Source organism: Ixodes scapularis, unplaced genomic scaffold (assembly GCF_016920785.2).
Source record: "Ixodes scapularis isolate PalLabHiFi unplaced genomic scaffold, ASM1692078v2 PGA_scaffold6__148_contigs__length_123643588, whole genome shotgun sequence".
NCBI lineage: Eukaryota > Metazoa > Arthropoda > Arachnida > Ixodida > Ixodidae > Ixodes > Ixodes scapularis.
Genome location: NW_024609881.1, coordinates 78,437,991 through 78,559,993, shown reverse-complemented (window position 1 = coordinate 78,559,993; position 122,003 = coordinate 78,437,991). Strand labels below are relative to the sequence as shown.

Here is a 122,003-nt window from a genome sequence, read left to right as displayed (position 1 = left end):
ACCCAAAATTGTCCTTCAAAACAAAATTTCTGTTCCCTCTAAGAACACACAAAATGTAGACTGGCGCAACACGCGACCATGAACCCTCCTTCCCTGCTAACTTCGTGCGTCCTGAAGGAATTGTTGATTCTCCTGCTGGAAGCAATGGCAGTGCCCCCTGAAGAAATCGAGGAAAAAATTAAAAACCACTTGAGCAAACTCATCTTCACTTACTGCATGGGAGCAACTTCGTCAATGCAGTCGTTCTGGTATTGATCGTATTATATGAACAATGCCATGTCGACGCTGGTGCTGCCCTACCCAAACGTCGAAGGACGTTTAGTCATCTTAACAGAATAAAATCCAAATAGAGGAACAAGCTCAAGTCTGAAACAACAGACCCTCCTCGTCGTAATAGCGCGACTGAAGCACACAAAAAAGGTTGTGTTGATTACGAACTTCCTATGGAAGCTGTAAGTGCATGCAATCAGGACATCTGCAACTAGGGATGTCGCGAACCACCCTAGGTTCGATTTCGAAAGGTTTCAATATTTTCGACCGAACTGAGGTTCAAATTCGAAACATTTTGATATTTTCGTACCGACCGAGGTTCGAATTTTAAAAAATCACAGTTTTTGATCACAGTGGAGTTTCGAATTCGAAAAGTTCAAAGCTTTCACGGTTTCTAAAATTTCGGATTCGAATATTTCGAATATTTTTTTTTGACTTGAGGTCAATAAATTCGAAGATTTTGAACTTTCCTAATTTGAAATTCGAGATATTCGAAAATTTCGAATTTCCTGGGATCTGAAATCGAAAATTCGAAGATTTCGAAATTCTTTGGATATAAAATTCGTAAAATTTGAACGCTTCGAATTTCTATAGACATAAAGGTAGAAAAATCCGACGATTTCGACCTTCTTTCTACATAAAGTTCGAAAAGTTCGAAGGTTTCGATTCTCTTTTAAAGCTAAATTTATAAAAAAAAAAAAAAAAAAAAAAACTTCGAAGATTTCGAATTTTTTTTAGGTCCAAGTTTTCAAAGTTCGAAGTCCGGTTTTCATGTTCTTCCACAGTTTCAGTTTCAAATAACGTTTTCACGACTCACTGGTTTTCACGAAATCAGGTTTACAAAAGTTAAGGGGTGTCCAAACAGGACACTACAAAACCCGCACTCCGACAAATCGTGCCGCGCTCTGCCGCGATCCGCTTCCGGCCGTCGGAGGGAAATTTCCCTCCGTCAATTCTTCCCGGGGGGGAAACTTCCCTCCGTCAAATCTCTCCCTCGCTTCCTCCACGGCGGCCTTGCTCTGCTTATCACGTGGGTCCGGAGAGCCACTCACACGCTCTGTTGGCTGTCGGTCAATTGCTCAAGGCCTCCGCTCACAATACGGAACCGCATCGGACGCCATCACGACGAAAGTGAATCTCGACAAAGAAAGCAGATCCGAGGCGGGCGAAACGCACCCTTCGACGCAGGAATGTCCCAAATCCACCCAAAGCCGGGCCTCCTTGGCCTTCGAGCCGAGGCGACGGCGGTACGCGAGGGCGTTTGCGAGGTGAGACAGACGCAGGTGGCGTGTGACGTCATTCTGAAGAGGAGAGCAGTCGTGACCGTAAAAATTTTCACGACTCCTGCAAACATTTTCACGACTCCGACAGACCGTAAAAATAGAAGAGTCCGCTTCAATTTTCACGATTTGTCGGAGTCGCGGGGTTTTGTAGTGTCCTGTTTGGACACCCCTTTAGGATGTGATATTTAGACTCCACGAGGTTGGGTCAGGCAATTAAATCAGACGACGAGTGTCCCGGATGTGCTGGAATATTTGCCAGCGCAGAGTGACGTGTGACCATAGATCAGTAATTGTGACCGCCAGCCCGGGGGGGAGGCCTTTAACGTGCATCACACAGTAGTGATCACACAAACGCACTGTTTTACGATACTCATCCAGTTCGAAACGGCCAAAAGTGGGCAGGAGGTTGAGGCTCAGAAAAACCTTGAAGCGACCTGGCAAACTACCTTCCTACCTCTTGCACGCTGGTAGTAATCCCATCGAACGCCGCCCGAGTGACGCTGGCATATAGTAAATTAAGTTTGTAACTGTCCTGGAGGTTTTTTTTCCGGGACGGAGGAAACGCCTCGCAAAAAGCAAAGAAGCCGGCACAACTCGAGGTCGAGGAGCCTTCTACTATATACAAGCGGCGTAGGAAGAAGAAAAAAAGGGGGGAGGGGGGGCTTTAGCCCCCTTTTTCTCTTCCAGATATTTCGGACTGTTAAAGAAAACATTACGGGGAAAAAGGGCGTGGTCGAGCTTATTTTAATCTGAAATTATTAATGCATATGTATAGCTACTGTCGCTCTTCCCTGCTTAAAAGATCGCGTAGATGGTCATTCTCAGAAACCCGTTGTCAGAAGGTACTACTTGTCACATGCTTAGTGGTTCGGAAGTTCACAGCTCTGTCTTTGTGACCTAAATAACTGTGCCATTGATAAAAAAAAAAAATAAAATCAATAAAAATAAACATAACGATAAATGCGGGGATAAAAAGCTGGAGAAAAAACAAAAATATCAGGAATTCGCCGGAAGTATTGTATTCTTGCATATTGTGAGGCTCAGAACTTCGAAACAAGTTTCTTCTACCAAAATGTGTACAGGCTAAAAGAAACACGTCCCAAGAACGTGAAGCGAAAGAACAAATGTTTATTTTTTAAGGACGTGCTGAACTTGAACAATATTAGATATATTCTCCCATGAGCTAATTTATTCCTTGACGGGAAAAAAACGATAAATACATTATTTTGTAATCTGCAGATGGCAATGATATGTACTTCTGTAGTGTTAATTTAAATGTGATACCTCAAACAACTCAGACAAAAAAAAAAAAAAACAAGTTTAGGGCATAATTATTCGTAGATACATGTTTGGAAATTTCTTCAAAACTTATCTTGAATAAAAATAATCACATCTTAAGACGACACTAACCTAGGCTACATATAGATTATTCTTAAAAAGTTTAACATCTCTACCATAAATAGCTTCGGCTATAGCACGCTTCAAATATGGCACAAACGACAATCGTCAAAAAACCGTCGTCCTTCCTCGCCCCTTCGGGAATTTATTTCTTTAAAACTAAGCATGCCAGAACATTGAAATAAACGGCATTGTCTTTCGTAAGGAACGCAGCACTGCATGTAAAAATTCGAGAAAAAAGAAATTGCGAATGTACCTCACTCACTACTTGAATTCAAATGAAACTGTCCACCGGTCTTTCGAAGTTCGACGAACGTCGAACTTTTACCCTAAAAGTCGAAGTTCGTCGAACTTTTGACATTTTAGGATTCGAAAGTTCGAAAATTTTCGAATTATCTTGATAAATAAGTTCGAAAGTCGAAAATTACCGAATTTATTAGCATAGAAAATTTCGAAAGTTCGAAAAGCTTCGACCTTTCTAGTGCAAGAAGTTCGAAAGTTTGAAAATCATCGAATTTTGGTCTATCAAGGTCGAAAGTTCGACAAGCATCGAATTTTGCAGCGTAAGAAATTCAAAAGTCCGAAAAGGATCGACCTTTTCAGCGTCATAAGTTCGACGGTTCGAAAAGCGTCAAACTTCTTAGTGTAACAAGTTCGAAAACTCGACTTCCGTCGAATTTTACAATATAGAAAGTTCGAAAAAACGAAATCTTTCGAACCTTTCGAACCGCTTGATCCGATAATCGAAACTGCGAATATCGCGTCTCCAGCTCGACGCTCGCCCTCCCGCGGCGGAAACGGGAAGCGCTCTAGTGAGGGTCCCCCGATTCTCCTGCTCAGCGGGCACTGGGGCGGAACTGCTCGCGATCATGGCTCGCAAAATGTTATTTCTGAATGCAAACAACACTCTTCACTGTCCCAACGTAGTGCTGCAGCCGGTATGAAATTGTACCTTACTGGAGAGTTTTAGTATTGCGCATAGAATGCGCATAGAATGCGCATAGAAGCAAACGCAAGCGGTGTGCGTATGCGTTAAGGCTCGTTCACACTCTTGCGACCGAGTACGACTGAGATAGACGAGACCGGTTTTTAAGCCTCTTGCGATCTCTTAGGACCAGCTCCTCCGCGCTGCAGCGGAGCTGGTCCTAAGAAGTCGCAAGAGGCTTAAAAACCGGTCTCGTCTCTCTCAGTCGTACTCGGTCGCAAGAGTGTGAACGGCGCTTTAGAGTTGCGTGCCCCCCATTGTGCGTGCGCCTCATCGCCATGCGCCATCCAAAACCGCAATTTTGGGCTCCGTGCACGCGCAGTGTGGAACACGCAAAGCTAACGCAAACACACAGCGCTTGCGTTCGCTCGTATACGCAATACTAAAACTCACTACTGTTTCACCGGCTTCCAACGCCAACGAAACGTGCTGCAGTGAGCAGACGTGCAAGCAGGTAGGCGTTCCTTCGAACTGCAAAGGCTGAGATTGGCAAAACGACGGTGCGTAAAAATAAAAGTAACTAAATGTCATAAAAAAATTCATAATTAAACTTTTTTTGTTAACTTTTGGGCATTTGGTCTGGAAGGACCAAATAACGGCGACTTTGGACGTTTTGTCGATTGTCAGACGTCGCGACTTTGAGAGCAAAATATACTTTACCCACAATTAATGTAATTTTACATGGATTTCTCACATCAGCTAGAATGTTTTCATTGATTTTAGACAATATTTTTTTTTTATTTTATTACTTCGTAATTAAAAATGCTGCAATTGGCACCAGTGATGATAATTAGCACACTTTTGATTGTTATGTTTGTTTGCGGTGCTATAAAAAAAACACACACACACACTTCAGCTGTCTGACTCGGATACCGTCTTTGGGTTGTTGCAATGAGAACGGCGTTTATTAATTTATACGTTTTGTGGACATACTGTAAAAATTGAAATTATTTTCATATTCTTTTGCTGGGAATAATGTTAAACCAATTAAACACCTAAATACCCCAAAACCCATTAAAAGGCCCGCAGTTCATTATTTTCCATGATCCAACACACAAATATTAGCACTGATTTTTTTCAACGACTACAAATATCAGCCTGGATCGAACACGTATGTCACAAAATAAAGTTTCTGCGAACAACTTCTTTAACTAAATAATTACGGTGTGAGACACATCTTAAGTGATGAGAGAATCCGAAGTTAAAACTTAAAACCTATATGAGGAAATTAAATTCAAAATAGATGTTAGGTTCGGTTTCACTCCAGAAATAAAACGCGCATCCTTGCTTAAATATTACGCTAAACACCGTTCTTGTTTTCAGGGTAAAGAGGTGACCTGCGCTAATAACACCCTAGCTTCCTCGTATTACCGGAAATAATTTGTGTCGCTCAGTGGAGCCAGCACACTTGACAGGCTCAACAGCGGCACGCATTGAGTGGCGCCACCTATAGTTAGTTGGAGTCGCGAGCAACGTATGTGCAACGGAGTCATCTTTCTGGTCCCTCAACAAGTGCCACTAGTACCACGGTCCTGTGGAGATGTGTGCGTAAGTCGACGACAGCGGGCGGTGACGAAGACATCCTCAATGTATCAATTTCTGTGACCTGTGAAATTAGTTTTTTTTTTTTTTTTTTTTGTGTGTGTGTGCGAACTTTTGTAAGTTCGCACACTCAAACCGCAACACTGGAGCTCCTAGTATTCTAATTGCCCTGTTTCCCCACTCACAGTTTGGGGGAGCTTTTAAGAATGATCAAAATTTATATCACCAAATTTAACTGTTCTTTTATATATATATATATATATATATATATATATATATATATATATATATATATATATATATATATAAATTTTTTAGCGGTAAATTAAGCGAAAATATGTTAAAATTTTGCGGTATCTGGAGGATGTTATTGATTTTTAGCGGATTTCTGACGCCCAGCGATGGCAACACTGCTAATGGTTCCTGATCATACCTAAAGTCTAGGAAAGTAGAAACAAGAAATATTCGGCAAAGAAACAAACAGATTAAAAAAGAAAAATATAACGCGACAATCCCGAGCATTTGGCAGGCTCAACTGGCTCATGCTCATCCGTCTCTCTCTCTCTCTCCCCCACCCCCTCCAACCCGGCGAGGAGGAGAGCACATGACAGCCCTTACCCTCACCATGATAGACTGTGTTGACAATCCCGATTTCTGTACGTTACAAGCTTCTTTCTGTGCCAATAAAGCAGGCATTCTTGAAGGTTTGCCAATAAAGAAACGTTTACGCACACTGATTTCAGCCACCATATATGTCTCAACATTATTATCCTCGGTCACCCAATTGAAGAAAACAGTTTCTCTAAGAGCGTCGCAGACTGATGATCGTTACCCCGAAAGACAAAATAAGCTGCAGACGAATAAAAGGGATTCGCGTATGCTCGCGTAGTTCAATGGATTGCCTTCTGCCGGGCCGGACACAGCGGACCCGGTAGTGCGAGCAAAGAAGCTGGCATGCCTCCCCCACCCCCTTCCCCGGAATTTAGAACTCAACGTGTACGAAATTAGCACACAGACACCCCCGAAACCCCCCACTGAAATTTTACGCCCCCCCCTCAGATTGGGTAGACCCAGGTAGACCGCGGAGTGCGCGACACATAGGGATGGTATAGGTGTTGCACGCGTGCTCGTGAAAGCGACGTTCAAGACGACATGCACGTGCTCGTAGCGTTGACCTCGCTCGCCCTTAAAATAAAAATGCACATGGAAAAAAACTGCAATATTTAAAAAAAAACAAAAGACCAAAAAAAATGTGCGCGGAAAAAGTTTGCGCAGTCGGCAGGATTCGAACCTGCGCGGGAAGATCCCAATGGATTTCAAGTCCATCGCCTTAACCACTCGGCCACGACTGCAACGGGTACAGCTGATGTTCAATGATGCTTATAAATTTATACAAAATTTTACTACTCATCTTTTAGATTTTTTATTTATTTTTATGTTCTTTAATTGTTTTCACACTTTCCTTTTTGTTTTGGTTTATTTAAAATTTCAACCACAATGCCTGGAAAGTTCACTACTACATTCAGCATACTTAAAACAAATCCAAAACAACTCAACAACCGATCACTGTTCTCACGTTCGCTTTTTATTTCCATATCGCAAAATCACCGTTTTATTTCTTCACTTTTACCACAGCATTGAACCATAACTATCGACCGGCTAGTCCCGATCCCCCATTTGTTCCTTTCAACACGATTCTTCGCTGCTCTCTGTCGGTTCCAAAATCACTCGCCGAGAACTCGAACGCTCACTCAAACTCAATCCACAGCCATTGGAGATCGACAGATCACGCTCACCGTCAGTGCTTTTGCGCCTCCAAAAATCACTCGCACTCCATTTCGGCGTCTTCGGCGCCTTCGGCGTTCTCCGGTTCGTCTTGCGCCGGGGGCAGTGTCCGCTCCACGATGTCGAGGATGGTCTGCATGTCGTCCTCGGAGAGTCGCTCCTCGTTCTCCTCGATCAGCAGCTGGATCTCGACGAAGGTGGTCGGTCGGTGGTTGATGAGTTGCAGCTTCTCCACTTTGGTCAGCGTGAAAGGGAGCGCGCGGATCTCTTCGAGGAACTTTTGTACGTTCTCCTCGCTCTGACGGGCGCACGCGGTCTGTTCGAGGTAGGTGACCGTCTCGTACGACACCGTGGCCAGGTTCTGGACGTGCTTGGCGTGTTTGCCGGACTTGGGCTTGTCGCTCTGCAGCTCCTTGAGCAGTTTGAGCACTTCGAAATTGCTCAGGAAGGCCGAGCTTTCCTTGATAATCTTCATTGCGGGTGGGCCGCGTTGGACGCGTACCGCCGCATGTGCGCTCTGCGCCACACGAACGACACAAACCGGCGTCCCAACCACTGTGGTCCCAACGTCAACGTTGCACCTAGTGATGGGACGAATCTTTATCCGAATCGAGATTCGGAGACGAATCTGAAGATTCGGAAAGATTCGGAAAAGTAGCCGAATCTCAAGCGATTCGGAAAAGTTCGGAAAGATTCGGAGCGTTGCCATGGTTGCCAAATCACGTTGATGTGTGTTTCAACTTTTCGTGATATTAAATTAAATAAATTCTACAAAGTGCACGAAATAATATTGTAATATAATATTAGAGTAATAAATAATATGTTCCGCTTTGTTAATATTATTTTGGATGTTTATCGAGAACGGTAGCCTAGCCAGACATCGCGGAAAAATTGGTTTCGGTTCCGGATCACGACCCAAATAGGCATGTTGGTGCACGCACGTGGAAACACATGCGCATGTTTTCACCGCCGCAAGAGATCGATGCCGTACATGCTGTTCGGTACAGACATTTCGTGCCCATAATTACTATCGCAGTGGCACACACCACATAAGTGAGTATGTTCAATTCGATTATCTCCAACGAGTGCCCACTGAGGTATTTCTATTGGAACACGGGAAACAATCTGAAACTCCTGGTTAATGCAGGCTTTCCGATTTAGTGTTTGTTTCCGAACAATGAAGTTGTGTTGGACACCCCTGTGTTGTGTTTCTTTTTAATCAAATAAAGTTTATGTACACAAAACTTGCTGCCGAGAACGGAGAAACGACAGTTTTTCTTTGCCACCGGTGCCAGTACGCGGCCTAAGTTGTGACGAGCAACATTCATCTCGCTTTCGCGCCTTACAGGTACAGACATACGCAGCTCTAGAGAAGGAGACGAATAATTTCCTTGCCTGAATATATATTTATTGTGAGTTGCGCCAGATCACATATAATACACAGCGTTTCGCTACATTTCACCGATCACCGCGAAACCGCACAGAAAGCGAGACCGTGCATTGGTTAGGCCTACGTCAACCACATCGATCAGCTCAGCTGGACCTGGGCGCGTGCCAGGGTTTACAATGACAGTACAGTACATACCATACGTTGAAATAAACAAGACGATATCTGGTTATATGCAGGAACAGTATTTAAGAAGCGCACAACTGACCGCATACGCGAGGTTTACGACAACCTTCATGCTGCCGCCTGCATTCAGCGACGAATCTGACGAATCTCCGAATCTGCCGAATATTCGTCGCGAAAAGTTCGGAAATTTCCGAATCTGTTCGAATCCGAATCTCCGGTGATTCGTCCCATCACTAGTTGCACCCGTTGCACAAACAATGTCAAGGCACTTACCTGATTCTGGAGAGCCGAGCAAAGCCGTATACTTCGGAGCCGGGCACTTACTTGCGCCCTCTATGAACTGTGGTATAAAACATTTTTTTTTTTATGATTAAGGTTGTTCTTGAACACTTGCCAACAAGTTCCAGGTATCTTTCCGCAAATTGAAGCACTGGAATCACCTGTCTACAGGTTCTACACCAGTGCGCTGTGAAGACTCCAGATCAATGCCTCCAATGCTTTGCTTTCTGTCTTTTGTTGTTCAGAGTAAAGTGGAAACCTACAGACTGAATAATGTAATTATATCAATTATTCTTGCAATATGATGAAACTTCTTGCCATAATTTCAGCAAGTAAGCCTTTATTCAGAGAAAAATGAAACTCATTATGCCGAGCTGTATCAAACAAAATGTGCATTGTTGTATATAACTATGGTACATCTTCCCAAGTTTTACCTTATGATTCCAACACTTAGCACAGGTACCCCAAATAATACCAATCACAAATTTGTAATCCACACACACATTTCCCACAGATTGGAACAAAATTAGGTAAATGTACTTCTATTTCGAACCTGTGCTCAGTTGAACTATAAAATCTTTCATTTTTTCCCTCCGAGACCCTTAGAAAACATTCTTTTTGTTTCATTGACTAGGAAATCCCCAAAGAAGCGAGGAACATCGCTTTCAAATACTTTTTTTCTAGGGATTGTCTTCAGTATCAGGTAGAAAAAAACGTTATAAAAAGGCTTGGACCTTCATCCCGTCCCGCAGCTATGGCACACTTTGTACCGAATGGCCATCATCAGCAAACAGGAACGGAACGACACAGCTCGTCAACCACATAACGTATTTTGGTTATCGCCGCATCCACATCATCGCTGCTGACGTCATTGTGCAAGACCGCTCTTGCTTTGGTGAGGCTGATAGGGATCATCTTGACCGTAATGGCTTCATCGAGATCTTCGAATTCCCTGGGGCTCACCTAAAAATATGAAAAAATAACCATTAGGAAAGGATGTTCTTTTGTGAGAGTTCAAGCACCTATCTTCGGCGAGTCCCAAGAATTCACATGCCTTTTGGAGACGTTCGCAGAATGTGACGGGGGACAGCTTTCCGTCAATGAAGTCATAGACCGCCATGTTGGTCTGAACCGTGTCCAGATCCATGCTGATGAAGGGGTTTTCCCGAAGACAGACACCTACGAAAATTTGATGAGGCAATTCATTAAACCTGTAGTCGTTACATACCCTACCATGTCTGTGCTAAGTAACTATATTTAGAAGTAATTTGATCACCATCTTCGACCAGTTTTTATTATATCGGTACTTGATGGGTTGCAGTGGATTGATACACTGTGATTTCGACCATAATTTGACGTTCTTCGACAGCTTGTAACAGCGCATTGTTTCTTGCTGGTCTGAAAGCAAACGCTACCAGGACTATGCTCCTGTGCATGCAAACAATTGCAGAACTGACCCACAATACTAAATTCAATTTAGGCTCGTATACCTTCCGCGACACAGATCTTCTTGGGCCGCAACTTTAGATTTGTTCAAGAAACATAAAATTTCAATCGTACGTCATGTTTTTCTTTAGCCTCACCAGACAACCCAATAACGCTGGAAGTTTACGACATGTAGTATCCTTTTGTACCGACAAAGAATACCTATCTGTTAATCAGTGAGGAATAGACTTTTTGCCCAATTACCCAAGCACCAAGAAGATTCCTGGGAATGCAGGTACATGTGCTGCCTACATTCACCTTGCCTGTATGAAAGATTCGAAGTAAATAACCAAAATATGGTGTTGATAAATGTGTCTGCAGAGTGCAATTTTCTTTTTTAGTTTTTGCTTTAGAATGTGGTTACTGCTGCAGATGTCAGCTTGTGCACCACATATAATTGTACTTGCACATGCTACTTGGTGCTTGGGTGATTCGGCAAAAGGTCCATTTTGCACACAAGGTGAACGTTCACCAAATGTCAAGAAGTAAGAAGGTTGTCAAGAACATCAAGATTGATCACTTAAAGGGCAACTCCGCTTAATTTCAAAAATTTTGAGATAGTGGCCGATTTTGTTTTTTGAAGCACTCAAAAACAATCCCCGATCCTTTGTTTCGCGAAAAATGAAATATTTTTCGTGTAATTTTAATCTAGCCATGATCACAAACCGAAACCGAAACGGTGGCAAAGCCGGACAACATTGTATATTCGGCATCACTAAGCATGTACACCCACGTGATATACAAGGGGAAGAAGGAGCTCCCCTCTTATCAGGATCCTCCTTTGTGCCTCCTGGATTAGCACAGGCGTCGCTATTCTCCTCCCAGAAGATTATAGAAGATTAACCTGTCACTCAAAATTCTTACAAAAGCAGCTTCCCTCTCCTCCTTTTACTTGGTGTTCAAAAGTATGCGATGTAACACAAGCCGGCGCTCAACGAGGCGATCGGCTTATCAGTAGTATCAATGGTCGAGCGCCGGGCCGGCCGAGCACGTCACTCACGTCTTTCACGGCGCTGGCGCCACCCGTGCTCTCCCCGGGAAAGAAAACAAAATTGAAAAAAAAAAAAGAAGCTGTACATGTTTGATGACGTCGCGGACGTGCCGGGAGAAGGAATTTGGAGGAAGCGGAAATGCAGCCGGGCAGTGTTGTCTGGCCCGCACGTCTCATCCAAAACCAGCGGATTCGTGCTTGTCAAACTTTGACAGCGATTTTAATGAACTTCTAGGCGGAATTCCGTCGTAATATTTGCCATGGGGGTTTTGTAGATAATAACAAAGAGAACTGTATAGTTTTGCACTACTGGAAAAGAAGCGGAGTTGCCCTTTAATGCTTTTGATGCAACAGCTAAATTTCAATAGGGCACCTTTCCTAATATTGTTTCACGCTAAGTGTCCACAGTTACAAAACAATCATGTCTTTGGTTGTCTCATGAAAACCGTCCAAATAGGTTATCATCAAAATTAAATTACAATCTGACATCCTTGCACGTTACCATCTCCACTGCTGTTATCTCCAGCAAGAATTCGAGCTTTCTGCAGTGCATTATTTCATGACGTAACACAGCACATTTACTTTTCTAAAAAAAAAAAAAAAAACATGCATGAATGGTCATAGATACTGAACATCATAGTATTCATCCCGGCATGTCCCAACCAAACAAAAGCGAGAGCTTGGATGGCAACTGACCTCTGGCGAGGCGTTGCGCATTCTCATGGTCTTCATGTAACCGAGGCAGGATTGTCTTGAGGGCCACAAGACCAGCAGCGGCCAAGATGCCAACCTGCCTCATACCACCTCCGAGCGCCTTCCGCACCCGGGCAACCCTGCAATGAAGCGTCTGTTGTGGCAGTGACCTCCTGACCCAATTTCTTCCAAGGTTTAACATTCATGGTTCACCTAAAGACCATATAAAAGTTCTCTACAGATTGATCAAAAAGCCAGTTATCATATTTTCTGGTCTATAATTCGCCCGCTCCTAAAAACGGTTATTTTCATGATAAAGTTAGTATATAAGACGTGCCTTTGAATAAGTTGCGTTTCTTTGGGTGGCTGCAGTATGACTGCACTGATGGCTCTTGTGCTCTTGTGATTGCGTCATATGTGCACCAGTAGAGCAGGCCATCTGCATGTGCTGTGCTGTTCTTCCTGTGTTAAATGTTGATAGAGTCTACATCTTGCACACTTAAGGCCTGCACTTCTGAAAAATATTGCATATAAGTCACACGGTTGTATATGACGCACCGATGGAAATTTGTAAAAAAAACTGCGACCTATCCACCGGAAAATTTAATATGTTCCTCAACAGCACATTTCATAAATTTGTGGCTGCAAAGTTTATTGCAAGAACCATTGCTGAATCATTTATAGCTAATAACTTAGTATATATTATTGTCCACTACAAAATCTTTATCAGGGCAGTGGCCCTCAAATATTTGTCTTCAGCTCTTCAGGATATCTTAGGTTGCTCAAATTTCATCCTACAAGACCTCAGGTTGGCTTTACGACGGTACAATAATGTATCGCAGAGAAGTGCACAATTCTAAAGTGGGGAGCAAACCGCTGATTTTTTTTAATTGTTTGCTCCTTTTACAGTGTTAGTGTGTGCACATAGCATAGGACATTCCGAGCAAGGTTCACATCATTCCTAAATCGAGCCACAAATTCGATTACAAATTTCTAGATAAAGTTTTCTGAAGAAAATGATATTGTAAAATTCCTACAATTAAAGTCCCTGCTTTTTAACGGCTCCAATTAGTGCTCCATGCAGAAGCTTTAGTAATTTACTTTCAAGAGGATTATATCCTGTCATACGTCTAGGAGTCAATTATAAAAGCTACGAAAGCAAGGTCCAAGAGTAAGACAGACAGTTGGAAAGAAATCTTTTGACAAAACAAATTTTGGTTTCTCTAGCTCCTCTAAAGTATCACAAAAGATGTGCAATTTTCAGGAACATGATGTCCTTCTGCTCCAAGCATTTCAAGATTTTTCAACACTTCAACTTCTGTAGAAGTTAGTTTCAGAGCAAGAACACTGAAGTTAGCAAGAAACCTCCACCCGCTCAAGTCCACTGTAGAGCCTTGTTAAAATTAGCAGTTGCAATAATTCTAGGGGAAGGTAACATTACCGTTGCACAAAATCCTTTGATCCAGCAACAAGAGAACCAGCAGGACAGGCTAGTCCCTGCGTGAAGGACAAAAAAAAAACATGGAAGTGCTGCAAAATTACGAGGTATGTAACCTGGTTACAGCCATTATAGTTGCTGTAACATAGTGTAACAACCCCTGACTTTACCTCTGTGTTAAGGAAGACTACATGTTTCATTTTATCTCTATGCTTGTGCAAACTTTCCCATTGTGGCAATTTGTCGGTTTGTGTTCAGCTAGAAACAGCAAAATTTCTGCAGACCGCTTTTCAAGAACTAATTCAACTCCCACATTTTAAATCCTGAGATGTGCAAAAAAAAATACTAAAAGGACGATCTGACACAACAGGAATGCCTCAACCTAATGGTATTACCGATGTCCCAGGTTTTCGATTTTGGTCATTTACCGTCTTGCACGCCCAATCACTCTCGAATAAATCGTAATTATTGGTCATAGATATCTGAACAAAAAAGAAAAGCTAGGCGATTTTTGTGTGAGCTGTGCTGTTGTAAACACTTCCTCCGTAAACATGAAAAATCCAAAGTGAACGAGATTAAGAACCTGCCGTTTCCTGCTGCATAAAAGAACACACGGGATTTATTTTTAGCTCCCTTTTGGGACAATTATGAAACCTGAGGAATATATCTAGTAAAATAATGTTTACTATATACATAGTAGGCAACAGTAGCCATAGCTACTCTACCTCCAGCATCTGTTCATTGCCTTCGGCCGGGCTTTGGCTTTGCGTGCAACGTTACCAAAAGCATAAAGCTCATATTTGGGGCAAAGTATCTATACTGGGTTCTTAAATTGCCGCCAACTATAGATATAAATTTGGCCAAAAGTTATGCTGCACCTCAGAAATATGCGTAAAAAATATATATAAAAAGAAAAACGATTCACACAGTTCCACACTTGCTCCACAGCCGGAGCTAACGTGAAGCTTACTTTAGAGATGCACATCATGACCGAGTCGCACCCCTTGAGCAGCTCCGACACCGGAAGGTCTAGGTACGTGGCGGCGTTCATAATCCTCGCTCCATCCATGTGCACAGGGATTTTGGTCTGCTTGCTGAACTCCGTCACCTGAGGAGGAGGCAAGGGCCACGGTGCATGCTCGTTAACATTGCAGCAACTGACAGGACAAGGATTGCAGGGTGTCTCTTTCAGATGTCCCACCCCCGGACACGCGTCCTTGCCTCTCGTCGTTGTGCTACGGTTCCAAGATCGCGACATAGACAGCACAACACTTTGGGACCGCTCTCGACGCGTGGGCGGAATAGAACGCCGAGCACGTCGGTCGGCGATGTATGCCAGGTAGCGTAGTTGTGCTTTGGCTGTGCAGGGACACTCGAAGCACGCTAGGTCGACGTTGAAGTGTTATTAAAGATATGAAGTCAGCGCCGAAGGCGGAACACTGAGGGCTCTCCCCGCCGTCGTCGTCCCACCAACGACCATGGTACAACCAGTCCGCATCATTTGTTATAATTTGAACTCAAAGTTGACGACTTGGAGTGAATTTTTCCTAGTGCATTCTGTGCAGACGAGATAGTTGGTTCTCAAAAATATTTCTCAAGTTCGGTTTGTGATTGGTGGTTGAAACTATATAAAGAACTGTTTGACACTGACCACTGCGAGACTTTTCCTCTTTAAAAGAACGCCGACACCCCCGAAATTTGTTTTTTTATTTTTTGCCAGGCAACTTATTATGGTGAAAATAATCCCTGGAGAAGGGGAACAAGAGGGACAAAGGACAAACGTCAGTAGAGCAAACCCGTTTGCTCTACTGACGTCTGACCCCTGGTTAGCTCAGTTGGTAGAGCGCTCCACTTGTAATGGAGAGGTCCCGGGTTCGATACCCGGACCAGGCGGATTTTTTCGGTCGCGCACCAGTCACCTAGCTGTGTTTGGAGGTTTGTGTTTGTCCTTTGTCCCTCTTGTTCCCCTTCTCCAGGGATTATTTTCGTCATTCTTGTCCAGCTCGCTTGCACCTTTGCATTTAATTGCATTATAATTATTATGGTGTCAGAAGACTACCAGTCTATATTTTGCTACAGCGTCACATATATTTTTATTAAAGTAAAAAAACGCAACTGCTCGAAACTGAAACCAAAACTGAACTGTGGAGGAAGAAGCAATATAGAAAGAGGGAGTTGCCTAAAAACATGTAACCTAACAACTTTTTTTTTTTTTATTATTAACGTGTTTGCAGCTTCTTAGAGCTCACAAAAAATGGGTATCATTTTTTTTCTATTTTCAATATTGAGTGTGTACCTTCGATGACTCACGAGTGATTATATTCGGTGGTTGTGTCTAAGCCATAGAGAACGGCACATGACCACGGCGGAGAGAGTGAGTGCAATTCAAATCGGCCAGTCCTCGATCGGCGGTTTTCGGACAAAAAGAAAATGTATTTCGAGCCGCAAATTGTGTTCTGGGTAGTTGGGCTCTCATATGTCATGTACAAAGAAAAAAACCTCGGCAAGCATAAATGTCCTTTCAGTGTTCCTTTAATTCAAAAGCAGAACTGCTTCGTAGTTCTTTCATTGAATGCAGTCAATATGTTCCACAAATTTTTGATTTATTACAGTAAAAAAAAAACTGTATTTATATGCCTACATTTAGATCCATTTAGGTACATCTAAATTTTTTAATGTTTTGATCAACATACTACTCTCGCATGCTATTGTTCAGAGTAAACATTGATTCGGCACGACACAAGTTGGCATATATCACAAAGGAAGTAAAAGTGACCTTGTTGAGGTACTCCATGGAGAGGACAGTGCCACTGCAGACATTATGCGTGTTTTCCAGGCAGATCAGGGATGTCTTGGGGCAGTGGAAGTCCCGATATCGCACCCTACGGGCCAGGTCTTCGATGAGAAGCGAACCATCAGGCTGCGTTGGTACCGCCCAGCTTTGCACGGCTGCAATCTGAAAGACGATGAGCATGGCGTTTTTTGTTTGTTTTAATGTATCGTGCATGTGATGCTGATGCCAGCTGATGCGCAGAAAGGCTTTCCCAGCATATGCATAGCATGCAGGGCCAGCTGTTTCTTCAATAAAAAAAAGGTTACAAGCAACATTCCCTCTCAGTACCGTGTGTCAAGAAAAGAGAAGCGTTGTTTAATGTGAAAGCATTAACTGCATCATGGAGCGAGCTGACGTCATCAGTTTGAAGCGCGAAAACGGCACCTAGTTTCCGATTTCGCCTTCGGTCCCATTGGCTGGCGCGTGTCGGTGGGGCTCCCATTGGCCGCTGTGCTCGTCAGTTTCCACGACCGCTCACCCCATGGCGCTAAGTGTCCATCAGCGTGCCGTTAACAAGGAGCGGCCAAGGTCAGCGTACCCAGGGGAGCAAACGCGCTGACCGGCGACGAAAAGTATGCAGCAGATGAAAAAGGGAGCGGACGGGTGGTTTGCATGCTTTCGCATTCACAACTCATAAGAAGCGCTTAGGTGTACCTCAAGCTTTTTCTTTGTGTGAATAACCATAGCATCCTCTATTCTAACAATGCCTGGAAGATCGCCACGAGACACGGCCACCGGAAGCGAAAAGGTAGAGCAGCAGACAATGGATGAGAGGACAGCCATGTAACGGGTGCCCCACTGCGGCGAGACGCTAAAACACATTTCTCTTGAGCGATGGAACGTCCGCTCATGCTCTCCGCATTCCTTGCGCTACCGGTTCTTTTCTCATCGTGTTTGAAAACCATGTTTTGGAATCCTCGCCGCTGCAAAGCTGTGCGCTGATACCAGAAATGTTCTCTGCTACCAGATCCTCGTGCTCCAAGTCTGCGACCAGGCATTCCAAAACTCCGTCGTCGAACTGCCAGGCTTCGCGAGTATACACCAACTCATGTTTACAAACAAACTGGAGCGCCCCTAGCGGACGCCACCGACGCCGCGCATGCGCGGTGGGGGCGTGGGCAAGAGGCTCACCGTTGCCCATAAACAAACCATTGGAATGCAATGTTGTCGGCGTCGGTGTAAGTCCCCCTGCCCTTTTTCGTGTTCGAATTGTTGATTCTACATCTTCCTGGCAATGTCTGACTACTTTAGCAGCGTCAAGCGAAATCACCGAGGCTCGTTACACCGCAAAACTTCGCGTGAATAATGTGACATGCGGCGATTCGTTCCGCGTGGACTATGTACGCTAAAGCCTGATTCGCTCGCAATTTTCAGTCACGACGCTGCTCGGGCTGCAAAAGCGTGAACTGTAGCTGAGATGGTCGACGTCAATACTGAAAGTCGCAAGCGGAATCGGACTAGGGATAAAAAGTCGGTGATGGTCACTGGTAACAATGATCAACATCTCCTTTTACCTACTGTTTACATCGAGCCTGCTTAACAACCTTCAAATTTAAGTCTTTTGAGGCCTGCACTTACTTCTTATCGTAACCGGGCCAACATTTGGTCTACAGGCCGGTGTCTATAAGAGAGCAGACGACAAACAAAAACGTTTGAAAGAGCAGACGACAGTTCGAACGATCAGGCGGCCGTTTGAACTTGAAGACGCACTAAACGTAGTCCGCAGGTGGTCCGCACAACTTGGCAACTTTCTGGCGTTCGTGTTGGAACAAAACAAAGCGGCAGTCTCGAACGAAGCGATTTACAGCGCGTGTCCCTGGTTTTGAGAGTGTACGTGAGTGTTGCCCGACTGCGCTGAGCTGTGGAGTTTCTCGTCAGTAGGCTGTGGCAGCCTGCGTGGGCGCAATTCCGGACGCTGGTGGCGGCTGAATTGCCGCGTTTTCTTTTTTATCTTGTGTTCTGTGGCGAGCATAATTTATTGAGGTCTTTAAGAAAGCAGTGCTCTATTTTTGGGAACAAAAACAAAAAAGAAATGAAAGCTGTTTTGGTGAGTCCGTGCGCGACAGAACAAATGCAACTGGAATGTTTGTTTCATTTTATGTTCATTGTTTTACGGCACCGTAAACTCAACCGTGTCAGTCTATAAAGGTCAAAATATTTGACCACACAGGATATCCGTACTGCATGGATATTCCCCGCCCACAACATAAAATTCAATGAGTCTCATCAATCGAACAAAAAATATATTGTATGTACCCCTCGTTGCTGCGTTATCCGAACAGGATTTGAGAAAGGTCTCAAATAACACAGCATGTCCAATATACAGTGTCGACGATAGTCACTTCACGACGATCGGACGGAATCCGGTATGTTTTGGGGAACATGTAGAAGAGAGCTCCTTTTTTGCGCAGCTTCATAGCAAATGAACGAACGTGCTTATTATGTCGCCACACCCCGGACCCGACCCTATCAGCTAGTTCTTGCGAAGACCCGGAGAACAGCCTGGAAGGCTTCTTGGAGATTATCTCGACGGAAATAATCCTCCAAGCACGTCGAACTGCCTGCGTCGCGGGCTGCTTGACGTTCGCACTCTTCGTTCGTTTCCTGCGAAGGCCGAGCGGGCTACGAGCCCTGGTATTCCCTGGTTCTCACAGTGGAAGAAAACATACAAAGGGTAAGCACCCTAAACACGCGAATAAAATAAAAACTTCCAAGAAAAGCCGGCGAACTCCGAATGCAAAATGCAGGTGGGGAGTCACGCTGACCGGGTTTCCACAGCTCAGGCGGGTGCCAGAAATTTCTGGCTGATAGGGGTCGCTCGATTCGCAAAATGGCGGCGGCCAGAGCGCTCTTTTTGGAAAGGTCTATAAGTATCCGTGAATTCAACCCAAAGTGCTTCCCGCCCAAGCAATCGTTGTCCGACAGCGTCTGCTTTTCCCTTTTCACGGCACATATCAAGGTTCTCGGACGAACCGAGCACGTGAAAACTGACCTTCAAACCTTTCTCGACACTTTTGGTACGGCCCCAGTTGCGGCGTTTTGATGAGAAGGCAGGTTTTTGTATGGTTATTTTCAAAACAATGCAGGAATACACGTGTGGCATGGGGACTTCTGCCCACAGCCCCAGACCGGAAGTGCGACCGACGCGCCACCACCGCGCCGCAACGTCACAGAGTTGAGTTTGTGTATAGAGGAGGCTATAGAATAGCTATGTGCATCACCGAATGTTCAACCTCTGCCTGTAGAACTAGCGATTGGCACCGAATGCCAGAGCTTTAGAACAATATATACTACTCATATATGATTTGAAAGTTACAAGTAATTTTCTGAATTTTTCAATGAGGAGATGGGACCCGTTACCAGCAGCTGGCACCATTCATCTCCATGTGTTTGTAGGCTCAACGTGGCCACCATTCCCACACTGTAAATGTTAAAAATCACTTACAACTTTTCAATCAGATACGCAGGGTGTCTCAAGCGGACCTTCCGCCGTAAAACTAGCAGGAAAAAATGGCACCTGCCCATGAAAAGTTCAAACCTTCAACGAGTGTTCACCACGCAGGTCAGTTTTGACGTTGAAATTCCAAGGTGCAGATCCCTTCCTGTAAAAGATTAGAGGAAAAATCTTGCCGAAGTCAAAGTTGCGCACGTTCGCAGACGGCCTAGTTAGCGACACTGTACTCAACCCCTTAACTGGGGACTTTTTTGACCAAAAATATCTGTAAAATAATGAGTTTTTTTTTTTTTTTTAAGTGTTTCTAGTTTTTGAAGGTATAAGATTAATCTCAAAACCTAAAACAAATTTAGTTATATCAAGTTGGATGTGCACTTCCGCACTTCATACAGTCCGAAATGGATCTTTCACTGTGCTGGCGTCTTGCCAGGTTGCAGCAGACCCCGAAGTTGGTGGTGTTTCCATAAACAATTGTTCCGCTGTGTCATCTTCAACTTTTGAGTCGGATCCCGGGGAGAATTCCACCGAACTCGAGAAATCAACATTGCAGGACGTCACTGTCCTTGCGAATATTTTGTAGCAGCTCAGCGATTTCTTAGTCGGTCGAGGGACACGCTGGCATTTGCTGGACGCCATTTTCCAAACAAACAGTCAAAAGTTTTATATAGGAGTTTTCAACCTTTTTTTGTACTGCCATGTATGCATTGTTTTTAAAACTAAAAATTTTCCGATACATGAGGATAGATGGCGCATCCTACCCACACGCTAAATTGAGCGAGCGTTTAAACACGCGCTTCCCAACAGCAAAGGAAGTGCAGTGCGTCTACAGACGCGCCCTCAATCTGCGGTCAAAATTGATGCGCGTCTAAAGACGCGCTTCCCAGTTAAAGGGAGCGTGTCTTTAAACTGGGCACCATGCGCCAGTCACCGCCACGCGCACCACAGCCGCACCGCACGGCTTGATCTGTATCGACCAGATCGAGCGACACGGCGCCATGCAGAAGTGACGTTGGGACGCTGGCACCGGTTGCTATGATACTGCCGCGCGGTGCAAATTTTCGTTGCTCATGTGTTCCCTACTTTACCTGTGGCGCCATCTCCCGATAGGTACAGCGAGCAGACGACGCACTTTGTTGTCTGCTCATTGCACCTATTGGGAGATGGCAGCATCGCTAACTCGGTCGTTGGCGAACATGCTCAATTTTGACTTTATCGGCAAGTGTTTTGCCCTCATTTTTTACAGGAAGAAAACTGCACCTTGTAATTTCACATGGTAAAACTTACCTGCTCAGTGCACATTCAGTGAAAGTGTGAGCCTTCTATGTGAAGGCATCGATTTTTCCTGCTCGTTTTACGGCAGAAGGTCTAAGTTTTTTAAACTTTAGTACTTGTGGTTCTGAAGCAGTTTTGTATTTGAGGAAACACTTAAATCGTCTTCATTTGACCTCCAAGATCTCAAATGTCAAAATTATTTTTTTAATTTGGTGCATGAAGGTTGGAGAAAATTGTTTTCAAACTACCGGTGAAGGCCCTCCTTCCCGGAGCGTGACGTCACAAAAGAAGTTTTTGGAATATCCGCTGCCACACATCTTTGCCAATCAAAGCTATGCAAGCACACTCTTGTTTTTTAAAAAGGGACAGAGGAATATAAATTTGCGAGCTTTCGATTGCACTCATGACCCTCGAGCAACATCTGCTAGCTTGTCGGTAAAAAGGTCCTCTTATGGTATGTAATGACTGGTCGGAGATTTTTCAAATTTTCTCGAGTTTACTATTATCTACGGAGAAAACAAACGTGATATTCAGATTCAAGGAATAAAACTATGCTAGATCGATCGAATCAACATCTATCTCATTTTTTGAAAGAAGTGTTTCAGCTTTCCTTTAACCTTTGGTGCTATATGTGGGTGAAAATTGAGGGTTATGTGGCAATGCGTAGTTTACATTTGCTTTCAAAAAGACATGGTTCTCTTTTTTTGGAAACACCAGAAGATGAACTGTGTACCATCAAAAACCCAATTTTAGAGGTCTGATATAAAAGTAATTTTCTTTCTGCAGGGAGAAATCCTTTTCAGTTTTTGGCAAGAACTAATTAGTAAGTTTTATAATTTTCCAGAAAACCATATACTTTTCTGGAAAGTTGGAACTTAATTTTTACTCACAATCAGAAAAGCAACATTAAAATATAAATAAGGGAAGGACATGAAGATGAGGACGGACAAGACGTCTTGTCCGTCCTCGTCTTCATGTCCTTTTCTTATTTATATTTTACCCCTACCAGCACACTCTTTATTCAAAGCGCAACATTAAAATATTGTGAGTTTTCTTTGTGTTTGTTTTTGTGTGTGTGTGTGTGTGTGACGCTTCAAATGACAAATTGCTTGACTGTCGAGCACTCATCTATACCAATGGCACCTCCTGGAATTCCTACCTGTGCAACATTCCCTTGCTCGTTCAGGAAAATATGCGACGCATCTCCGACAAGGATCTCTTGTCCCCTCTGGTTGCAGTGAGCCATCACTGCAAAACGAAATATATTGTATACATCCTTACGGGAAACGCAAGACATTAGTAAGACGGACACATATTAAGATATCAGTACAGTAAATTTCACTGCTTAACATACCCGAAGCCAGGTTTCCCATCGTCCCAGTAGGTACCAGAAGGGCAGCTTCTTTGCCGAACATCTCTGCCACCACACTCTCGAGCTCTGAAAACAAGACGTAAAAAAGAAGCGCTTAACGTCCGCGCCTTCCAAGCTCGAAAAGGATTACCGTTGACCGTGGGATCTTCTTTGAAGACATCATCTCCAACTACCGCATCTTTCATGGCCTGTCGCATCTCTGGAGTTGGCTTGGTGATCGTGTCGCTCCGTAGGTCCACAACCCTTGGGTCCTCCGGGTTCTCCATTCTTGCCATTCTTGCAGGATCGTTAATGAAGAAACCAAGCGGCCTCACTTTGCAGCAGCTTTTAAGAGATCTGGCTTGCTCGGTGTAAAGGGGAGCCTGATAAACTTTAATCTAAAGCCGTTTTGTCTCTGCGGTTTTTTTTTTTTTTGTTTTTTTTTTATTGATGTTTTTATGGTGTTTATCATTCCGGCTATGCGGAGACAGATAGCCCACGCGACGTTCGTCTAATCTTTTTCTCAGGGATCGGTTGCTACTCGTATTTTCAGTGGGGCGCGAAATATTTGTTTTCTAATTAAGAGCTTTCTCCAACTGCAGGTGCGGTAAACCCGTAAAGTGACGCAAGACGGCAAGACAACCACAGACAGATGCACAGATGCACAAAAACGAAACTAGTTTCGCCCTGTTTCGCCACATTACTTGACGTCAGGTAACGCGAGCTACCACTGAATAATTAATATAATTTAGTGTTCTTAAATTGTTAGTAATAAATTATATAATTTTTGTTAAATTTTAATAAAACCGAAATAAATAACTAGTTTAAAGAACAAAAATAATAAGTTATATTGTGATGTGCATCTAGACGTCGCTGTATAACCTCCAGTTTGAACAATGGTAGTAAGTTTCTGCTCTACCCATCGTACACCTCCTTGTGTTTATTTTGTGATTGGTAGAGTGCCAAGACAGCTGCTCGGCTTCGAGCCAATCGGGAGCCCCTCACGAATTCGACATGGCGGCCGCCCATAGTGCGTTAGTCGAGAGCTGTGGCAATTATTTATCCGTGGACACGCACGGTCGACGCGCAATTACACGGTTTTAGGCAGACGAGCCGACGACCGATCAAGTTTTCTCGCCCCGGGACATGTTGCCGCCACTCGTGTGACAATGTTTCGCAACAAGGGATGGTTTTCGGGGGGCCTTTGGAAGCCCAAAAACCCACATTCGCTGGAACATCTCAAGTGAGTACCACCCCGTAGCTGCAGGAAAACTCCCATATCCGGGGGCTTCGCTGAGGAATGTCGGTTCTCGACGCAGAAGTACTAAAATCGTGTCCGTCCGCACGACGCCGAAATCCACAAATGAGCGCGGTGAAACATTACGGAACAGTGCAGCGATACCCTACAGGCCTACCCCAGAAGATGGGTTGCGTGTCTCCTGCAAAACACCGAATTTGAGTGCATCGTTTAATTAGTTTATCTGATCTTGGTCCTTAGTATAAGTCTGGGTAGGTTCGGTAGTCTTTATCGGGCTGGTCTGAAGAAACTTTTCTTCTGGCTATACGGTATGCAAAAAATACCTGCCGTCGCTTCGATACCTACGCTTGGGAAATCGTCGTCTTTTGCCGAGTGCATCCGTTGCCTAGGCCGCTATCGCGGCTTTGACCTTTTTTTCTCATTGTTTCATTTTTGCACGCGTCCGCGGCTGCTAATCAAGATAGGCTCGCAGAGATATTTCGCCCAATTCGGATAAGCCGACTTTCCTCCGCGCGCACCGTGCTTCAGCGACTTCACTTCAACCGCTGTTTTCGTTTGACTTTCGTAAACAGCTGTGTTTCTGTTTCTCGCACTAATCTCTGATATCTGCACAACACGGGGGAAATAGAAGAAAGATCTCGTCGCAGTAGTTAGTGGCAGTAGTCTAGCTGACACAAACCCACTGTTGGTTAAAGGCCGACGTACAACCTCGGTTTTCTGCAGGGAAGATAATCCTCTTAGCGCTCCCCTCTCCTAAGTTGCGAGGAGGAGCCCAGTTGGGGCAAGGTAAAAAGTGAGAGGATATAGGAAAAGAGGAGGCGGGCAAAAGTGGAAAGCGCGAAGTGTACGTCGGCCTTTAAACGGTTCAACCAATCACAGATTCAGGCTCGTTCACACATTTGCATCGACTGCACTGCGTTGTGCAGCGCAGTGCCTCCCGATCGGCTTGTTGTAAGGGTCGCCATAACAACAGCTCGACGCAAGCAGTCTTAAGAAGACGCAAGTGGTTGCTGTCGTACTCCAACGCAATTCGCAACTTTCAGCGATGGTGGTACCGCGGTGTGAGAATCGCGCTCCCTAGCTCCTGGATGATCGTCTTGGAATAAAATTGCTTGCCTACACATAAGGTTCTAATACTGCTCGTATATAGCAAAACTAGAACTACTGACGCGTCTCAGACCCCGCTTGTACTGCTGTTCTACGACGATCATCCAGATGGCAGCCATTTTGATAGGCGCCAGCGCGCCCTCTATAGGTCGTGAAAGTTGCAAATTGTGGGAATGAGCCTTCATTCCTTAATTGCTTTTAAGGCTAATGCATTAAATTGGCTTCTGCTATAGGCGGTATTCACTAGCGGCCATAGCTGAGCCCACTGCTGCTGAGCATGTGCTGATGGCGGGCTTCCACAACGCTTCCAACACGCACATTGCCCACCGTCAAGACTGTCTTCTTTAGGAGACCGTAGATAAGAACTGATCCCTTACCATGTGCTGTGAGCAGTCACCTCAAATGTGGCGTCCAGTGAAAACCACCTATACATAGTTTTCATGTTAAGTCACTTTTGCTCCGCCCACCGGTCACCTGCCATTACCAAGTACTACAAAAGCAGAAGCCACTGCCACTGTCGTTCGTTCACCACTTGACGACGTCTCTACTTTTGCAAAAATTGTCCTTGTAATGCAATGATGAAAACCAGCAGCCACGAGTTTTGCCTTTGTAATTTCAAAGAGCCTGTAGGTCCTACGACGCGGCCTCTGTTTGTTTGTGTGCTGGCGTCGATCCGTGCACGCTACGTGTCAAAACAGATACGACTTGGCTGATGCAGATTTGCTGCCAGCCACAATGCATGTCGGTGTAAATAAAGCTTCTGATTTGCTCCCATAAAGCAAAAAGGTTTGCAGAACTCGGCAACGTCTGTACCTGCAATCCCCACTTCATTACTGGCAAGAAACGCATGGGTCAGCTGAAAACTGAAAGAAGCTTGCGATCGTAATATGCGCTCTTGATCACTGCAGCTGAGGCAATGTTTACGGAGTCACGCCACAGTGCTTGACGAAACTGCTTTCAGGTTATGGGCAGCCATTATGTTTTGCTGCAACAAGTAAAGGTGACCAAATGGTTGGCGAGCTGCAACCACTCCATTGGCGGATGGGAGAAGAGCCTCACAGTGACAAGGCTACCGTCCAAGCATATTCCAGTATCCCACGTGCTGTAATATTGATAGAACTATTTGAACTAGCTTATCTTCGTGGCACCACAGTCAAAACATGATCGATTGCAAGCACACTGTCTTGCGGAACTGCGGAAACGCAGCTATAGTCGGTGACAGGTCAAGAACAAAGTGGAAGTTCCTCCCACCTCTTTCCACATTAGCAGAGCGAACGGTGGAGAGGAGATCGCCTCCTCTTCGGCTATCGCTCTGCTATAGTGGAAAGGGGCGGGAGGAACTTCCGCTTCGTTCTTGACCTGTCACCGACTATAGTGAAGAACGAACAAAGCCTGAAGCAGTAGCTCCCTTTAACCAGAAAGGAGTTTCGTCAAGCACTGCAGTGGGACTCCGTAAACATTAGCTCAGTTGCAGCGGCCAAGGGCACAGATTACGATCGTAAGCTTTCTATATTTGACCCACGTATTCCTTACTCGTAATGAATTGGCGATCGTAGACACTGACGTTATCGGGTTGTGCTAATCTTTCTGCTTTACACCTGCAAGTCGGGTGCTTCCGCGCTTCTCGGAGAGCAGCGCCGAGTGGGCCATCTTCTCGCATTAGCTCAACTGCACTCACATGGTTGCATTATCACTTTTGGTAAACATGTGAGCCATGGTTATTTTGTGCGGAGGACTTGCTCCTGCTTTGGCACTTGCGGCTGCCCGAAACCGAAACTATGTTAGTACCTGGCAATGGAGCTGGTAAACCCCAGAGGCCCCCTGTGACGTCCATGAAAACTATGTAGCACAAGATGGGGGCAGGCGGGACAACTGGAATGCCTCTCTGTTGTTCCCATCCTATCATTGACAGTAGCTGTCTCTTTTTTTTACTCTGTTTTCATTCGCCTTTGGCTCATGGTTCCTGGATTATCTTAAGAGCACCAACAGCCATTCATCTTTTTTTTGTCATCAGCTGTTTTTATGTTGACCTTTAGAGTAACGTTTTGTGATGTCAAGAAGGGCATGGGGAACAGCTGGGAGGCAAGGTGACTCTTTCTTGAGTGGGACTCACTCTAACTGAGGTTACACTTTCATAGGTAAGGTTATTGGCCACTCTAACCGTATCCTCGGATTTTCTTTGGTGTAGGACGTAAGCAGCCAGAATTTCATGTTTCTAGGAATTTGTTTGCTGCTAAAACAATCAGTTCGCTACGATTACAGATATGTTTTGTGAACGCAGGCGTTCAGTCGAGGAATTTAGGGAACGATAATAAGCGCATTTTTGGAGAGACGGGGAATTTTTTTTTGGCTGCATTGGAGCCAATAAAAGGCACGTCTCTAAAGCCAGCGAAATGCCTTTCAAAACACCACATGCTTGTCATTAACAGCAAAAGGTTGAAACCGACTCTAGAAATCTGTGTTGCTAGAATGGTACCTAAGTTGAGATTCATGGCTATGGCCCATAATTAAAAAGAGGTGGTTTAAAACTAAACGGGTCACACATGAACAACCTATTTTCCCACGGTCTGTTGGTAGCTTATTTGACCTATGACGGCATTTTTAGCGCACAGTTGTCAGGTCGTGCGACCCACATACAAAAGTCAGTAATTCAAACTGCTCAGGTCAAAAAGCTAATTTGTTTAAGAGACATTGCAGAGACCTCCAAGATATAATACAATATAATATTGTTCATTTTATGTGCTCAAAAACAACCAGGTGGGTCTTCACATTGGTACACACAGGAAGATAAAAAAGAAGAAACACAACACACGCACAGCATCAAATGTACAAATTAATGTGGCTGCAAATTGTGGGTGCACTTCACAGAAAATGTACTACAGAGTTTCACTTTTCAACTAGACTCCCAGTCCCTGCGAAAAACTGAGGGATCCGTGAAAATGTTCAAGCTAGAGGATGCGATTCTGTTAAATAAAATTTGCATACAAGACGGTAATAAAAGCTTAGACATGGATTGAACGTGAAAGAAAGTGAAATTTCTGGTAACGTGACAAGGAATGTGAAAATCGACAGAACTCGGAAATAGGTTAGCATCAATCCAACCATTTACCACCCTGTGCAAACAAATCTAATCACGCTCAAATCTTCTATTTGACAAGCACCTCAGTAAAACATTTGGGAAGAAATTCATTATCATTTATAGTTCATAAACAGAGACAATTATCTCTGTTTTTCTCTTAGAGGGCTCAATATGCTGCGCAATTTCTTTTCTAGAATTTGGAGACTATAAAGTTTTTGCTCAAAATAGAGCTTGTGCATATAGTGACTACTGAGAATTTGTCAAACTTGGCACCATCAGCTATGGGTGTTAACAAGGTGCATTTTTGTTTTCTCTTTAATTGACACAAAGGTCGAGGAATTATTTATATTTAGGTTAGTTAGGTCATGGTAAGTGTTGTCTGGAATAATACAACCAGATGTTTGGATATCAAACATAAATGTGGAAAAACTTTATGTCATGTAAATATTTATTTATCGATTGGTAGAGACTGCTAATACCACTAAGAGGTCATAGCAGAGGTAGCACACAATTAGAAACAGTGCAAGAAAAAGTATGCTGCCAATAATGCAAAATCAAGAGCCATAAGAGAAGCTAAATCGACTAAACTAGAAAATAAATGGAACCAGTGAGGAATCTGATGGATTTTACACTTTCTATTCTTCACTCTCCATAGACTCGATGAGTCTCTAACTTCCGCCACGCTCCTTAAATAAACTACTTACTGGTCTGAAAACTTGGGCAGTTTCTGCCCTCTTAAATTTTGTCACCACAAGTAATGCTAAATAAATACAAATAAAAAATAAAATTAAGAAAAGGAGGTATAAAAACAAAAATGCATTTATTATTTTTAGTATAGTTTTAACGCAGATGTAGCACCCTCCATGTAGTTTTTCGATTCCGAAAGAATGGCCCCTAGGTCTCAAGTATAGACGCCATTTCCGATCGTTTATCTTTTCGGCAGGTCCGTGGTGCGTTTTGATAGAGTGGTCTCGTCCTCGAACTTTCTCCACGACGGCTCCTCCAAGCTCGCATCCATCCGTTAGGTTCTCCGAGCAATGTGATTGGTTGACACCCAATGTCGGCAGCATGCCTCGGCGTTTCAATATATTCCTATTACCACGGTCACAGGGGTCATGCATCATCAAAAGAGACGAGGTTTGCTGCAGACACAATGTCAGAATTACCCATGGACACGCCTCGAGGATGTTCAAAGCACCTCTGTTTTATCAATATAGTATATGCTACAAACAGGTCAGCAGACAGTTTTCTATGACCAATGCGACAGAGCCATCGTGCAAGGAAAATGAATGGACGGATGGACGGATGCTAATGGCCATGCCCTTCGTAACAAGCGGTAACTTGCGCCACCTAGCCTGGAAACCCCCCCCCCCCCCCCCCTTCAAAAAAGTATTGTTCGTCCTCTTGTTTTTCTTAGTCAATTTCATCCCCCTTTGCGTTTTTATAAGTACTACCGGGGCAGTATGAAGAAACACGCTTCAGACAATGTATGCAGACTGTCTTTTGTACGGTGTGCTAGCAGTGTGACTGGAGCTAAAGGAAGACTCCCTCAGGGCGGGACGAGAGGATTCCTGACCAGGTAATCCAAGGACCGTGCTCCCGGACACGCGGAATTCTGAGGATTTTTAAAATGGGACGCATATTTGCATTGCAAAGAATTCACGTCTGCGTCGCTGGCATCCCACCCGCAGGTACCTGTACCACCTGCTTTCCAAGAACCAGACGGTGACGGAGCAGAACAAGGGGGTCCTGGTCGAGACTCTGCGCTCCATCGCCGAAATCCTCATCTGGGGCGACCAGAATGACAGCACCGTCTTCGAGTGAGTGCCGGCTCCTCGCCGGGATCTCGTGACAACCGAGGTCCTTTTTGATGTTGTCCTTGCAAACTTTTAATTGTCCGATTGTCTCTAAATACAAGTCAAAAACGGTATTTGTGAAAGCTGGTGCATGGAGTCATTTTTCGCACGAATGAAAGTAAATGCCTGTCTAGCAGCCTTGTCCCGCATAATCCTCATCCGAATGCAGGCCTGGGAACCATATGAATAGGGGAAGAGGGATTTCCTCTTTCTGGTTACATGCTGGCTTCTACGCTTAGTTTTCTCCAAGTTAGGCTCATGCAGGCCGACCAGATGTAAAAATGCCATGGGTCCTTTAGAGTCGAAGAGTTGGCTCACTCTCCCTTGGATATGTGCACTCGTGATGCAGTAGGGGGACGTTAACCTAAACTATTTGACCTGGTTTTCTACTCTAACGAAGAAGAGGGTGTCAAGAATTAAAAGACAAAAGAAAAGTGAGAAGGAGAGACACCACCCAGCATACCGAAGACAATGCTACTGGTGGTGATGTCCTCTATAGTCACTATCAGAGTGAGAACAAATGAACATGTTTGAATGCGGAACCTCCAGCTTGGATGTTTTTTGACCTTGAGGTGCACGAGACACGTCAAAGGTACGAAGCTTGCGCTTGAGGCAGGGACAACCAAAACTCCTTGCCGTTCCCGCATTGTTTGTGATGTAACCGTTTATATTGTCCTTGTGAAGTGTGCGTCAACGCTGTCCCTTGTGAAACTCTAGTTTGTCCCGTGGATGTTGAGGTCACTCTGTGACGGGGCTGATGCCATCCATTCTTGTGTTGCAGCTTCTTCCTGGAGAAGAACATGCTTTCCTTCTTTCTCAAGATCATGAAGCAAAAGTGCGGACGCTACGTATGCATCCAGCTGCTGCAGACTCTCAACATCCTCTTCGAGAACATCCGCAACGAGACCTCCCTCTGTAAGCCCCCGCCGCGAGTTCCGGCGTTCGGCGAGCCCGCTGACTTCGTTGTACTGCTGGTGTAGGCATTTGAGAAATTGCTACAAGAGAAGTACTTACGTCTCTTGAGGCCTTCTTTGTTTATTATTCTCTTTACTACTAAGAGGCCGGACTGTATTATACACAAACTCATCTCTGTTACGTCACTGCACGGTGGTGGCGCGTCGGGCGCACTTCCGGTCTGGGGATGTGGGCGGACGTCCCCATGTGAGACGTGGATTTCGGCGTTGTTTTGAAAGGAACCAGACAAAAACCTGCCTTCTCGTCAAAAACCGCGACTGGGGCTGTACCAAAAGAGTCGAGAAAGGTTTGAAGGTCAGTTTTCATGTGCTCGGTTCGCCCGAGAATGTGGATATGTGCCGTGAAAGGGGAAAACCTGATGCCGTCGGACCATGATTGCTTGGGTGGGCAGCACTTTGGGTTAAATTCAGGGATACTTGTGGTCCTCAGATTTATTTGTTTTCTTCCAACACGAACGCCGGAAAACCGTCAAGTTGTACGAACTACCTGCGGGCTACGTTCAGTGCGTCTTCAAGTTCAAACGGCCGCCTGATCGATTGAACTGTCGTCCGTTCTTTCAAATGCTGAAGTGTTGTTCATTCGTTGTTAAGTGCCTCACATGTATCTTTTTATTGTGTACCAATGCCTGCAATAATCCCTTCGGGGATTGGCAGTATTTTGAAATAATAAATAAATGCTTGTGCTTGTCGTCTGCTCTTTTAGACGACACAAGCCTGTATGCCAAATGTTGGCCCGGTACATGTGATAAGAAGTAAATGCAGGCCTCAAAGGACTTAAGTTTGAAGGTTGGTAAGCAGGCTCGATGTAAACAGTAGATACAAAAAGATGTTGATCATTGTTACCTGTGGCCACCACTGACTTGTTATGCCTGATTCACTTGGTCCGATTCTGCTTGTGATGTTCAGTATCAACGTCGACCATCTTGGCTACGGTTCACGCTTTTGCAGCCTGAGCGACGTCGCGACTGAAAATTGCGAGCGAAATCTTGTCATGCGAATCAGGCTTTAGCATACATTCTGCGGCGTCCACGCGGAATGAATCGCTGCATGTCACATTATTCACGCAAAGTTTTGCAATGTAACGAGCCTTGGTAATTTTGCTGAGGCCACTCAAGTAGTCAGACATTGCCAGAAAGACGTAGAATCAACAATTCTAACGCGAAAAGGGGCAGGGGTCCCCCTGCCCCTTTTCGCGTTTACACCGACGCCGACAACATTGCATTTCAATGGTTTGTCGGTGACGGCGAGCTTCTTGCCCACACTCCATCACGCATGCGCAACGCCGGTGGCGTTTGCTAGGGGCGCTCCGGTTTGTTTGTAAACATGAGTTGGTGTATAGTAGAGTGTTAGAAAAAAGGTATGAGCAAAATTTGGTCAATTCAGAATTTAAAAATAATGGCAGTGAACCTTAGCTTTGAAGTTTGATAATGCATGAAATGAATTACAAGGAATCGGTGAGAGAAATGGCCTGTCACGTGCCATATACTTGCCTGCTAAATGTAGCGGGGAAACTGAATGGGTGCCTAGGTCCCAAGACATGAAATTTCCCGCTAAATTTCGCTGGTAACTGAATTGGTGCATAGGTCACGTGACGTCAGTTTCCCGCTAAATTTAGCGGGCAGACAAAATTGATGTTTTGGCCGCAAGACGTGAATTGTCCCGCTAAATTTAGCGGGGGAACCGAGTTGATGTATAGGTCACGTTCCGTAAATTTCCCCAAAATGTATAAGTCGCGTGTGCCGCTTTTCCTGCTAAATTTAGCAGAAAATGCACGGACGGACAAACAAAATTTTGGGATTGGGGGTGGCGTTAAAAGGCACATGCTTTTTATGCTCTTTAGCATGCTTCGTCCTTTTATGCAGTATGCTTTAAAAAAATATTAGTTTCTGGTGTTGCTTGCAGAGATAAGTGCCACTTGTATGTCATCCCTGGAACACGTTTCTCCCTTGTGTGTCGCACGTCCATTTCACTCGTTCATTGGAGTAACCCCAAGTCGGCAACAGAATGTTGCAGGGCCTGCTGCAAGTGCTACAGGTTGTTGCACTCCTGGCACTCGGCTGTAGAGGCACCAGCAAAGAAAACTGGCCGATACGGATATCACAGCATTCATATTCGTGACCACAGGTGTTTCTGTAATCTCGACCCTCTGAAGAGTAAACTACGGTCAGAGACATATTTTAGGCGCCGTAATTTAGTAGAAGCGGCGGTCTTGTTCCGCCGTGTTTGTGCCTCTTCTTAGCGCATGCTCGATGCGTCCTTTCAGACTACCTGCTGTCCAATAACCACGTCAACTCCATCATCGTCCACAAGTTCGACTTTTCGGATGAGGAGGTGAGTGCTGCCACTGGTTGCTTGCTCTGCCGTAATTTTTTTTACGGCCATAAGCAAGTTCTGATGGCGCGCTGCCATTTGCTAGAGTAGAATGCTTTCGCAGGCTAATTTCTAAATTGGGAGTGTCACGAAAATTTGTTACGAAAACGTTACGACGTTGGCATACGACGATCACGTGGATCGTCCCATTACGGTCACATGACATCACTGTTACGTAATAGTGTCACGTGATGTCACTGTCACATTGTGATGTCGCACTGTGGGACTCGTTTCTATGACATTGTGACGTTATGTGACCCGAAGAGACAAGGTCACAGGGTGAGTGTCATGTGATCACCGTCTGCCGAGTTTAGTGGAAAATATCATACATCTGCTTGTGGCAGCCCCCCAGTGCGCAGTCTGCGTAATGTTGCCCCTACATGTGGTATTAGAGTGTTTACATTTTCTCGTTCCAGGTGATGGCCTACTACATTTCTTTCCTCAAGACCCTCTCGCTCAAGCTCAACAACCACACCATTCACTTCTTCTACAACGAGGTTCGTGCTTCGAATACAATTTGGTTAACGGGCTGTCCTGGGACTGTGTCACACGTCGGGAAAGGCGGTGATGGGAATTGCCTGTACAATCGTGAGCTGTTTTGAACAAGTGACATGTTGTCAATTCGCACGTGGAAGTAGTCTGAGGCATGTGCATCCTTTTCCGAGTGTAAAGTCGGGACCAGCATGTTGGTAATATGAATCGTACATTAAAGAAGGTTACAACAAAGGTTGAATTGACACAAACTTTCAAATATCTGTCAGCCAATTGGTTGCTTGTTCGATCATATGTTCTCGAAGTGTGTTACTAGGAACATGGGGTACCCTAAATAACCCTAAAAAACCACTGCAATAAAAGAAAATATCTTTTAAAGAACATAGATGGAACGCATATTTTGTTTATAATTTTTCCACGAAAACAAAAAAGATTTGCACAATATTTACGTCGTTAGACACAATTTAGGTGAAAGTCATGGCTAAGTGGAGGTTACTGCCCGCTCTAAGCCCCGCCCACAGATCAGTTGCCCCGCCCATTACTACTGGATTGGCTTGGCTGCTCGGCCAAACGCTAAGAAGCCTGGTATCTCCCTTTCGCGACATCTGGTGCGTCTAGTCTAGCGTATAACAACGCCTGCTAGTTGTGTGAGCAGACACACGGCAGCCTCCAGCATTGTTTGTTTTTTCACCACCGTATATCATTGTCTGCAATGTCCATGAGACACGAGCATGAATGCTGCGCGTCGGCGTCCATTTTCGCCTTTGTCCGTCTGCTATTCTGCCCCCGTCTAAGAACATTCATAACACTCGCAAGACTTGACCATGAAAGCGGCGTTCTAGCATTCCATCATGCGCGAGTGACGGTCCAATACAAGCATCTGTCAGCGTCTGTCGATGTGCAATAAAAACCGACCGAGAGAACTAGAAAAAGGAACAAAATAAATATGCGGTCATTTCAGCTTTTACATACTTGTTATTTCTTTTGCACGGCATCTGTGAGCAAGGTGAGGGAGTTTCATTTTGCACAATACAAACATGACCTAATAATATTTGTTTTCACAGGCCAGGTGCAAAACGTAAGAGCTACTTGCGTTTTGAAACAGAATGACGGGAACATGCCTGGACTAACTTGATGCAAGCTGAACGCCCGATTGCCTCCAGCCAAAATGGCTCGCAAATTCTTACCAGTATAAGTATCTTCTTGGTATTGAAACCATGGTCGCAATCACGACAGTTGCACAATTCACAGAGCAGTGGGGCCGCTTTAAGGGAACCAATATCCCTATTCCGAGTCGACATGCGCAGAGAAAGAAATCAAGCCAGATCGACCAAAATAGTTAATGTGGGATGCTAGGCTTAGGCCAGTCCTGCTACGAAAACAAGTAACCGCGCAGCGCTTCCAAAGGCGCGTACTTGCAACAGTTGTTTGCTGCAAACTATGCCGGTTGGTGAGATCTACCTCTAAACACCTCTGTGAACTCAAGACGACCCGCACTCACGAAAATCGACGAGCTCAAAGAGCTAGGCCCGTTCAGCAACTGATCTCAATGACAATTGCTGGATCGCGCTTCCTGCTCCCGGAAGTTTAACCACCGGACAGCTATCTTGCTCGTAGACGATTTGCGGTTTTGCTAGCATTACAGAGGCTGGCGGCAGCGTACTGAAGGCACATTTTCTACTCGCTCGTCGTCATTCGTCGAAGGAGTTTTTTAAGACCCTGTGTAAGCGTTGAGACTTGCCGTTGAGAACACTTAGAAAGTTTTACGAAAGCGGAGTGCAGCAGGAAAAAGCGACAATAGCAATAAAGATTTTGTACTACTAATTTGATTGCCATAAGCGTCTAGTAAACAAAAAAATGCGCCGCTGATGCCGCCTTCTCCTTCCCTCTTCCGTTGCCACTGAAAGCTGGATTAAGCTCGTTTCTACACCGCGAGTGCCGCAAGTTACAAATATGGTAGTCAGAGTAAAAGTAAGACGCTGCCCAGAGGTACATATGGCTTCACGCACAATGCCCTCGCAAAACACATCCACACGGCATTGAAACTAATCTTGATCGGTATCCAAGCATGCGAAGGCACAGAAACTCGGCACTTCGGCGTGCCAAGGAAGCTTTTATTAGGCTGCGAGACCGGCAATACTTGCTTTCGATGAGTTGTGCTTTTACATACGTCGTCACGCACATTGCACTTGCAAAACACATCCACACGGCCTCGATTCTTGATCAGTATCCAAGCGCGCAAAGGCAGAGAGACGCAGCATTTCGGTGCACCAATGAAGCTTTGATCCCGCCGCGAGACTGGCGAAACTTGCTTTTGACGAGTTGTGCCTTTTTCCTGTGACACTGTGCTTTCGTGAAATTTTTCACGTGTTTACAACGGCAGGTCTCAACGGTTACACAGGGTCTTAAAAAACTTCTTCGGCAGATGACGACGAACAAGTATAAACGTGTCTATAGCACGCTGCCGCCAGCCTCTACAACGCTAGCAAAACCGCAAATCATCTACGAGCAAAATGGCCGTCCGGTGGCTTCACTCGCTCTGCAGCGAACAAGCGGGGAAGCGCGATCCAGCAATTGTCAAAGATCAGTGCATTCAGCCCTCCGCACACACCGGCAGCCATGTTAACATTTCAAACCAAAGTGGAAGAAGCAATCTCTGAATACATTTGAAAACAATAATGACTCTATCTTGATTAATTGCTTCTCAAATATAAAAAATAGCCGATAAAAATACTATCGCGGCACGCAGATACAAGTTTACAGCCAAGCTGTCACACGTCACTCATCTCTCCAGCCAATGAGCGATGTAAACACCTTGTAAGCACGGGGTGGGGCTTAGCGGGCTGCAACCTCCACGTTCTGCACCTAAATTGCGTCTAGCAATGTAAATTTTGCTAAAATCAAAAATTTCTTTTTCGTGGTAATCTTTTCCTTTTTAATATGTGTCCCTCTAGACAACAACAAAAAAAGTTTTTAATTGCAGTGTTTTTTCAACCCGGTGATCTCAAACGCATTTGAGTGTGGGGGCCAAATCGCCAACCCTGAAAAGGTTGAGGGTCAGGGCGGCAATATTTTGATATTTGGGAACAAAAGCAAACAAGCATCAGTCGAGTTCAGGTTTCCAAGCAGCTGACTGTCTCATTAACACTCCTGTGATTGGGCTAGAGAAGGAACCTCGCGCTTCTTGTAAGCTCTCCGTTTTGCCATTTTTAGCTTTCAATTGAAAATACAACTACTTTGGGCCCACACCTGATGTCGTAAGACTTAAAACACCAATTTACTGGCAGTTTTCAATAGAGCGATAGCGAGCATACCGTCCATGCCCTGTCGTACAGTGCACTAAACTCCACAGGCATAAAACAAGATCTATTTATACGACCGATTTTGCTTTCCTGTCGGTCTTTATACAGTCTATGCTCATTACAGCAGACCTGGTCACAACAGACATTTGGATACAACATACTGATTTTTGAAGTTCGGTTGGTTTTCCTCCACATACTATTGACTCAACTTCGTATCTGCATACAACATACTCCTCTTACAACAGACCGAAATCTTGGTCAAAATCAAGGTCTGTTATAACGAGCTTAAACTGTAGCAGCATCACAAGAAAAAATTATTTGTATTTTAAATGTATTGTGTGACAGTTAGAAGCCCAAACTCGTATCTTTATCTTTGGCAGTTGCTCCTGCTGAGTTTGTGCTGCCAAGGTGTTTTTTGGAGCGAAGAGGTCGCACTTGTAGCCTGGTAGTGGCATTGCCGTTCTGGTTGATTTACATGAGGAAAGGTTGAGAAGCAAATATTTAGACAAAGCATTACTCAGTTCAAAAGGAAACGGAATAAGGAGCGGAGCTTCTTTTCAAGCGTATATGAATAGACAATATGAAACTATTATTTATGGCGCATGTAGCATCCGAGTCTTGGGAACAAGGGCTCGCATCCGCGAGATGTTTGCGGGCCGCATCCCAGACAGTCGCGGGCCGCGTGTTTGAAACCCCTGCTCCTTTTCGCGGTCGAGTTTTCTTTGAAAAAAAACGTACCCCAATGGTCTCTCTTTTTTTTTTTTTTCTTCTTTAAAGGATATTATTAGGAATAAGTCGGTGCACTGTGTATTTATTAATTATCTAATGGGAACACTTAAGAGTGCCTTCGAGCTATCCAGATTGAGAAAGCAGAAAGAATTGAATGAAAATATTGAGGGCAAACTGTGTTGCCTTGATTCCATTCAGTTTCGTTTTCGTGTGTCCGATTCCAGTCGAAATTCTGGCCGTCTCAAACTCTGAACCAGAGGCACTTTGCAGAACTTACACGTTGGATAACAAGTTCTTCTAGACTCGGTTACGAGGATCTCTGGAAGTCTAAATCGAAACAGCCAGCACTCGTATTGTGACTATGCAGGAGCAACTGACTGACACGCGAAGTGGCCACCTCCAGGGTCACCCTCAGCAAAGTGTTGAATTTCGACGCTATAAATGGGCCTCAGCGAAGCGAGACAGAAACTTGGTGCAAATAAAACACGTATAATTCCCCAAAGGCGCAGTTTCGCATTTAGGCGATAACTTTTCAATGTAGGATGGCTGCCGTAAATGGACGGCGGCAACCTCTAAAGGGTTGAGGGTTCCCCGAGTTCGCAGATTTCCTCGGTCATTCCTGCCCCCTAGTTGGACGTTCTTCCATTTTAAGCACTATTTTGGAAGATCTAAATCATCTATTGATGCATAACTGTGTGCCACACACTCCTTAGTGTGTGCAGTACTGTTTAGAGGGCGTATAGTCCTTTGCGCTGCTTTACCATATTGCCATCTAGACTGGGAGGGGTTCTATTAGTCGAGAGAAATACTAGACGTTCCTCGAGATTAAAGATTTTGGGAACCTGCGAGAAGTTTCTTTGTCTGTACTTTTCTGTTGCCTTCCTCGAGGCATGATTCCGGATTTAGTGCCGCGAATCTAACGCGGTTCTGTTGAATAGTCGTTCTTTGGCCTCTCGCAACTCGACAAAGACTGGTAGAAGTGGGCTGCATAAATTTCTTTCTACCGGTATCGTGCTCTAAATTTGTGTGTGGGCATTGGTTGGATCGCACGTTTTGGCCTTCTCTATACTTTGTTATTCTGCTTTAGATGTCTGCCTGAACTGTTTGTGTGGGTTTGTGTGTAGTTTGAAGGAGCTTTCGGCGCTCTGCAGCACACCAACGACTTCCCGCTCTACACGGAGGCCATCAAGTTCTTCAACCACACCGAGAGTATGGTTCGCATCGCCGTGCGTACCCTCACGCTAAATGTCTTCAAAGGTAAGCTTTGTCTGGCGAGGCGCGAACGATCCGGTGTCGTCGCAGTGCGTTTCCAACGCATCATGCTCTGTGTTTCTGTTCCTGCTTTCAGGTGTTTTGAGCCGCCTTTTTGTGAATGAATTCGTTCAGTCTTTGTTTACTGAAATGTATGTACATACGGAGGTGATATGTGCGTCTTATTTCAATGTGCTTTTTGTGTGTGTGTTTGACTGTACGCAGAATTCGAATGAAGCTAGGGATTAATAAGAAAAAGTATCTCTAAACGGCATCTTATTGCCAAAGTTCAACAGATTAAATTTAGCGGAATTGCGCCCTGCCAAATTTAGCAAAAAATGTTTCCCCGCTGTTTTTAGCCAAGATTCTGAATTGTAACACTAAATTGCACAGAACGTAAGAAAACTCCCAAGCTCAGAAAAACTGATAATAACACAACGCAGCTCAAGGCACGTCCCAACTTTGTTCCTAGGATTAAGATACATTTAAATTTTTGTGCTATGGCTTAACGCTTTCCCTTAGGGTGGCGGGAGCTGTCTGCAGTATAGCTTTTAAATAACGGTAGAAAAAGGTAATGACAACAAACAGTTAGTAATAAGACAAACAAAATTTTCTCTTTGAAGGTTCTAAAGCATTTTTTATGCTTCTGAGGCTATTGTAATTAGTCATTTCAGGTATCAGTTTGAACAATCTAGAGATTGCAGATTTTCACAAAATTGAGATTGAAACGGCAGGTTCGGAATTCTCAGTTCAAAATTATGTCTGGTATGATTTGGTGTAAACAGCTGTAGGTGTTTTAGCTTTGATACAGGTAACACTAAATGGTGCGCACATGTGTAACATTTGAGACGGCTTTATTTGTCAATAAAATTTGAGTTAACCAACATACAGCAAATGGTTGGTAAAATGCTTTCCACAAACAGTAGTGCTAGCACAAGCTACCCTCAAGTAGCTGAGAGGTTGAGTAAGAACTGAAATATAAAAATGATACTCAGTCAATTCTCGATGAAAGGCCCAAGATCACGATTGGGACTACCGTATTTACTCGAATGTAACGCGACCACGATTGTAACGCAAGAAGTAAATTTTCACAGCGCAAAAAAAAAGAAAAGAGCACGAATGTAACGCGAGTTAAGTGAGGGGAAAAAAGTACCTTAAAAAGTACTACAACGTGGTCCGCGGAAGACTTTTCGGCCGGGTTCACACTTGAAGAGCACTTCACGCTGGAGCCTCCACCCACGGATAGTCAATTCTGTCACATCTACCCGTCGAGCCGCGGCAGAGTTTCCGATTTTCTCAGCCATCATAATTGCACTTCTTTTAAAGTGGGCGTCATGCTGAGCTCGACACGTCGCCATTTGCTCGAGTCCAGTCGCGGAAGCACGTAGCAGCAGCTCACAAAACACGGACAACACGGGCACATGGGTACGGTAACCCTAACAGAAAGAGAAAGCGTTGTGAATGTAACCCGTAACCCTAACATGGGCGCAACGAGTCTCAAACAAGCATAGGATTGTATTGGCTGTTTCCAGCGTGTATATGTTACCAGCACAAGGTTGAAAGATCGCGAGATTTGTCGTAACCATTTTAAAGAGCCTGTGCTGCGACACCGCCAAGGCAAAGTTTGAGACGTTTCGATTATAACGCAAACCCCCAAATTAGGTAAGGGGAATTTGAAAAAAAAACTCGCATTACATTTGAGTAAATACGGTAAATCTGCAGTGCACTAACGCATGAGAGCAATCCTTTAGAATGTCTACAGACTGGAAGAACATGTAATTATAAAAAGGAACTTAGCCTGGAAAAAGTAGGGAAGTGTCAGGAATTTGGGGGATACCTTTACAAGAGTCAGGGAAATTCCTGAGGAAATGTAGGGAAGTGTCAGGAATTTGGGGGAAGACATTGTTAGAGAACGTTTTTAAAGAAGATTAGGAAAGCATGATGAAATTTGAAAAAGAACTGCTAGAAAGCAGGAAAATTTTCTACAAAGTTAGGGAAGTCAGCTAAAATTATGGGAAAACATATGGAGAGTCGGGGAAATTTGTGGGGAAAGATCCTTACTTGGTTGCTTTTGTTGACTCGTGCATGCAGAAGATTTAAACGCAGCTTTTTGACCCATCAATAATTCCATCAATGATAGCAAGGCAGTAATAGTACATGCATCAACAGTTTTACATGTTTTCCTCTTTTTTTTCCAAACTAGTCAATTTGTTTTTTATAAGAGTATGGGGAAAGAAGGGGAAAATTGAGGAGTCTAGGGAGCTGGTCACAGTGGGAAAACCTGGGAGCCCCCAAGCGCGACGGGAGCAGAGAGCAACGCATGGGGGGTTCCTTCCGTTGCAGAAGCAAACAACAGGAAACCGGCCGAAGCCACCGCTCGATCCAAACGTAGGGCCAAAAATGGATGTGGTAAGCAGACGAGCCCATTGCCTAAATAAAGTGGTGCCGAAGCGGGCTCACATGTGTCGTATTAACGGTCCGAGGCTTGTTAGTTCGGCGGCACGAGTGAATGTCGAGAAGTACCGCACCGATCGTCGTCCGTTTTCGGAGTGTCGTATGTCGTCTGCACTGTTGTTTCACTGGCTAGCACGGCACCAGCACCGATTCGTCGGCATTCCTTACCATTTGAGGAGAACTCATTTTTGATGTCGTGTTTTTAGAGAACAACTGAAACTTGGTGTGATATCTGAACGATGCGATGACTTCACAGATGTTGATGTTGTGCTTTTAAAGAACTGAAGCGTGGTGTGTCGCATTTTGTCTGGCTTCGTTTCGTGAGTCGTTGGTGTTGTTTCTCTGGCGTGTGGCGTTTGTGATTTGACCTTCCGAAATCCTACTCATCTCTTCGCTAAGTTGTTTCTTGTTGGTCCTGAAAGCAATGTTAAGCAGAATTACTTCTGTAGCATGCTGGTTTATCTCAACAGCATGGCTTTCGCTCAACACCCTACTGGTAGCATTAGTGTCGAATAGCCTATTTTCTTTCAACTGGGCATTTTGAATGAACTTTTTTCATTTCCTGAACCTAGGCAAAAAAAAATTTTCTGCCTGGTTAGGTTACATATGCCATCATCATCCCATAGTAGTACATTTTCGGTTTCTCCTGCTTATAAAAAAAAATTTGTATGTAACATAAACAGGGAGCAAATTTTTTTCTAGCAACATTCATTTTGAGACATGCCTGTCCTAACCAAATAGAAAAAAAAGTTTGTTTTTTCTAGGTTTATTGTTTTTTTTTTTTTAAATCCTATATGCACTACTCCTTCCACTGCAATGTAACAGCCCTAATTACAGTCTAACCGTTACCCTAGCAACGGCATCAATGAAGATAACGTTTTCTTCTTTCGGGCACCATCTACTAGTTCTTAGGTCTACGGCACACGGAAAGTAACGGGTCCGATTGTTCTCGTAGCACGGATGAATTGCGGGGAGGCAACACTCTCAGCATTTGCGAAGTGCCGGAACTGTTTGCAGAGAGTTTGAAACAACGTGCAGGCTTTGCTTCGTGGCGGGTTAACTGTGATGGCGACAGCATGGTGCCTGAATGTGTCTCCGACTGGTCGGTTTACCGCCTCCTCATTCGTGGTCCCTCAATTTTCGCTAGACGACGTTGTAGAAGCATCGTGCTATCACTCGCCGCAATACCGGCCGCGGCACAACAGGGGGGTACAGAGATGGCAGACGCTCATTCTACCATAGATCTCTCTCCAGTTTGACGTTTTGCCGAAGCTTCAGCAATCGGGAGTTGAGACGCCACTGCGATGACGGCGACACTCTCCTTCACTCCTCCATTTTGCCGGAACTCCTACGGCCAACCATCGGGATCAAACGGCACTATGCATCGGCTCCCGCGACGCAATTTGCTGCCGCTTTGGGACCGCTTCGATGCAGGAGGGGTATAGGATGCTAAATGCACCAGTCGAAGGCACATTCCAGGGTTCTGGGGCTGTGTCATGTGCCGTACGATGTATGGGGTCACCGATGCTAACGGGTGTGCCTTGGTGGTGACCAGTGGAGGACAAGGCGATGCTCAAGTTCATCCGGGACCGGACGGCAGCGCCTTACTTCTCCAACCTGGTCTACTTCATCGGGAAGCATGTCATCGAACTGGACACCTGCGTCATTAACGCCGAGTGAGTGCCCCAGTTTCCCCTGGGAATGCGTTGCTCTCGCTCGTCGCTCGTTCGTCTGAGCCGGTTCGCTCGGTGATATATGTGCTTGTCAAGCACCTTGTTGCAGGAACAAGATGGTTTATGCTAAACTGTGTTGTTCTTACTATGATATTGTACTGCATGCTAAGAAAATTACTACACTAAGCAATGTAGTTCCTACTTTGACATTGTATTACATGCTAAGGCAAAATACTTTACACTGAGACATTGCACTTCATGCTAAGACATTGTACTTCATTCTAAGACATTGTAGTTCATGCTAAGACGTACTCATGCTAAGGCATTGTACTTCATTCTAGGACATTGTACTTTATGCTACGGCATGGTACTTTATGCTGAGATATTCTACTTTATGCAAGACATTGCACTTTATGCTAAGACATTTACTTCATTCTAAGACATTGTAGTATTTCATTTCAAGACAATTTATCTTATACTGAGACAAATTAGCTTATGTTAAGGTAAGGTACTTTTTCCTAAGGCAAAGCTTTTTTTATGCTGAGGCAAGGTACTTGAAGACAAAACTTCCTCAATTTTATGTTGTGAAAAACAGCTGATCTCTACACAAAACAATCTGAAAAGAGTTTGTTAGGGCAGTGACTATCTGAGAGAGTATAAGGGTCTGTGAAAACGCTATCGGTCATTGTGGCAACTCACCAAGACACCGAGATTATGAGGCTTTGGCGATTGTTAACCCCCTTGCCTACTCATTTTTTTTTCTGGAAATACTGTACAGCAAATTTTTATTTTAAACAGGCAATTTGCATCAAAATAAAACAAACATTTTTCAACTTTTAAGTGCCATATCTTGCTCTAAATCAGGACTTCTGGTCTGAGTCCCAGTGACTTGAAGACACCAAAGTTGATTGAATGCTTGCAGGATTCACATCATCAGGGTGTTTAGCGACTGGGAAAACCGTGAATCGTCAGGGAAATTTTAATTACTGGGAAAAATTGGGGAATTGTCAGGGATGTTGTCAAAAAGCAAGCCCATCAGGAAAAATGAGCCGGATACGCCATCGAGTGCCCTGAGCAAGGACTCGAGAACTTAGGGGCAGAAGAATTGGCAATAAATTCTGCTTAGAGCAGAGCGCAGGCTCTGCTCAGCCGGTGTAAAGTGTGTTACCCGATGCAAAAGTAACAGCCGACAAATCCAGTCGAAGCATTGGATTGGATTGAGGGCGCGACACTAGGCTAGATCCAGTTAGAGCTACTAGATGTAACAAATGAAAAGGCTGCAGACCCCGATCCAATCCAAGCCTTAAGCCGAAAGTATCCGAAAGTGTGCATCTGGCGACCATGCTGCCATTCGGTTATAGAAGTGTGTGGTTGAGCATCGTGTTTTCATTTTGTTTCCGGAAGTGGGCCTCTTCACTGACGATGTTGGCGGCAAGAAAGCGCTTGTTTATTTTGGACTGGACAAACCCGAATATTTCGGAATATGCAAATTGGATTAAGCCTGTGTAAAATGATTCTCACAGTACTCAAAGCTCAATGCCTTGTGTAGTAATTGTGTTATACATTTAATCGCCTCTACTGTGGTCAGGGAATTTCACCTGAAATTGTCAGGGAAAACCTGGAAAAGTCAGGCAATTTCACAATAATAATTTACTAGCATCTTGATCATTTTCATCACTCCTATCACTGCCCATCTAACTATCGTCTGATTCCTAAAAATCGAAAAGGCTGAAGGATTTGTCGTTAGGTATCCCTTCCAAAAAGAAGGTTTTGCTTCTCTTTGTCGGCTAAAGTGGACTTCCGTGCCAAAGCCATGTTGTTTTAGTGTGAACACTCGCGAGCGGCTGCATTTTGTTTTCTTGGCTAAATGGAGCGTTCTCTCTCTGTCAAACAGCAAAACAAACAAGCAAACTACCCAAGGTAAATGGAGCAGCAGGGGTAATTTTGCCATCTGCCAGAGAGTGCGCTAAATGAGGGCCGAAACCAAAACGCGAGTCACACTTGTGTATGGGCTTTATGGTCCGTAAAGGGTGGCACGAGTGACGCTCGTTGTTAGTAGGCAAGGGGTTAATTGCGGTGCCAGTGCATCGGTGTTTTCATCACCGCTTCACGTTTCGATTGCGCGAAGGCACGGGAGCAGCACACGGCTGGCGGACCTGGTGGCGGAGCACTTGGACCACCTGCACTACGTCAACGACATCCTCTGCCTGCACATCGAGGCCCTGAATGCGGTGCTCACGGACCATCTGCTGCATCGGCTGCTGGTGCCCCTCTACGTCTACTCCCTGGTCCAGGGACCCCACCCGTGTCTGCCTGTGAGTGGTCTCTTCGAGCCCTTGCTGTGTGCCTCGAAACCACACAGCTAGCTTTAGGTATACCCACTAACGGGCACGTAGCCAGGATTTTGTTTCAAGGGGGGAAAGCCCGTCCATGACAAAATGCTGTATGAGGGGGAGGGGGGAGAGAAGGTCCCAGCAAAATGGAGGATTTCATGGGGGGGCCAGGGCCCCATGGGACCCCCCCCCCTGGCTACGTGCCTGCCCACTAACCAGATCTCAGCGTTCTGACGTCCCTCTCGTCTCCTTCTCTTCCTAATTTTTTCGGTGCATGGGGTCTGTCTGCAATCCTTCTTTTGTTTGCACAGTAAGGAGCCTACCGAAGAGAAAATTGCTAGGGTTTTGTGGATACATAAGCTGTACCAGGGTCATGTGATGTCTCGGTGTCAGTATTGTGGGGTTTCACATTGTCATCTAGCATCACGGTGTCACTTGACACAGTGGCGTCGTTGGACGCAAAATCCTGAAGACTGGCCCTATAAATAGTATGCATTTAAAGTCTGGCATGCTACTTGACTAGCTTTGCTCACTTTTCTCCATACAAGAAGCTTTTTTACTTCTGCGAGACACAGCACCGGCGGACAACTTGCCTTAGCTGGATGTTACATTGTTACATGTTTCTCTTCCTAACCTTGCTTTGCACCGTCATTTCTTTCGTCACAGGAGGATAGGAAGCGGGTCAGCAGCGTGGTGTCGCTGTTCCTCTTGTCACAAGTAAGCCAACGTCTTTTTGATTCTCCTGTTATGAGTGTATCTCCTGAAGCCACTTTTGGACTTGCTTTCCATTGCACTGTAAATGACTTTACTTCCGTTGGCTCAATATATCTCACGAATTTTACAGAGTGTGGAGTTCGGGAATATTTTGCGGGCTCAAAAGTTTTCGATTGCTGTACGTCCGTTATTGTAGTGTGATATATTCACATAACCTAATTTTCATTAAAATTGTGAAAAATTTAGTAGTTTACAGTACCATGTAAATACAGTAGAACCTCGTTGATACGTTTTTCAGGGAACTGCTGAAAAAAAAATTATCATCTAGGAAAACATAACAACCGATAACTCACTTATGGGGGCTCTACACGAGATAGAAAGCAGCTCTTATACAATGGTTCATTTTATGTGTACTTACAGAACTGTAGAGGACTCACATATGTTCACGAAAGTGCTTAAAATCCTCCTGCCGCTTCGAATTAATGTTAAGTAGTAAAAGCCGTTTCCAGGAGTCGCAGTCCTCTCTCTCCGCGCAGTCGGGAACATTTACATAGAGGCGCAAGGTGTCCAACGCAACAATCACGTCCACAAACGTGGGCGCAGCGTAATCATTTGTTTCTTGCTCGACATCTTCATCACTTTCTTCGTTGTTGGCAGTAGGGAGGTCGGCCACAATGTCCGTTATGCTCTGCGGTTCAGAGGTAACGACGTTGTCGTCAAGCGACGCATATTCACAGTAAGTGTTGGGAGCTCCCATTTCGTTTTGTGACTATGCTGTTCAAAGTTGATGGCGCTAGTCCGAGGTCTCTTGCTATGTCAGATCTCTTCCGGCTGGGTTTGCAGTCTACCGTCTGAAGTATATCAAACTTTTTTTTAAAAGAGAGTGCCTTGCTTTTTCGTGATGCCATGACTGCCGCCAATGGGCGCAAAGCGCACATATTTCGAAACACTACGGTTCACGCTGTCGAGCGGAACAGATACTAGAAGCGCAGCGTGCATGTGGGTGCACCTCGTGCCAGAAAAAGAGGACAGCAGGAGAAAACGAGCGTTTGTCGCCTCACCGGCCTTGCTCCCCATCTGGGCAGTGCTCCAAAGTCGCACCGGGGCAAGATGGGAAGCTGTGGCGGAGCTCAGCAAAGCCCAGCGAGGAGACAGAGGGACGGAAAAGAGGGGGAAAGAAGTAAAGGGAAGGCGGGCGATTACGTGCCCCACGTGCTGTGGACCCACATTGCATGGTTCGGCTTTCTTCGCTTCAAATCCAGCAGGCAGCCTGGCGCCCGGCGTGCCGAGGTGCCGCAATGCCGACACTTTTGGACGTAACAAGCGGGAAAGCGAACGTAACAGGCAGGAGACTAATGCATGTATCTTTATGGAGGTAAAGCGGGACCGGCGGTTTTTAACGTAACAGCCGGGAAAACTTATCAACCGAGAACGTATCAACGAGGTTCTACTGTAATTGTGCGACAAAGTTAGCTGCCTCGGTGGGTCCGAGGCACTGCTCCGGCGTACAAATCCCTGGACGGTGGGTTCCAATCCCGGTCGCATTTCAACGGAAGCTTATTAGATTATAATATTAGAAACATTAGAGATTGTGTATGCCAACTTTATCCATACGATCAAGATAACTTGGATAATCCTTTTAATATGTCCCAGATGTTGCTTTTTATGCCTGGTTCTGAATTTCATTTGTTACGCTTTATGAATTGGGGAAGCTATCTGTTACTGATGGGCACCAAAGTGAACGGCAATGATCACTATTACTGTGTAACGGAACCTCAAAGGATAGGGTGTAGAGAGGGTGGTGATTGTGGAGGGTGCTCTCGATGCAGGTGTTCCTGATCGTGTCCCACCAGCCGCTGGTTCGCCAGCTGGCCAACATCATCCTCAACCGGGACATGAAGGTCTTCGCAGCCAGGTCCAAGGACGACTCCGGGTCTAACAAGGTGTGCACCTCATGCTTGCTTTTCTTCCTCTTGGATGACTCAGACCGGCACGCTCGTCGATCGAGGCCTGGACTTCCAAGTTCATTGAGGGTGGTCGAGGAACAGTGGTATGGTACATATCTGTCTATTCATGAGAAATGGCAACATAACTGGGATTCTGTGTTTTCGAAGTTTGTTTCGTGTGAAATTAGGAGGCTGTTTATTGGATTTTTTTAGAGCGCAGCTCTTAGGCGCCCGTTCCCAGCTTGAGCGGCGTCGGCGTCGCCGTCGCCGTAACCGCGAGTAACCCTCATAACCCTCGTGAGGGTTACAAGGGTTACTCTCACGAGGGCTACGAGGGTTACTAACCCTCAAAAGGGTTACCCTCACGAGGGTCGCGAGGGTTATGAGAGTTACCCTCACGAGGGTCACGAGAGTTACCCTCACGAGGGTCACGAGAGTTAACCTTACGAGGGTCACGAGAGTTACCCTCATGAGGGTCACGAGAGTTACCCTCACGAGGGTCACAAGAGTTGCCCTCACGAGGGTTACTAGGGTTACCCTCACGAGGGTCACGATGGTTATCCAGGTCACGTGACCCCCCCCCCCCCCGGGTCACGTGACCTGGGGATACCCCCCCCCCCCCCGAGGTCACGTGACCCCCGTTGACGTCATCGCCACTGATGACGTCATCAGTGACGTTACTGATGATGTCACCGGCATCCGCATCGTCATTGTCATCATCAGTGATGACATCATCAGTGATGACATCATCAGTGACGTCACTGATGGCGTCACCGGCATCCGCATCGTCATCATCACTGGTGACGTCATCGGTATCCGCATCGTCATCGTCACTGATGACGTCATCAGTGACGTCACTGATGACGTCATCGGCATCGTCGCGTGACCCCCCCGACGTCACGTGACTCTCACAAGGTCACGTGACCCCCCGCCGCCCGAGGTCGCTTGACCCACCCTTCTACACTTCCCTCCTCCTCCTCAAGAGCTGCGCTCTAATTCGCCATTACAGGGAGTTGTAAAAGGCTTCCATTTTTTTTTTTTTTCTGAAAGTTTGGGGTGTAACGGAGTTTATTTTGATCGATTTCCAATTTTCTAAAATCTGAAGTTTAATTTTACTGTTTCTAATTTTTCAAAATTTATTTAGAAGTTTTGAACTCAAACATACCCTAAATTTATTGGAACTCACCTATATTGAATATTTCTGCAGCTACATTTGACATTGGCAGCCCTGCCAGTGGCAATACTAACTATCCCACAAGGAATATTGCAAATATGTTCTGCCTCAATAACAGTTGATTCTTTGAAATAACTAAACTCCCGGATCTAGTCTCCGAGAATCGTGGAAGCTTTCGCTGCACTTCCCCTCTATTTAAATCTATGGGTTCATACCTTTGACTGTTACAAAAACACTATCCCTCCTTTTCCTAAGAAGCATAAGTGGTATGGTCAGAACTGGGAACCTAACGACTGCTTTTGTCTTGACCCAGAGGTACAACGACCCGTTGTCGTGAACGAACCTTGACAAGCTAAAAGGCGAATCCCCATTGGTCAGTAGTGTAAGGTTTCAAAGGAAACTGAAGTGGAATCTCCTCAGGACCACTGATCATGTGCTCTTATTAAATTTATTTGTAAAACACACTCTTTCTTGCTTTTTGTTTTGCCGTCGTAACCTCTAAATTCTGAGTTTTTCGGACAAATCCGAATTAACAAATTTCTTATCGGCGGGTGTTTTCTGGATTTTTTCAGATTTATCCGAAAACATGGAACCCTCTACTTGTAACGGAATCAGAGTTATTTGAAACCCATGGCAAAAATGTTATGCAAAAAATAATTATAAAAAATTATGTCATGATATTACGTGATGTCAGTCTTTCGCGACAGTTTTCTCGTCGAATTCAGCCGATGAAACGCATTCTGTGTTAAAAGTTGGTTTCATTCACGGAGTGCAGAGCGACCTTGGCAGCGAACCAGAGTTCCTCCCGCCGGAAGAAAGCCTCGAGAAGTCCCTGGAGACGAGCTCGCGTGCCCCGGCATTGGCGTCGCATCTTGAGGAGCAGGGCTGCCGGGGTGAGGGCAGCAGCGAGAGCGGGTTGTGCCCCGCCTACTCCCAGGCCGGCCCCGCCCCCCAGCCCCTGCACCCCGAGGAAGGGGATCACCCGTCACCCACTCTGGCACCCTCCGCCGACTGTGAGTTCGAAGGTACTGCTGCGTCGTGGTTGGCTTGCGTGGCACAACTACCTATGGTGCTTGGAGCGCATCTTTAACCGGTGTGTTTACCGCGACTTCAAAAGCAGTCCCTCAAAAGTGGTCCTCAAAAGAGGTCTTGCTGTTGCCTACCACAATGCTGGTGATGGCACAGCAGCAGAGGCAAATGCAGCAGATGCCTGCCTCGTTGTAGGTTGCTCTGCAGCCGGTCGGTCGACAGAGCTGACGAATTGCAGTTCGGAAAAGCGGCACCTCAGTTCACACAAATGCAGCACACAGAAAAAGGTGGCTCTGTTCTGCTAATAGTCGGCTAAGCGCAGAATCCAATCTAGTATAATCTGTTTGGCCGGCGTAATCTACAGTATAGACCACTTACAACGTAACCGCTTATAGTGCAGGACCGGGTCTATAAAAACAGTCGCTAAAAGGAGGCTCATCACCGTTATCTCCAAACTGAGTTTCTCTACAAAAGGATTCAATAAATGGGAGTCTCCGTACTAATACCGATTAAAACGTGCCTCGGTGAAATGGACGCCCCTAACAACTTGTGGTTTCTGGCTTTAGGCGAGGCGAACCCAGCATACCTGCCGGATGGCCTGAACATCACGGACGAGCAGAAGGCCCAGGCGGTGCACCACCGGCTGAACCAGGTGGCGCTGGAACAGCTGAGCCAAGGATGGCACCTCTGCGACAGGTGTGTGATGCATCTGGCATTCTGGCTAGCAAGGGGTAAAAGTTCTAGCGTGTCTTCCTCTGTTTTGCAGTGCTATAGGGATTTCCTAGCCGTGTTCGCGGCATCAGCGTTGTGCCAAGCAGAGAGCTCGATTTTACGTATGCTCGCACGTGCAGTGCCTCGTGACGCCGGGCAAAGCAAGCACACTTGGCTCTTACCAGGCGACAGTGACTTCTACATCTACAGTTGGCGGGGGGACAACACTACGCAATTTTCACGATAGAAAACAGTTTGCATGTACCATCAGATCTGGGGCAACCCACCAATCGTAATGGTACCTGATCAGTTTAGTTCTGGGTAGAGATGTTGACTGGTGTGTGCAGTTTGTTTCCTTTCTGACATACTTCAGTCGCCACAAGGCGACTAGTGTGTGCGATTGAATGAAAAGTGGATATGCATAAAAGCGGGTGTTGCTATGTGCAAAAAACGGCTGTCACTGTTGCTTTTTTGCACGCTGCTATGAAAAGCTGCAAATTTTTTTCCTCTCTTTTGTGAAAGAGATCTTTAGAGGAACTCTAGACGCTGTCGGACATCAGCAGCATGAATTTGCCTACAATTTTCACATCATTGTGATGGACTACACCATTCGCACCGCATGTTGTTTCGCAGACAGTTTATAGCAAGTTGTGTGCCTTATGTACAAACCTTTCGGCTTGGTGGACTCTGTCTAGTCTACATATTGAAGAAGCAACAATATTGAATGTCGCCAACACTAGTTTCTTTTCCTGCAGGCCTTTCCTGGGTGCCATACTACATGCCCTGGATTGCTCTGAAAACGACCACCCAGCACTCTTTGCATTATGCCTCTTGTACGCCTTGGGACACAACCCAGGTGGGCATCCACTACTGGCTCTTTGACGTCCGCTCGTGTTTTCAGAGCTGCCGAGTCAGCTATTGCAGTTATCTTCTAGCGCAGTGGTTCTCAACCATTGATGTTTCGTTGACCCCTTGTGGATCGGCGGATATGATGGAGGACCTCGTCCGTGGTGAGGGGAAGGACAAGGTATAGGGTAATTATGATAATGATTTAATAAATGTATATACATAGAAGCTAGTGTGAAGTAGGCTTCTTTCATTGACATACACACAAGAAAACTCACCTGAAAATCGTAGCGTTTCTTCTCAATCTGAAAAAAGACAGTTATTGATGGGCTTGACTAATGAGGGAGGGCCTCGTGACCCCTAGAATGCCTTCGCGGACCCCAAAGGTTGTGCGGTCCTTCATTTGAGAACCACTGTTCTAGCATAGTATTTTCACCACATGTGAATGTTTTTTTGGTTTTTTTTGGTTGTCGAATAAGTGTTCTTATTGCCCCACTGCCTTTTTTCTCCAATGCACCCTGGCTGTCTCCCGTTCTCTCAGCTGGTAGGTAGACAGAGTTGTGCTCTCTCACCTGATAACTCCACGGTATGTTCGTGGCAAGAGGGTATCTCGCATTTTGCGTCGCATAAATAAGCCGCGTACTGCAGAAAGCTCAGACTGACCGAATGGAACAACATGGTTGGGATAAGATGACCCGAAGTTTGACCACTTCATTGTCTCTTCGAGAATTGGCGAAGCGATATTGGAACTGGCTTCGACGATTTTGAAAGGAGATGTAATGTCACGCTTTACCTTTGACCATGTGAGATCGTGCAACCTTATGTCTCAAGACGAGGTCACGTGACCCGACGCCACGCGACTCCTTTGAGCGGACTATTTGTTCACGAAAATTTGGCGTAAGCTCGAGTGGGGTTTTTTCTTTTTCATTTCTTTTTTTTATTTGTTTAAAAACCTAGTATGCACAAAGGAAAACAAAAGGATGCCTGTTGTAAAGAGTTTTTTCTGATTACAAGCTTGCTAAAGAAAGAAACGGTTTCGTGGCGCCTTTAAGATTCTGAAAGGCTTTGGCACCGTTCTGCTTTGGCAGGAATCAACGAGGAGCTCTTGGACACGGTCCTAACCCCGTCCGTGCGACCGGAGGTGAGTGTCGGCCAAACTTTGAAGAAGAAAAAACGCCGAGTCGCTTAGTTCGGTTGCAAGTGCTGTGCCCGGAGCGCGTCTTCGAACGGCGTGTTTGGCGTCTCGTCCCACCCGTACATCGAAAGCGGTCCCGAAGGGACAACAAACGACGTCTCAGAAAGCCGGAGTGCCGTGCTGTCGGATGTCGAGGTCCCGGCGGTCAGTCGGTGAAATGCCGGCAAAAAGCACATGCGAACGCGTGTCGCCATCTCAACGGCATCTCAACCCCCGGCCGCTGAAGCTTCCGTGGACTGTCGAACTGGAGAGCAGACTGCAGCAGAAGAGGCGTCTGCCTTATCCGTTGCCGCGCCGCCGCTAGGATCGCGGGTGGCGACAGCATGACTCTTCTACGACATCGTCGGTCGTAAATCGACGGACCGCTTTCTGGGACGGTGTACGCGCACGCCAGTCGGGAGACGCGTCCCAGGCGCCGCATTGCGGGCAAACGAGCCTCGGCGTAGCCGACAGTTTTGAACACGTTTGAGACTCGTTTCCTGCATTGCAGACGAGGCACTGGTACAACGTTGCTCTAATGGAGAAGCTTATCCAGATCATCAGCCTCAGCTGCAAATACGGTAAGTTTCTTTTGTCTTCGATTCCGACTCTGAGTCCTTGTGGCCGACGGGTGGAGTGGTCCGAGCACCGTGGCACGTTTATGTTATTATAAAAGCACCGTAGCATTTTACATTAATGCAGCTTGAGAGAAGCGAATAGGCGCCCACCCAAAATGAAGAGGTGAATGGTGAAAACGTTGAGGTGGGCTATCTTTGGCGATGGGAGGGTGAAACTCGATAAAAAAATTAATGATAAACCCAGGGGCCCCTGCCACAAACCGCAGAACGCAAGAACTGATGCCGCAGGTCGCGACCACGGTGAATTCGAGTTTCACGATGTGACAAACACGCGGGAGCTTGTTAGAAACTCTCGTGTCGCGGTAAAGGATGCCGCGGACTCTGGATGCCACAGATTCGTGCTTCACGGTTGGATGAACACCCGGAAACTGGCTACAAACTTGCTCTCCACAGGAACTGATATCGCGTGCACGAATCGCTGAAAAAGAACATGTGAACTCGCTGCGAACTTGCTTGTGACAAGTACGGGAACCACAGATCGTCCGGTTCACGTCTTGTTGGACAAGGCGTGATGTCCGACGGGAATCGGAGGGTAGGCGATATTTCGGAATTTTTACGTTACTGATATTTAGCTTCAAATACGGAATGGACGGGTCTCTCGGGGAAGGGGAATTTTACTGTAGTTCAATTTTGTGAGTTTTACTTTTAATGCATTTACCTCTCAGTGAGGCTGACATCTAATTCGTGGCAGTTGGCTACAAGTCCCCAGTCAGCACGACATCTACTCTACTTGGCTTGGCAAAACAGGTCCTTCCACGGTTACTATTATCAATGCAGGAATGAAAAAAACTAAAATTTGGACTAAAACTGGACATGGAACAAGACCGAATGAATTGTTTAGCCTGTCTCGTTAGAGTAGTGCCCCATTTAGGGACTCTATTTTAATCCCAGCTTCTCCTTGGCTGTCTTGCTTGTGTGCAGGGAGCAAGGTGCGCCTAGCAACCCTGGAGATGTCGATCCTCCTGCTGAAGCAGCTGGTGACGCTGGACGGCGGGGAGTCGTGCCTGCAGGACGTGCACTTGGCCGGTCTGGAGCAGGCTCGGGAAGAGAGCAGCCTCCTGCTCAGGAACTTCTACAAGGTCTCTCGTCCGACCCAAAACTGTCATTGCGTGCAATTACAGGAACTTCTACAATCAGACTCAAAACTATTGTTGTGTGCAGTCACAGGAACTCCTCTAAAATCTGTCGCCCTACTCAAAGCTATGATGTGTCCAATTACAAGAACTTTGACAAGGTCTCTCGTCCGACTCAAAACTATCATTGTGTGCAGTTACAGGAACGTCTATGAGGTCTCTCGTCCGATTCAGTACTGAGTAACTTCGACAAGGTCTCTCATCCAACTCAAAACTATCATTGTGTGCATTTACAGGAACGTCTATAAGGTCTCTCATCCGATTCAAAACTGACTGTGTTCAGTTACAGCAACTTAGACAAGTTCTCTCATCCAACTCCAGCTATAGTATTCTCTCATCCAACTCCAGCTACAGTATTCCGCACGGTCGTTCCGAGACAAAACAGGACTACAAACTGTAGTGCAACCACAATCAATGTAATGGTAGCAACGTGTGAAGCTGGGCGAGTCGACGCATGTTACAAGAGAAATAAAATGGCACAAAAAATGCAGAGGCACAACTAGGAGTAAAATTTGTCATGTCTGTGTATTCCTCCTGCTTTGCCTCGTCTCTTTGTTATGCTTCTTTATTTTCTTTGAACTGATGCAGGTAAGCCCAAGAACGATACTTTTGTCTTTAAACTTATTGAGCAGACTGCATGGTGGGAAGCTATTTAGCATGTGAGTGGGTGTGTTCATGACACACTAGAGGCTTCTCTTGAACTTTAAGAGAAATCCACAGCCCCTCTTACCAGACCTGAAGTTAGTTGGCCATCATTTGCATAATACTCCTCCGAGAGTCCTCTTAGGAGGCTAGTCTGGCACTTGGAGACCATCATGGGCTTGTCTATGTGAATGTGACTAAAGCTTTTTTTAACGCAATGCGCGTTATCGGCCGATTTCCATGGAGTTCTGTAACGTCTGGTTGTAACAGCTGACTGCAACGAAAAACCGACACCGAAAAGCGTTACGTCCACTGGGATCCCTATAAAAAGACTTGAGTCCCTTTGCAGGATTTGAACTTGCCACCTTGGGGATTGTGAGCCAAGTGCTTTGTAGGCCGAGCTATCCAGGGTCGGGGGTCGGAGCATGCAAAAGTGAAATCATATGCGGCACGTTTTGTGGCTTTTCCTGCCGTGCTGCACCATCTCACGGCCTGTGTCAGAAATGAGAGTGGATCTTTGATAGGCGCTGCCATTCGGATGCCCTTCTCTTTTTCCCCGGGAGGCCTACCACACATTCGCTGCTTACCAGTCTCTGTCAGTGCGATGAAGCTCGTATTTAAATTGGCAACTACATATAATAGAGAAGCACGCTGACGACCAGCACGACCATCATGGGCATTCGCTGCACAATATCTTTGCGTTCCAGATTGCCGCGTGGATAGTGTCTTTTGTGCCCGAAGTTGGTAACACCGTTCTCTTGGTTCACACAGAGTGAAGAGATCTTTCTGGACATGTTTGAGGACGAGTTTCAGGAGATGAAGGTGAGTGGCATAGTTTTCACGGGTCAGAGGTGGCAGCTGATGTGGTTGCCCGTGTCCGCGTTGCCAATGCAGAAGAAGCCCCTGAATGTAGAGTACCTGATGATGGACGCCAACCTCCTGCTGCCCCCCATGGGTACCCCCATGACGGGCATCGAGTTCCACAAGCGGCTGCCCTGTGGGGAGGTGGAGAGGGCACGCAGGGTGAGTGCTCTCGCTCCCTTCGTCCAGGGCCAGCTCCTGGCACTTTGCGTCCGTGTTGGACTGTAGCCTCAATAGGGCACGAGGCCACGGTGTCTCGTGACCCGACGTCGCGTGACATGTCGTGACATTGTCTCTTCCCCCACCCCGTGAACCCAGGCCATCCGTGTCTTCCTGCTCCTGAGGGAGCTCTCCCTGGCCCTGACCAATGAGAAGGAGACTCAGCTTCCCCTCACCAACCTGGCCAGCTGCGTCAAGGTGGACGACGTCCTTGACCTAAGTGAGTGGTCCCTTTTTGGGAAAGTCTTATTCCCCACTACAGGTTCTCTGCAGTACCTCTGACAGTGTTAGACCCAAAGGTTCTCACCATCTAGTCACTTTGTTGAACATTCCCCCAGAGCTGCACAAATTACTCTTAACAGCAGGTGAGAATTGTGGTTGCTTACTTGAGCCAACATATAGTTAAGCTAGAAATATACTAGCTAGTACATTCTTGCCAGTGTATCTGGATACATTTACAGTTACTTGCACAAAGAAACAAAGCTCCTCTCTGACTGCCCTTTTTCAAAAGTTGGAGCCATTTAGCGGCAGTCACAGAAGCTCCAAAATATCTACTCTGATGGTGGCAACGGGAGAACTTGAGCACCCTAAATCACCTGCCTTCATCTTTGTGGATTGAATGCAATGTACATACAAGGACCGAATTGTGGGAATGGACTCTTCGCCGCATGCTCTATGCTCTTCAAAGTGTTCCAGTTCTTTTGCGTGGAGGACCCGCGTGATATCGCCACTAGGGCATTGGGTTAGACTGCGGACAAAATAAACAGACAGACTTTTGAAAAGGGTCTACCTATTCCTCGAAAATATACCATGACATTGAACGGTGATGCGATAGCTGACAAACTGCTTGGTCTTCGGTGCTTCCATTTTTCGCTGTCCCGTCGATTCATTGTGATGAGGGTTTACCGTATAACAAAGCTCGTACCGAATGGATCTAAAGCATGGTTTTTCAAACTGGTTTTCTAGCAACCCAGGGGTGGGCCACAGAGCACCCAACGGTTTCCCTGAGCTCCCAAACATTCTTGACCGCCCTTAAGCGAGTGTTTTTTTTTCCAGTTTAAGACCTATTTTAGCGAGTGAGCTATCCATATTGATGCATAACTATGAACCAAACACTCCCAGTTGGATGCATTAGCTTATAAGGCTCGTAGCTTCTGCTCTGCTTTATTTCATCAATGCTGAGACCAAGAGGTGTTCCCCAACTGCCATTCAGGGTGGGTTCCTCGAGAGCCTCTGCTCTGGAGTCTGTCATCGCTTACACTAAAGTTGTTTGCCGTCGTCTCTTCTGCAGACAACAGTGACCTGATTGCCTGCACGGTGGTGGTGAGCAAGGAGTCCCAGAAAATTCGCCGCTTCATGGTGATTGACGTGGCGCAGCTGGTCCTCGTGGAGCCGGACTCCAAGCGGCTGGGCTGGGGAGTGGCCAAGTTCGTCGGGTTTCTGCAGGTGAGGGAGAGTTTGACAAACTCGAGAGCCTTTTCCCGAATAACTTGGGTCGGGACTACAACAAGATGCATTTTGGGAAGGAATTTGTCATTGTGCTCGTCATCTTTTGTAAGGGAAACTGAAAGAGTCAACTCGCTTACTTTGTCTCTCAGCAGTTTTAGACGGTGCTAGTCTGTTAAAAATGGGTATGATAACAAGGTACTAGTATGTTTTTCTTGCTCTGCACTGCACTAAGCAACAAAATGGCGCCACTCGCAAGACAATTGGGGTCGAGTGTACATACCCTTAGACATAGCTCATTTGGTGACTCTGGCACACATAGACAGAGTTCTTCTATACATACCTTATTGGTGCTTAAGCTGACAGGGCAGCAAATACAACAAATGCGAGCTAGCATGCGCTGACTGCTCTGAAACGTGCCTTTTTATACCCTGTTTCACAATAACTTGGCGAACTGTGGCGGCTGAGGCCCCCGCAACGCAATAATAGCATCGGAGCGAGTCACGTGATAACAGTCCTTGGTCGAGGCCACGGAGGCCCCGCTACTGCCACAGCAACAGGGCTATCCGCAATAAAAAGTAGTTCTGGGTTTCTTTTTCTTTTACCGGCAATCAAACTCTCGCGATTCTATCTCTATCGAGAATATGTTAAACAAAGAGGAATAAACATTGGCAAATGAATAAGTTTCAATTATATTTAAACCAAAAAAGTAACGCCACATCCGTATCCGCTACGAATTTTTTTCTCTTTGTAGCGCTGTAGCCGTTGGCGATCGCAGCCGTATAATTGACCGCCTCCGCTCAAAACATACTGCTGGCATTAGCACCCGTTACAGATTCGCGGCTAAATTGAGTGTATGGTTGTCTCATGAACTGTTCCCAAAGAACTTGTTGTTGAGGTAGTGGATGTTCATTTGAAGTTGGTCAGTTTCGCAGCAGACACACTTGTCCAGCAGACGACTGCCAGTTCTTTGGCGCAGTGACACAAATGTTTCCGGGATCTGGTGTCACGCGTCTTGCTCCGGCGCTCTTATTGAGTCGCGGGGGCCGTAGCCTCCACAGTTAGCCAGGTTATCGTGAAACATGGTCTAGTAAACTTTCGTTAATTTGACTTCGACGGGATCTTGAAATTTGGTTGAATTATTTGAATGATTGAATTAAAAAAAGGACAGAAAAACGGTTAAAATTAAACTTCCTTTTATTGTCCAAAGTACTCGCGGATGGGCTGCTGCCGTTTGCGCTTAAAACGCGTGTCCAAAAGCATGCTCCAGAGAGCAACGTAACTAAACGTCACATCCCCAAAAAATCGCGCACTACAAAAAGAAAAGAAAAAAAAGAAAGGTTTACGAGCTGACTTTGGCGCCGGGCAGCCAGGTTGTCGGCGACAAAGAAAACTAACAAAAAGGAAAGAATGAAAAGAGAACCCGCGCTTTCCGGCGCGCACGGTGGACCGCACACGATGCTACAAAAAAGCGCTTCAAAAGCGCACGCTGAGAAAGCTTTACGAGCCGACTTTGGTGCCAAGCGGCCAGGCCATCGGCAACAGAGAAAAAAAAAAAGGAAAAGAGACCCCACGCTTTTTGGCGCGCAAGGACCGCACGTGATGCTACAGAAAAGCGCCTTGAGAACGCGCGCTGTCTCTTCGCCTGCACAGGCTACGTTCTCTGCGCTACTCTACGCCAGATTGGTTGCGCTGGCTCGTGTCATTCGCTACGGTCCATCCCAACGGCGTAGAGGAGCAGGTGCATATTTGCACACAATCGGCTTTGCAGCAAAGGGCCCATGTTTCGCCTTACGTTGGTGGTTTTCTGCCGTGTTGCCCTGTAACGTGAGCCCTCGCGCATTCGCTCAGGACGAATTATCCGATGCGGAGTCTTCCCGAGTTCGAACTATCGAACTTCCTCCCATAGAAATGTATGAGCGCTCGCCGGGACTTCTGAACATGATCGAATTAAATGAAAAGTCGAATTAACCGAGGTCGAACTAACGAAAGTTTACTGTATAGCTTGAGCACTCGTTTTGTGTGAGGGCATACAGTAAAACCTCGTTATAACAAAGTTGAAGGAGCGATCGTAATTATTTCGTTATAACCATTAGTTTGTTATAGCCAATGTCCATTTCTTCCCTATTAGCAAGCAAGGGGAATTATGATTGCTTTGTTATATCCATTAGTTTGTTATATCCCATTTTGTTATAACGAGGTTTTACTGTATATTAAAGCCTCGTGTCTGTAACCTTAGCTGCAGAAAGGGGTGTGGGCCATTTCAATAATTGCCTTCTCTGTGCCGCCATACTTGTCCACTGGGCTGCAAAGCGCAGTAGCTCTGCTATGGAAGATGCCGTGCACGAAACCACGGGCCAGGGGCTCGACGTATGTCGCCTAAGGTGTACAAGTTTCTGTGAAGTGTGGCACGGCTTTAATTTCTTGCCATCTCCCGCAGGACATAGAGGTGACGGGCGACAAGGAAGACAGCCGGTGCCTGCACATAACGGTGCACGGCCGCGGCGCCACGGGTGGCTCCGTGGCAAGCGGCGCCGCGGGTCGCGGCGTACCACTGCTGGCGGCGCGGTTCTTGTTCGACGACCACATCCGGTGCATGGCGGCCAAGCAGCGGCTGAACAAGGGCCGGTTGAGGGCGCGCCAGCGCAAGATGCACCACATCGCCAGGCTGCTGGACATGCCCCTGCCGCAGACCTGCCCGCCGGCATCGCCGCTGAGGCACCACCATGCTCACCTGGCGGTGGGCAGGGCACCCTCTACAGTGTCCGCGGCAAGCGGCACCACGGCGGGTGAGTGGCCTTCGACGCACTCGTAGCACCCCATCTTGCGGGGAAAAGACGGGAGCAGAGGGCGGCTACGACGCCGGGAACGCGTCTTTGACGGGTTTGTTCAGCGTCCTTTTCTGCCCGTGCGTTGAAGGTGGCCCTGAAGTGCCAACAAGTGACGTCACAAAAGGCGGAGTGTTATGCCGTCGGATGTCGCAATCCTGGTGGTCGGTCGAAGAAGTTCCCGCAAAAAGCCTCGGCAAACGCGAGTTTCGCTGTCGCGTCCCAACTCCCGGCTCCCTGGAAAAGAAAGCTTACTCGTGTTTGTTTTTGCAACGACTCATTCAAGTTATCGCTAGTTTTTCTGCTCTCGTTTTGATTCGTAGCATGTGTGGTGGGGTTGTTTTCTTGCAAAGGGAAGCTAAAAAAGACTAGATGTCGACCTTGCAAGTGATAAATAATCACTGCTGCGTGTTCATTCGAGGTTTGGCGGCAATCCAAGCCCACCGAAACCACCCGCGTTTGTTTCTGTGCCCCAGCGTTCCGAGGCGATCAACATACCTGGGAAAATGTCAGATTCTCCCTGTAAGAATTGCTGCGTGAACTTTGTGGCCATGCTGAAAGTGCCGTCTTATGTGGGGAGCCGATAAACCACTTCCGCGGCGACTACTCGGACGCAGTTGGGCAACTAGATTTGGCATCATCTTGTCACCTCGCTTGTTAGTTCGTTTCGCACTTTCCCGTTAGAATGCGAATTGGCTGATCTAGCCGCACGTCTTCTCGGGAAAGACGTTGGAACTTTGTCGTGGAACCAGGAATAAGAGTGCCCAGTAGCCAAGGAAATTCTTAGCGGACAACAATGTTTCTCTACGTGTTTCAACACTCATGCTAGCAGGATCGCATCTTGGACGTGGAATTACAGTCTAAGCTCGTTAAGACAGACCTTGATTTTGACCAAGATTTTGGTCTGTTGCAAGAGGAGTATGTTGTATGGCAGATACGAAGTTGAGTCAATAGCATGTGGAGGAAAACCAACCGAACTTCACAAATCAGTATGTTATATCCAAATGTCTGTTGTAATGAGCATAGACTGTAGTAGGTTGGTACAGTTGATTCCCACTACAGCGAATGCCACTTGACCGAAATTCTCGCCCCAAAATCTATTCTCAATTCATGTCGGTCGCTCGTAAAAGGTGAAGCATCCGAATTCTCTCCTCGGCAATCAACTTTCCCGAGGCTGTATTACTTTAACAAAGTTTCTTTTGAAGCAAAACTGAACTTGGTCATCTGATTTATGAACAGAAAGAATATAAAGACGTCTTCGTGCATCCACTCGTGCGTATAGGATGACAATGCAATGATATTGTGGTTTGCAGTCTAGCCAAACGGCTAAAAAAGGCAACATGCAAACTGCCGTTTTGATGCTAAAACATTGTTTGATGGTGATGACGACATAGCAGGGCGTTCTGCAAGAGCTCCAAACCCTCAATAAAGCAAGGGCCCCAGGCAAGGGCCCCAAAGCAAGGGCCCCAAGAAACCATGATTTTTTTGCATTCCTTGCCTCCGCATCCATCTTCCTCGAAGTTCACCCAACTCGCCCCTGAAGCAGCGTCGTCTGTCCATTCCGCGCAGGCTTGATGCACCGGAGCCAGTCTCAGGACACTGGCCTCCGTGGACGCAAGGCGGCGGTGGCAGCAGCGGGAGGTGGCTGCCCCGCGGCACCGCACCAGCCGTACCGGCCCCTCTTCACCACTTCGACCAAGCTGCCGGGATTCGCGGAAGCCCGCACGGGACATCGGGGAAGTGCGGGGGACATCGAGGAACGCAGGCGGAGGTGGGGTCACTTTTCCTTTGGGATGCAATGTGCAGGCTTCTTTCTGGCTAAAGTTGAAGCCTGGGCGAGCTGGTACGACATGTTTGAAAATTAAAACTGCACAAAAGACGAGGGACCAGACGAAGAAAGACGCAGACACAGCGCTTTCTCACAACTAAATTTTGTAGCTTTGAGCTGCACTGGCCGAGGTTGAGCAGTTTCGCGTGGCTCCCAAAGAGCTGTGTCGCGCATGCGCGAGAAGCGGTGACGTCACACAGCGCACACCTGGCGCGCCAGAGCCGCCGCCGCGGTGCGCTCCGCCGCCGCCGCGCACGCCTCGCCGGTCTGTGCATTCCAGAGGAGTGACGTCATAGCCGCGGCAGATGCACTGGCGCCGCCGCGTGCCCAGCTGTGTGCCTCCGTTGCGCAGTAGCCAAACCTGACATTGTACCGGAGCCGCTTGATAGCGCCTCTCATTCTGTGCGCATAAGCTCACGCTACGTATATCCTGGCATAGCCGAGCTAAGCCACTGCAATTTTTTTACAGCGAAGCTGTTATACGCTAGGGTCTGCGAAAAAATGTGTCTTCACATGTCGACAGGAAACTCCCCATTGGTCGTGGCAAGTATGAATAAATAAAAGCAAAAAGAAGGATCAAGTATGAATAAATAAAAACAAAGAGGGGGCAACCAGCGTGAGTCGGCCTTTTTTGGCATTATTAGATAGTGTTGAGACCGGTTATAACGAAGTCAACGGGAATCGGAAATCACTTCGCTATATCCGCTATTTCGTTATAACCGACTTCGGTTAACGAAGTGCAAAAGGGAATGGAAAATTGTGATCGCTTCGCTGTAGCCGCTATTCCGTTATAACCGACTTCGTTATAACCGGTCTCGGCAGTAGTGAGGTCCTGATCCCTTATTATCATCTCTAGGCATCGTCTTTGAGGTCGTCCTAGAAGCCGTGTCTGGTGTCGTCCTAGAAGTTGTCCTTAAGGTCGTTCTCTAGGTGTCGTCCTAGACATTGTCCTCAAGGTCATACTAGAAGTCATCCTTGAGGTCATCCTAGATGTCTACCTCTGTGCGGCGTCTTCAAGGTCATCCTATAGGATCACATCTAGGATGACCTTAAAGGGATACTACAATGAAATTTCGGCGCTCATTTTTTGGTTTATATGGGTTCAAAGGAGCAGCATCACATCGAACATACTAATATCTTGTTAAAAAAGTCACGAAAAGGAATTTTAAAATGAATTAAACGATTAGCAAAGAGCACCTGGTGGATGTCGCTAACGCCTCGCTTGTAATGCCCGTCTAGGAACCTTGACAGCTAGTGACGGAGGTTGTCTCGCCTCCGGCCACGACGAAAGAAGAGGGGCAAGAGGAACTCCCCTCTTCCCGAGAATGCCTTTTGTGTGTCGCGGAAGTCGCTACTGTCCCCCTACAAGATTACAGAAGATCAACCTGCCACTCAAAATTCGTACAAAAGCAGCCGCTTCGGTGGCTGGAACGACTAGGCCATCCTCTCGACGTCAGCCTCGCCGTAGCTTTGCTCGTCTTGAGACGACCTACGTCACGATTGCGTTGGGTGTCACGTGGTCTCCGCTGGGCCTTCTCCGAGCGCTTGCTAGAGTGGGCCGTTTATAACAAAAAATACAGCCACCAGGCTCAAAATACAAACGTGCGATTGTCGTTTACGGATATTGTGGATCATATTCAACCTATTTTTGAACACGACGGGAATATTTCAAATTTCGTTGAAGTATCCCTCTAAGGACGACCTCAAGGACGGTCCTCGAGGTCTAGATCAAGAGATCCCGCTGCTAAGTTTCGCTGCGCGAATGGCGCGGCAGAAGGACACGTGTGGCAGCTGCTCCGCGGGATTTCACCACAAGCAGCAACAGATTGTTTGCTGTGCGTGTTTAACTCGTTTTCACTGCAAGTGCGTGAATATCGTCAATGATGACTACGACCTACTCGTGCAAGATGGGGTGAGCCAGTACAAGTGTGCGAAATGCGTCAAGCGAAAAAACGACGACGACGACCAAGTTCCCACGCCTAGAATTTCAACCACGGAATATACAATGGACGCGGAAACCGACACCGATGACATTCTCTGTGCTGCAGCAGGTTCATCGACATCAAAGAAAGACATGCAAGCGGTACTGGAAGAGCTCGTTGACCAGTTCGCACGACTAAAAGCGGAAAACGCCTCGCTACGTCAAGAGGTTCGTCGTCTCAACGACACCGTCTCTTTGTTCGTGAGTCAACGCTCCAGGAATATTTCAGACACAACTGACCGCTCTCGTCCGTCGTCCTACGCATCTGCCACTGTAGAGTTTCCCGCCTTGAGTTCCCGACAGCAGAGCCCACCGAGACCTCGAAAAGCGCTGCCAGCTGACACTTCAGCGAATGCCATCGGACCAACTGGGCTCTTTCCACCTGCAGCGTCTACAGCCCAACGAGACTCCGTTCCACGAAGCACCGTGGATGGTGACGGCTTCACCCTTGTCACCCGCCGTAAGCCCGTAAAGCCCTCTGTCGGAACTTCGAAAGCGTCAAAGATAGCCGTGATTCAACGTGCCCCACAAGAAAGAGCCCTGTTTGTGTCAAGACTGTCCCCGGAAACAAGTACGAAGGACGTTGAGGATTTGGTCGCTGCTGTTTTGCAAGGTAAAACTTTCGTATGCACGAAATTGAAAACCAAACTTCCTTACTACGCGTCTTTCCACATTCTCGTTGACAAAGAAGTATTTGAAGCGATAAACAGCGTGTCTGTCTGGCCAGAAGGCTGCATCTTCAGGCAATTTTTTGGACCACTTCCTGTGTCGCGCCACTTCGATAGTGCAGAAAGCAACGTTGAGGCTGGTGCGACTGCAGCGTAATTCACGGTTTTCTTTGCACTTGTTTGTCCGTTGTTTTTTCTTTTTTTTTCCTTTTAACCTCTAGCTTCATGGCCGAATACCATGAACTTCTATTGCCTGTTAAACTAAAGCGATATGCAGGAACCAAAGACTCGACCACGATCTTACATTTAAATATACGCTCTTTGAAATGTAAAAGTGACAATTTTATTACTCTTTTAGATCAACTCTGTGTTTCGTTTGAAGCGGTGATGCTTTCCGAAACATGGTACGCAACAGATGACGATGTTTTTATCGTGCCGGGTTACAATCACTTCTTTTTGAATCGAAGCGGAAAACGAGGGGGAGGTGTTTGTATCTATGTTAGACAGGATTTTAGATGCGAAATACTCGATGCCTTTACCGAAATTACAGACGACTATGAAATCGTAACTGTGAAGCACGGACGTCAGCTGCTTTCTGTTATGTATCGACCGCCAGCTGGTAGCTTTAATAACTTTTTGTCTTTTCTTGAGAGGTATCTTGATTTCATATCCTTGAATAACTACTCACTTGTTCTGGGCGGTGACTTAAATGTAAATAGTTCGGAAAACTCTTCTCTTTCTTCACGACTGAGTAGTACACTCAGTAGTAGTGGTTTTTGCAATGTGATTGTGTCCCCCACCAGAATTACTCATTCTACGGCAAGTTGTATCGACGTTTTTATTACCAATATAAATACTATAGTTCGCAGTGCAGGTACTATTAGTAGTGATATAAGCGATCATTTACCAATATTTTTTTGTTTTCAAACCCGTGATTTATCACGGAGCGTCGGTAGACTCGTAACTTTCCAAGCGATAACCGACTGCCAACTGCGGTCCTTTCGAAGCACAGTCATGCAAACAGACTGGACTTCTGTCTTTTCAAAGCAATGCGTGAACGAAGCATATGATGATTTCATAAATATTTTTAAGACGCTATACATCGCATCGTTTCCATATAAGACGGTTACTGCTAAAAAACGAATAAGAAAACCATGGGTCACGCCACCTATTCTAACAATGATAAGAAAAAAGAATCTCTTATATCAGGAGTACCTCTGTTCAAAGGATGACGGTGACCATGCAGTTTTTAAGAGGTATCGCAATCAACTGACATCCGCACTTAAAAAATCAAAAACAGAATATCACAAACGTCTTTTTCATGACGCCCACAAGAAGCGTCCTGCGATTGTTTGGCAGTCGATAAATGAAGTGCTTAAACGCAGCAAGCAGAAGAATTCAATAGATGAACTTTCACTTTCTGGTGAGAGCGTATCAGGAGTACAACTATCTGAGCTCTTTAACAGACATTTTACTAACTTGCCTTCTAGCGCGCACAATGAGCATGCTTCCTCGTTTATCTCGCACCGTGTAACAGACACAATTTTCCTACAACCTACAGACGAATTGGAAGTGATCCGTGTATTTATGGGATTGAATAACAGTAAAAGCCATGACATAGACGATATACAAATAAAGCCCGTTAAATTCGTAATCGATGTGGTGGCCCCACTCTTGGTATATATATTTAACTTAGCATTGTCGAGTGGTCAATTTCCGAATAACATGAAACTCGCAAAAGTTTCAGTTTTGCATAAAGGTGGAGACAAAAATTTAGTTACAAATTATAGACCCATCTCTGTTCTTCCAATATTTTCTAAAGGGCTGGAAAAAATTATATTATATTGTTTAGACAATTTTTTTACGAAGACCTCAGTGCTAACTGACTCCCAGTTCGGATTTCGCAAGGGAAAATCCACGGAAAGCGCTCTGATATCACAGAAAGAAATAATATTACACAATATAGAATGCAAACTGCTGACACTGGGAATATTTATTGACCTTAGCAAAGCGTTTGACTGTCTTAACCATTCGACGCTCCTTGATAAACTTTCATGTTATGGCATACGTGGCACGCCTTTGATACTTATTCATTCATATTTAGAACACCGTAAGCAATGTGTCTCCGTGAGTGATCATGTTTCCTCTTTGCAAATCTTGAAGTTTGGTGTGCCCCAAGGCAGCATACTCGGCCCTCTGCTGTTCAATGTATATATAAATGATCTAGTCAATATTTGCCATCAAGCACGTTTTGTAATGTATGCAGACGACACGAGTATATTTCTGTCTGCATCGAATATGGACGAACTTATTACCCATGGGAAACTTAGTTTTGGAAAAGTTTCTTTCGTGGTCAAAAATAAATGGTCTTAAAATAAACACTGTAAAGTCCAAAGCAATTTTGTTTAGACCTGTAAATAAGCACGTTATTAGTAATTATACTCTAGAGATTGGAACTGACCAGATTGAAATAGTTAAACAGCACAAAACGCTAGGTGTCATTTTTTCAGAACATATGCAATGGGATAATCACATCGAATACTTAGTTACGAAACTGTCAAAAGTTGTTGGAATAATATGCCACTGTCGCTCCTTGTTGCCTGTAAATATTAAAATGCAAATTTATCATGCTCTGTTTAGCTCACAAATTAACTATTGTCATTTGGTTTGGGGCACAACAACCAAATCTAATATTAACAAACTCACGATCCTACAAAAGAAAATGCTGCGTTTTATTGCAAACGTGCCTTACGACACTCATACTGAGCCATTATTTCTTAAATTCAACATCATGAGGATTGCCAGTGTATACGAGTACCGTTTGCTATGTTCTTATTTATTTTCGACCGCTGAGTTTGCTTCTTTTTTGTCTAATGTATCCCATCTGACAAAACGTGAATCCTTCATCCTTGTCAGACGCAGAGAGTTCTGGAACGTGCCTCATTTTCGTACAAATTATGCACTCCAATCTATTGCGCATAACCTGCCTTCATTACTTAACAAGTTCCTTATAGACCACAATGATATTCACTGTTTAACAAAAAAAGATGTACGTGTTTGTTTTGTTTAGTCAAAGTGTATTCTGTAGTACTTGTTTTTTTTATAATGCCCTGTAAGTGCAGGGGCACCAGGCCCAGTCAAGCTACCTCATGGAAGCTTTTTGTCTGGTGCCCTCAGCACAATATTGCTGAAAATAAATATTACTTACTTACTTACTTAAGTCCGAAAGAGAGTTAGCTGACCTAATACGGCGCACGTTACGCACTCCGATTTCAAGCAACTTCCAATGTGTAGTCCTAAGGAGTGGAACTGGCCGAGTGACGTCCGTAGGCCATGACTGGTCCTCTGATTTCGCTCTGGTTTCTTCCACTTTTCCTCTGGTAATGCAGTGCTCAGCCGCGCAACATTCTGCTGCTGGCAACAGGCTAAGAACTCAGATTCTCCGCCCCCAGTGTACCCTCGTTACCTTTTGATAAGCGTTTGGCTCGACGTGCAAGCGTTATCAAAGGCAGAAGAGATTGTGCCGGAGGCAGAGCATGTGCTGCCTTCTCAACCTGTCACCGAACATGTACTAATGTGGTTAGTTGGACGAGTTAATAATGATTGAACATGGTTAAAATTGCGCACAAAAAGATAGGAACAATGAAGAGAGAAGAGCGCTTGTCTCTTCTCTCTTTACTGTTCCTTTCTATTTGTGCGCAATTTTAACCATGCCAAACATGCTGTTCCGAGCTTGAAACAATTATTTTTGCGGGGGTGTCGAGTCGATATGACCTGTAGAATGTATTACATCATCGCTAGTGGACCCTGAGCCACCTAAAACAACAAACACGCCAAAGGTCGACGAGGACACGCTGCAAAGCAGCAGAAGCGTGCGTCCTGGCATCGCAGTGGGCTTGCGTCATGGTCGTTGTGGAGCACTGCAAGACACGCTCGCGGCAGCGCAGACGTGACGCGGTCGTCTTCTACGGCGCGTTTCAGAGCACTGTTCGGCTTTAAAAAGAGCTCGTATAAATAAGTGCATTGCAACTTTCCACAAAGGTGTCTTTAGCTGGTGCATCTGTCATACTCAAATTTCACAAATGTGGGTGTCGAGAAAAATGTTTTAAGAAATTGATCTCGATTCTAAGAACGGAGTTTGTATACACAGAATGCGGTTTCGCAGCAACTTTCGGGGCTTGCAACAATCTTTGCAGTCATTCTTTTTTTTTCTTCTATTATTTGCATGACGACCGCACTCGCATAATAAAAAGTTCTAGCGTACGCAAAGGCTTTGCGTGCACAAAAAATAGCGTTGTTGCCTCTTTGCACGCTCCGTGGCGAACTGTAATTTGCGCTTTGCGTGTGCTATTTTAGTATCCGCTATTTTTCTGAAATTGTGTGCGTAAGCAGAGTTTTTGTGTTCGTCCAAGGAGGATTTGTGATGAAAGTTGACTAAAGCCAAGATGAACAGTGTTAAAAAGTGGCGGTTCCCAGGACTGCAACTGCAGCCACCTCAACAGCGTCTTGAGCATGACGTTGGTGGCATCCTTGCGACTGAGCTTTTCAACACGGGACGACATTGCACTCCTACGGGAGGTGCACGTTACAAACGATTTGAGAGACCAAGCAAGGTGGGCAACGATTGCCGGCAACTTGCCGCTTGCAACGCACAAACGTTTCTCGGCGAAGGTCGGCACACGAGACCTCTCTTGCCGAGTTGACACAAGTGGACACGACCGGTCAACCTCTCCCATCGCATTCTCATATTTAAACAAATTAAAGTGTTACTCGGGACCGAAAATACTTTTTTTTTCTCAAGTACAGCATTTCATGCATTGCAAGTGTGAGCTCTTGGCGGAGAAACACTATCCTAAAACTCTTGCGTAAGCATGCACTAAACCAAGTTCTAAATTTAGCACTAGCATGCGCTAAAATTGCGTATGTTATCCTAAAACTCCGTGTTCTCTGTTAATAAAGCCTGAAAAATCCTGTTTTTATTTTTGCCTGAGCACAGGAAGGAAAACAATAAAAACTGTGGATGATGCTACTACTCACTGGGTGATACCGCACACGCTCGGATCCGCTAGACCTGCCGTCAGGCGTTTGCCTCAAAGAAGCTTTCTCGTTTTTGTTTCGTGTTGTGCCGTCTGTGATGCGAGCCATCTGTGGTGCGATGCCGTGTGTGATTAGGGGCGTTAACCAGGCGGTTTTGACCGTTTTCCTCGCCGACCTAGGAAAAAAAAATTTTTTAGGGTTAAATATTTTTTTTTAAGCTCTATACTTGTGAAATTTGAGTATGATAACTGCACCGCCTAAAGGCCCCTTTGGGGGAAGTTTTTGTTGCACTCGATTCATTGGTTGATTTGTAGAAATATCTTTACGCCTGAAATAGCACTCGGAAACACCCCTATTCAGAAATGCCCTGGAGGGTGCTTTGAGCGCCATATAGAAGCACCCTGTAGGGTGTTTCTGAGCGCTATTCAGTAACGCCCTGGAGGGTGCTTATAAGCGCTATACAGAAGCACCCTGTAGGGTGTTTCTAAGCGCTATTCAGAAATGCCCTGGAGGGTGCTTATGAGTGCTATACAGAAGCACCCTGTAGGGTGTTTCTGGCACTATTCAAAAACACCCTGGAGGGTGCTTATGAGCGCTACACAGAAGCACCCTGTCAGGTGTTTCTGAGCGCTATTCAGAAACGCCCTGGAGGGTGCTTACGAGCGCTATACAGAAGCACCCTGTAGGGTGTTTCCGAGCGCTATTCAGAAACGCCCTGGAGAGTGCTTAGAGCGCTATACAGAAGCACTCTGTAGGGTGTTTCTGAGCGCTATTAAGAAACGTCCTGGAGGGTGCTTTTGAGCGCTATACAGAAGCACCCTGTAGGGTGTTTCTGGCGCTATTCAAAAACACCCTGGAGGGTGCTTACGAGCGCTATACAGAAGCACCCTGTAGGGTGTTTCTAAGCGCTATTCAGAAACGCCCTGGAGGGTGCTTACGAGCGCTATACAGAAGCACCCTGTAGAGTGTTTCTGAGCGCTATTCAGAAACGCCCTGGAGGGTGCTTACGAGCGCTATACAGAAGCACCCTGTAGGGTGTTTCTAAGCGCTATTCAGAAATTCCCTGGAGGGTGCTTAGAGCGCTATACAGAAGCACCCTGTAGGGTGTTTCTGAGCACTATTCAGAAACGCCCTGGAGGGTGCTTAGAGCGCTATACAGAAGCACCCTGTAGGGTGTTTCTGAGCGCTATTCAGAAACGCCCTGGAGGGTGCTTAGAGCACTATACAGAAGCACCCTGTAGGGTGTTTCTGATTGCTATTCAGAAACGCCCTGGAGGGTGCTTACGAGCGCTATTCGCAAAACACCCTGTAGTGTGTTTATTAGCGCTATTCGTGATGGCAGTCCCTCCCCCCAGGCGTTCCGGAAGCAGCCCTGTGGGGGGGCGCAACCGCTCGGCGTCTCGGTCGAGAGAGTCGTCCCCCCGCCTTAGCCACCGGCCGAGGGACCAGTCGGAGGAGATTCCCCTGGAGGACCTCTCGCGGCGGGGCGCCGGATGCCAGGTGGCCCCCTCCCCGTGCGGGCAGGAGGTGAGGGTGCATTGAGTTTTGGGGGTAGGTTTTTCCCCGACCTGTTAACCCATCCTTCCAATACGGTATGCAAATGCATCTCCTAATGCTAATTCTGAATCTGCATTAAAATTTAATGTGTTGTTTCTTATACGAAAGATGTAAAAGAATGTATAAGCCTAATAGGTAAATTTTTTGGGGTCGTTAGGGTACATTCTCCCTAAAAATCTTTCCTTCTAACTACATGTAGGAATTTCCAATAGTCCACCATACGTCCTAAAGCTAATAGAATGTTTATAAGGCAGTGTTATTTATTATAAATAAATCAAAGTTGTGAAGAGGAAATAAATGGAATGATAATTACCTTAAGATGCAGCTAATTACTTTTTATCTGTTGAGTATAGGGCAAAAAGTAAAGCTTTAGGATGAGGTTCAGTCATTGCAGAAAACAATGATGCCAAGTTCTCTGAAGTTCATTCAGAAGAACATTGTCCGAACCCCCCCGTAAGGCAGCGGCTCTTGAAAAGAAAGGCAAAGTTGTGAAGATCAATCTCGGAAGTTTCTCGCATATTTCAGCTGCTTGAGACTCAAAACTTGACGAGTTTAGGATTGCTAGAAATTGAATTGAGCAGTCATACTTTTCTGGAGGAGATGGTCTAGGCTGGCAGTTCTCAAACTGTGGTCTGCAAACCTCAGAATGCTCAAAAACAATCATAAAAATCCGTGCAACAAAAAAAAACAAAAAAATTGTCTGAGAAAAGACAAAAAGCTTTTTTACAGCATCGCGCAAGAGCTCCGATGTAGAATGCATTAGACCTTGAATGGCCTCCGTGTGGGTCCGTGACAGCAAAAAGTTAGAGAACCGCTGCTCTAGGCTGTGAAGATTTTAAAATTCTGGTTTTGAAAAATCAATGATTCGGTAATTATTTTGCACTTTAAAGACCCCCTTAAAGCAGTAGCCTTATTTGGGAACTCTCTCAGGCCTTGCTTGCTCATGTTTGTGTTGGTTGTACCGTAGAAGGCCATTGGAGGGGGCGTCAGCAACAGAGCATGGCTGTTCCTGACACTGTCCCTGCCTCTAGAAGCGAAGTGTAGTGCAACCTCTTGGCATCACAAAATGTCGGGGTGTCACAAGACGTCACATTGTCCCCGCTAAATTTAACAGAAAAATGTATCTTCGCTTAATTCTGACAGAAAGTGCTGCTTGTTACAAACCCCATCAAATACTATGTAGCATCTTCATTTAATTACAGTAAGTACAGAACTACCACACGTTCTGTACTTACCGGCCTTGGTCAGCATGATCAAGTTTGTATAACTTTTCTTCTTTTAATATCCTCTGTGCCTCTAGTACCCTCTGGCACTATAAAAAATAAAATTGATAAAATAACTAGGCCTGGTGATGTTTTTTTATTTGTTTCGCACACCTTTTGCACACAGGCAAAGGCTCTGCCCTGTGCAGTTCTAGAAGGAATGGTGTAAGGCGCACAATGCAGTTAGCGCGACGGACAAGAGACTGTCGGTTTTTCTCGTTTCTTTTTCATGTAGTCGACACGTTGTGTTTGAAACTACTAGGGTGGTGGAATGTGCTCATTTTGGACAACAACTTAGACTAAAATTTTGTTTTTTTACAGCAATAGCTGTTATGGTGGGCTCTTTTCCCCACTGGAAATCACATCCATTGTTGATATTACAGTTGTGGTTGTTGTAGTTGGCATTCTGGGGCATTCATTGTCGACGTTGCCAAATCCCTGAAAAAGATTGTCTGCCGCCCACGAGAATTGAAACCTGGGTCTGCTGCGTGTGAAGCGGAGGCGTTACCACTGAAATACACCGCAGTGTTAACAACCTGCCCTATACAGTGGAATCTCTTTAATTCAAACTAACATGCAGGTCCTGTCCTGTGTGTTTCTAGGAAGGAAACTCCGGATAATTCAAGCTTTGCATTATTCAAATAAGGTTTTGGTCCACCTCAGACTCAAATTAATGAGATTCTACTGTACTTATGGTTTTTGTAGCACGTAATGCCCACTGCACATGCTCTGGAAAATAAAATGGTCGATAACAAAATGTCATTGTAGCACTGTCAGTGCCAAAAGCTCATGCCGGGAGATGTGCTTTCGCACTCTCCGGAACAAAAAAGAAACAAAACCGTTCGGAACAAGATGGTCAGGGGTCTATTTTTTTGTTTCGAATGCTTTTGTTGACGCACCTCACGATGCGTGAACGCGGCGCCGATGCCCGACTACTTCGCCTTGATGCGTCGCACCTATCGCTGTGACTGTGCCGTGGATTAACACAGGACTGCTTAATTTTTAACACCCTGTCTGAGAAAGAAAGGGAAAAAGCACCGACATGTTTTTACAGCGGAGCTGTTAAGGGCTAGGTTCCCCAGGATCGTGTCCGGTACCAAAAAAATGTCGACACAAATGTACACAAACCTCTGGATAGCTACGGCGGCAACCAGACAACCAGTGATTGCATGGTCGCTCATAGATGGTGGCAACCTTTCCAGCTATTTTAGAAGAATGGATAGTTAGGCGAGTTGGTGGAAATTGTGAAAAACGGATGAGGACAAAGAAGAAACACACGTGAGGAGTACGTCACGTGCGTTTCTTCTTCGTCCTCGTCCATTTTGCGCGCTGTTTCTTACACTCTTATCAGTTTCAATTCGGACTCGCGATAGGTCGGCCGCATGCCCTTTCTTTGGGGAAAGAAGACCGGGTGCGGAAGGAGTGGCGACGTACGCAGCAGCACGAATGGTTCCGCAACCGCCACGAAGCCACTGTCGCCTCGAGTTCCACTGCGTCGAGCGCTTCAGATTCCCTTGCGACAGGAGAGCACATCGCTCGTCTGGAAAGCCGCCGCCGAGAACAGAAGCTACAGCTCCGCTGCACTTCCTTCTTCACCAAAGTAAAAAAGGCTGAAAGTTTGTTTTTTTTTTTTTTTTTTTTTTTTACATTGTATTGCTCGGTGCACGTGCATATCCCCTGTGAAAGCACAACAATGACGAATCTGGCAATATGAGCCAGTCAAAGCAACAATCTAGTACCAGTCGCCTCGTAACAAGCTGCAATGAAACGCCTTTGGCAAAAATTTGGGTGTTTGTTATAAATGGGTTTCACTATACGGGGATTCCTCCACTCTCGCGCGACCTCTGCCGCACACAGATGCTGGTGACTCAGGGCTGCGGAGAGAGTCCCCACGGTAGCCCCCTCCGACTGGTTACATCTCGCTCCGAGACCTCGAGTCCGATGGACCAGCAGTCTGCGACCCCCGAGTGTCCGGCGGGCGATGCCATCTGCGACGGCCCAGCCGTGGTCTCTTCCCTTCTGGGCCCGCCCTCTGGATCGACGCGTCTGGAAGTGCCTGTGCTCCTGCCCCCCTGTGAGGGGTCGGTCAACTTGTTGCCTTCGCCTCCCAGGTGAGTGCACGACCGCGGGTTCTCGAACCAGGTTCCCCGCAACCACCCTTGCGCGTTCTCCGAGCTCCGAATTTTTCTCGCCTGTCCCAGCCCCCGAGCGAAGCATCCTTCCAGGATGCTTCGCTCATTCCACTGTACAGGGGGCGCTCCCCTGTACAGTGGAATTTCGACACGTTTTTCACAGGAACCGAAAAAATAAGCTGTGTCGTCTGAATATCGTACTACCCGAAACGGGCTCCAAATGGTAATAAAATATGCATGCATGGTAAAAGAAGACTTGCCTTGATCGTTCTGGTAAGCGCAGTGAGCACGTAATGTGTCGTGCGTGTATTATGCGTGCATATCAACTAACTATGTTAGGTTGTGGGAAGCTTTGGGTTGTTTCGGATGTGCTGCTCTAGAGCACTGCACAGGCCTAGTTATTGAGTTTCGGCCCGGCCCGGGCCGACCGACTCTTAGGTAGGAATCCCGCCGGGATTCCTACCTAATCAGGCCCGGTAAGAGCCCAAGGCATGCCTCATCTCTTAAATTCAAAGCTGTTATTGGGAGGTGTTGGTGCATTTGATTTGTTTAGCCTATAATTGGTATAGAAAACACTGTCAAAACGTTATGAGTCTGCATAAAAATGTGAATGTCATCATGGAGATCTTAATGGCATTCATTCAAAAGATGAAAAGTTTCAAGACATAATAGAACATATATAAACTGGAATATAGGTCGACCCCCTAATTTATAAGTTGCAAAAAGCAAAAAAAAAGCTTTTATGGCAAGAAAATGCAACCTTACCTGGGTAACAAAATTGGCCAAGTATACGGGAAGATGAGAAAACACTGCGCATTTATTTAATTGCTTCGCACGCAATAAAACAGGAAGTGCGCGAGTGTTACTACTCAAAATCTTCAGAACCCTCGTCTGACGACGAGTTCCCAAATGCAATTCAAAGGGACGATGCTTTCCCTTTGAATTGCCCCTTCGAGAGCCCGGAGGCACGAGCAACCTTGTTGGCTTTCGTACGGACGCACTCCGACGTCACAGGTAGCGATCTGGCGCGCAGATCCCGAATAAAATTTGACACCTTTGTTTCCGATTCGGGTTACACCGCAGTCCTTTCATGTCTTAGTCTTGCTGCACGCCGCCAGTTTTTGTCTCTGGCTTCGCCAGTAGTGTAGGCTTCTGAACTCTCGCTGCGCTGCAAGATTCCCGTGGATCTTTGCATAGGCGATCCCTTTCTTCTTGAAGGCTACCGTGAACTGCCTTCTGCTTCCACTTATTATTACTTCGGGAGCGGCAATGGTAGATGCAACAAACCAAGGAGCACAAGTGAAAGTGAATCGTGACCATCGTGACAAGTGGGCGAGTGCCAGGCGATTGCAAAAGGAAAACAAGACGGCGGCCTCAGCCCCCCGGTGTTGCGAGATTATTTTTGTTTTTCCGCTAATGACCGTTATATAAAACGAGCGTCGACTTTTTCAGGTTCATTTTCAAAAGTAAATCCAGCTTATATTCCGGTTTATACGGTATACAAGTCGCAGATTCTATGCAGTCCAGTATGAACTAAAGTCATGATGGATTAAACATTTTCAGGTCCATTTTCAGCGTGTTTCCGGGCTCCAGTCAGGCCCGGGCCTGGAAACAATTTGTACTACTTGGCCTGGGCCCTGCCCTGGTCCGGAAACAACCTGTGCTACCCATTCAGGCCCAGGCTTTTGGGTCGGCCCGGCCCTAAGCAGAGCTCTACTATGCATGCACTACACACTCTTGAGATCTCCATGTTCGGCAGAATGCTCGAGACAAGTTTAAGTTAATGAAATAACCGCAAAGGGAGGAGGTTTATTGCCTTCTTTACTCTCTCAATATATTATTGTCTTAAATTCTGACGTACGCCCGCCGTGTATGGTTTAAATATTTCATCAAGTAAAGAATGTGGGAAAGGGAGCTGAAAACCTCCCCTTGCGGCCCCTGTTCCTTCTGACACCACCGGGTGTACAAGGGCTGTTCAGGGTTGCTTTGTCCATAAGAAACCTCCAAACAGGTACAGCACGGTGAGATTTGTGGAAGACGTTAATCTCAACTTTTTTTAATATCTCTTGCTCAGATTGATGCGTTAGATGCATGCGCAGCAGTTCCAGCCATCGCAACAGTGAGCAATGTGTCTGTAGTTGGGAGGAGCTGTACACAATCAAATTTCTGGGGAAGGAAAACATTAGACCAGCTGAAATTTTGAGGACGTGGCGAGCACAGTATAGGAAAGAAACGTCGTGGACGAGAGTACACGAACGGTATCAGTGGTCTGGCAATGGACAACAACTGGTGACAAATGAACCGCACGGATGCGTTCGTTCGACTGCAGTCACGCAGCCCAGTTCTTTGTGTGCCAAGGAAAGGGGGGGGCTGCCAAAACGATGGGTACGGTGCCTGAACTCGCATGGGTAATACTAGGGAAAACTGACCTAGCGTCATGCGTGTCGGACTTTTCCTACCATCTTTAAGAACAGAAGTCCTGGTCAACCTCGAACGACCCTCATAAGTCATTTTTTGGGGCTTAATGGATGACCGTTCTTTTCGCACTGGTAAATGGCGTTGGCTGCTGTCCGGCTTGTCCTGAGCAGCCGCCATTCACTATCAGGCATTAAAATTACAGGATATTTGTATTTAAAGCAATACCATTATGTGGGAACCCTTGTGGAGCTTCTTTGCCAGTGCTGATTTGACCGCACGACATTGCAATGTCGTGCATTGTCATTTTGTCACGTGACATCACATTGTCGCTTGACGTTCCGGTGCACTGTGATGCAACAGTGTCTCATGCCGTCGCAGCGTCACGTGATGTTGGGGTGTCGCAACATCATAGCGTCATTTGACATGCTCTCGAATTTATTCCATTTTAGTATACTAAATCTGAAGAATTTGATTATAGGCGCTTTTTACGGCAGCAGCTTGTTACACGCGAACTGCGTCGTAACCGGCGTTTGACGAAAACGGATCGTAGTTCTGCCATGACCGCAAGTGGCCAAATAAGAAACTGACGGCAAGCCACACCCCCCCCCCCCCCCCCCCTCCCTCCCCCCGCAGCGACCTGGGGGAGAGTCCAACGGGGGAGTGCCAGAAGCCGTGCTGCATGAGCGAGACGTCCTTTTCCGAGGAGTCTAGCAACGAGGCCCGCAGCAACGGAGAGCTCAAGCCTCCCGTGAGGTCGCCCTCCGAGGTCGAGCTCTGCCTGAACGAGGGAGATGACCAGTTCGACGAGGAGTCCCTCAATGTCGGCGGATGTGCCGCTGCGCCCAAGCCAAAAGGTGCCGTGCACACGGTCTGAAGCGAAGACCGGCGGTGGCGTTGCGCCGTCGCACGACCTCGACTTGCGGAAGGAGTGGTGCAGCATTCGACAGGTCGCCGAGTTGCACGGCAGCGTCGGGGCGCTGATCGAGTTGCACGGCGACAACGTTGTGGCACCGGTCGGGATGTGGGACTACGGTGTTGCGATGTCAGTCAAGTTGGGTCGTGCAACGAGGGTTGCGGCGTCAATCGAGTTGCACATTAACGGCGATGCGGCGTTAGTCAAGTTGCGCAACGAGTGTTGCCGTGTCTGTAGAGCCTCGCGACTTAGCAGCATTGGTCGAGTTGCGCAACAACGGTGCTGCGGCGTCGGGCACGTTGTGAAACAAGTGGTTGAGTTGAGCAACAGCAATTTTGCGATGTCACTAGAGCAATGCCGTGGCTACAGGCTATTGTCGTGACACTGACGGAGGAAATTAGCAGTGGCATTGCGATGTTGTCGAGACGACGCTGCCACAGTACCACTGCAGTGCTGCTCAACAAAAGGAGCAATAGCGTCATCGGCAATGTAGAGTACACTGACAATGTTAGTGCGCCTTGCGCAAAGCTGCAGTGTTGGTCACGCATGGCACTGGTACTGTTGCAGCGTCAATCAAGCGTAGCAACGGAAAGGTTGTAGACTGGTTTGTGAAGGTGTAGCAAAAGTGTTGTGTCATGAGTGGGTTGCGGTCGCCGAGTGTTTATGGAAGTCGTCGTCAGGTCGCACTGGTAGACTTTTTAACATAACTTTAGAATAGTGCAGAGAATGCAGTGGTTAGAAGTACTGACAACGTAACTAAAAAAATCTGTAAAGCGTCGGGAGTCGCGACACTAGTTTCCTCCCGTTGACTAGAATCGATGGTCGTTGCGGTTCTTGCGTTGTGAAGCACGACTGGATGTTCGCAAACAGCCTTCGCTCGTTTTAATGTCTGGCACACAGCTGGAATCCAGCCTTCCTATCTATAGCGCTTCGGTGGCACGTTGGAAATAAACTTCCAAGGCGACCTCTGGGAGCCGGCCGGAGTTTTGGGTGTTCGTAACCCACAGGCAAAGTGTAGTCGGAAGTGGCCCGACGTCACCCTAGGATCCTTTTTTCTCGATGGCACATTTTCTTTTGCCACATTTGTACACTCCGGCAGCGTTCGTACGCTTGCAATGTCCACACAGGTGACGGTAGTACAAATCGACGAGAGCTCTAGTAGCGTCCAGCGAGTTTTTGTCGGTGGACGTTTGTTTTTATTACATCACTCTTGCACTGCTCACGACGATGTTTGTTGAGCATCCACCTGAGATTGTGTCCTTTCTTAAGGTGCACAAGAGTTGGTGGTCGTAACCCCACGTAAACGTGCACACCAGCCAAAAATGTCACGGCGTAGAAGCACGAACCTGACGTCTGGAAGAAGTCGGCAATTGGAAAGTGAGAGTAATAGTGCCAAGTATGCACAGTGTAACCTCAACGACCTTGAATTGACGTGTTCTACCAAAACCGCTCCGTAGTCTAGGTTCCAAATCGTACACGAGTGTGTGTGATTATTGATTGCATAATTAACCAACACAAGTGGGCAGCGAAGGAGGTGCACTAAGTTAGATCCTCTTTTTGTTAGCGTACTTAAGTAAAAAGCGCTGTTTGATCTGTGCTACAATATTTGCTGTTCTGGCATGTATCGTCGTTGGGAAGCAAACAAATGCTTATAACCTTCTTTTTTTTTGCATTAGCATGGAATTATTGGGTGAAAAGTGGATTAAACTTCTGTTGTGGGTTGTCTCCAAATATTTCTCAATGTTAGACTTCCCCTTCCAGTGAGATTTTGCCATATATTTATTTTCATACTAAGCGGCCAGGGTTCTTTGGGCTCTCCTTGGCTTAGCTTTTTTTTTTTGTGGTTTCATGTTTTGAGAATTTTTTTATGTTTGCATGTTCCGAATTGGGGGGGGGGGGGGGGGGAGGGGGGGGGGGGGCAAGGGGCAAGGCAAACAATTGGCAAAAAATATCTTAACGGGTTTATTAATGACCTTTCTATGACAGTTCCACGAACATAATCTTCCTGAACTCCTCATTAAAATTTTTGAAGGGCTAGTCACTGGTTCCAGTGAGTCGTTCTTATAGAGACCTTGGTATATGGTTTAGCACCCTGTGATCTTAATCCCACTTGAACTCCCGAAGCCTAGCATTCAGCACCCGATATTTAGCGTGGCGCTACGAAGGTCATACATCGGAGACATGGCTTTTCAGGAGAACAACCTCTAACTAGGTCTGCTCGAGAGAAAACGAGATTTTGAAGGTTAGCTGAGACATCAACCTCGCCGAAATTCCCTGTCCGTAACCGTATTTTAGCTCTCCGCAAACAACTTCTTGTAGGGGTGGGACGTACATATCTCTAATCACTGTTGCAGCTTAGACTATCCAGATTCAGTTACTGCTCTATTTGATGATGTCCCTCTCTCGCCAATGAAAAGGTGGAGCTGGAATGGAACCCCGTTGGGACTCTAGCGCCTTTTCTTAAGATATGTTTTCGATCCGTCGTGGAGCACAGAGGCCAAAGTGTGTATTGTGCTCTTGTAGCGCCCGAAGCCATAGTACTTGTATTGAGTCTCTGATCTCCCGCACGTGCAGTGTCAAGCATGCCTCTGGTTCGTTCTAAGAGTGGATGCACTGGACTATGCCACCATAGCTGCCCACAGAATGAGTATGGCAAGGCATCTCTTTCGGTTGCCTGGCCTCCGGCATGCGTTCGTTGCTTTTCTTATGCGACATTGAAGTGTTGTCAAAGGTAAGAAGCTCACACAGGAGACGGAGCAACTGAAAGACCTCCCTGCGGTTTGAGTTCTGTCGGGGGCCATAGTATGCGGCTAGTATATTGCAAGTGTATTAGCTGTGTTGCCAAGAGTACACCTGCCATGTACCAAGAGTATTGCGATGCTGGTAACACCCGAGAAACGTTTCGGGGATTGTGTTTCATCGGGTCTGCCAGCTTACGCTCGATGTTGGTCGCCATCTAGTAGCTTCTATGCATGGCGCATGTTCGTCTGCTTCTTGAGCAAAGGTTGCAGTGACAACAGAACGCCGACCTCTGATTGGCTCGGATTGGAAGGATAGTGAGTAGACCTCAAGGTAGCTAGCAAAAAGGTCTACCCACCATTCCTTCATCACAGCCAATCGGAGTTTGTCTCTTTGACGTCGGTGCAACCCCTGCGCAAGAAGCAGACGAACTTGCGCTCTGCATAGTCTGTTTCAGGTTAAGAATAGTGGGACCAGCTCCTCCCCAAAGCCCTCTACTCTTTCCACCTTAGAGGAGGAATTGCTGGAGGGGAGAGGAGGAATCCATTAATTATGGTGAGCAGAGAGCTTTGAGGGAGAGTCTTGCCCCACTATTCTCAACCCACAGCAGACGATGGCGTCGATACTTCATCGAGCAGACGGCAGTGGAGTGGGATGTAAAGTCGGGCCGTCGTCTTTGCAGATGTGTGGCGCGCACGGTCGAATGCATTTCTCCGAGCGAGCAGCACGCAGTTGAGGCGCCCGTTCATGGCAGACTCTTCGTGGATTTGACGACGGCGTTTACCGTCATCGCTTCCGTATCTCGCAATAAAACAGAAGTGTTTGTCGTTCCTTCAAAGTCGGGGGTGGGGGGGGGGGGAGGGGGCAGGCAAGGGCAAGGGGGGAGGGGGGGTTTTCTGTCGCCTTGATGGAACTCCGAGACGACTGAAGGTGACTGAGTGGAACAGAATCGCTGCACGTCCTTCAAGTTTTCTAATTTATTTTACGTAGGATCTTTTGCGAGATGTGAAAAAAGTGTTTGGGTTGTTTGTGCGTTTCTTTGAGTTGTTCCTGCGAGCTTTGTTAATTTCTGAATGCCCTCATTCAAGGTTGTTTGACGTCTTCGAAAGCTGCACAACAATGGCGTACGTGCAGTTTATTTGGGTTCCTGTGGCTGCAAGTGCAGGAATATGCCTATTAATCGAGACTCCTTTCGTGTATCGAAAATATGCTTTTAAACATTCATCGCTATGCTATATAGCCATCTTTTGGTGGTGTATAGGTTCTTGATGGAGGGCATTGAAACTAAATAGGTGGTACAGTGCTTTTTTGTGCAAATGGAGTGTGCTTGAGAATTTGTGTTGATTCAGATAATGTAATATTTTGTGGGGTTTTGGGTGGAAATGTGTTTGTTTGCTTTAAAGTTTTTTTTATCTTTTTCTGGTATAGTAGTACTTGCTCATAAATTCCAGAGGCCCGAGGATTTTGACAGTAAGATAAGGGACGCAAGATTTGTGTAGGATTGTACAAACTGCGGTGACCACACGTCACCCACCCTGTAAATATCGGTTAACATTCGCAAAGAAGTCGGATTAAACCGTTTTGCATATCTACACTCCTGTGTCGGACTTTTCTTCTTTGACTTCTTTGCAGTTTCTCCTTTATCCCCTGCACCAAAGGCACTATATTTTGATGTTTTCAAATACTGATGAGAACAAAAATGGTATCTTATAAAATGTAATTTGCCACTTTTTTTTTTTTTTTTTGCATTTGGAACCATATTATATTGTAAACCATTGTTTACAATGTGAAAACCTCAATCTCATTTTTCCTCTAGTCTAGACTCTACTCAAGTCATTGAGTAGAGTCTAGTGAATCTAGACTCTACTCAATGAGCTTCAGATTGAATCTTCTCTCAATTGAGAGAAGATTCACTCAATTGAGTAAATCTTCATAATGACATTACTCGCCGCAGCGAGCTAGGGAGTTTATTGATAAGAGTTTAAATCTTCAATCTCTAGGAATAATCACTGCTTTGTAATCAATAAAATCCACAGTGTACTTCCAATCACTCAATTTTAAGCAGATGAAGTTCTGTTGTCGTGCTACACCGTTTCACCTACAACTTTTCTTTTGTGTTTTTTTTTTTTTTTTTTTAAGTGGTGTGGAGAGAGAGACAAAAATTAGGGTTGTGGAGAATCATAAAACAGTTCAGTTTGAGTTAACATAACCTTCAGCAGACGGCGTTCACACCAACGTTGGTTCACACGCCATCTGCTAAAAGCCCGGCTCGCTGCATGACAAACCGTCGCAAGCAAGATCGACCGACTGCAAGTTTGCCTGTATCGTCATGAACATCTGAGCTAAATCTAGAATGTCAACATTGCACGAGGCATTTACTTCAACTGTGGTGCCTCAATGGGCCACGGCATCGTTAGTTTCTGGATTGTTTTCAAAACATACAGGACTGGAATGTGAAGTGGCGCTGACTAGTCCACCTTAGCATCATTTCGTATGGTTCAACGAGGTTTTACTTTATTTTACAGCAGTGCCTTTGTTTCTGCCTATGAAAGTTGCCACATCATGATTAATGGTGCCTCGCTACAATCAAGTTTGAACCACTGATCTAGCTCTCCGACAAAGTTTAGTGGCAAAGATCAGTGGTTCGAACGCAACACCTGTTGGTGTTGAGGGTACATGTGCTATGAGCCGAAGGGCCAATCAAACAGCGATAGAGGCACAACGTCATGGCGTGCACTCTGCAGTTGATAGGACCAGTCGGTGTTCGCCGTCTCTCTCTGCGTGCTCCTCCGCCATATAATCTTATCAAGCGCAGAGAGCACGCCATGACGTTGTGCCTCTGTCGCTGTTTGATTGGCCCTTCGGCTCATAACATCGGCCGCGCTCGGACCGAAGCTGAAACGAAGTATACGCCTCGCAAGTGGGCTCATTTTCGTCTTCTGCGCATGAGAAAGGAAGTAGTGGTGACGTCAGAACGCTGAGTCCTGATTGGCTGATCGCGACCCCCTATTGAGCGTCGTCTGCTCCTTTGCAACGTCGTCTGCTCGCAACCAGAGGTCGGCATTTTAGGTCGCCCTCACTCACCCTCACCCTCACAGCCACACTCACCTAAGCCCCTCACTCACCCTCACCCTCACAGCTACACTCACCTTCAGCCCCTCACTCATCCTCACCCTCACAGTCACACTCACCTTCAGCCCTTTACTCACCCTCACTGAACCTCACGGCCCTCACGACCCTCACGCCCCTCACCGCCCCTCACCGCCCTCACGGCCCTCACCGCCCTCACCGCCCTCACCGCCCTCACCGCCCTCACCGCCCTTACGGCCCTCACGGCCCTCACCGCCCTCACCGCCCTCACGGCCCTCACCGCCCTCACGGCCCTCACGGCCCTCACGCACTCACGGCCCTCACGCACTCACGCCACTCACCGGCCTCACCGCCCTCACGCCACTCACCGCCCTCACGCCACTCACTGCCCTCACGCCACTCACTGCCCTCACGCCACTCACCGCCCTCACGACACTCACACCCCTCACGCGCCTCACGCACTCATGGCCCTCACGCCACTCGGGCCAGCTTCAGATGGGGCAATTTCGCCCAGAAACTTTACGTCGCAACACCAGCAACACGGGCCGCCCGCGATCACATGCCATCGTCATCATAAAATTTTATTTTTCTTGCACTATTTAGACGCAATTACGCGTTATAAACGTGTTTTTATGCATTTAAATCTCGTTAAGAATACTAATGCACCTTTCTGAAACAGTTTATTTTCAAACAAAACGATAGATTTCAAACCAGAACCAAGTCTTTCGGTGTCATCATCACCGGCACGAGGTATCAGGTGAAAATTTTGCGTCCCTGATTGGATGCAGCCGCTGCAAACGTATTCGAATTGCTCCGAGTTGCTTGCTTAGTTCGAGCCGGACCCGATTTCAGCAATTCGTGTCGATCTAGGGAAAGCTAAAGAACAACCCGCCATTAACACCAAAATTGCTGAGAAAGATGCTCGATCTGAAGGGCGCCTCCCGCACTCGCCGCCCTCACGCACTCATGGCCCTCACACACCTCATGCACTCACCGCCCTCACGGCCCTCACGCCCCTCACTCACTCACCACCCTCACACCACTCACGCACTCATGGCCCTCACGCCACTCACCGCCCTCACGCCCCTCACGCACTCATGGCCCTCATACCCCTCACCGCCCTCATACCCCTCACCGCCCTCATGGCCCTCACCGCCCTCATGGCCCTCATGGCCCTCATGGCCCTCACGGCCCTCACGGCCCTCACCGCCCTCACGGCCCTCACTCACCCTCACACTCATGAATTTTCCTGGTTCAGAAACTCACTCATCCTCACCTCACCTGTGAAGATGAGGGTGAGTGAGGGTGAGTGAGGGCCCTCATGAGTGAGGTTTGCCGAGGTATGCTCGCAACATCGTCTGCGTCTGTCTTACCTTTCCTGCGACTTTCGGAGCGAACTCGACTTCGCCTTTAAGAGAGTGCAGACGAAATAACTCGAGCGGTACGTTGTTTTCGTCTAACAACTAGCAGACGCGCATCAAGGAGGGAAGTCAAAGGACTCACTGGCGAGGTGTCCCGGTTCGCCGAGGTTTGTTTGCTTAGAACCGAGAGTGAGCTTGTTAGTGTCCGCAAGTTCCCTCCCGAACACTTTTTCCCTCCATTCATGTGCGGCGAGACCCCTCACTCTTTGACGGCGCCGGCGGGTTGGCGCAGTTAACGTCGTCTGCTTTACGTCTGCTAGTCAAAGCGATGGCTGCTTTACCTTTCCTGCGTCTGTCGGAGATTCACCGCTTTTTAACCGGCGAGAGTCACCGTTGCCTCGGTAAACAAGGAAATAACAAGAGGAAGAAATTGACCTCTTAATCTAAAATTGAGGTCAGCGATCAAAGTATAACACGGGAAGGGTTCACAAGGGTCGCGCGGGCATATTCCATTCAGCACGTCAGCCGGTCGTGGGCAGACGGTCGCCGAGTCGCGGAGTGCCTGCTAGGCCTAACTGCCCGGCTCGTTTGGTCGCGTTCGGTGAAATCGTGGCCGTTGGCGCTTTTCACCGGTGTCTGTGGATCCAGCGTTCTTGTTCGTCGTGCTCTGTTTCAAGTAATTTTTACTTTTCTCTTGCTGCTTGAAGTCAGGACGCGTGAGAAGCTCACGTAGAAAAATAAACGTCCGTGGGTCGTCGCGACCGCGACGCTGTCGGCCATGCTGAGTTGATCGTAAGAAGTGCGTAAGACAGCTTCGGAGCTGTCGGAGGATTTTGTCGTAACCTGCGCAAAACTTACGAAAATTTCGTTTCGTGAATACGAATTTGTTCTTAAGTTTTGTCTTACGCACATTTTTGGCGTAAGATTGTTTCGTGAATCTTGCCTCTGCACTTCCGAAAGTCGCAGGAAACGTAAGACAGACGCAGACGACGTTGCGAGCAGACGACGTTGCAAAGAAGCAGACGACGCTCAGATAGGGGGGCGCGATCAGCCAATCAGGGCTCGGCGTTCTGACGTCACCGCTACCCCCTGCGCAAGGAGCAAACGAACTTGCCCTCCGCATAGCAAGTTTTACAAGTCTTGCGCCATGGTAGCAAAAGCGGGGATTTGGCCTGCATTTTTAATCTACTGGGCGTGAAGATAAGATCGAAGCCATGTTCGGTGACCCTTTTTAATTTTGATGAATAAAAATATATTTTGCTTGCTTCATGCCCAGAAGTATAAAACCAATCCTTGTTTTCGTAAAAAAAATTTTTTTGTCTTTGCGAAAACAATATGTAAGCACCTCCTCAGTCTCATGCGCGTTTTGCGTATCGCGCGATGTTGACATTTCGGGCGGCTTCCCCCAAAAAACTGTTCTGGCTACGGGTCTTGAAATATTGACTGACAAATTAGGCATAGGAAGGATTGACAAAAAGTATGAATCACCGAGTATTAGGGGAGTTATTTTGAAAAAAAAAAAAAAAAAAATCTCAAACACGGCACATTGCGCAATAACGCTTTGGATTAACGAATATTTTTCTCCGTATCTATAAAAGCTAAGGTCTTCATACTTTGCCAGTGTGTTCCCTGTATATAGTTCATCTTTGCGTAAAACATTGTTCTCCTGGTTAGCGGGAGAAATTTACAAGAATTGCTCAACTAAAAATTCATTATTTTGAAAATCAATTAAAAAAAAGGCCATCTTTAATCATTTTGAAACTCTCTGAAATTAACGTTTATAATATGTACTAACAGAGTGCAAAAACATGATGCAATATTCGTGTGACTTTTTAGTTATAAAACGAGAAACATGGCCAAGTTGACGCTAACGCGGTTGCCAAGAATGGGGCATTCACATACCCGTTCTTCACAATTTCATTATTATTAAAAAACATAAAAGTGCTACGGGGTGGTCAGGAAAAAACGAATTGACAGCACAGAGGTGGGCAGTAGTTTTGAAGGGAAAATTCCTAATACATTTTTGTACAACCGACCCAAAAATGCCCATTGGCCGGAGCGATCGAGGTGCGTAACCGGAACGACTTTGCAAGCAGATCCGCCTACAACCTTGGCGCGCGGCGCCTACAACCTTGGCGGTTACATGATATAGGAAGTAGGGCGCGGCAGAACATGAACCTGTGCCGCCTGTGATCGCCAATAGATCCGCCGCCGTGGAGGGCACACAACGCGTAAAAAATAAAGAGACATAAAAAAAGGAAAAATAATTGCGATTAAAAGAGATTTTCTGTAACTTAATATATAAGACAACGGTTTGGAGAATCGTGAAATCTAATTTGGGTATGCTCATGTGACCTACGTAAGTGATGGTGCAGCAAGCCACTTTAAGAACAACTACCAACTACACGAGCTGCAGAGCCACAAACACACGTCGGCGAGGTGTACTTGTTCCGCAACTTGACACGGCAGGAGTGCCTGTGATTGAATCGGATGTCGTTTCAAGCACCGAACAAAGTTGTACATCCTCCGACAGCCCATCGAGTCGGTGATCAAGTCGGCGTCAGAGATGGTTGCCCCACTGAACACTTAACTGCCGAACGTGAAACTGATCCACCTCCCGAAAGCTGATGTCAAAGTGTTCAGGGACATGAGAGCAAAGGACTGGGACTCTGTTTCCGTTGTGCGTGGAATTCAGTCCCGTCACTTGTGGCAGTGTACGCGGCCGACACTTCGCAACCACAGCTGTTTTAGCAAGAATTCAGTAGCCGCAGAAAAGATATATCATTAAAAGTAAAGTCTCTATAAAGGGCTGCGAAATGCAGATCGAGGTCGCGAGCTTGCGGTGCCACTGAGAAGAAACGAACAGTAATCGCTACAGGCCAAAACGGAGAAAAAAATGTTCCTTTTCGGAGTGCCAGGAGAGCGCCGTGGCCAACTCAGGTCAGCGTACGGCAGAAAGAATTCACGCGACAAGCTCCGAATGTGCTCGCAGGATCTTGATTAATTAAACTAGTTTCAATTGTACCACTTTAAACATTTGTTCTTTCTTATCACTATTTAAATGTCGGCAGCCCAGCCTTCCCACGAGGGGTAGGCTCCGAAATTCACTGATCCGAGAAATCTGTATTTAAATTGTTGACTTGTGCTTCAAGCTCCCCTGTGATCTTTTGTATGAATTCTAATTTTTCACGAATTCCTGTCACAGCGCTTTCTCTTCACAGACTTCCTACATTTTTCGACCCCTTGGTTTGAAATAGGCAACGTCCTATCTTTCTCTACTCCCGTTACGGAAATTCTGTATTTTTAAAGCGCTGTAAAAAAAAAAAATATATATATATATTGCAAAGCATTTTTGAAGGGCCTGATGGGACAGATCATAGGCCTTGATCTTTGAAAAGAAGAAGAAAAATTGCGATGGCCTTCATTTTAAACTGATTTTCCAATTATTGCAAAATCGTAACCTGCCTAAATTGCTGTGTATTTCTTTTAGAAAGGTTTTCGTTTTTAATTTCAATGACAATTTATGCAAACATAGAACAGACGCGTTCAAATCATTCAAACATTTTGAATTTCCAGTCTTTTAAGCCACAAAGCTCTAAATTGCTTCGTAATCAATAATACATGTTTACCTCCTTTTATTTCATGTAGAGTCTCTGCACAACAAAATATTAAACCTAAGAGGACAACAGTATTTTAAATAAATATCTAAAAGGACGGTTTCACGAAAGTCGCAAAAACGAGAGCGTATACCACAGTGACTTTGGGATTTCTTTTTCCTCAAGAGATATTTTATTTTCCGCAAAAAAAAAGTTGGAATATATTTTTGCACTTGCACAACAAGAAACAATATATCCTTCGCTAAAAAAAAAAAAAAAAAAAAAAAAAATGTCGACCGGACATGGTCGTTTGATCCTATCTGAAGACGCCCAATACAAACAATCTCAAGCAATCGGATTTTTTTTTTTCTTTTGCTTTTAAGTATCTTTTATTTTCTACGCGTTGTGCAATGTGCGGCCCTCCGCGGCGGCGGATCTATTGGCGCTCGCAGGCGACGCAGGTTCAGGTTCTGCCGCGCCCTACCTCCTACATCATGTTACCGCTAAGTTTGTTGGCTGATCTGTTTGCAAAGTCGTTCCGGTTGCTTCCTTTACGTCGCGTAGACGGAGACGCTGTACGCCGGCTGTTGAAACAGGCACCGCGAAGCATATTACAGGGTGGAGCAACTCGATCGCTCCGGTCAACGGGCATTTTTGGGTCGGTTGTACGAAAATGTATTAGGAATTTTCCCTTCAAAACTACCGCCCACCTCTGTGCTGTCAATTCGTCTTTTCATGACCACCCCGCAGCATTTTTGCGCTTTTTAATAATGAAATTGTGAAGAATGGGTATGTGAATGCCCCATTTATGGGCAACCGCGTTAGCGTCAATTTTGCCATGTTTCTCGCTTTATAACTTAAAAGCAACGCACATATTGCATCATGTTTTTACAGACTCTGTTACTACATATTATAAACGTTAATTTCAGAGAGTTTAAAATTATTAAAGAAAGCTTTTTTTTTAATGATTTTCAAAAGAATGCATTTTTAGTTAAGTGCTCCTGTGTGAGCAATTCTTGTAAATTTCTCCCGCCAACCAGGAGAGCAATATTTCACGCAAAGATTAACTATATACAGGGAAACACACTGGCAAACTTTTAAGACCTTAGCTTTTATAGATACGGAGAAAAATATTCGTTAATCCAGAGCGTTATTGCGCTATGTGCCGTGTTTGCGATTTTTTTTTCAAAATAACTACCCTAATACTCGGGGATTAATACTTTTTGTTAATCCTTCCTATGCCTAATTTGTCAGTGAATATTTCAAGAGCCGTAGCCAGAACAGTTTTTTGGGGGAAGCCGCCCGAAATGTCAACATCGCGCGATACGCAAAACGCGCACGTGACTGAGGGAGTGCTTACAATTTTTTTTTTTTCGCAAAGACAAATCTTTTTTTTTCCCGGAAACAAGGATTGGTTTAGTTCTTCTGGGCATAAAGCCAGCAAGATCTATTTTTTCCATCGAAATTAAAAATGGTCACCGGACATGGTTTTTCGATCTTATCTGAAAACACCCTACTGCAGATGGTGCAAGAAGCCACCAAATTCATCAAGAATGTCTCTGATCCCTATGTCAATGATCAGCGTCGTCGTCATACTCAGTCCGTTTTGATAAAAAGAAAATCAATCTGATGTTTATTTAGTATGTGTAAAAAAACAACAACTAAAATTCCCTGATTATAATGCATCATTATGTATTATTATTATAAGCTACAGCGGTAGCAAGCGGCAGCTCGTTAACGATATTAAATCGGATCGGAAAGTTTTTGGCCTGCAAAACCGCCCCCCATCAGGCAACCGTCTCTAGTTTCTTTTTTGTGTTTTGCTTTTCTTATTCGGTGGTTGGTTTGAACCTGTTCATAACATGCAAATTTAGTGGGATGGATGTTTCGACACCACATTCTTGACGACCTATTCTGTTATTCCAAACTGTTGATCAGGCTACTTTTCAAGGAACAAGAAGGTGGTCCTCTTCAGGGCTGACCGATCCTGATCGACAAGACTGCCTAGAACCGCGCATTGCTGCCAATTAAACGGAAACTTTTCAAACGGGACAGCGTCCCTTTTGAAGAGTTTCCGAGCCACATGTTGAACGCCGTGGTTCGCATGTAGCACATAGGGCAAGTCCTTTTGCACATGCCGAGGAAACCCAGGCTGTTGGCAGACGGGGTGCCGCGCATCTTTTCCAGGCATCCACAGAACCTGCCTTCAACGAGAAGGGAAATTCAATCTCGGAAGCCGCCAGTGGAGCGCTTGCCGCCAGCCTGTCTATTGCGCCATAGGCGTCGCTGATCCACGGGTGACACAAAATTCAATGTTGCTGAAGGGTCTGCAATCACCTCTGCAATTCATCCACAAGTGTTGAACACAACACCGTCGAGCCCATTACATATGATGTGATCACCAGGAGCAATGGTGCTGAAGAGTCTGCATCCTTAAGCGCTGAACACAAAACCGTTGACCCTATTCTCTCTGATGTATTGACCGCCAGCACACAAGACAATGCTGCTGAATATTTTAAAGCTGAAGCATTGTCTGCTGCAACAAGGCAGTACTACTGAAGATTTGCTGAAGTATGTGCGTTGACCAGAAGCTAACTACAACAAGATGCTGATGGGTTGACTCCAGATCCAGCACAGCACGGTGCAGCTGAACGTTCAGCAGCCCAGAGTTGAGCGGTGTCGCGGAAGATGAGGTGCAGAACGACAAGGCTGACTGCATTGGCGAGCAGCAATCAGCCGCTGACCTTTTCACTGCTGTTTCGCGGTTCGCGTCTGGTGGACCTTCTGGAAAGTCCTGGAGCGATCACATCGATTGCGCCAGAGTACAGGCCGTGGTCTTCAGTACAATGTGCCCGCAGGTCGACCCATCGAAGGTGCACATACTGCAGAAGGTGCTGACTGTCTCGTCGGCAGAAGACGACGTCGTATCCATCGGAGCCTTTGTCTGGGAAATGCCCTTGTCTGCAGACGTGGTTACCCGAGCCGTCAAGGTCGGGAGCATGCGGGACTTAGAGGCCGCTCTAAAAGTGTCAGTTGCCCCAACTTTTGGAGTTGCCTGCTAGCGAGACCTAGGTGCGCCTTAGTCGACGTGCGTCAGGTGTAGAGACACAAGAACTGCACCCTTGTCGCCAGCATGGGTAGGAGCTGCAGCGCCTGTCATGCACCGTGGGACTCTATCCGCATGTAAAACAGCCAGTCAGAAGAAGGCCATTTGTAGCTGGAAGGTCGGGCGCGCCGCGTGCAGTGCTAGTGGAACGCAGAGCCCATAGGGCCGGGCAGTGTCTTTGCCGACAGATCGCTGAGGAGGCTTCAGCAAATTAAACGAAACCTGCAGCTGGAAGGGACCGAGCTTTGTAAAGAATTTCAGAGCCCACAGCGGGAAAACCTTGGCATGACCATCGAAGTTACCCTCTTTAACAACCTGACTGGACAGTAGAAGTCTGCTTCACTGTGGTTGCCAACTTGGAAATGAGCGTGCAGAGGGGTAACGGTCCTGAGGATCGCTTTCCTATGAACGGCACTCACAGAGACTGAAGGTACCGGAACATCGTCCCTGCGGCTCAATACTGTCAAGTCGATATATAGGGAAAACGTTAAAGATTTCCAACTTGAACATACTGAACACAGGGTAAAGGCCTTCTAGTGTGGATGTGTTTGTGTATGTGTGTGTGTGGGGGGGGGGGGGGGGGGCGGGGCGGGGGGGATCGGTGGCCGAATGGGCTAGCGCACACCAGCTCGGAGCACGTGGAGCGAAAACCCAGGATCCTGGGTTCAATCCCCACCCCTGCCCGTTTCGATCTGGATGAGCATCGTACCGGCGTGCGGTCGTGTATCACTACTGCGTGATCCACATTAAAGGTCCCAGACTAGCGGTTGTGCTCATCCACAGCTGGGAGACTCGTCGCCCGTTGAGGCAGACCAGACCAAGTTCTAGGCTGTATATAAACATACACACAACCCAATTTTGCGCCTGTAGGTCGTGCGGCTGCGGATGTGACGTATTTTCGTGACGTCGCGCCACTTCTTCGCTCCTTCCGGGCGCGCACAAGAAAGTTGGATAATTTCAACTTCTTTCTCAACGCGCACAAAAACGCGCGGTGACGTAGTAGGGCGCTCCTGTCACCCGGCCAATCGGTGGAGGGCATGCTCCGCGCGTATCTTCACCGTCCTGGCGCAGCCAGCGCAGCCGCCGCAGCCGAAGCAGATTATCTTCGCAGCTGCCTGCGAGTGTGGCGGTACGGCCCGTATTGCTGCATCTATGAACTTCCCCCCCGTTTCCGACGCGATGAAGGTGACCGAAAAGAAGGCTGCTGTGGACGCGCAGACGCTGCCGTCTTTGATGACGGAAGCAAGTGCTTTCAGTTGCTCGAGCTCGTCCAGAACTATCCCTTGGCTGTACGGGAAGCTTCGGCGCGACGACAAAGACAACCCGAAACGGGAGAACCGTGCACGCAGATATGGCCGCCAGTGTATACACTCCGACTGGTGTGCTTATCCAACACCCTCTAAACCGAAGCGTGTCCGCTTCATTTTGTTACGTCAGCGACGTCACTACCCCAAGGCAAAGCGAGGAGAGCTACCTGCAGAGTGCTGTCGCTGGCCGTGTTCCAAAATTGACTCGATCTTAGTCCAGTGTATGGGTTTTTTACCTTGGCGTTCCAAAACCTACCCGCGTTCAGCGCTTTTCTATTTGTGTTGTCACGTGACACGACCCGCCGGAGTAATGCGGATCCATTTGGGTAAGATTTGGAACCTAGCCACCGTCGGAGCATCTGCGACGATGCTGACAAAGCACTCCGGATAACCCGGAGAAAAAAAAATATATGCAGTTTTTTTATGCGCCGTTATTTCCTTTGATGCGTTCGGTCTGAGCCGTCAAAGATGGAAGGAAGCGTGTCATAGGTTGTACCAACTAAATCTAATAAAAAAATAGAAAAATAAGAATAGGCGACGTGACGACGCAATTTTATCATACTGCGAGGGGCTCGCAAGCAATGCAAAGGTGGAAACGCGGATACAAGACGCCTGCATGTTCACTGCGTCGGTCGGCGACCAGAATCTCGAGTGTTGTCGCGTGTGCGAATGTGAGGATCGAGGCCTCATAAGTGTTCTGTGCCGTGTGTCGGGGAAAAAATCCCGGAGAACCGAAGGCCCACATATCCTCCTTCCCCAAAAAGCTAGAGTTACGAGCTTTTAGAAGGTATGTTGGTTTCATAGCTTTTTCTTTTACCCTTGTCTTCTTGCACTTGTCATTTTTCCCGGAAGGATGATAGCATATAGTAAACAACTCCGCTATTTCCGTAGCCTCAAGGAGGCATAGTAGGACTTTTTATAACGAGTTACCACTTCCAAGTGTTTTGAAATATTTTGTTAATTTTAGCGTGCGAGTTACCTGCGCGGAGTATTTGTGCTTTCTGATTTAGCGTATGCGGTTACATCACCGACTAATTTGGCAGCTTTGTCGTCAAAGACTCCTATTTTGACCTACGTAGCTCGATACTTCGCCTCTGTGGCCGTGAAAACACTTGGGTTTGTATAGTGCAGAGAACGTTGGGTTTGGGAGAAGTCACTTTCTCACAATGCAGTGATCATCATCCGACAGATGATTTCAATCCAGGAAAACTACAAGTTCCAACACAACATGGGTGTTAGTGTGGTGATGCACGCTGATGTTGTGAACAAGCTGATGTCGCCCCAGCACCTCTTTCAGTTCCTGCAGTTACGTGATTAACGAATAATTGTCGGTGACCTGAAAATAACTACGCTAGAAGAGTTCGAAGATTTTGACACTTGGGCAAGCGCTCACCTTGTCGACTAACATCATTCTAAACATTGCGTGCAAGGGGGAAAATGATGCCTTAGTGCAGGATGCAAGGTCTGCTCCAGCCAAAAACAACTGTACTTGTTCGCAAAACAATGTTTAAAAAAATGCAGTGAAAGAACCACGACATCTCTGTCGACCGACACACTAAAACCTGAGAGAGAGGCCAAAAGGAAGTTATCTCATGAGACAAACTATACATTTTGTCAGGGAACTACCTGAAAAGTGGTTCACATGTTTTTTTAGTTCCGTGGTTCAAGAATATGTTTTAAATTAAACTGTTTGTCATTTCGGAGGAGCGCTTTGTAATAATTGTGAAAAGGATGTGGTCGCTAACATGCACCATAAGTGTTCTCAGTCGTCATGTAGCTAAACGTCAAAGTTTTATATGTACTTCTACTTATAAAAGCTGTAATTCTATTAACTACGTCGTCGTCGTCACTCACGGGATAAGTGGCATTCGTACCATATTTGCAATCGAAGGACAGGCCGCCAGCGTGTCGGCACAAGAAAGCTCAGCGCTCTGGACTAGTTACAGTGACGTCACGGAGCGAACTGGCAGACCTTAGTTGGTTTACCGCGTCCAGAAAAAGTGGTCCTCTGATTTCCGCCCGATGACGTCATTGATGTCGACGGTCGCGATCCTGGCGGCACCACTGCAGCTATGGTGGATGTGGCGGACGGCTGTTCGCTGCAGGTCGTTCTCCAGCTCGACAGGTCACGAAAACTTCGGCAGTCAGCGGTTCGGACGTAGAGAGGTCCATTTCAAACCGTGGGGAGCGCGTTTTCAATTTAATGGCGGACGCCTTTTGGGCACCTCCCTCGCAGCAGCTCGTATTGAACGCGGCCCGTAAACCACGGGACCACTATAGTACAGTTGGAATCTCTCTTTAATACAGGCCCTCTATCGGGACGCTGCGACAACAGCGACACTCGCGTTTGCTCGCGTTTTTTTTTTTTTTTTTTTTTTGTCGTAACGTTTACGCTTAACCGCCAGGATCGCGACATCCGACAGCATGGCACTCCAGCTTTTGTGACGTCATATGTTACCACTTCGGTACCATTTTCGAAGCATGGGCGGAACGCGGAGCGCAGGTTCGTCGGCTTCGTTTGCAGGAGTTGCAACGACGTCAGAACGCCAAGCTCCGATGGAAGGATATTGGGTAGACCTCAAATCAAGCTGTCTTGAGGTCTACCTTCTATCTTTCAATCTGAGCCAATCAGAGCTCGACGTTCTGACGTCACCACAACCCCCGCAAAAGAAGCAGACGAACTTCCGCTCCGCCATACTGCAACTCGCTTTACAACCAAGCGCGATTGTGCACACCAGCACGTAATGCTGGGGATTACAATGTTCACGCAGTCGCGGGGATTAACTTTTGGTGACGATGTTCGAATGCGGCACATGGTCGTAACCAGCGCGTGGTTATGATAAGCAGTGGCGGCGTATAGAATAGGCCTGTTTCTCTCGGCCAGGGGGCGCTGTAGCGTTCACGCGACGCGACTACAAAAGAGGCGCTTCCGCTAGCGTCCGCGAGACGCGACCATTTAATGCTGGCGTGAAGCGGCGTCCTAGCGTCCCATCATGTACCTTCCACGGGCGTAAACTAGCGTCTGTCAGCCTTCCTCGGCGTCCGCTCATGGTTTACGCGCGCACTAACAGAGCGTTTGAAAGGACGCAACGCTACGTACAGGGAAAACGCGACCTAAAAAAATTCGATGTTTCTCGCTAGGGGAGCTGTTCAAAACTCGTAAGATACAGATCTATATGATCGACACCAGATCACGTGGCTACTTGTTCTGGCTGAGAGTTCAGGGGGTGAAACAATTTCGACTCTCCTCGTTTTTCTCTATTTTGTTTTTCTTTTGTGGATGCTGTTGCGTGTGGAGGAAAACTAATTCGTATTTTGTAGACTATGAAAGTAAAAAAAAAAATCGTTCTGATCGGTATTTATTGACAGTGCAAAAGTCATTTCACAGGCCCTTCTGCGCAACGAGACGTTTACTTGTCAGTAGTTAATCATTATAATATTAGTGCTGTAACGTCTCGTTGCTGACGCCTTTCACGATTGGTAACACAAAAAACTACTAGCGTATTCCCACCTCTCCATTTCACACGTCGCATTGGAGTTAAAATCGCTTACTCCGCCTATTCCCATTTTGTAAAGCTCTCGAATTCCCCCCTGACGCAACCTCTAGCATTCCACTAGACACTCTCACTTTCAAGTCACACTTACGTAAACATATCGAGAAAAAAAAAGCTAAAATGCATTACGACACCCTGGCGGCTCGCTAACGGCCGACTCATCCTGTTGATCGGTGGGGGAGCTCGCAGACGACCCGTGAGCGCACGCGTCGCCTGCAGTCCACTTTTTAAAATGGACCGAAGCCAAAGCTACAACTCCACCCGGCCAATCTCTCATCAGAAGTATATTGGGTCATTCTGTTTTTCCGCAAGGTTAGCCAATCAGCAACCGAGGACGCGCCACGTCATCGCAATTTGCGGTCGACCGTTCCAATTAGGCTTCGGGATAAGGCGTGAAGCTGCAAGTTTGGTGCCTCTGCTTCGGTCCATGTCGCGGCGGAGCCGAGTTTGGGTGCCGCGTCGTCTGCTATTTGAACGCCGCGTCGTCTGCTAGACGATGCGTCGTCTGCCAGGCCGCTACGTCGTCTGCCAGGCCGCTACGTCGTCTGCCAGGCCGCTACGTCGTCTGCTTAATAGCTTCCGAGAGGCGCCATTTTCGGTGCTTCGGACTTCAAATGGCGCATTCGGGGGGTTGATGGGCGATATGGAGAAACCATTTTCCTGGAAACGCTGGACAGTAAGGCGCTACGCAGAAGCATTTTCTTTTATTTATTTACTTTTATTATTTTAGAACCGGAAAGAAAGAAGCGGAAGTTTTCCGACTGGAAGCTAGTTTTATGCGCCCTTATCTTCGCCCTCTGGTGAGGGGCATTTTACGACCTATGGTAGCGTTTACTGTGGACTGTTAATGCTGTTACCGCTAAATTGCCCCGGTTTTCTGATGGGGTTGCAAACTTTGATCCTATTAGAGTAGGGCCATCTGGTCGGTGATACGAAAGCGAAAGCGGACTCGTGGTATATTTACGGGTGTCTATTACTTTCTACGAGTATCTGTATTTCTTGGAATCTGCATAAGCTCTCGCTCTTGACGCGTCATTTTCTTCGGAACGTTCCTGCCATGCGATTAACTTTTCTGATCTCATCTATTAGATTATATTGTACTGTTTAACGTTGCTAGGCTTACAAATATTTTTTACGTTTTCAGAACGAATGGAACTTGTAATTTATGTATGAAAATATTAATAGATGAGCGTATTATGTTCTTCGTGGAATATTCATCTATGTTTTGCCACTATTTGTGGAAACATTTACACGTCTTGAACGTTTTAGTCTTTGTATTTGTGATGTTTTCAAGAAGACGTTAACTGGTGAATGTGATTTAAGTTATATCGTATTACTTTGCAACTGAGATAAATAATACAAAAAACAAACGCAAAAAAAAGTCAGATTTTGGAGCGCGTGCTTTGGAGAGGGGTCTTCTCCGCAAACCGGGTCGCAACGCGGCAAAGCCAGCTTATGGGCGGCACTTTATCTCCAAATAATTGTTCTCCCTGCATGTTTTGATCCTTTTTTTTTTTCTTTTACCAGTCGTCTTAATGAAACAGAGCTACGAGCGCGCTTCATGATGCATGTTAGTACATACTTTAATTACATGGTCTAGATGATAGTGTCTTCTTTCGGACGTATACCCGCTATTTGCGAAGTCCTAGTGCAGTTTATCGTTATTATGTTCGTAACACGTTTACCCTCAAGCGTGTTTCGATCACAGGAACTACGAGCACAGCGCATGCGCCGTTACACAGGTAACACCGTGACCTTGCTGTGACGTAATATACGTGAGATTATGCATACCCCATTGTACACTATTTTCATATATCACGTCCAGGCAGCACGGTATTGTTTTCACGCCAGGCGCGACTATCTCATGTGCGATAGAAGGGCCATCCGGTATCTATTTGCCATCTTTCGTTTCATGATTTCCTTTAGCGTTTCATGATTCCCTTGGGGTCTGCTTTACTTCCATATTTCTGTAAGTTTTATAGTTCACTTTATGCGCGTTTCATTGTCACCTTAAGGCATGTATAAGCAATTTTTTTTTTCATTTAAGTACTTTGCTTTGTTCCTTACTTTTTACCTCCTCAACTCGCAGCCAGAAAAGGCGGCCACTTGTGATCTGGAGCCGATTATATATGCCGCCAATGTTTTTTTTTAACATAGCCGTGTGTTGAGGTTGGCAGAGCGCAGGTCCCAGCGGTTGGGCACGAGCCACTGACAATTAATGCCTGTAGAGGCATTAATTGTCACCAGTCAGAATCGAACGCCCATGCAGACTTCGTGTCCACCGTATGATCAGCATTCAATGATCATCCCAGCGGGGTTCGCAAAAACTCGATGACGCATTCCTTCGGGATCCCCACAGCTCCGTCATCAAGTTTTGCGAAGGAGAGACAGAAAGAAAAGGTCCGCTTTAATCTTTGGAATTCCACCGCGACGAAGACGCTTCTTGGCCAGTGGCGTTGCGTTCGAGTATTCTTGGGTTCCACTACTGTTAGTAAGCTGGTGTAAAGCGAGAAACGTTCCTACCCAATATGGTTGCACAGCCACTTGAAGTTCGCTTCACGTCTTAACGCGGTCACATCTTAACGCGACAGCGTTAAGGAGCTCGCGTCACAGAAAAGTCGGCGTCGACGTCGACAGCGTTGTGAAGGAAAAATCTTGATTGGTCAGTAGGGTCATGGCGTCACAGTCACATGACCTCGCGCGGGAATTTCAAACAACTTACAACACTCACGGGAAACGTGACGTCAAGCGTGGAATGAGAGTGATTAGAAGAGATGACATGTAATGAGAATTAAAGGTCGCCGCATGTCTCAAATGATTTCACCTTATAAAGTAATTCATTTCCCTTAAAGAAAAAGAAATGTTAAGAATTTTAGGTGGGATTCGAACCCACGCCCATTCGGTTGCGAGCCAAACACTAGGCCACGCAAGGCACGCTTGCACGGCGATTAAGAAGGTGATGCGAACAGCGTTCCACTCGTAAGCACCCTCCAAGTTTTTAAGTGTGTTTCACGGTCCCTTTTAAGTGTGCGTTTTGTGGACTACTTTGATTAAGGTTGAAATACAACTCAATATTGAATTAATTCGAACTCTTAACGTCATACGGAAAGATGTGTTTAAGTGTTTCGCATCTAGAGACGGAGAACCTCAGCCAGTTCTTTCGGACTTTTAACATCGGATCCCGAGGATTACTAAACCATTTAGACGGTGTGTTCTGTGAACCGTTTTATCGTGAGTAGCGCCGTTTTGAATACTGTAGCGCCATCTAGCGAGCCTCAAGTTCCGCCGTCGTGCTGAGTGGCTAAAAGCGTTGGCGAAAGTGCTCTTTGGGGCACCGCTTTCGCGTTGGGTGTGTGGGTTGGGCGTTCTAAACTGCTGCAGGTATCCGACTTAGAGCGCGGCTTCTGTTCCTGTGTGCCGCGCTTTGCGTTTTTCAACTCGCTGGAATCGTTTCTTGCGCCGTATTATGTCATCCGCCAGGGCGGTGATGCTGAGAACGACGGCACTGAACGCGCCACCGAGAGAAATCGGAGGTGAGTACTCAAACTATTGGATCATTTGACGGCGAATAAATTTCCTTCGAGCTTTTTTGTCGTTTTAGATGCAGTACACCGAGAATATGTTTTGGGGGCTTCGTGTCGTCCACAAGGATAAAATACAATGCGAAGAAGGACGCGCGAAATAAAAGCATTAGAGGGAACGGTCGAAGGCTGCAGCTTTCCTCGGCTTGCAGATGTTTATATAAGCTTTAATTGAGAATCCCGTGTCGACGCGTGTGTCTTTTGTTGAGAACTGAATACAGCGAAGTCGAGATGGGCCCATTTCCGAATCTTGGTGCCGCTGATATTAGTTCAGAGAGTTTGTTAAGCGCATTGACGAGGGATGATTGGTCGTTGAGATGCTATCAGATATTTGGGTCGTTGCCTCGACTCAGTTATTTGTCCCACGAAATAACCCGCTACACCTATAATATAGACCCTCAGCCATGCGAAGCACACTTTGTTCAAATGTCACAATAAACATTACACAAACAGTAATTATCGATGAAATTACCACGCCCCATAGGAGTCTGCACGGGCATTTGAAATTGTTTTTGTTATTTTACCCCTTTAGCAGACACGGATCCTACCGGTTTCATGCTTTAGTTTATAAAGTATTATCACAGCTACACTCTACGAGTCATTGGCCATGATCGAAAGCTAATTTGAATGTCCCTAATACACGAAAATCCCCGCACGAATAGATCTATAGCAAAGCACTGATCGCGTGCCTGTAGCGTTTGGCCCGCTACCACGTATCAAGGGTTCAAATAACGAAGAGCTTGCAAACCACACGCTACATTGACGCCGGATGCATCGGAGACATATGACGAAGTCACACGAGAAGATCCGGAACCTGGGACATGTCCGACTTGCTGAAGAAAGACAAACATATCTCACTCGACCATCTGCTGAACGAAAACGACGGCAGCCGCAGTTGCCATGTTGGACCCCGTACGAGATACAGATGTCCTCCGATGATACTCTGCGTTGTTCGCGGAGCCTGTTACCGAACAATGGTGTCCCGATGACCAGGGGATTGTCGTCCTTGAATCCGCTAGCTCTAATTAAATCTGTAGGTAAAAAAAAAAAAAAGAAAAGAGGAAACTGAGAAGAAAACGAGCGAACTTGGAGCAAAACACGCGTCCAAGAAGTTCATCCGCGGGTCTTTTTGGCTCGTTCCTAACGACCCAGCAAGGAGGAAAGCGCGGCAGCCTCCCACCCCCTTTTTTTTTTTTTTTTTGTTTTTTTTTTTTTTTGTTTTTGAAGCATTTGTAATGCAATGATAAAAAAAAGAAAAAGTCTAAGCGAGTTAAGTTTGGAGAAAACGATATCGGACAAGAAAAAGAACCGGACAAGATGAATCGATTAACGATCCAAACGATAAACTTGAAAAAAATATAATTTTTTCTTTTTACTTCTATTTTGGGAATAGTGGGATTGAAGGTCATATTCTCCATTGACTTTGTTTCATTTTGTGTTTCTAAATTGATATCATTTTTTATTTTATATTCTAAAGATGAAATAAATGACTACATAAAGTGAAAAAAAAATTACCCTCGTTGCTTTTTGCAAGTTTTATTGGTTGTCTGTGTTACTTTCTATTAATTCCAGTATAACCATTTATCTGAAAGAAGGAACACACAGGTATTCAAAGTTGTTTGTAGGTTTATACGTATAAACATATAGACATACTTCGCAAACGCTACAAGCAATGTGTTTTTTTTTTTTTTCGACTGCGTTGTGGGCGTCAATGCGATAAGTTATCTGACAAATTGTGCACCTTTCCGCAGGCCCACGGGCTGTTTAGGAGCGCCAGAAGCGTGGATGAATGGTTGGAAAAAGGTTGAGCCCTTCGAGGGGGGGGGGGGGGGGGGGGGGGGGGGGGAGAATCTGATGGCGGCTGGCGCTGTGAGCAAGTGTCGCCATCTATTTTTACATAGTACAAATATTTATACTGTCACCTGTTGTACGTTTTGATAAATACATTTTTGTTGTTTTACCCAACATGATAAATACATTTTATTGTTTTAACCAACAGCGCCATCTAGTCAGTGTTTATAGGCGTCGCATGAATAAAAGCGCCATCTAGCGGATCGGATCTTCACAACCGTTTTGAAGATCATAACGCACGGAATGTCAAAAGTGAAGGCACAAACCTTACAAAATGCGCGAACCACGGAAAATGCGCGTTTTTAAGTTTTGTCTCATCATTTTCGGTGTTCTATTTATAACTTATTATTAACCTACTTCACCTACACCGGCTCGTTCGTTCGGACTCATCAGTATAAACATACTTATTGCGTTTTATATATATATATATATATATAAACACCTTCCCGACGTGCCCCAAGCGGTTCTATGCAATGAGCGTTTGACGTATGTACACTTCAACGGCGTGCGCAGTAAACAGTGGTCGAGTTCAGCGATCGAGTTGCCGTGGTTGCCGCCGCAAGCGAGCGCGAGAGTAGAATTCTCCTCTCCGCCGTTTTGATTGTGACGTCATTATTGACGCGTTTATTGTTTTTTTTTTTTTCTCTTGTTTTATTGCGTCTCCAGTTTTTGTTTTGCTTTCTTTTTTTCTTAGGACGACAAATGGGCGTGGGCGTGTTGCGATTTTTTTTTTTTTTTTTTACTTCTTATTTTGGGCCGCGTGGCTAGGTTTTATATTTGACTTTATATATGTTTGCTTGGCTGAATTATGTTCGTTCTTTTTATTTTTATTTTTTCTTTTGTATGCTCGTTTAGGAAGTGTGAGGATTTCTCGAGGTCGGTTGGGGGCTGGTCGGTCTGTCGGCCGGATATAACTTTCTTTTGCTCGCTTTCATTGTTCCTTTATTCTTATTTTTTTACCATTCTTGGGGCGTCGTCAGTCGCGTGTGTTGCTCTACCCGAAAGTGCGTGCTCCGCCTGATCTTGACCCACACGGTGATTTGTGTGTATGGTGGTCTGGAGCTGCGCCTTTTTCTTCTTCTTCTTTGTGTTCTTTTTTTAGGTTTATGTCACCCTAATGAGGGGTTTCTGCAACTTATCTCGACCGGTCCCCCCTCTTTTTTTTTTTTTTGTGCGTATGCGTTGCTTGATTGCGTCTTTTTCTTTTACTATTGTTTTCTTTGCTTATCTGCGCTCTGTCGATCGTTGACTCGTGTCTGTGGATGGGATGCTTCTTCCCTGTCCCTTTCTCTCTAGCATTATATTTGGTTGTTGGTTCTGTAGACTTATAAAGAGCAGAGGGTGGTGCTATGCCGTGTAACTCATTTCAATTACTTTTATTTCATTTTATTTATTTGAGGACCGTCGGAAAGACACTGTACCCACATGTCTGTTCTTGCCCCGCTCCAGTGAAGGTCTTTTTTCCTTAACGTAAAGCAAACGTTTCTTTTTTCCTTTTTTTTTTTTTTTTTTTTTTTTTTGTCAGCCGAAAATATTATTAGCTTTTGCGCGACCGCTCCATACGTCTCAGCAGCGAATAAGAGACTACGAAAATGGGCAGTACTAAAGTTTAATGAGACGAGCTGCGCTGCGTTGCTGCAATTTGTGTCCGCATCTGTCTGCGCGCAATAAAAACGACCGTCTGAAAGATAAAAAAAAAAAAAAAAAAATTAAATAAACAAGGAAATGCAGCTCGAGCTTTAAGTGTCCAATCTGAATCGTAAGAATATTTTTCGCCGCGCGTGGCATCCTAGTAAATAAAAGCGCGAAAAAAAAAAACACACACACACACACAAGAACAAGTGAGTGTTCTTGGTCCAAGTACTACACACCCTTCTTTAGTTGCGCGAAACCAATTCGTCCAACAAGCACATACCCTTCTGCATCCTGGCGTCGTGAACTCGACGACCCGAGCAATTTGGTGGTTTCGTTTTGTCCGAGAGCTTTCTTTCCTCGTGCGTTTCTGGGAAGCGGCAAACGCAGAAGACAAAAGGCGGCCCCTGAGGCCTCGTTCTCCGATGTAATACGCCCTCCGGCCTCGGAGAACAATAGAATGTACACGAACGCGATGGAGGAGAACGGGTCAGGGCCGAAACGTCGTCTCCTGCCACGACGAGCTCGATTCTCTCGTTGTCTTCCGCCCCTGGGTTCGTAGAAGGGGCTTGTAAACACGACACGCGAAGAGGGAGCTGCTTTCTGAATGCCTCGATGTCCGTCTGTCTTAGGGTGGAGGCATCTTTTGTCGCATTTAGTGCCACCAGCTTCTGACAAAGCATACCGCATTTTACGGACAATATTCCGCGGATTACACGTGTTTAAAAGTTAAAATTGAATGCGGCGCGGATATGTGCGGATTATGAAAGGATTTGTTTGAAGCCTGGTAAGCCTGGTAAGCGTGAAGCCTGATAAGCGTGGATGCGAAGCTCGATGCTGACTGGTTAACGGGGGAGGTCACGTGACCAGAGGCGGTAGGCGAGGAGGAGCTCCACCACCTGTGCGCACTGAGGGAGAGGAGATCGAGAGTATGGAAGGCTCTGGAAGAGCGCCAGGTTTATCGGGCCGATTAGCGATTGTATCGCGTCGTTCTACTATGGGAAGACAGTATCGCTTCATTTTAGGAACAACTATAAATGCAATTGCGTCGCATACACGAAATTGGGAGTATCGCTAAACGTTTGTGATGCTAGAACTCTTCCCGTATGCAACAAAATTGCCTAGCAATTTCTTTTTTTATCGTTCATTTCGATTAGACCTGACGAATTTTGTGAATGGTATGTTGATGATGATTTATAAATGACGCGATCATCTTTCTGGGGAATGCATACCCTCTAGCAGGGTTACCGCCTTCCGCCGTGCTTTGGCTCCACGTGCACGCTCGAAGGCCGCGAGACGCCTAGGTGGTATCGCAGTTAGAAGGCTGGCGCTGGAGGTGGCACAGCTTCCGTTCTTGTCCTCTCAGTTACTCTATACAAGTTTTTTTTTTTCCACAAAGGCGCAGCCATCTTGAATGTCGTCACTTCTGGTATGCGTTAAAACATCGTTTTGATCTCCACGCCGCTGGAAGGTGTTCTCAAAAATCCGCGACTGTTCCCACGTTCTTCCTTTATCTCACCTATATTTTCTCGCTTATGCCGGGTTGAATGTTTTGTTATTTTTCGTTCCGCATACCATATACGGAACCCACGTGACTGAGGACGAAAGAAAAAAGAAAAAAAACTCTAGTTACGAATGAATTACGAATACAGTAGATATGCTTCGCTTCCGGTGCGACCTTTCTGCCTGCATAACATTTCACAGCACGCGCAGCCAAAAACCGGGCAAAAGACAACCAGCCAGCTCATACTGGAGGAGGAGCGTCTAAATTATGATTTTCTTTCTGACTATGTCCTTCCACAAAAATCTTTACAATAATTTGTTTTGTTTCTTTTTCATCGAGTATTTACGAGTGAACTTTAGGTGTTTGGTTGTATAGTTTAGTTGAAGATAGACAACCGTTACAGAGACAACATCCCATATAATATTGGGGTATGAATATCATTAAACTTACTGATAATGCGAAGTAGGTTTTTCAACAAAATTTAATAAGCTGGCTTTTGTTTTTTGTTTATTCCAACCTTCTCCTTCTTTGATTGCTGGTTTATTGGCGAAAAAGTGCTTACTCCGCTACATGTCATGCTAAATTTCACCAGAATGTGTGATATTGGCGCCTATACTGCGCCGAAAGTTCAATTCTGTTTATTGCTACGAAAGCTATAATAGTTCGGAGCATCGCTGTACGAACGGATTTCTCTGACAATTGCTTGCGCGAATTTCCCGGAACTTGCGGTTAGCACTTAGAGTAACGTTTAATTTTATTGGGTCAATTGGTACCGAACACGAGTCGGTACCTGGAAGTTTCGTGATATTTCGGGTTGACACCAATGTGTTCTTCTGGCGGTTTCATTAGCTCCGTTAAGTGCGCCTCTCGCCGTGCACGCGTGCACCGCAGGGAAGCTCCGCCCGTTGCGTAGGCATCACGATTTTGTGAATGTCGCTTCGCCGCAGCGCAGCCTCGTGGTAAGGGTAAAACACTCCTCCAGGGTGAAAAGCAAAAAAATGTAATGAGAATAAAAAAAAAAAAAAAAAAAAAAAAAACATTAATAAAATTACAGGATTTGGTGAATGCTGATGTGACAACATCTACCTTGCAGTAAAAAAATTCATAATTAAAATACGGTTCGTTTTTATGGTAGACTGTGGCACCCTAATAAATAGCGTGCATTAATAATAGTCGTGGTGTTTTTTTTTTCTTTCGAATTCGAGATATAAGGAAGGATATTGAGAATACCACGAACCTGCAGCTATCGGAAACGATTAGATAAATCGCCTTGAGTATCTGCAACTGGGCTGCGCCGTAGAGGTTTAATTTGTTTAAACGCTGAGACCGGCAGTTTCCCTCCCAGTCTCGGGGAATTTTTGTGTCTAGTTCACACCTTTAAATAGACCCCCAAAATGTTCGTGGAGGCAGTCGACGAAGTTTAAAGTAAGACTAAATTAACTTTATCATGAGAATGAAAGTATGGAAATAGCATTAATGCGTTCACCTGGATCTTATAGGGCATGGTAATTGTCCATATTCTGACTATCCATCACCATAAATTTATACGTGCAAAATGCCATGGACAGTGTGCGTAATTGAATTACCCTTAAATTTTAATACGCGTTTCTATCCATGCTAAGAAATTGCGGCACACAATCGGGTAGGCAAAGGAGTACTATCTCAATTAGTTGGAAAGGCCAACGTGTTAACGTAGTATTCGTAGTGGAGTGGGCGAGTACGAAGGGTATATGGTTGTGCTGCAAACGTGTTTTTTTTTTTTTTAAATATATATAGATAGCTGTTGTTCGCCGCTCCAAAATAGACCTTTGGCTGCTTCAAAAGGTGCTCCGAAATCACTCGACCCTATCACATCACTGATCGTCGGTCTCCCCATCTTTGTCTCAGCTCCCTTTTTCTTTGACTCTCTACAGTGTTTGTCCCTATCTTCATTGTCTCACTGTCTCTCTTCTCTATCTATTTTTGTCTTTTTTTTTCTCTCTCAGTCTCTTTCACCTTTCTCTTTCTCTCTTTTTCCCTAGCTTGTTTTTTCTGAATGCTTTGCTTTATTCCCTTATTCCCTTTTCTTCCTAAACAATTTCTCACTAGCTCTTTACTCTTTTTTCTTTTCCTCTCTGTCTATTCTCTATTTCAAAATATCTCTGTAAATCTCTCTGCTTTCTTCATTTATTTCGTCTTTCCATCTCGCCTGTTTCATCAACCCCCCCCCCCTTCCCTCCTTCTACCGTTTTGTCAAATCCGATGAGGTTTCTATTAATTAGCCTCTCACCTTTTTAGCGTACAAACCTTTGTCGGGTCCGCGGCAACGAAGATAGCCCCGCACCAGTTCCGTGAAGAGACTCGATCTGCCGGCGTCTCCTTTTCTCCGAATCGACCTACGCGGTTTCCGAAATTTTATACAGGCGGAGGAGACGGCGATGTCCCCATCCAGGAGGACACATCACAATGGCTGGAAACTTTTTTTTTTCCCCTCTTCGTCCCCAATTTCAGGGAAAAAAACATTCTTCGCGCGACACCGGTATCGAGTCTGTGTGTGTGTGTGTGTTGTAAGGCGTTACGTAAGAGTGTCGTTACCCGATAGCGGCTTTGTTCGCCGCGTTACACCGATTCGGTATGCAGTTACCCGTAACAATGGGCCGAGCAGGTCGTACACATGTACACTCCGTTGGCTCCTAAGCTGGCAGTGCGGTGGAAGCTACACGCTCGTTGGAACAGTCGTACGTCTATGGTTCGCACCACCTGATCATGCTCCCCCCTTTTACCCACGTGGGGGGTCACGTGATTGAACGGAGGCGTCTGATTGGCCCGGAGAGGACGTAGCTCCCTCCCCACTGTCGGCTTAGTTGGGAACGCACTGTGTGTATAGCGTCCGTGTGTCTGTCCCGAGAACTAAGGAGAAAAGTAGGCTTTGTGGGGAATTTCAGGCTGCTATTGTGGAAGATTGGGGAAAGCCTCCTTTTCGAGAAATTGATGTATTTTTATTTATTTTTTTAAAGGAAAGGGGGGAGCTTTTGTGACTTACGCCGAGGATAAAGTGTGACGCAAGAGTGTTGTATCTGATTTGGCACTCTCTCTTCTCAGAACCGTTGCGTCGGGACGACCTTGATCTTTTATTTCGGTTCGTTGAAGGTATTCCCTTTCTTATTCAAACTCGGCATACAAAAAAAAAGAAGAAAAAAAAAAACTAGGGGGAAGGAGATAATTCGGTGAGTAAGAAAGGTAGGATTCGGTGACATGTCCGAATCATACACGCGTATGAAGCAAACATGCAATTCTAACATGGTTGGGGCCGGGAATTATGTCATCATCTTCGCAGACAGTGTCGTTTGTGTGGCGTATGTGACTCGCCGGGGGTCACGCTGCGCGTACACATAGGATACGAAAGACAGTCTGCAAACACGACACGAGTTACCGCAATATTCGCGGTTCGTCGAATGCCCCGTGCCAAGTTTTCTCATTGAACTCATTGCCGTGCGGCATTCGAAGCACAGAACTCGAGGCGACTCGCGTTCCAATCTCTATGCAGACAATTTTTTTTTAAAAGTACGATGTGTGAGAAGTGTGACTTCGGCTTTAGGTTGCGCAAGCAGTGATGCGATTGCAGCGCTATTTGCGCCAATCTGCGCCAAAGGGCTAATTGTACCCCGCTACATCATGCTACGGTAAGCCCAAATATGAGAAATATGCGCTAGCAATGCGCCAAAATTTGATATATATATATATTTTTTAATACTGGAAATATAATGAATGAGGTCCCGCTACACGTCCGGGTCGTTGTGGTAGGCTTGTGCGAATTTTCAGAATCTTCGATTACAGGCCCAAAAATAACGTACTATATCCTATATGATATCTTTGCCTGCGTCAAACCTGACGTTACTTGGAATTTTCGCAATATCTCTTACGTTCGTAGTCTGCTCTGGCGGATAAGTTAGCTTTGTTGCTTAGTTTTGCTTTGTTGAGTGCGCTTGTCACCGCGCTCCTATGTACTGCAGTAAAGCAACAATCGCGAAGTGAGCAAAAAAAAAAAGAAAAAAAAAAGGGGGGAACTTTGTGAGTGTTAATGCAGCAGCTCTTAGTTGCGGTACGAATTTCTGAACAAAACTGCTGCTATTATTTATTGTTTACTGCGATATTCTGGCGATATCCTTTTTTTTTTTTTTAATTCAAGGTTTAGCGAGGGTACTAGCAAGAAACTTTCTATGAACTGCTCTACAGGTACTTTACCGCCGTCTGCCTCGATGTATCAACCAGCCCAACAAGTACTCAGTAATAAGGCTTCCCTGCCGTGTTACTCCAGGACGCCCTGTCCAATAACTACCGCAACTCCTACGAACACTGCTGCCCAGCAACTCCTCGCGATGGGCCAGCGCGGCCCTTTTTGTCTATTTCTGATCTGCGGAAAACCGCCCCACTTCCGTGCCGTGTGTCGAAAGGCGGCGGGACCGAAACCATAGCGCGCTCGGAAAATTTATTTTTATTTCAACTCTCTCGTTTACTGTCACTTTTATAAAGGTTATATACCCGTTCGAAGTACAGTCAATGAAATAAATTAAAAGTAAATTAGAAGAAGCAGTGGAAGTAAGTTTGGGAATAACCTTAGCGACTTTAGCTGGATTGTTTTTGGGAAGTTCTACATACAAAATGTCATTAATGTACATAATTAAACGACAAAAGTATTTCTTTACCTGAATTAAGGATTTCAGTTTTATTACCAGCTTTAGAACTTGAATGAGACATCAATGTAGGTGCTCAATATTATTCTAACATTATTTCAGTGAAATATACTATTTGGGTTTCATTTTATATCATACATAAAATGACCGTTCACAGCAGTCTATACTGCCCTTCATCGATGAGCATCTTGTTGACATGCCTAGTGCTTCTATGCGCGACTAAAACAGCTGTGTTTGAGGGAATCAAACCTGCCGTTGCACAGAAGTGTGAAGTCGAAGTAAGCGTGATTTTGAGTTGTATAGGCCAGCACACGAATCTTAACGCATAATATTCACACTGGTATGGATAAAAATGAACCGTGTGCTTGTGCTCCAAAAGTACTTTTTGCTACTCCGTATTGAAGTTTAGGCTGCTACAGAAGGCGATACAAAATGACTAGGTACAGTCACACCACCGCGCAAGCTACCGCCTGATGCAAATTGTACTGATGTAGGATTCCTCCTTCCTGCAATTTAGTGCTACGGCATGCGATTACGTGAATGCACGTCGTACCGAATTTTCCCTTTAATTACGAACGAATCGTTCCATCTGTCTCTCAGTCTAATGTTTTATCGCCATTATATTGTAAATGGGAAATTATCTCCCTTAAGATGGGCAATACTTTTTCCTGACGAACGCAAATCGCCTTATGTGCGCCGCCATCTTTGTCTGCTGGGCTGTGGAACCGGTTCTGCTCACGCGCAGATTCATTCTTTTGCTCATCCGTCATCAGCAAAATGACTCCGCTTTTTTCGCTTGAGTGATAAGCGGTGGAAATATGCACACTTTGCGCGATTGGTAGCCCGAACAAGCCGTCGTCAGTTTTCTCTATTTTTCTTCCCGTATTGAACGAATGTCGTCAGAACTACTGTAGTAGTGGAAAGTGTTCAGTCGTGATATTTACCTATAGGCCCGTTCTCGCAGTCAGTCGTAGTCAAACGCAAGTGCGCGAACGGGCCTTAAGGGATTCATACTGATGCCCCGGTATCTTTGCGAAGTAATATAATATAATAATATCATGTTGTTTATCTTAAGTTCCACGAAACAACCATGCGGGTCTTCACATTGGCGAACACCAAGAAGATAAAAAGGAGAAACACAACACACGCACAGCATCAAATGTACAAACTAACGTGGCTACAAATAGTGGGCACACTTCACGCAAAGTGTACTACAGAGTTTCAACTTTCAACCAGACTCTCCAATTTTCGCCGAAAAACTGAGGGATCCATGAAAACATCCAAGCTAGAGGATGCGATTTTATTAAATGAAATTTGCATACGGGACAGTGGTGAGAGTTTAGACATGGATTGAACGTAAAAGACAGTGAAATTTCTGGTAACACAACAAGAAACATGACAATCAACATAACTCGGAAGTAGGTTAGCATCTATTCAACCATTTCCCGCCCTGCGCAAAAAAAATAAATCAAGTCACGCTCGAATCTTATATTTGACAAAAGCCTAAGTAAAACACTACTAAGAATAAATTCATAATCATATTAAAAGCGACGCTGAAAATTTGTCGTATTCAACACGTATAATTACTTTTTTTTTTCACCGATTTAATGCTTAGAGACTCTGCACGTGTTGGAGAATTCCAAAACACTTAGGCGAATTCATGTCGTGAATGAACTAAAGCACAAAAATAAACGAAGCATGCAAGCAGCGTGTCTGAACTTTTGAGTTATACGAGATATAATACCGAGAGTTTTCATCGCAGGGCCAACAATAAAAAACACATGAGCATTGAAGGACAACGCGCTATCAAGGCACACACCGAGATCCTTCATTACAGTCACGAGTTCGTTTGAAGCTTTTCTCAAAAAGCGAGTGAAATGCATAACAGCATGTCGTTTGCTGTAAGAGAGGGAACCTTGGTTTTGGTAGGATGTTGAAGCAAATTAGACCATTACTGTATGTTATTCACGTCGCGCTGAAGAGCATTGCAATCAATAGAGGAGTATCAACGCGCATGAAAACTCTTAATACCATCCGCAAACAGTAAGCACTCAGCTTTTCTGACACACAAGCATGACGCTATATCCTTAACATATATCAGAAACACATGAGGCCCAAGAATGAACCCCTGGGGTACACAAGTTTGTTTGCGAACTTAAAAAAAAAAAAAAAGGAAAACTTTTTTGCGTGGTGAAATTTTGTGAAAGAGACACCCGAGCGAATGAACGACGGCCATCTGAGCGAGATCAAGCCTACGAGCAGATATCGCCACCCGTTGAATGCTGCGAACCTCGGACGAGAACGGTCGTCTTCTCCGGGCTCCGTAAACCCTGGAGAGCTGAACGTGATCCTAGCGTAAACATCGCCTCGCTCCGTCGGCCCGCTGCGGCACGTCCGCCGAGAGATCGGCTCTCTCGAGGGAGGAGGCCTAGCCGCACGATTTAGCGGTTGGGCCTAGGAACGACATCGGCCATGGAGGTTGTTGTAGCTGGGGAAGACCTCCTCCCAGAGCAATACGACGAGTCCTGGACGGTCATCCGAAGGCGCCAGCGGGTCCTAGACGCGGCCAGCCAGCCCGCCTCGACTCCACCACCATCGCCAGCGACCTCGACAGCCGCAGGTTCAGCGACAAAGAGCAGCACCGGACTGGCCCCGGCGCGAGGACGACCCAGGCATCGGGCTCCACCGGCTGAACGCATCCCGGAGGACCACGTCAAAGTAGTGCTTCGCCCCAGAGGTGGGTTAAATCTCAGCACCGTCTCACCCACTACATTAGCCGACTGCATCACTCAGGCGGCACAGCTTACATCTGACTCAAGGGACAGAATCCTCGTATTTGCAAAGGCCAACTACCTACTTGTCAGCACCCCGGATGAAGAGCGCGCAAGGAAACTGTGCTCAGTCACCGCAATATTGGTCAAAGGCAAGCAATACGAATTCGCCGCGCACGTTTCGGCCCCGGCTAACACCACTGCGGGAATTATATTCAACATCCCTGAGGAGGACTCCCAAGCCGAAATCAACCAAGTGCTGATCAGGTCCAACCCTGACCTGCCTATACTCGCAGCAAAGCGTCTCGGAGAAACCAACGCAGTTCAAATCCTATTCAACGGACCAAAAGTACCCTTCTGGGTTCGCTACCGGCCAGCCACTTACCGGTGTACCCCGTATCGACAGAAGACCGAAGCATGTACCAAGTGCTGGCAAAAGGGACATCGACAGGATGTCTGCCCTCATCAGATCATCAGGTGTGCCAACTGCGGCCTAGAAAACCCCAAGAATGACCATCCATGCACGCCTCGCTGCGTGGTATGCGGCGGGCCACACCTCACGGGAACGCCGGAATGCCCGAAGAGATTCCAACCCCGCCGCAGGCAACCGTCGCAAGCAGCCCCACAGTCGACCTCTGCCTGGGCGAGGGGTCCTCCAGGCAGTGAAAAACCGCCTCCCAACACCGACGACACCAAGCACTGGCCCGCCCTCCCAGACAGAGGCAGATCGGCGAGTAAGTCACCGGCAGGAGAAAGGCGAACAACGAGGTCCCCCTCTATCAACCGGGGCAGAACACCGTCCACCGACAGAACAAGGTCATCAGACGGACCGGCAAGAAACACCAGGAGACCGAGCTCCAGGCACCGTCCCAAGGCGCGGGACACCTCTAAAATGGTAAGCTTCGGGGTAGAGGTCAACCACTCTCAATCCTCCCATACCCACCCGCCCCACGCACCACCCCCCTCCCAAATCCCACAAGAGGTAGCGGCAGAGCTCGCTAAGTTCAGAGCTGAGATGGCGGCGCTTCAGAGAGAGAATCAAAACCTCCTTAGAGAACTTAAGGCCTCTAGACACGAGATACAGGCAATGAGACAAGAAAATCAGAACCTTAAGGCTAGCATGCACACGCAAGCCCCCGTCGCGCCCCCAGCCTCAAAAAAGAGGGCCGCGACAACACAACCAGAGGATGAAGACACTATTCCTGACACCTCTCGATCCAACGGGGAGCCCGACAGCAAATACTCCAAGATGGAGCAGGACATCTTCTTGATCAGGGAAGGATGCGTTAACCTGGAAGCAAACATTGACAACAAAATTGCCAACGCGATACAAACCGCGATGCAAAGCTCGCTTAGTGGCCTCCTGAAAGAATTTGAAAGCAGAGTGGCAAAGGCGTACAGGGATGCGATACGCGGCTCTAGATCAAGGAACGCCTCCCCTGGAGCTCCCCAGCATGAACTCACGCACCCCACCCCAACGTATCCAACCACCTACACGGCGGACCCCGCACTAGATACCCCGCACTCTCTAGAACAACCGCACCATGGCACATACTAATCACAAAGGAGTCACAGTTTGGCAGTGGAACTGCAGAGGTTACAAACGGAAACGAGCAAATCTGCAGCTTTTAGTACAAAACGCCGAATCTCCCCCGGATATAATCGCACTCCAGGAAGTAGAAACTCAGGTCAAGTTACCGGGCTATAAAGCCTACCAAGGGAAAGAAAATGGCAAGACCGCCGTCCTGGTGCACAGAAACATCCCCGCGTCGCGGCACCAATTCGACAGTATAGACATCCCTCATGATTTAGTAACAGTCTATCCCCCGAAGCGAGGTGGGACTAAGGTATGTGTCTTAAACGTATACAGCTCACCAAATAATCAGGGCAGGACGCACCGATTCAACCAGCTATTCTCGCTCGCAAGAAAAGAAGCGGGCCCACACGCTCTCTTAATAGTTGGAGACTTTAATGCCGCGCACACTGCGTGGGGCTACCAGAGCTGCAGTCCCAAGGGCAGAGACCTCTGGCTACAGATACAATCACACCACCTCACATTAGAGACCAATCCAACAGCACCCACACGCATAGGCAACAGTGTTCAAAGAGACACAACACCAGATCTCACCCTCTCATCACGCATCAGCCGGCTCACGAGCACGGTCACTGAACACAGCCTAGGCAGTGATCATCTCATCATAAGCACAACACTCTCCCCCAACATGAGGCTTACTCGCACCCCCAGGCAAAGCACCCTGGTTGAATGGGAAAGCTTCAGAGCAGTCAGAGAGTCCAACGCAACAGAAAAAAGAAGCAGACACGAACAGATCGACGATATCATTCAGTGGACTAATCAGCTGCTGAGGGATGTCAGAGGAGCCACCAAAGAGCTAGACCCGAGCATTCCATCGGAAACGGTAGACTCCCACCTACAACATCTGTGGGAAGCCTACAGTAGCATTCTAAAAAGATGGAGGAAGAACAAACACAACCGTAAACTGAAAACCAAACTGTCCCAGTTGGAGAGACAAATCAGCTCACACGCGAGTTCCCTGGTGCGAGACCAATGGGGACAGATCTGCGATCAAATGCGCGGTAACCTTGGGCTGAAAAAGACCTGGATCCTCTTACGACACCTCCTTGATCCGGATCAAGGCAAATCGGAACAAAAGAATCGCATGACTAAACTTGTACAAAATTTCCCAGGCTCGGATCAAGATTTGCTCGATCAAGCTACCCAAAAATACCTACCGACCGGGCCCCAAAATGCACTCCCTCCCTACCCTGGGCAGCAAAACACCAACATGGACCGAGAAATCGCGGAGGCGGAGGTGAGGTCGGCAATATCCAAGCTCAAACCCAACTCGGCGCCAGGACCGGACGGAATAACCAACCGCACCCTCCGCAACCTTGATGACTCATCCATTACAGACATCACCGACTACATCAACACATGCTGGAGAGAGGGGAGGATTCCCGAGTCATGGAAACACGCAAAAGTTATTCTAATCCCCAAGCCAGGGAAACCCCTCACCCTAGAACACCTAAGACCTATTTCTCTAACATCCTGTTTAGGTAAACTAATGGAACACATAATCCTAGATAGGCTGACCAACCACATGAATGACGCAGACCTGTTCCCACACACCATGGTTGGCTTCAGGGCTGGGCTATCCACGCAGGACATATTATTACAGCTCTCTGAAGAAATAATCAAATCCACAGGTAACCTCGACACGGCAGCCATCCTGGCCCTAGACCTCACAAAGGCATTCGACAATGTCACCCATGAATCCATCCTGGGGGGTCTGGGGTCAGTAAACCCCGGAGAGAGGACGTACAACTACATCAAAGCATTCCTCTCCGAGAGAACTGCCGTAGTCAACGTTGGCGACCTCGCGTCAGACACTACCCAACTGGGCAGCAGGGGAACCCCGCAAGGGGCTGTGCTTTCGCCCATTCTCTTTAATCTGGCAGTCATCAACATCCCCAAAAGGCTAGGCCAAATTCCCCAACTCCGCCACAGTCTTTATGCGGACGACATCACCCTCTGGATCGGCAGAGGGAGTGACGCCAATATAGAAGAAACACTACAACAAGGGGTTGACATAGTAGCGGAGGAGGCAGAGAGAGCAGGTCTCGCTTGTTCTCCGGCGAAATCCGAACTAATACTACTTCGGCCCTCCAACACTAGGAAACAAAACAACGCTGACATCGAACTACACATCAATGGCAGGCCAATCCCAGTGGTCTCGGAGCTCAAAATCTTGGGACTGCAGATCCAGGCGAATAGGCTCAATAACAAATTTCTTGAGCGAATAGAAAGTCAGATTAATCAAACAATAGGCCTACTGAAAAGGGTGACAAATAAACATAAAGGCCTCAACGAACAGGATCGCATACGCATCCTACAGGCATTCGTCCTAAGCCGGCTAACATACTCGGTCCCATACTTACGCCTCACGCCGGCCTTCACCAATAAGGTTAATACCTTGATCCGCAAGGCCTACAAAATAGCACTGCGCCTACCGCCTAGCACTCCAACTGCCAAACTGGAAGGACTCGGTTTGCATAATCACCTGGACGAATTAATAGAAGCACATCGTGCTGCCCAACTGACTAGACTCTCCCGCACCCCCACTGGTAGGCACATACTCGCCAGCCTAAACATTGGATGTCACAAGCTCCACCAAGACAAATCCCCCATCAGGCCCAACATCCACAACAAAATTATAGCAAATCCGTTACCTCGAAACGTCCACCCCACCCACAACCTTGCTCGCAGGAAACAACGCGCCATTTCCCTGCAAAGAACCTACGGGGATAACCCGGGTGTCCTATATGTCGACGCGGCAGAATACAGGCACCATGGGGCTTTCACGGCGGCGGTGACTGACAACTTACACACCCCCATCGACGCCGTCACCGTCCTGACCACTGACCCAGAAACGGCGGAGGAGGTAGCCATAGCCCTCGCCTTCACTGTGATCCCAACCCCCTCAGTGATCATCACGGATTCTAAAACCGCCCTTCAAAATTTCGCAGCTGGCCGCATTTCCAAGCCAGCGCTCAAAATTCTTCACAGAAACCCGCCCCAGACCTCCGTCAGACTGGTCTGGACACCCGCGCACGCTGGTCTCGAGGGAAACGAGGCGGCCCATGAACAAGCCCGAGGATACACTATCCGGGCAGGGCCTAGCCTCCATCCCTATCACGGGGCCAGATCCGCCAGGGACCGTTCATCCAGCTTCCATGAAATCACCACACACTACCTCCTCTCCCGTCAGGTCTACCCGCCAGCCGACAAGTCCCTTACCCTGGAGCAGGCCCATAGTTGGCGCCAACTCCAGACGGGCACTTTTCCTAACCCCGCTATCCTCACCCACATCTTCCCCTCCATGTACCCCACCTCGGAATGCACCCTATGTGGAGACAAAGCCACTCTGCCCCACATAATATGGGCTTGCCCACAAGACCCTTTTCCCTCAATCCCATCCCATGATGAGTGGGAGACCTCGCTCCGAAGCTCCGACCCAGAGGTGCAAAGCGCCTTGGTGGAAAGGGCAAAGGAGGTCGCCGCCACAACGGCCACAACGAGGACCGCACTCTAAGGAATTCTCATATTCCGCCAATAAAAGTTTTTTCTCTCTCTCTCTCTCGCCACCCGTTCGTTGGGAAAGTACAAATGTTTGGAAGCTCGCGCCATCCCCTTCCTCAACTGGCGACGCTTCTGCCTAGCGAACACCCAGCCGCCTTGTGCGACAACGCGCAAAAACTTGGGCTCTTAGAGTGTTTGGGAACAATAATCGTTGAGAGAAATGTCCGCGAATACGCCAGCTAGTGGGGCCTGGAGACCACGGGATTTTATTGCGTCCGAGACGGTAGGGAAACGTTTCACGTGACGACCCCTTGTAACAATGAGCTCCCATGGCTCGACTTGATTTTCTGACATGTACCATACCTTCCTGAAAATGGAAAAGACGGAATCATATTCCCCTTTGACTAAGGACCTCCGCCTTTGAATGAATAGCGAAGCCGGTGAGTCGACTGTCTTTGAGTCGAATTTAGGGTCGTCATATCTAGCATTTATTTCGTGTGCGCCAGCAAAAACGATTGCTTCGTATGGTTCATTTTGAGGCGCACAAGACTTCCGGTGAAAATAAGAAGATCTAGGATACATACACTGTAAATAAAATGAGCACAAATTACTGCCTCAAGGTATTGAAAAGTAATGTCAAAGTAATTTCATTACTTTCGGAAAGCAATTGTAATGCAATGGGATTACTTTTAGTCTGCGGTAATTTGTAATGTAATATAATTACATTTTTGCAGTTTTCAGATAAGTAATTAGAAATCTAATTTAATTAATTTTTGAAAGTAATTTTGTCGTCTCTGCTGAACTTGCACGCCGTATGGTTTCGAACATTGTCTGCAGTCCGTTCTTCAAGCACGCAAAGCTTTTTAACGCTACTCCCAATCCCAAAATTTTATCCGTCCGTTTGTCCGTCCATTTCCCGCTAGATTTAGCGGGGAAACTGGCACGTGACCTGACGTCACGGGCCCTCCAGACCAATTCAGTTTTCCCGCTAAATTTGGCGGAACAATTGACGTCACGTGACCTATACACCAATTCAGTTTCCCCGCTAAATTCGGCGGGAAAGCGGCGTAACGTGATGTCACCTGACGTCGCGTGACCTACATACGTCAACTCAGTTTCCCCGGAAATTTTAGCGGGCAAATTCACGTCTCGTGGCCAAAAACATTAATTCAGTTTCCCCGCTAAATTTAGCTGGAAATCGACGTCACGTCACCTATGCAACAATTCAGTTACCCGCTAAATTTAGCGTGAAATTTGCGTCTTGTGACCTAGACACCAATCCAGTTTCCCCGTTAAATTTAGCGGGAGATTCGACGTCACGTGACCTATAACAATCATTCAGTTTCACGGCTAAATTTAGCGGGAAAATATAAGTCACGTGACACACCGATCCCCTAGAATATATATCATGCAAATATAGTACTTTGGACGTAAAGGTCGCTGCCATTTTTCGTATAACTAATCTGACAGAACCGTCACGCAAGAACTCAAGACAGTGTCTATGGATTGCCTTTTGTATGATGTACTAGCAGTGTCCGCGCGGCTTACAGACCAGGGTGTAAGATAGACAGGTGGCGAAACGAGAGCCAAATGAGCGACCGGATTGTGTCCCCCTCGGGTTTCTCTTTTTCTGTGGCGCCATCTATGTGGAGCACCGCGAACTCTCACTCCGGGTGGGCGACCGGTGGCGACCGGCTAAACTGACGGAGATGGTTTCTCGTGGATTTTCAATGGAGGACTGTCGTGTTCTCGGTTTATTCTGCGCACTCTCCCATAAAATTCCATGCAAATCCGATTCCGATTTTTTTTCTTCTCGCCGCAGCGCCATCTGTCGCCAATCGGGGGTACCCGGAAGCAGACGAGTACACAATCCGGTCACGGCGCTGCGGTAGGCTTCTATGGGCCGTTTCCCCACCTGTCTATCTTACACCCTGTTACAGACTAACAATGACACAGCGTTACCTATACGGAGCGCAAGTTCGTCTGCCTGTTTTGCAGGGGTTGGTGACGTCAGAATGCTCAGCTCTGATTGGCTCCGATTGAAGGAAAAGGGGTAGACCTCAATGCAAGTTTCCTTGAGGTCTACCCGCTATCCTTCAATCAGAGATCGGCGTTCTGACGTCATCACAACCCCTGCGAAAGAACCAGACGAACTTGCGCAGCGCATAGTTTAAAGTTAAAACATAAATAATAGATAATGGTTCGAAGTCTGATAGCGATACGTGATTATATGTCCTTCACAGTCCTTGGGGAACCCACGCCATACTGGCAGCCTTGGTAGCGTTGAAGCTATATGCTATCATGGCGGTGCCCTAATCGATTCGAACCAATCGCACGTCCCTAATAAATTAGTAAATCACAGAAATGAACTATTTTTTTTTTCGTTTAGAACAGCCGGGACGCGGTTATTCGAGATAAACAGCCGAGTCATTCATCGTCTGCTGAAAGGAGCGCATAGACGCCGACTCATCAGCGTCGTCTGCTATTTCTGCTTCCATCATGCCCGTCGCGTTTTAGCACTCAGCAGCAGACGACGTAGCGGCGCATTTTCTGAGGTGAGTTAGCAACGGGGCAAAAATAATGCTGCCTAAAGAAAAACAAAAGCAAAGATAGTTAAGAAGAAAAAAAGAAATGAGGGTCGGGTCCGCAGCTCTTCAGATTTGAATTTATCTTTCCGAGAACGCGGAGCGCGCTAAAAGTGATATGTGCGTCATTTCGAGGGCGCGCGTGGCATTGCCGTTGCCTCCTTTTACTGGGTCGCCATTTTTCAAACGGTTTCTTTTTTGACATCCCGGTTTTGTAGATTTCCGTTTGTTTTATTCGTGCGCAAGCTTCAATGTGCGGAGATTACGAGAATTTCACTTCCTCTTTCTCTTCCAAGAAAAGGGCTGAGTGTTAAGAAAGACGGGAAGGTCGCTCCTTGAATAGTTTGTTTTTGTTTTGTTTTGCTCGTTGCTTTTTTTTTTTTTTTTTTTTTCGGTATGCAAATGAATGTTTCAGAAATGAGCGCAGCAGCGGCGATGTCACGTCTCAAGATTTTTGGGGACCGTGCAGGGAAATTCGGTTGCTGAGGTAACTCAGTCTGTAGACCCGTGGCTCTCAAGTTTCGAGCAGCGCCCCTGGCGAGCAAAACGAGATATTTTTAGGTCGCGTTTTCGGTGTGCGTCGCGTGGCGTGGTGTGGTCGTCCGTGTACGTCTTTTATGTTTTCATTCGTTCGTTTTTAAGGCGTGCTTTCAAACGCTCTGTTAGTGCCCGTGAGCAGACGCCAAGAGACGCCATTCCCTTCATTTCTTAAGCCGTCTGCTGTTGTTGTTGTTTCTTTTTTTTTTTTTTTTGGGGGGGGGGGGGGGAGGGAATAATTTATATTTCTTTTTCTTTTTTTTTTATGTTGTGAAAGCTGCACTAGTGCGGTCCGTGGAAGTGAAATTTACGGCCAGGGGGGCATATGACAGTATAGTATGATCATCGCAA

General features: G+C 46.4%; 3 protein-coding genes and 1 non-coding gene across 12 annotated transcripts; 1 reads left to right on the top strand and 3 right to left on the bottom strand.

The window, feature by feature from the left end:
- Positions 1–6,748: 6,748 nt before the first annotated feature.
- Trnas-uga lies at positions 6,749–6,830 on the bottom strand. Its single transcript has one exon. It is a non-coding gene; the product is annotated as a tRNA-Ser (tRNA).
- Positions 6,831–7,041: 211 nt separating this feature from the next.
- LOC115317657 (DNA-directed RNA polymerase III subunit RPC9) lies at positions 7,042–7,832 on the bottom strand. The gene has a single exon (XM_029977317.2). It carries the CDS (start codon positions 7,736–7,738, stop codon positions 7,301–7,303), a length of 438 nt encoding a protein of 145 aa, XP_029833177.2. The 5' UTR covers positions 7,739–7,832; the 3' UTR covers positions 7,042–7,300.
- A 1,606-nt stretch (positions 7,833–9,438) lies between these two features.
- On the bottom strand, positions 9,439–23,316 carry LOC8027036 (probable low-specificity L-threonine aldolase 2). The gene is made up of 9 exons (XM_040208714.3): positions 22,784–23,316; positions 22,636–22,719; positions 22,441–22,529; positions 16,499–16,678; positions 14,693–14,830; positions 13,726–13,781; positions 12,288–12,424; positions 10,170–10,294; positions 9,439–10,078 (listed from the first exon to the last, which is right to left on the bottom strand). The coding sequence occupies exons 1-9, from the start codon at positions 22,926–22,928 to the stop codon at positions 9,899–9,901; spliced, it is 1,134 nt and encodes a 377-aa protein (XP_040064648.1). The 5' UTR covers positions 22,929–23,316; the 3' UTR covers positions 9,439–9,898.
- A 254-nt stretch (positions 23,317–23,570) lies between these two features.
- Positions 23,571–80,560, top strand: LOC8044140 (protein CLEC16A homolog). Of its 9 annotated transcripts, none has more exons than XM_029992037.4 (26): positions 23,575–23,875; positions 29,768–29,896; positions 30,714–30,847; positions 33,170–33,237; positions 33,693–33,773; positions 38,951–39,056; positions 41,394–41,459; positions 43,060–43,180; positions 45,306–45,492; positions 46,177–46,227; positions 48,054–48,167; positions 50,120–50,357; positions 50,940–51,069; positions 51,840–51,940; positions 53,019–53,071; positions 53,616–53,685; positions 54,664–54,821; positions 56,289–56,339; positions 56,412–56,540; positions 56,697–56,817; positions 57,889–58,043; positions 60,484–60,832; positions 62,441–62,642; positions 71,741–71,912; positions 75,062–75,315; positions 78,388–80,552. In XM_029992037.4, the coding sequence occupies exons 1-26, from the start codon at positions 23,802–23,804 to the stop codon at positions 78,626–78,628; spliced, it is 3,555 nt and encodes a 1,184-aa protein (XP_029847897.2). In that variant the 5' UTR covers positions 23,575–23,801; the 3' UTR covers positions 78,629–80,552. The 9 variants fall into 9 exon arrangements, 8 of the variants coding, with proteins under 8 accessions (XP_029847899.2, XP_029847897.2, XP_029847894.2 ...); XM_029992034.4 differs by having other exon boundaries at positions 23,603–23,875; positions 38,924–39,056; positions 50,120–50,369; positions 78,388–80,560; XM_029992036.4 differs by having other exon boundaries at positions 23,603–23,875; positions 50,120–50,369.
- Positions 80,561–122,003: the final 41,443 nt, after the last annotated feature.

Excerpts from the sequence above, each read along its gene's own strand:
- LOC115317657 (XM_029977317.2), bottom strand. The coding sequence starts at position 7,738 with ATGAAGATTATCAAGGAAAGCTCGGCCTTCCTGAGCAATTTCGAAGTG.
- LOC8027036 (XM_040208714.3), bottom strand. The coding sequence starts at position 22,928 with ATGGCAAGAATGGAGAACCCGGAGGACCCAAGGGTTGTGGACCTACGG. Across the intron at positions 22,720-22,783 it reads AGAAGATCCCACGGTCAACG|AGCTCGAGAGTGTGGTGGCA; the intron begins GTAATCCTTTTC and ends TCTTGTTTTCAG. Across the intron at positions 10,295-12,287 it reads TGCGCAACGCCTCGCCAGAG|GTGTCTGTCTTCGGGAAAAC; the intron begins GTCAGTTGCCAT and ends AAATTTTCGTAG.
- LOC8044140 (XM_029992034.4), top strand. The coding sequence starts at position 23,802 with ATGTTTCGCAACAAGGGATGGTTTTCGGGGGGCCTTTGGAAGCCCAAA. Across the intron at positions 51,070-51,839 it reads GGATGGCACCTCTGCGACAG|GCCTTTCCTGGGTGCCATAC; the intron begins GTGTGTGATGCA and ends CTTTTCCTGCAG. Across the intron at positions 53,072-53,615 it reads CCCCGTCCGTGCGACCGGAG|ACGAGGCACTGGTACAACGT; the intron begins GTGAGTGTCGGC and ends CCTGCATTGCAG.